The 133923-nt window shown below is 44.3% G+C and overlaps 1 protein-coding gene across 4 annotated transcripts; it reads left to right on the top strand.

Annotated features, from left to right (window-relative positions):
* The first annotated feature begins 28307 nt into the window (after positions 1-28307).
* LOC110121599 (protein FAM163A) lies at positions 28308-121944 on the top strand. 4 transcript variants are annotated; one of them, XM_070474006.1, is made up of 5 exons: positions 28308-28589; positions 110674-110765; positions 116725-116745; positions 117728-117842; positions 118656-121944. In XM_070474006.1, exons 4-5 carry the CDS (start codon positions 117750-117752, stop codon positions 119064-119066), a joined length of 504 nt encoding a protein of 167 aa, XP_070330107.1. In that variant the 5' UTR covers positions 28308-28589; positions 110674-110765; positions 116725-116745; positions 117728-117749; the 3' UTR covers positions 119067-121944. The 4 variants fall into 4 exon arrangements, with proteins under 4 accessions (XP_070330107.1, XP_020724483.1, XP_070330106.1 ...); XM_020868824.2 differs by having other exon boundaries at positions 28308-28596; XM_070474005.1 differs by lacking the exon at positions 28308-28589 and adding an exon at positions 28609-29144 and having other exon boundaries at positions 118656-118741.
* Positions 121945-133923: the final 11979 nt, after the last annotated feature.

Raw genomic sequence — 133923 nt, 5'->3', positions numbered from 1 at the left:
CAGACTATCCGCTTTATACAGATTATCTCATTTAATCCTTTCAGTAACACTGTAGAGTTGGTACTATTTCTACTCCCATTTTACAAATAAGAAAACTGAGGTGGAAAGGTTAAGTATCTTTCCCACACAGAAATTGTGTCATAATAATGTTGATATTAATTTACTAAGTATTTACTATATGCTACACCCAGCACATACTTTGGAGTTTCCCAGGTGGTTCCATGGTAAAGAATCCACCTGCCAATATAGGAGACGCAAGAGATGCAGGTTTGATCCCTGGGTCGGGAAGATCCCCTGGAGTAAGAAATAGCGACCTACTCCAGTTTTGTTGCCTGGAAAATTCCATGAACAGAGGAGCCTGGCAGGCTACAGTCCATGGGATCAGAAAGAGTCAAACACGACTGAGCATGCATGCACATACGTATTTTATTTGATTTTCATAGCATCCATATTACTATTTCTGTTTTATAAGAAGAGAAGCTTGAAGCTCAGGAAATTAATTTATCCAAAGTCACATCTCATATGAGGCAGGAACTAAATGTCTCACTCCTCCAAAGAGTTGTCTACATTGTCTTCCATCACGTCTCTCCTATTCTCTCCCAAACCAACTCCAGTTCCACCCAAACCATTCTATCAGAAGTGCTCCTGTTAGGATCTCCTGTGACCTTCACGTTGCCAAATCTCAGAGTCAGCTCTCAGTGCTCATCTTGCTGACCCATCAGTAGCATTTGATACCCCTTCTCTCTTTCCCGGTCTCACCTTCTCTGGGGTTCCCTCCTACTTGTTGGTTGATGCTTGGCTTCTGCTTTTCTGGCTCCTCCTCCTTCCCCTGAACTCTCCATCCTGGAGAGCACCAGGCTTCACTTTCTTGCAAGTTCCTCCAGTCCCAAGGCTTTAATTACCATCTATGTGCTCCCACATAGCCACAGCCCAGAAGGCTCTCCTGAACTCTATACTCAAATGCCCACTTGACCTCTCCACTCAGATATCCAAACAACCTCTGAAGCTTAGCAGGTCCAAAGTGGTACTCATGATCTTCATCCTGTCTGCAGCCAGAACCACGCCTTGTATAGAGTCTTCTGTAACCCCTGTGATTGCAACTCCCTCCATCTAACTCTGCAGGCCCAAATCACAGATGCTTTTCTTTTCTCTCACATCTCACACCCAATCAGCCACAAAATCCTACTGGCTCTTCTTTCAAAATATATTCATTGTTTATCTGAAATTCCAATGTAGCTGGAGTCCATATTTTTATTTGCACACTCTGCCAACTCTACCCACAAGGCCCTACCTGACCTGTGCCCCCTGTTACCTTCTGCCCTCATCCCCACAGCCTTCACCGTGCTCCCACACTGACCTTGCTATCTTTTTGTCAACACGCAGCTCCCACCTTTGGCTTTGCCTCGGCTGCTGTCCTTTCAGTATTTGCATCTCCTCTGAGAGTTCATTTTGAAAATTACTGCTTGACCCTGCACTCCAGATCCCTCTTATCCTGCTCTACTCTTTTTCCATAGCGCCTAACATATGCTACGGTTCCCAGATCGCTCAGTGGTAAAGAATCTGCCTGCAATGCAGAAGACTGGGGTTCAATCCCTGGGTCAGGAAGATTCCCTGGAGAAGGAAATGGCAACCCTTTCCAGTATTCTTACCTGGAGAATCCCATGAACAGAGGAACCTGGTGGGCTACAGTCCATGGGATCGCAAAGAGTTGGACGTAACTTAGAGACTAAGCAACAACAGTGTATGATATAACCTTTTATTGTGTATTGTCTGTCTCCAACAAGCAGATTATGAACTCCACGAGCAGGCATTTTTGTCCATTTTGTTCATTATTGTATCCCAAGAGGCTTAAACAATAATATATATGTTGTTGTTCAATCACTGTCCTGTCCGACTCTTTGCAGCCCCATGGGCTGTAGCCCACCAAACTCCTCTGTCCATGAAATTCCCCAGGCAGGAATACTGGAGTGGGTATTCATTCCCTTTTCCAGGGGATCTTCCCGACTCAGGGACCAACTCGCATCTCGTACACTGCAGGTGAATTGGGAGCCCTAGCATGTAGGTACCGTATAAATGTTTGTTGAATGATCTCGAAGGACTGTGCTCCTTTTTGTTGCATTAGACCCCCTCTGTTTCAACTTGTCTCATGAGAAATATTTGAAGAACCTGAGAGTGTATAGTTTGGAGAAGAGATGATTGGCCAGCTTGGGGAGTGCACATGCTTCCCAGCTTTGAAGGTTCTCTGGGACCTTCAGGGTCAAGGCACAGAAATGTCCACATCTCTCTGCCCAGGCAACGACCATGTCCCCTACCCTCAGCACCCTACTTAACAATAAAGTTACTTATTTTCTATACCCAAGGCTCCATGCTGAACTCCAAGGATATGAGAATAAACAAGATAATTCCTACATAGAAAGACCTTAGACTGTGGTGGATTTGAGGTTCCTGCCTGTTTGGTAAAAGAAAAGGGAATTGGGCCTGACTGGCCACATTTGCTCCCTTTCCAAAGAAAGCACCGCAGCTTCCAAGCGCCCTCTATATTCAATCACCTCCTCCACACCCCACCCCACCCCAGCGTTTTTCCTACCCTGGTAATCCCCAGAGAAAAAACAGAGCGAATATTAAGCACAAGCAGTGAGAAGAACATCTGCTCTAACCTCACCATGACCCCGATGCGCTGGGCAGAGATAAATTAAAGCAAGCGCAGGAAGCCTGTTGGCGTCAGTGTCCAATGACGCCAACAGGAAGGTGGAGTGGGAGAGGGAGGGTGCGTGAGCACACACGTGGGCTCCAAGAAGCAGACTTGCTGCTGAAAATCATTTCCTCCCAGAACATCCCAAGAGGGAAGAAAATCGTTACTACTGGGATAATAATGTTTACTCAATAACATCGTATAAATCTTCAACCCACCTTATTTCTGCACTGTTGTGTTCCTGAATTACTGATTAGAGGCATCATCATCATCTTGATATGCAATCAATCACTAGAAAATTCTAAAGCGTTTTGCAGAAACGTAGTAGTAACACATCAGCTAGACAATGGAGAAGTATCTTTGAGGGAGGATGGTTTTCTCACTTTCCCACTTCATTCTGGATGGACCTTCAGCTTGTACTGGTCACTCAATGAGAGGGCTATCAGTGCTCTAATTCAGTGAAAATTTACTACAGGTTTGTTTGACAGAGACTGTGATACTTTCTGTTTCCACAGTATTAAAGTTACTGAAAGGGCTCATCTTTTATGAAAAGGAGATGGCTCCCTAGCGCAGAGGACCACGCAGAGAGAGGGTAAAACCAAGTAGGACTTGGGATCAACTACATGCCAGTAGCAAGAACTTGTTCTCTTTTCTTGTCAAAACTGACCAGATGTTAGCTGGAACTTGGGACACCTTAGATGACAGCCCAGGGTTCTAGAGGGAAATCCTAGACCTGGCAGATCTTGGAAGGCAGAACTGGCCCAGGGAGACTGTGCAGGAGTCATATTGATCCTCAGCGTCATTGAATTTTCATTGTCAGCTCTTCTCTCTCTGACCTTTGTTCACTGTGCCCCATGAAGGGCCCTGCCCTTCCCCATCACAGCACACACAGGCCCTGCTGATGGTGCTGGCCCTTGTTCCACATTTTAGAGGCACGATTAAGCTGCCCAGTTTATTTTTTTTTAATATATTTATTTGGCTGCTCTGGGTCTTAGTTGTGGCACACAGGATCCTCACTGTGGCATGTGGAATCTAGTTCCCTGACCAGGATCAAACCCTAGTCCCCTGCATTGGGAGTGAGGAGTCTTAGCCACTGGACCACCAGGGAAGTCCCTAGCTATGTAATTTAAAACTTTACCCATCATTCTTAGAAACTATTAGTGTCATAGTGAAATCTAGTCCCCTGGCTAAATCTTCCCTCTTTTTTTTTTTTTTTAACAATTGCACATGTAGAGAGAAGAGACTCTGTGCTCTGCGTATTTGCTTCAACAGCATGAAGATTTTCCCATCAGTCCTTTATCTTTGACTTAAACGTTTCTCTGGTTTTTGGTAATGACGTCCTACGAGGATTATCTTAAACTTGTTTTGGCACTGGGCATCTATCCTTCCTGTCATGTTGATTAAGTGGGAATCTGGGGACCAATAAAATTCAAATTACAAAAATAGCTGTTTAAAATAACTTTACTGGGACAAATTACACCTTGAGCACCAAAGTTAGAGCACTATTTTCAATCATTTTAGTAGATCATGTCCTGAGAACAAAATGCTCGGGGTAGGGCTGGTAGGCTGTCCACAACCATTGGGAGCATTCAGGCTGGAGGTTCAGCACTGTTATTTTTTGTTTGTTTGTTTGTTTTGCCATTACTTTCATTTTAAAGGTTAATAAAATTTTCACTGCTACAAAAACTAGGATCTGATAGGATCCACTATCAACTTTATCCCAAACCCAATCTTCTTCCCAGAGAACTTAGCCATCTAACAGGGGGATGTGGTGAAATCAAGTCAAAAGGTTAAGCTAAAACTATCAGAGTTTAGATGACCTTTCTTGGAGTACTTTCCTTTTGGAGGAGCAATGTATGAATGAAGAAAATGAGGATCTATATGTCCAGGACCAAATAGGCCCTTCTTAGATGCTATGCCTCAAAGTACTAAGAGAATTAACTATAATTCTGAGACTACATCAAGAAGACAACATTCCATTGCCCCTTCTCATAACTGAGACAACTTCTAGTTATTTTTACTTTTTAACTGAAGGATAATTGCTTTATAATATTATGTTGTTTTCTGCCATGCAGCAATGCAAATCAGTCATAATTATATATATATATATATATTATATATATATATATGTATATACATATTTATCCATTCCCTCTTTAGCCTCCCTCCCCCCTCCCATCCCACCCCTCTAGATCATCACACAGTGCCAGGCTGGGCTCCCTGGGTTATATAGCAGATTCCTGCTAGATATCTGTTTTATACATGATAGTGTGTATATGTCAATGCTACTTTCTCAATTCACCCTACCCTTTTCTTCGCATGTTGTGTCCACAAGTCCGTTCTCTACATCTGCATCTCCATTCCTATCAACTGTTCCCTCTTCCAGACAAATGCCAGTTCAGTGGTTTCTAATTCCTCACATAAGGCAACATGAAGTCGTACTATTTTAACTATGAAAAGATGTTAAATTTCGTTATCACTTTGTCTAAAAATGTGTGATTCAGTCACATGCAAAATGAAAGATGGCTGTTAAGGATTTCTTCCAAGACAAGTCAGTCTCCAGCTCTCCCAACTCAAAGGACCCATTTTAAACTGAGGAATTGGCTGCATGAGGAGACACTGAAGCCAAGTGTGAAAGTGTCTAGACCACTGCTCCTGACTGGCTGAAGCTCAGCTTATTCATTCAGTCAACACGTATTTGCCAGGAACCTACCATATGCCAGTCACTGTGCTAAATGCTACAGAAGTCCTGTCTTTAAGGATTTCACAGTTTGGTGAGAGGGTGGGCAGGGTGGCGGGAGCTTGCAGATAAGCAGCCATTGCGGGCTTGATGGGCTTCCCTGCTGGCTCAGATGGTAAAGAATCTGCCTGCAATGCAGGAGGCCAGAGTTCGATCCCTGGAAGATCCTCTGAAAAAGTAAATGCCAACCCACTCCAGATTCTTGCCTAGAGAGTTCCATGGACAGAGGAGCTTGGTGGGCAACGGTCCATGGGATGGAAGAGTCGGTCACAACTGAGCGACCTGGGTTTCATAGGTGGTGTGTGGTAGAGAACTTGCCTGCCAGTTTGGGAGGTGTAAGACACACGAGTTCGACCCCTGGGTCAGGCTTGATAAATGCTCTTTGGAGCATGTCTGGGGATCCTCAGCAGCACAGAAGGCCTGACCCAGCCTAGGGCTGGCGAGCAGTATACATTGCAGAGAAGGCTTCTTCTAAGTTGTCGTCTGGTGCTCAGTTTTGAAGGTCATACACCTGTCTGTGGTTTTAGTGCACAGAAGGTATTTAAAAACTACAGAAAAGGTATTTAAAAAGCACCAAGAAAGGAAGTATGGGAGATATATTCCAGTGGTTGGCGGGGATTTAAAAATTAAGGGAGAATATCCAAAACTTCTAAAGAAGGTAAAAGATGATTTTATGACCTTTGATGTCAAGCTAACAGCATTTTCTAAAGAGCCTACCAAATTTCATTTCACAACTGATTATGGCCTAAACATTTTACAAGTCTGTGAAATTTATAAGGTGACTTTCTTTTCTGCCAATTTAAAGAAGAAAACTCCGAGGTTTGTAGTTTATTGTCCTGTAGGACATTAACCAATTTGAAACTAACTTAGCAAATTTATTTTACCATTCTTTTTTCCACTAATTATAAAAATCCCAAGTTTTCACATTACCTTTAAAAACAGCTTTGCCATCCTGCTGGTTTCATTATTAGAGTAAATAAAACTTTAAAATGAGCATGCTATTTTTTGTTGAAAAATCAGGTTTGTAATATTTTGGGAATTACACTTTGATAAGTAAGTATGATCAGAAAATAAATAGCTCATTATGAAAACATATACTGCATGCAAAGTGCTTATTAAAGGTTTTGAATTTAGGGATGTTACTCAACCCTCATTAGCTACGTTCTCCTCTGTTTTTCCATCTTAAGAAAAGTAGGGATATTCAGTAATATTCTAAACTCAGCACTTTCATCTAGGCTGCAGTCTCAACTCTTGTTCTGTCACCTATGTGCCCAAATAGGAACTATTTTTCACTGTTTCATCTAGGGGCCTTATGGAAATGTTAATTTGTGTGGTTTTCTTCCCCCTTTGCTTTAAAAAAGCATCTACATTTACAGGGATTAATTTGAGAACACCAGAACCATATAGAACAATGAACCGTGTAGAACAATACACCGGAACCAATAGGCAATAAAGAAAGTGTGTGCCTGCCAGGAAACCAGCCTACATCCTACTGGAGTGGCCCAGTACTGTGACTTTCTTCTGAGCTTGGTCATCACAAGATCCAAAACTTTTGACATGAGCTTGAGTAATTTTTAAATTAGTTCATGGTTAACATTTGTAAAGGAGTTCTTTTCTTCTTCAATTAATTGCATAAAAATTGAGAGATAGGCATATAGATAAATAAGGTAGAGAGTGAGTATGCACCAAGCAAAGAGACCACACGTGCAGAGGCCTGGAGATGTGGGGATAAAGGGAAGAATGTATTTAAGGAACTCCAAGCGTATCAGTATGACTGGATCACTGAGGAGCAGATAAGGTAATAAAGACATCAATGAAGACATAAAGCTGCCCAAATAGACAGAAACCAAATGAAAATGGGCCTTGCAGGCCATGCAAAGGAATGGAGACTTCTGGAGGCAGTAACAAGTCATTGAAGGATTTCAAGTGCACTTTATGAAGACCACTTTGATAGCAAATATGAATTATAGACTGAAGGAGGCAAGATTGGAAGCAGAGTCACTGGTTAAGAGGTCATTGCAATAATCCATAATCCATGTAGAAGTAATGAAGGCCTAAAGGAGGACCTAGAGAATGGAGAGGATTAGATCACCTCCCCTTGAAAAGAAAATGGTCCAAAGATCTTATCAGAAAGTATAACTCTTTCCCATGTCTTGTATCCACATCTGTTTGAATGAAAGCAAAGAGATAATAGTAACATTCCAAGCAGGAATTCTATCTGTCTTGAGTCTGTTCCAGGAATAATTCTGCTTCACACGTGGCCTCTCCAGCTGTATCTTCTGCTGTATATATATTTAAGAACTCAGAGTCTATGAAACTTGCCCCACATCCCTCAGAAGAGCACCCTGAGAGGAATTGACCACATGGGAGAAACACTGAACTACAGTTATCTCCCTTCAAGTCTCTTAGAAACAGAAGTTTTTCATTTTCACAATTCCAATGAATCACTTATAACTAATCAAAACTCTCTTTCTTAAAAAAATACATCATTTTCTTTTGCTGAAGTTGGTTTTTTCTTTGGCATGCAGTGGAAAATTAGATACGTTGATCTCTTACACGGGGCTAGGATCTCAAATGGCCATTTAAGAATGAGGAAACATCTGCAGAGCCCGAACCTAAAACCATCTGGGAAACTGGTGGAGTAAAAAATCTCCAAAAATTTTCTCCTTCATAAAAACAAAGAAAACGCTAGCAAGATTGCAAGAATCAACATGTTCTAAACCCTGCAAATTACCGAAGGCTTGCAGCAATCCAGAAAACATTGGTTCAAGAAAAACTAAGAAGAGCAAGCTCTGTGGCATTTTAATTTGACCTATTTCCATTATCCCTCTCCCCAGCATCACAGTGGTCTTGAAACCAACAGTCACTGTGAAAATCAGCTGTCTGGCAGCTACTGTAAGAAACACAATAGAATTGGAACTTATTCGAAGTCCCATTACCAGAGAACTTCTATTTTTTGAACTGTCTGGCAGTTCCCTGGAAGACTGTTAGCAAGTATATCTTTTTAAAAAATTTTGTGTTGGAGTATAGTTGATTTACAATGTGTCTTAGTTTCAGGTGTATAGCAAAGTGATGCAGTTATGCATCGCTATTTAAACTTATGGTTACCAAAGGGGAAATGGGGGGGGGATATTTTAGGAGGTTGGGATTAACATATACACACTATTTATATAAAATAATCAACAAGGACCTGCTGTACAGCACAGAGAGCTCTACTCAATACTTTGTAATAACTTATATGGGAAAGAATCTGAAAAAGAATAGATGTACGCAAATATATCTTCACTTACCTGATGTAGAGTTCGACCAGTGCAAACAACCTATTCTCTGGGTATATTTGTTGAGAACAATCAGAGGCCATTGTTTTACATCATGAATGCCGGAGGCAGTGAATAATAGTTGGGACAATTTGTTGTAGATCAGTTGCTAAGTTGTGTCTGACTCTTTGTGACCCCCATGGACTGCAGCATGCCAGGCTTCCCTGTCCTTCACTGTCTCCTGGAATTTGCTCAAATTCGTGTCCGTTGAGTCAGTGATGCTGTCTAACCATCTCATCATCTGCTACCCACTTCTCCTTGTCCTTAAATCTTTCCCAGCATCAGGGTCTTTTCCAATGTGCTGGTTCTTCACATCAGGTGGCCAAAGTATTGGAACTTTAGCTTCAGCATCAGTCCTCCCTGTGAATATTCAGGATTGATTTCCTTTAGGATTGATTAGTTTGATCTCCTTGCAGTCCAAGGAACTCTTGAGAGTCTTCTCCAGCACCACAATTTGAAAGCATCAGTTGGGACAATAGGTGAACCAAAAAATCTTAAAAGTGGAGAATGAGATATACATATTTTAAGGTTGGTGCAAAAGTAATTTTGGTTTTGCTCTGCTGAAATTTACCATTTGATATTGGAATACATTCTTAAATAAATGTGGTTATGTTATACATCATTTTAATGTGTTTCTTACTTTATTTTTTGCTAATGACTTGTTACTTGCTGTTTATTTCATATGTATTTTAGACTATGGAAATGATGTTAGACAAAAAGCAAATTTGAGCAATTTTCTTATTCGAGTTCAAAATGGCTTGTAAAGCAGTGGAGACAACTCGCAACATCAACAATGCCCAGGCACTGCTAACAAATGTAGAGTGCAGTGGTGGTTCAGAAAGTTTTGCAAAGGAGATAAGCGCCTTGAAGGTGAGGAGTGTAGTGGCTGGCCCTAGGAATTTGACAACGACCAACTGAGAGCAATCATCAAAGTTGATCCTCTTACAACTTACATAAATAGTTGCCTAAGAACTCAACCTCAACCATTCTACAGTCATTTGGCATTTGAAGCAAATTAGAAAGGTGAAAAAGTTTGATAAGTGAGTGCCTCATGAGCTGCAAATCAAAAAAATTGTTATTTTGAAGTGTCATCTTATTCTGCACAACAGCAGTGAACTGTTTCTCAATCAGATTATGACATGCGATGAAAAGTGGACTGTATTTGACAACCAGATTGTATATGACCAGCTCAGTGGTTGGACTGAGAAGACGCTCCAAAGCACTTCCCAAACTCACTGTCACCAGAAAATGTCATGATCACTGTTTGGTGGTCTGCTGCTGGTCTGATCCATTACAGCTTTCTGAATCCCAGCAAACCCATTACATCTGAGAAGTAAGCTCAGCAAATCAATGAGGTGCACTGCACTGAAAACTGCAAGGTCTGCAGCCAGCATTGGTCAACAGAAAGGGCCCAGTTCTCCAGGACAAGGCCCGACCATACAACCAATGCTTTAAAAGTTGAATGAATTGGGCTACAAAGTTTTGCCTCATCTGCCATACTAACCTAACCTCTCACCAACTGACTACCGCTTCTTCAAGCATTTCAACAGCTTTTTGCAGGGAAAAGGCTTCCACACCAGAAGGAGGCAGAAAATGCTTTCCAAGAGCTTGTTGAAATCTCGAGGTACAGATTTTTATGCTACAGGAATAAACAAACATTTCTCATAGGCAAAAATGTGTCGATTGTAATGGTTCCTATTTTGATTAATAAAGATTGTTTGAGCCTAGTTATAATGATTTAAAATTCAGGGTCCAAAACTGCAATTATTCTTGCACCAACCTATAGACTGTTGGAAAGCTCTGATATGAGTATTACTGGGTATCTAGAAAGCCATGTATATCTTCAAGGCTGTGCATATGCTCTGGGAAGAGCATATATACAAAATTAACTAAAAATATATCAAAGACCTAATTTAAAAGCTGGAACTTTAAAACTTTTAAGAGAAAATATAGGCATAAACCTTAGTGATCTTGGATTTAGCAGTGATATCCTGGATATGGGCTTCCCTGGTGGCTTAAATGGTAAAGGGTCTGCCTGCAATGTGGGAAACCTGAGTTGGTTCCCTGGGTTGGGAGGATCCCCTGGAGAAGGGAATGGCTACCCACTCCAGTATCCTTGCCTGGAGAATTCTATGAACTGTATAGTCCATGGGGTCACAGAGTCGGATAAGACAGAGCAACTAACACATACTTTCTGGATATGACACTGAGAATACTGGCAAAAAAAGAAAAAACATAAACTGGATTTCATCAAAATAATCTTGTGCTTCAAAGGATACATCAGGAAAATGAAAATATAGCCCAAAAATGGGAGAGAATTTTCATAAGTATATTTGTTAAGGGACTTGTATCTAGAATATATGAAGAAATCTCACAAGTCAGTAATAAAAAGGCAACTAGCTCAATTAAAGTGGGCAAAGGATATTAATTGACATTTCTCCAAAGAAGATAAACCAATGGCCAATAAACACATTAAAAGGTACTAAACATTAGCAAATAGGGAAATGCAAAGCCAAACCACAAAGTAATACTTCACACACTACTGTAGCTCTAATAAAAAAAGATAGTAACAAGTGTTATGAGGATGTGGATAAATTGAAACTCTCATACATTTCTGGTGAGACTATAAAATGATGCAGCTGTTTTAATAAGCAGTCTGGCTAAATACAGAATTACCATATGACCTGACAATTTTACTCTTGGCTGTTTACCCAAGAGTAATGACAAGTTATGTCTTTATAAAAACTTGGACATGAGTGTTCATAGAAGCTTTATTCATAATAGAGAAAGATGTGGAAACAACCCAATGACTCATGACAACTGAATGAATGATGAACAATATTATTCAGCCCTAAAAGGAATGAAGTAATGATTCATGCTACAACATACATGAACCTTAAAAACACTATGGGAAGTGAAAGAAGTCAGACACAAAAGGCCAAAGGCAAATCCATAGGGAGAAAAAGATTAGTGGTTACCAATGGCTAGTAGAGAGGAGAGAACAACGAGTAACTGTTAATAGATATGGAGTTTCCATTTGGAGTGATGAAAATATTCTGAAATATGACAATGGCTTCCTAATTTTATGAATAACGCACTGAATTGTGCATTTTAAGGCATGTGAATTATGTCTCAGTAAAAAAAAGTTAATTAAAGTCTTTCGATAGGAGCAAAAGCCTATATCTGATCAAACAGGGTGCTTTTGACTTCACAGACTCGAAAGGAGGCTCAGGACATAGTGCTATAGAGGATCTTAATCACAGACATGGATCAGAATCATTTATGGAGCTTTTAGACCATGCAGACAATAGGCCCACTTTTACATTTTCTGATTTAGCGGGGTCATGGATAGGACCAAACCTCTGATTTTATATATTCCTGATTTAGATGTTGAGGACTGCCCAGTTATTAGAGGACAGCAGGGGAAATTAAGAGTTGGAAAATCCAGATTCGTCACAATTCTAAGTCATTTTGGTTCTTGAGCAAGATATTTCTCTCCTCTATTCCAAGAGTGGTTTCTGTCTACTCCTTATGTCTCATGAAGATATTTATAAAGCATATCGGTCACTTACATTTCTTTTCCCAAATTCATGCTAGTATCTCAACTGTGTTAGTTATATAAGAGGTACTCAATGTTGTTAGGGTATTTTCTCTTCTTTATATCTACTTTTATCTGAGCCCCTACAGCTTTAGGAATGAATAGCTTTCTCAAAGAGTAGCCTTGGAATTTGTAATAGTAGCTTTGGTAATAATACTTGAAGTATTGAAAGAATAAAAAGAATTTAGATAAGGATTAATATTGGTTCATCCAAAAGGAAATATGAGTTCTGGGGAAGATTAGAAATCTCCTTCATCACTGAATGGCATTCCATATGTAAGTCTGTTGCTCACAACCTCAATCTTGGCAAGTATTAGGACACGAACTCTCTAGGGCTGTCCCAAGCACAGTGGGTCCCAGAAAAAGAAGTATGACTCATGACAAGACCCCTGTGGAGTGCTCCAATCTGTTTCCATGATTTATGATCCCCTTACCCCAGTGGTGACTCCTACCATTTGGTCCAAACCTATAGAGACTATGTCTTACATTTTGGCAGAGAGAGGGGCATGTACCATCTTGAATCTATCTTGGGCTCACAAATCACCTTTCTTCCCTGCAAAGTTATTAGTTGCTTAATTATAGAGGAGAAGTTTGCATCTGTGGCCAGATACCAGGGCCAGGTTTAATAAAACCTGAAATGGCTCCCAGTTCCCAAGGACAGTCAACATTGAAGAATTCCACTGCACACTTGCCAAGGACTATAGGGTTGATGAAAAATGCCAGTCTTCCCAAGTATAATATTTTCTCAGATTCCTGAATAGCTACTGATGATATGTAATAAAACAACTGCTAATACATCTGGGTTTGAGTGAGATATCAGGAAAAACAAAACTATCAAGGTGACCTACAAAAACTCACTTCCCATCTGTCTCCATTCCTCTTCCTCTAAAACAATATGTAGGGCACTTTGATATGGCCTCGAAAAAGATAGGGAAGAGGGATGAATGACTTTTTTAAAGAGTCATTCACTTTAGCTTCCCATACTATACAATCCTATGTTGGGGGGGTTTGTGAAATTATCATTTTTACAGCTAGTAATATACACATTGTACAAAACTTAAAAGATTTTAAAAGATCTACAGAAAAAGTCCCCCTCTGATTCATTTCACTTAATCCTCCAGTGTCTTATTTACGGATGGGGGCGATGGGAGTGGGTGTGAATGGCGCTAGGCAGTGTTTTAGGTTCTGGGGACAGAGCAGCAAACCTAACAAAGTCCTTGTCCTCAATGAGCTTACATTCTAGTGTGGAGAGACACAAATAGGGTCCTGGTAAGTCCTATGAGAAAAATAAAATGGCCTGAGAAGGACTAGCCTTTGAGGCTCTCAAGGAGAGCTTTGGTCAGCTCTACCAAATGTTGCCGAAATGCTGAGTATGGAGCTACATGTAGTGATGTGTCTACCAGATTTCCCAGCATGAAGTTGGTTGGTCACCTTGACATTGGAGGGTAGGGAGAGAAGCTTGATTACGATGGATGGAGGAATGTGTAAGTGAGATGGATGGAAGAATGTGAGAGTGAGACAGCGGCAACAGTACTAACTCACTCCAGAGGTTTGCTGTGAGTGAGCAGAGAAATGGGACCCTGGCTGGAATGCTGTTGCGCAGGTGAAATGAAACAATGCATATAAAGTGCTGAGACCAATGCCTGGCACCGAGTGAGCACAGGGCTATTCTCCGTATTATATTTCCTATGCCTAGTTCTCCCTATGTCTATTCAAAGCTCATTATTTTTCCTGAAAGGTATTTTCAATCTATGCTTGTCTTATTTGAGTCCTGCGAATGTACAGTGACTCAGAGAAGCATCCACAATTATGAATGATTATATCTCTAGCGACTATGGATAAGAGTTACTGTTCTAGGAACTGTAAAAGGAAGGGCTTTGTGTTTTAAGTGGTTTGTCAGAATGCATTTGGTGCTGATGGGGTGAGGTCAGATGAGAACTCATTTCAGCCTGAAAGAGTGCTTTGAAGGGTGCTGCCAAGTACCAGATTTCAGGCAGTAAGTGATCTTTCTCTTTTTTTCTTTTTCCTGCTGGGTCCCACCTTCAGTTCAATCCCAATACAGATGTGAGGGCACCCAGGGAATTCTCTAGACAGGTCTTCTGTGTCTCTAGACAGGTTTTCTGGGATTTCCTATTTTCTGGGCTTGGGGGCAGTGGTGGTGGTGGGTTTGTGGTTTGTCTGCGTTTGGTCTTTTGTTTGAGAAATGTCAGCCATATAGACACATTTCCCAATTGTCACTATTTACAATCACTTAAATGGCCACAGGGTCACAAAGAGTGGGACATGACTGAAGCAACTTAGCACACACGCACGAATGGCCATAAGGATAGAAAGACAAAGCAACCTGGACCACCTACAACCGAGGTAAACTACCCTAGCAGGAGGGAAAGAGAGCTAGTGGTATCCATCCTAAGTCACTCTAGTCCTGTTCCTCAAGGCACCTGCTCGTGTCCCAAACAGTAGTTCCATATTTGTTTCAAAACCTGGGTATATGTGCAGAATGTCAATCCTGTTAAAGAATCAGCTAACCCCAGATTCCCAGTATATTCATCTGTTGGTACCCGGCTGGATAGCTATTGTCCTGGGAAGACAAGAACAGTCCTCTCATCTTCCAGGTGCTAGAGTTGGAATGCACCATTCTGTTTCTCTTCCTGCCAGCTGAAAGACTGCATCCTGGAGCATCTCCTCTTGGAGTTGTGTCTTCTTAAAGCTCCCTCCACCCCCACCTCCGAACTCCCACGATGTCTCTTCAGCACTGTCTCCTTTTTGAAAGCAATTTAGTGTGTGTTCATTATATAACCCCATGTATTTGTGACCAGTCACTGCCTTGCATTAACATATTAGTTATTTTGTATGTCTTATCTTTCCGACTCTAATTGTGAGACCCTTAAATTTCTTTGCATTCTCTTTGGCTGAGTATATAGAACAAACACTCTAAATAATTTTGAATTAGCTCTAACGCATTTCCTTACCCTCAAGGATCTTAACATTTCACTGGGGAGGGAAGGTGAAATAGCTCAATAACAAGGCAAGGCAACAACTCAATGCCAAAGTGGAACGTAGACCCAGGAGGCACAGTGGCAAGGATGCCGGGGGAGAAAAAGTCACAAGGCTGAGCCAGTCCGAGAAGGCTCTTAGTTGCCCTGAGACAGTAGGTCAATAGTTGGTTTTATAAATGAATCCAGCTAGCCTACTAGTATTACTGCAACTCATTTTGTCTTTTGTATACCGATCTCTCTGCTTCCCAAAAGGGATTTGTTCTACAGACAAGCCCACATCCTGGCCCCTAGAAATCTCCCAGCAAACTTTACCCCTGTCCTCTTTTCCCACTTTCAAAGCCCTTTCATCACTATTCTTTTTTTTTCTTTAACTTCTGTTTCTATGAAAAGATTTATCTTACGGTTCAGCTCTCTGAAAGAAAGAGCCGATAGCTGGAGAATGGGCATAGAGAGGATGCGTATGCTTTCCTGTGCTGCTTTCTGGGTGCTGCACTTGTGCTTTTAATCCTGCTGCTGTCAAGCTCCATTAGGAGGCTTGAGCATCAGCCTCCTACCTTTGGGGACTGGCCTCCCATCAGCTCTGGCTGAAATGAGGACGGTGTTTGAGACTGGTAATCAAGAAGAAAGACAGGTTGGGTATTTGCAAAGAGCTCTTACTCACCATGCTTACCACCTAGTCACCTTTCATATCACTTGGGGGCATTTATCCTCCCATTTGCAAGCACAGACTGCCATCAGGGAAGCCATCAGGATGCCATGTGCTGGCATCCATAAACTCATTTTAAAACAGTAGAAGAGAATCAAGGCTAAGCTTCTGTAACTCTCACATACCTCTGAAAAGGAATAGATTTCTTCTTCCTGGGAACATGGAACAGTGCTGAAGGAGCAGGGCCCCCTTCTCCTTCAAAGTAGGCAAAACAGTCTTGATAATCACGGGGTGACAGATGTTACAACCAACAGCCTTCACATCTGGTCTCCGAGGTGACTTCAGTGGGTCAAAGAGGCACTTGGACTCTTGCCTCAGAGCACTGGCAGCAAGTTTCTGGGAAAGAAAAGGCCACCTGAATTCTCTTTCATTGCATTTGATATAAAGTAGGAACCAGTACCTTAGAAAGAATTCATGGGATCACTGTTTCTCAAGCTGAAATGAACACATTTATTGTCATCAGCAGAAAATGTTAAGAGCCTATCTATGCAAGTTATTATGCTGGATCTCAAACCAGAATCTGTATATTTTTTTGTGAACCCTTAGTACAAAAAAGCACTCATTTAAACTCAGTAAATATATGAAAAATTGAATGAAATGCAAAGCTCAAAATCATTGTAGGGAAAACAGAAAGGTTATGAGTCATTATCCCTATCTTGTTACCACAGCTATTTATTAAAATAAGTGCTTCTTTTTAAAGGAAAACTCAAACATTTACATAGAAATGTATTTGTTGAGCCAGGTATTTACTTTGGAATGTTAGTTTAATTTATTCCTTAGGAATTAAAAGTTGCAAAATTTGAATTTGCAAAAAAGTTGCATATTAATGCCCATAATTAGTTTCATTGATATAAGTCTAACATACTCATTTTTGAAATGACTATTTGTCCTCCATTAGGTTGAAGCAAAAACTTTTCTGCTACAATCTGTGAAACAAATATATTTAGTATTAGAGGGCTGAGATAAGTTCAGACAGATTGGCCTCAGAAAAAAGAAGGAATATAAATTTATGAGATGATACACCATAAAAAGCTATAAATGTGAGTTTGGCTGTGAAGTAGCAAAGGAGAGACTGAAGTAGCAGCAAATGTCCAGATGACAATGAGCAAATCACTTCTGATGTGAGAGCCTTGGAGAACAACACTAAGCTAAGTACAAAGAATGAGAGCTCTTCTTTAGACGGCAATGATAACAGTAGCAGAGTATTCTCAAGGAAATTTCCAGAGGAAATAGGACAGTTTGCTCTGCAAGACATGACACATGAGAAAACAACTTATATGGTCGCTTTTTAATAATAACCTCTAGTATAAGAAGAAAATTTTGACTTGTGGTGCCCACCTTAGGCTGAGTAAACAATGCTCTGGACTCAGGCCACTCCGTCCAGCATTGCCCCAACTGCGGTGTTAGAGTGGCTTCATCATGAATCCCGTGTCTTCACACAGTTTTCCAATGAAGAGACACCATTCTTTGTTTATTTTTGGCTGCACTCACTCTTCGTTGCTGTGGTCGTGAAAGAGTACTTTCCTGTGATTATAATACATTTCAGAATATTGTCTTAATGAGTAATATTTGTACCCCTGCCCCCCACGAATAGAGACTGAGACTGACTGCTTTCAATTGAGGCTGAGACATGACAGCAGGTTCACTGGCTGTGAAGTGGCTGCTTAGTCTCATGCATGGGCCAGTTTTGGCCACCAGGGCAGGTGAGGGGCCAGAGGAGAGGATGTGGACAGAGGCCTGCTCAGAAAGGCTACCAGAGTGTGAAAGAAAAAAGGGATGCTTAATAGTGATGTGAGTACAAAGTGCACAGAGAGGAGTCAGTGGCAACTAATTTTTTATTTTTTATGATTGATTTATTTATAGTTTTGGCTTCACTGGGTTTTTGTTATGTGAGGGCTTTCATTAGTTGCGGTGAGTGGGGTCAACTCTCTAGTTGTGGTGCACAGGCTTCTCATTGCGGTGGCTTCTCTTGTTGCAGAGCATGGGCTCTGGGCACACAGCCTTTAGTAGTTGCCTCACGTGGGCCCAGTAGTTGTGCCATGCAGGCTTAGACGTTCTGTGGCATGTGGGAATCTTCCCCTGAATTCAGTTCAGTTCAGTTGCTTAGTCATGTCTGACTCTTTGCAACCCTATGGACTGCAGCACACCAGGCCTCCCTGTCCATTACCAACTCCCGGAGCCTGCTCAAACTCATGTCCATCAAGTCAGTGACTCCATCCAACCATCTCATCCTCTATCGTCCCCTTCTCCTCCTGCCTCAGTCTTTCTCAGCATCAGGGTCTTTTCCAATGAGTCAGTTCTTTGAATCAGGTGGCCGAAGTATTGGAGCTTCAGCTTCAGCATCAGTCCTTCCAATGAGTATTCTGGATGGACTGGTTGGATTTCCTTGTAGTCCAAGAGACTCTCAAGAATTTTCTCAAAAAAAAAAAGAATCTTCTCCAACACCATAGTTCAAAAGCATCAATTCTTCAGCACTCAGCTTTCTTTATGGTCCAACTCTCACATCCATACATGACTACTGGAAAAACCATAGCTTTGACTATACACATCTTTGTCGGTAAAGTCAAGTCTCTGCTTTTTAATATGCTGTCTAGGGATTGTCCCTTACCAGGGATCAAACCTGTGTCTCCTGCATTGGCAGGCAGATTCTTAACCAACAGACCATCAAGGAAGCCCACAACTGTCTATTTTTTAAAGTTGTCTTTCTCGCATACTAACTCTGCATAGCCACTGGGCTAGGTGATCTTTGTGTGGGCACACTGCAGAGGTAGAGAGTTGGGACTTCCTTGGTGGTCCAGTGGCTAAGACTCCATGCCCTCAATGCAGGAGGCCAGAGTTCAATCCCTGGTCAGGGAACTAGACTCCACATGCTGCAACCAAGAAGTTGCATGCCACAACTAAAGAAGCTACATCCACAATGAAGACCTGTTGTAGTCAAATAAATAAATATATATTTTTTTAAAAGAAAAAGAAAAAAGTACAGAGAATATTTATCTCTCATTCTGTAGCTTAGGAACTAAGATTAAGAAAGATTAAGTAACTTTCCCAAGATTATTCTGGTTGTGAAAACACCCAAATTCAGTTTGTTTGACTATTGACTGTACTATTTGTTTTTGCAGTATGATTTAAAATGCAAGCCAAGAATTCCTGATTTCCAAAAAGCAACTATAAAACACTCTCAAGAGAGGATTGTACATGCGTGGTCAGTCATGTCCAACTCTTTGGACCCTATGGACTGTAGCCCACCAGACTTCTCTGTCCATGGAATTTTCCAGGCAAGAATACTGGAACAGGTTGCCATTTCCTTTTCCAGGATACCTTCCCAACCCAGGGATTGAACCCACATCTCTGTGTCTCCTGCACTGGCAGGCAGATTCTTTACCAACTGCACCCACTGGGGAGCCCCAAGAGAGGATAGATGCTTCATTTGTACTGGGAAGACCAAAAAAGGGAGACAGAAGAAAATGCAAAGTTGAATACAGTTAAATGCAAGATAAAATTCACACCTTCACAGAGGTAGCACACTCCTTTTTGTTGGATAATTGATTGATTACACCTTATCTGAATCTTGATTCCCAGGCTTTGTGAGAGAAGACCCGTCCCCCATTATTTCTGGGAGTTTACCAAACTTATTTTCTCACATTTCTCTCTTTCTCTGGGCTTGTATATTCACACGTGCTACCTTCTTTCTGACCCACATTGCAGCAGGCACAAAGCCAGCCCTCTTTACCTGTTCTTATACACCCACAAATTCATACACAGAAAGGCATATTGTGGGTTTAGAAACTTTGCTGAAGATCTGAGGGAAAACATTCACAGGAAAGGTGACATGTCTGTGTCCACTATCCTCTCATCTTCCTTGTTTTTTACACCCCAGGAGCAACAAAGTCTTCTCTTTGCCTCAGAGAGGACAGTTTTTTGAAAATCAATTTTCCCCCTAAATTTAGAAAGGAAATTTGGTGCATATCCTGTGTATTAGCATAACACACACCTAATAGAGACTGGGGTGGCATTCAAATACATCAATGTTTTTGCAGCAGAATGAATAAATACTGGCACCGAGTGAGATAAATAAAGATTTTAAATAAGCTCACTATTGCCTGAGATTTGCTACCAAATCAAATCAGCCCAGATTTTTTTCTCAAATGAAATCATTTCTAAACTGAGGTTCATAGATTTTTGAATTTCAAATTGTGGATAAGGGATTGTAGAACTGTGTAAGAAAACCACTGAGCTAGGTTTTCTTTTTCTTTATTTTTTTAAATTGTGAAAGTATGATAACACATTTACAGGAGACTTGAAAGATATAGAACAAAGTTACATATAGTTCCACTGTAACTATTATTTTTTTAAGTAGCTAAATTAAGATTTTTTAGTTGAAGTTTCAATGAGCTAGGTTTTATAATCTAGCCCTTCTCTGGAGACATCTGTGGCCTTAATCTCTGATTAAACAGTACTGGACATCTTTAAAAAGAAAAACTTAAATCCTAGCTTTAATATGTAGCTTGAATGCCTGATGGCAGAGTTGGTCATATGGAAGAAATTAAACTAACACTCCTTTTTGAAACTTTCCCCAGCAAAACCTGTCTTTAGATAAAAAGAATTATTTCCCCAATTATAATGACAACACCAAGATTACTTTGGGAAGAAACAGCCTCCTCAGATAAAGGAGGGGATGTTTCCACTGGCCAAAGAGACTAGGCTGAGGTGATGTAGTCCTTGTCTAAAGAGTCCTTTTATTTATTTATTTTTATTTTTATTATTTTTAATCTGTGGGATCTTGGTTCCTCAACAAGGGATTAAACCCATGCCCCCTGCATTGGAAGTGCAGAATCTTAGTGAAGTCTCAGGTCCTTTCATTTTACAATGAAAGTCAATAGAAAAATATTCACTTTACAACTTACTTTACCAGAATGCATCGAAGAGAGCAAGGGATATGGGTAATTTTCTTTTTTTCCTTGAGGTAGTCCTATAGATCTTTAGCCAAAAGACAGAATTTTTACCCCAAATAAGCCCTTCCAGATTAAAACAAAAGCAACACCTTCATGCATGCAACTGAAGATCTTCTGCTTCTGATAGTGGCAGACTTACCCTCCTGAAGGGTTAGCTGAAGGTAAGTAAAAGGTTGGATAAAACATGATTAAAATCTTAAAAGCATTAAAGAGCTAACAATAAGGAATTACTAGCATTAAACCCAACCTGAAGATAGAAATCCAAAGAGATGGAACCTTACATTTGGGACACTGGGGGTCTTTTGATGATCCTGGTGAGAAGTCAAAAGTTGGCATGCACTGTTCACCAAAGGTATGAATGCTCCCAAACCACCGTGTGCTTTGGTTTGGAGTATTTTAAAGGAGTTACCCTCTAGGGTAGGGTGAATGGAAGTGCACTGGTACTTGGGTGTGGGCTGGATTTAGTGACTCGTTTCTCATGAATAGTATATGGCAAAGGTGACACTCTTTCTCTACATGAGCTTTCATTCCTGTTTCTTTCTTTTTTGGGGGGATGGGAGGTGCATGGCATGTGGGAATCTTAGTTCCGTGACCAGTGACCGAAACCATGCCCCCTGCAGTGGACATATGGAGTCTTAAATCTTAATCACTGAACCACCAAGGAAGTCCCCTGGGTTTCTTTTTTAAAATTTTTTTAAATTTACTGAACAAGTAGTTGGTTTATAATATTGTATTAGTTTCAGGTGTACAGCATAATAATTCAGTATTTTTGTAGATTATATAGGTTATTGTAAGAGAATGGGCATAATTCTATGTGTTGTACAGTATATTTTTCTTGCTTATCTATTTTCTATTTAGTAGTTTGTTAATCCCATGCCTGTAATTTGTCTCTCTTCTCTTTCCTCTCCCTTTTGGTAGCCACAAGTTTGTTCTGTATCTGCAACTCTATTTCTGTTTTGTATATACATTCACTTACATTATCTTTAGATTCCATATATAAGTAATATCATGTAGTATTTGTCTTTCTCTGTCTGACATTTCCCTAAGCAGCATGTTCTCTAAACTGAAGATCAACAAGGATATGGAAGACTTGAACAAACTATAAAACAGCTAGGTATAACATACACCTATAGGATGCTCCATGACCTTCTCTAGAACAGCCCATACATTAGGTCATAAAATATGTCTCAATACATTTTAAAGATGTGACATCAAAGAAAACATGTTCTCTAACCAGAATGGAATAAAATTAGATAATACTAACAAATAAATTTGGGAAATTCACAAATATGAAATAAACAACATACTTCAAGATAACCAATAGGTCAAGGATGAAATCAAATGGAAAATTAAAAATTTGAAATGAATGAAAATGAAAACGCAACACACCAAAGCTCATGGAATACAGCAAAAGCAGTGCTTAAGGAGAGATGCATACCTATAAATAGCCATCAATATACTAACAAAGAAGAAAGATCTCAAATCAATTACTTAAACTTCTACCTTAGGAAACTAGAAAAAAGAACAAACTAAATTCAAAGCAAGAAGAAGGAAATAATAAAAATCAGGGTAGAAATAAGTGTGATATAAAATAGAAAAACAATACAGAATCAATGAAGCCAAAAACTGTGTCTTGAAAAAAAATCAACAAAATTGACCAAACTTTAGCTAGACTGCTCAAGAAAAAAAGAAAGGAGACTTAAGTTACTATTTGTTGTTGTCTATTTGCTCAGTCATTTCCAACTCTTTGCAGCTCTATGGCAAGCTACTATCCTCAAGAATAAAAGCTAATCAACTATTGACGTTACAGAAATAAAAAGAATTATAAAGGAGTACTATGAATAATTGTATACCAAAGAATTAGATAACCTAGATAACATGGACAAATTCCTTAAAAGATGTGAACTACTGAAACTGACTCCGGAAGAAATAGAACAATCTGAATATACCTATAACAAATAAAATGATTTAATTAGTAATTAGGAAACTACTCACAAAGAAAAGCCTAGCCCCAGATAGCCTCACTAAAAAATTTTATATTGTTGAAAGTTGAATTCCTCCTTCACAAACTCTTCCAAAATAATGGAAGAGGAGGGAACACTTCTCAATTCATTCTATGAGGCCAGTATTACCCCGATACCAAAATCAGATAAAGACATTACAAGAAAAGAAAACTACAGACAAATATACCTGATGGGTATAGATGCAAAACGTCTCAACAAAATATTAGCAAATCAAATCTGGCAACATATAAAATGGACTATTTAGCAGGACCAAGTGAGATTTAGCCTAGGAGTGCAAGATTGTTTTAACATCCAAAAATCAACAACTATTTGAACAGAACTAGAACACTATTTGAACAGAATAAAAGCCAAAACAATTTGATCACATCAATAGCTGTAGAAAGCATTTGATAAAATCCAACATTCTTTTTTAAAACAAACATTCAACAAACTAGGAATAAAAGGTATCTTCTTCAGCCTGATAAAGGACATCTAGGCAAAAACCTACAGCTAACATATTTCATGGTGAAAGACTGAATGCTTCCCCCCTAAGATCAAGAACAAGACAAGGAAGTCGGCTCTTCCCACTGCTATTCAATATTTCACTAGAGGTTCTAGCCAGGACAGGAAGTGTGGAGCAAAGAAGGCTGACCACAATGTATCAAAGTAGAAATCAATAACAGAAAGATAATAGGAAATCTCCAAACACTTGTAAACCAAACAACATACTTCTAAATTATCGTTTCATCAAAAAAGAAAGACTTAAGGGAAGTTAAAAAAAAAACGTATTGAATAAAATAAAAGTTCAAATACAACATATCAAAATTTATGGGATCCTGAGGAAGCAGGACTGAGAGAAAAATTTATTTCACTAAGTGCATGTAAATAGAAAAGAAGAAAGTCTTGAACCAATGATTTAAGCTTTTGCCTCAAGAACCTAGGAAAAAGAGCAAAATAAACCTAAAGTATTAAGAAGGAAGACAAGATTAGAAGTAAATGAAACTGAAAACAAAAACAATAGAGAAATTCAAGAAAACAAAGAGTTGTTTCTTTGAAGGAATTGATAAAATTAGCAGGACTGACAAAGGAAAAAAAAGAGATGACATAGATCACCAATGTTTCAAGAATGAAACAGGAAATATACTATAGACCCTGCAGACTTCAAAAAGATACCTAGGGAACATGGTGAACACACATAAATTTGACAACTTACATGAAATGCCAATTCTTTGAAAAATACGAAGTACCACATCTCACCCAACCTGAAGTAGACAATTTTACCAACCTGTAACTATTAAGGAAATTAAATCTGTAATTTTAAAACTTCCAAAAAAGAAATCTCAAGGCTCAGATAGTTTCACTAGAGAATTCTACAAGCATTTAAAGAAGATGTGATATCAAATCTACATCATCTCTTCCAGAAAATGGAAAAGGAGAAAACACTTCCCCATTCATTTTATGAAGCCAGTATTACTGTGATGTGAAAATTAGATCAAGACCATACAAAGTAAACTTCAGACCAATGCGTCTAATGAATATAGACACAAATGTGCTTAAGAAAATATGAGCAAATAGAATTTAGCAACATATAAAGAGAATTATATACTATGACCAAGTAGGCATCATTTCAGAGATGCAAGGCTGGCTCAGTTTACAAACATCAATCAATGTAATTCACCATATTAACAGGCTAAAAAGAAAAAAAAAATCACATGGTTATATAAACAGTATAAGAACGATTGACCAAATTCAACCCCCTTTTGTGACAAAAACTTTCACAAAAATAGGAACGGAAGGCAAATTTGCCAAGCTGATAACTACAGCTAATTTATACTTATTGATGAAAAGATTGAATGTTCTCTCCCTAATTCTTATCAAGATATCAGCAAGGTTCTTTGTAGATATAGAGGAGATTATTCTAAAGTTTAAATGGAAAGGCAAAGGAACTAGAAGATTTAAAACAATTTTCAATAGGAAGAATAAATATGGGTAGAATCAGTCTGCCCAATTTCAAGGTTCCTTGTATTGCTACAGTAATCAAGACTCACAATAGGAAAAACTGAAAAATCGACCTTATTAAAATTTAACACTTCCTCTGCAAAGGGGAAAAAAAGTATCCTTGTAAAGAGGATGAAAAGACAAGTTACAGAGAAAATACTTACTGGAAAAAATACAAGTTACTGGAGAAAATATTTTCAAACCACACATACACAAAAGGACTAGGAACTAGAGTATATGAAGAACTCTGAAAATTCAGCAGTAAGAAAACAAACAATCCATTTAGAAAGTGCCCCAAAGATATAATGCCCCAGACATTTCATCAAAGAGAACATACAGATGGAAATATAAGCATGTGAAAGATGTTCAACATCATTAGCCAGTAGGGGAATGTAAATTAAAATCACCATGCGCTATCACTGCAGATCTATCAAAACGGCTAAAATCTCAAAAACAATATTAACACCAAATATTGGCAAGAATGTGGAGAAATGGGGTCAGTCGTACATTGCTAGTGGAGTGGAAAAATGATAAACTACTCTAGATGGCATCACTGACTCAATGGACATGAGTTTGAGCAAACTCCGGGAGATGGTGAAGGACAGGAAGCCTGGTGTGCTGCAGTCCATGGGGTCCAACGAATCAGACATGACTGAGTGAACAACGTTCTGCAAAACAGGTTGGCAGTTTCAAAAAACCAAGCATGCAACTACCACACAATTGATTGCTCTCCTGGGTATTTATCTCTAATATGAAAACTATTTGGACCAAAAAACCTGTGTGCAAATGTTTACAGCAACTTTATTTATCATAGCTCAAAAAAACTGGGGGGTGGGGGAAGATGTCTCTCAATAGCTGAGTGAATGGTTAAACAAACCATGGTACATTCATACCATCCAATAAATAAACCTGCATGAATTTCCAAAGAGCTATGGTCAGTGAGGAAAAAAAATCCAAAAGGTTATGTACTGGACAGTTTTATTTGTATATCATTCTTGAAGTTACACAATTTATAGAAATGATAAACAGACACATGGTTTCCAGGAGGGATGGGAAGGGATGCCAGGTGAAAGCAGGTGTGGTTTTAGATGGAAACCTGAAGGATTCTAGTGGTGAGTAAAGATCTGAAAAGGCATTTAACAAAACAGAAAATTTGATTAGCCTATAAACACATGTAAAAGTGCACAACCTCATTAGTATTGGGTTGGCCAAAAAGTTTGTTTGGATTTTTCTGTAACATTGGATGGAAAAACCCAAATGAACTTTTTGGCCAACCCAAATAATTAGGTATATGAAATGAAGATCACAATTTTGATACCATTACACATCTACCAGATTGACAAAAATGAAGAAGTCTGACAATATTATGTTTTGGCAAGGATGTAGAGCAATTGGAACAATCATCCATCTCTGCTAGGAGTGTAAACTTTATGACCACTTTGGAGAACAACCTAGTATTATCTGAAAGACTTAAATATAAGTATACTCTATAGCTTAGCAATTCTACTCCAAGACATATACACTAAAGAAAATTTTGCCCTTGCATACCAGGAAATATATAGATATATGCAAGAACATTATTAGCAGCATTATTTGTAATAACCCCAACTACAACTGCATGCAACCAAAACAGATGACCTCATAAACATAACCCAGTGAAAGAAGAGGCCAGACACACAACAAAATATTCATGCTATATTACTCCATTAACAGAAAGTTCAAAAACTAAACTACAGTGTTTAGAGATGAGTAACAAGCTGATAAAACTATGAAAATATATCAGGAAGTAATTACTATACAGTTAGGATAGTTGTTGCTTTAGGGGGAAGGACTTATGAAAAACAATGGGATCCGAGTTGATGGCAATGTCCTGGTGGTTATTACAAGGTATGGTGTATTTTTCTCTGTGTGTGATTGTTTATGAGAAAATAATGCATCTCTTCATATTTCACTGTCTTGACTTTGAGAAGAAATGAGGACGGAGGAATGTAGGTGTGAAGTTTGACTGTGTGAGAAAAGGTAAAAAGGTAGCACAGGAGAGTATGAGGTCAAAATTTAGAATCTGTGAAGAGAGAGGGGCGGGGAATGGAGTGTTGAGGAAATGGCAAACCTGCTAGGATGATGAAGTGGGTAGATTGCCTATGGTTTGTTTGGTTTTTTTCCCTCAATGCTTAGGAATAATAAAGTTTGCTCTAAGTGCTAAATTTCTTACTCCCCTCTGTTACAAGCTGGACTTGAGCTGAGGGACTCTAGTGTTTTTTTTCTCCCAAACTGATATTTGGTTCACCTTGGCTTTGAATCCGCCAGACTATCCAGGGCAAGAAGAGGAAACTATCTGATGTGGAGCAGAAAGGCTTCCTCCTTGAGCATGAAGCCGGCTGACCCCATCCCTCTCTCCTCCCCAGTCCTCAGTTTAAGCAAGACTGGGGAACAGGGTCGGGAGAAAGATAAGCAGACCAAAACAGGTAAAATTCCCCAAATTTGGAAGTCCTGGAAAGGGACTCTTTCCTTCTGTCTCATTCCCTCAGGTTCTCCAGGCCGATCTCCTGAACTATTGATGTCAGAATTCACTGTCTGGAAGTACAGCACAGAAGCAACTTGAAAAGATTCATGTGCTGTGTTGAGTCGCTCAGTCCTGTCCGACTCTATGCGACCCCAAGGACTGTAGCCTGCCAGGGTCCTCTGTCCAGGCGGATTCTCCTGGCAAGAATACTGGGGTGGGTTGCCATGCCTTCCTCCAGGGAATCTTACCAACCCAGGGATCGAACCCAGGTTCTCTCATTGCAGGCGGATTCTTTACGGTCTGAGCCACCGGGGAAGCTCCTATAAAAACTTCCTAAGAGGATGCTTTCACGAGAGTCTCGAGCGCCCTTGACGTTTTCTCCTTGTGTTGTGGCAAACAGCTCTGCTGCTTCTTCCCTGCCTTTTCCTGCCAAATCTTGCCAGCCCAACTCTGATCACACACTGACTCCCTCCCTGCCCATCCCCGAGGACCGGGTATCCCTCAACGGAGGGGACATCAGGTGTCACTGGGTCTTCGGGGACCAGTGCGGGCCGGAATTAGGAAAACAGTGAGCCGTTCAGGCGGCTCTCGTGGCCAAGTCTAGTGGACAGCGACACACCCCGGTCCTTACGACTGTCATTCTCCCAGGGTTTTCCGCGATGGACCCAATTTGTACGTAGCACACCAAGTGCCCTGAGCCAGCCTTCCTAAGGCGCCCGACTCCGAGTTTCCTTTTTTTTTTTTTTTTTTTTTGGCAAAAAGGCAGAGAAGCCTCTTTGGAAGGCAACCACCTGCGCTGTTCCATCTCTTCCCTTCGCCTTGGAGCAGGCAGCCTCTCTAGCAGGGGATTCTCCCAGGATGCGGGCCAGCGCCAATCAGGACGCTCGGAACCTGCCCCCAGGGCCCGCACCTGGAGGGGCGATGAGGTTCTCGGCTCCGGGCAGGGCCAGTCCTCCGAGCGCCGGGGAGGGCGGAGGAGCCTCACGTGGGCCTCCCCAGCCCGGGCGCCCGGAAGGACGCGCGCAGACCCCGTGGGAGCCCAACCTCAGAGCCGCCGCCGGAGCGGAGCCGCTCAGAAGAGGTAAAGAGTAAGGCGCTAATCCAAGCCGAGGTTCCCCAAAGGAGGCAGAAGGGAGGGCGCGCGGCGGGCGGAGGACCACGCGGGGCGCCCGGCTTTGCACCGGGATGCGCGCGGCGAGCGCGTACTTTCGAGGGGGTCTCCGAAGCCCAGTAAGCGCTCCCCGGGATCGCCGCCCTCTGCCCATCCCTATCTTGGCCTTGGCGGTGGCCATGCCCGGCTGGCTCTGGGCACCCGCTCGCCTCTCCCGCTCGGAGTCAGAGCAGCTCTCTCCGAGGAGGTGGGGGTGGGAGGTGGGGGGAATGTCTCCGGCCTCGTGGCCAGGCCCCCGGGTCCCGCGGTCCCCGCCCCGGGGCGGGCCTTGCCGGGTCCCTGCCCGCGGCCGCACGTCCGCTGCCCACCTCGGCTCGGCCTCGCCGACCTGCTCCGCCGAGCTTTCCTCCCGGAGGGACCCCCACACGGACGTGACTGCTGCGCCTCGGCGCCCGCGAGCTTCCGGGGACCATGCGTCTGCCCCGGCCCGCGACACGGCTGGCCCCGAGGTCTCGCCCGGCGCGCGTGAGTGAGCGGGGCTCGGGGCGGGGACTGAGGACCCGGGGAGGGTGGGAACGGTCCGTTCGCGCGGCCGGGTAGGTCCAGCGCGAGGGCGCCCCCGGGCCAGCCTTGCAATTTGGGCTCGATGTGCTGATGGTTTTCCTGAAGTTTTTAAAAATAAGTCGGGCGCAGGTGCGTTCGCGAAGCCGGTTCGGCCTCGCCGGTCCAGGATCGCCGGGGGCTGCCTGCCTGTCTCGGGGACAGAGAAATCGGACTGTCACCCGGGCCGGCTGTCCGCCTTGTCCTGGGCCCCAGGGCGGGCGTCCAGCCCCGCATCCCTCGGGCAGCGCGCGGGCAGGAGGGCGCGGCGGGTCTGGCTGGAGGCGCCGGCCACATCGGAGCTCCGCTCGGCGGCCGGGAGGAGGGTTTGGCTCGGGTAGAGAGATCGGAGGTGAGCGGAAAGCGGTGTCGGGGTGATTCCCCCATTCTGCGGCTCGCGCTCCGGTAACTCGGAAGTCCGGCTGGGACGGGCGAGTAGAGCGCCCAGCGCGGCGCCTGGGAGACCCTCAGCGCGGGGGTGGAGGGCTTCCTGGCTGCTCTGCGCCTCCCAAGGCGGCGAAGGAGGGCAGGGGTGGAGAGCTGTCTTCTCTGTCGGTGTCTTTGGGCTATTTACACCACCCATGCTTTTCTGCCTCATCTGGGCATTGTTTTTCTCTGGGGCCCTGCAAGTTTGCTCCAACTACTTTAATGTGGCGGAGATGCGGATCGGGGGGCCGTTGTCCAGCGCGCAGGCTGGGGCCCCCCGCAATCAGTTGAGGCACTTTCTCTCTTCCTTTCCTGTCCGCCCAGCTGCGGACCGGGGGGGACCTGGGCTGCGGGGAGGGTGGTTTCCACTAGCAGGACTCCGCTGCGATCCTAAGGAGGCTGCAGAGTAACTGACACGATCGCTGTCTACACAGTCTGATCTCTGTGCCCTGCCTGGTCTCCCTCACAACCACCACCTCCCGTGGGTCTGAGGCAGACCCACGTTTTATACCGTGTGAGAGACAAACGATGTTGGACTCCATATCCAGCAAGTTCACTTTGCCTGCGATCGGCTGGGATCTGGAATCAGGCGAGGGTGGGGGGTGCGGAAGGCCGCTTTATTTCTGTGCTAATGAAGTACTTGAAATTACATTTGAATCTTGCCCCTTTCCTTCAAGACTGACAGAGGTGGAACCTAGGGGGAGGAAAGAGCAAAGGAACATTCTCTGAAAGCAATTGTAATTTCTCAGACGTCTCCCAGGAGGGTCCAGGTCCCAAGCAGGAGATCTAAGCCAACGGAACACAGACATGCAGGGTCAGATCGGCACTCATGTGGTTTCCTGAGGTTCAGCCGGGGCATTAGACATCAGCAGCAGGGTCCTCCTCACAGCTCTCACTGTCATAATTCCTGCCATCCTGGGGGTGGGGGGTAATGAAATGAAACAGGACCTTGTATGAATGGGGAAAGTCTCAAGTTCTTTGGGAGGAAGGGGTATTATATGCATAGATAAAAGCCCAGCTGTGAACATCACTGAGATTCCTGCCAAAGCTAGAAATCTGCATGTAGTTGACCTCATCAGAAATAGTGCTTGGGGAAGCTAAGATGGGGCTCTGCTGCTGATGAGAGCAAGTCCTTCATGTTTTGCTCAAGGATCTCTGTTTTGTCTCTGACTTGCCCATCTGTAATTGGAAATGAGCTCTGCCTAGACCAGAGAGCCCTCAGCCTGAATACAAACGTCATCTGGCAGCAGGGGAGCCTGGCACAGAAACAGCCCACCCCTCACGCAGAGGCCCTGCAGGGGACTTTAGTGAGCTCTCCTGCTAACTTTGGAAGGAGCCTGGGGTGACTTGCAGAAGGAGCTGGGAATCCTCTGGGTGGCCATTTAACAAAAGAGCCTTTTGCCCTGGCTGGGCAGTTCAGGTCCTGTCAATTGTGAAAAGTGCCCTGAGGTTTAGAATCTGGCTTGATGGTTATTAACACTAATGAAAGCTGCTGCTGTTTGCTAACTACCTTCTGTGTACCAGAGATAAGGCTTTGCAAAAGATCAGTATTATGATCCCCATATTTCATGGAAATATGAAATTTCATATTTAGGAAAGGTTAAGCAATTTGCTAAGATTGTAAATCTCGTCATTGGCAAAGCTGTGCCTGGAACCCAGGTCTGTCTGATTCTGTCTCTGCTCCTTCCACAGGGTAACTCTCCTCCCCTCTAAGAACAGACACATATGTGGGAGCTGAAAATACAGAACGTTTTGAATAAAGACTGATATTTGTAGGTCCAAGGGATGTTTGTGACCCCGTTAGACTTCAGAGGACGTGCTGTCCTGGTAAAACTGGATGCTCTTTTCTCCCTCTAGGACTCAGGAATTTAACTCATACAAAACAGATTAATTTCTTTAGTATGTAAAGTGTAAATTGCGATGCCATTTATTTACCGTTCAGTTAGCAAACATCAAAAAGATGGATAAACTGCCGATGAGGTTCTGAGAAAACAGGCAGTTTCATACATTGCTGATGGAAGAGTAAACTGGTAGTACTCCTTTGGATAGCATTTTAGACGCATTTATCTATATTAGTAATGCCCATGCCATCTGACTCAGTGATTCCAACTTTAGCAATCTGATTTGCCCTTGTTCTTCCATGTGGCCACAAAGACATGTATCCATTATAGTATTGTTTGAACAGTGAAAGAACAACCTACATGCTCCAAAGGGGGACTTGTGGTACTTCCAGATAGTGGAATACTGTTCTGTTCATCCACAAAAAAAAAAAAAAAAAAAAGATTTAGGAAGCTTACTATTATTATATAGCTGATATAGGACAGTTTTCAAGATAGGGGCTAAGTGGAAAACATTATAGGGTGTGTATAATATGCTACTGTTCATGCTATAAAAGAGAAGGAAGAAGAAGCAATTCAAGATAGTTGCTTGTATTCGCATAACCGTATACACAAAAGCTAATAATATCTGTTGTCTCCAGGGAGAGTGGCTCTGTAAACTCTTTATGCATTTTTACTTTTGAATCATGTGAATGCATGAACTATTCTTAATAAAAACCTCTTTCCTTGCCCTGTGTCTGACATAGTCCCTCAAGCTCTTCTCCTGCTGAACAGTGTGGGGCAATATTCCCCCTGGGTTGCTTGCTTCCCTTTGGGATAAAAGCAAAAGTGCTGTGAGACCACACAGGGCCCATAGGCTCTGGGCCATCTAAAATTCCTTTGACTTCATGCAGATTTTGCTTGGAAAGTTGGGATGAGAGGTGTTTTAGCCTCTCTGAACTGGGTAGGGGAGATATGATATCTCCAGCCTTGAAAACAAGATGAAAAAATACCAACTATCCTTTTTACTGCCGTATTTGTTATTGTTTAGTTGCTAAGTTGTGTCCAGCTCTTTGGGACTCCATAGACTCTAGCCCACCAGCCTCCTTTGTCTGTGGGATTTTCCAGGCAAAAGTACTGGAGCGAGTTGCCATTTTCTCCTCTAGGGGATCTTCCTGATCCAGGGATCGAACCCACATCTCCTGCATTGGCAGGTGGATTAGTTACCACTGAGCCACCTGGGAGAGCTCTCAGGATGTTCTTGCCCTATTGTTCCTCTATACAGGATAAAGCATCAGCACCTGGATCGCATTAAACAAGGGAGGGGAGGAACACTGTGGTTGGACTTCAGAAAGGGCAGAGAGGTCTGTTTCTGGTGTTGCATTTGGACCTCAGAAAGGAGAGGAAGGGAGATACGCTTGAAAGAAAAGTTTTGAAAATTGTTCTGGGGTCTAGGAATATATTATTGACCCAGAGGAGGAAGGAAAGATATTGATGCGGTTGTCCATGCATCAATCAATATGTCCCCAGAAACCCCTTTGGGTGCTCCCCATCTGCACAGATGCGCAGTTCACACACCCCCCCCCCCCCCCCCCCCCCAGCCCTTGCAGCCTGGAAGCCATTAGATGCATAGATGCATGAAGGTGGTTGGGGGCAGGTATTAGGCACTGACTTCCCTCCTTCAGGATAGGACAGGCTGTTGAATAGCAGAAGCAGTGGAAGAAAGGCTTGCTTCTAATCACATGAGAAGAGGCCCTCCCGCACTGTTAGGTGGGAAGCTTTCATTGGGAGCTCTCTCTGTTCAGTTACTCTGCTGAGCGCTCTGCCTACATTATCTCATTTAACCTCTTGATCAGGTACACGTGAAAACCCTTTGCCATCAAGCAACGACAACTTTATGCTCTCCTTTCAATGGCTTTTCCAATCTCTGCCTGGTAACCTGCAACACAGGCCTAGCGGCATCACAGAGGCGCTTGCAGACTGAGTTTGGGTTATAACAGCATGTGGCTGAGCATTCCACGCTTTGATGGATGAGCTGGAATCTGTGCAGGCTGGATAGGTTTGTATAAAGCAGGGTTCAGGGACAAAGCAGTCAGCGCTTTTGGTTTGGATTTTCATCTTTCTTGTTTCTGTATCTGTGTGTGCATTAGGGCTGGGCTGAGTGGACTGCAAGTGTGATGTTCCCTGGGGATGGAAGGAGGAGGAGGGGTTGTCTCTGCTTTAGTCCAGATACCAGTGGTGTGGAGGGCTGTGAGGATGTGCTTGGGAGGCCTGAGGTCTGCAGTCAAGGAGGGAGATGAGCAGAGTGGCCCCTGAGCCCTAGATCTGTGCTGGGAGTCTCTCTGCTGTTTGGGGAAAAAAAAAAAAACAGCCTGAGAGCTGAGAGCCTTGCTCACTGCAAACCTTTCTTCTCCCACGCAGCTCACTGACTAGGGCTCACCTCTGACTCCCATTCCACTTCAAAAAGAAGCAGTTTGAAATTTTCTCCAAATAAATTCTGGAGCACACAGGCTCCTTCTCTATGCTGCGGTTACTGATAGGGGTGAGAGCAAGAAGCTGGATGGGAGTCTCAGCTAAGGCTATCAGGACCCAGCCAGAAGGCGGGAAAGCCAGATGCCCCATCTATGGATATTTTCAAAAAGTCACCTTATGACAAACACAAAGATGCTACTTACATACGTACTAGCAGTGGATGATCAGCCTAACACACTTCAATTCAGAAGATGCCTATTGTTCAAGGCACTGGGGCGACAGAAATGTGAGCACAGCCTTGTCCCCAGATTTGAATTGCCTGCAAGGCAATCTGGGAGAGAAACATTCATGTCAGCAGCAGGACTTTGCAGACCAAAGAAGTCAACGCCAAGCAGAGGAACAGGCAACATGCTGTCACATGCAGGGGCTAGGGTGAGTCAGGCTGCCACGGTAATTCTGATAGATTATGAAGGTCTTTTTGGAGGAGGTGAGTTTTGAACTGAGCCTTCAAGGTGAAGTATGATTTTGACAGATAAACTCAGGAGAAAGGGCAGAAGTGGCTAAGAGAACAGCTTGGGCAAAGGCACAGGATTACGATAGAATGTGGAATGTTTAGAGACACACTCATATCAGTAAAACGTCATGATTTACCCAGCTTCTGCCTCAGGCACATAGCTTTTGCAGATACTTAGGGAATAAAACTCTATATCCCCATTAAATAGGTGGCCACTATGATTTTTTTGTTGTTCCTTTTTGGTGGTAAAATCAACAGGGCTCGATGATGGATTAGATATTAGAAGTGAAGCTCACAAGGACAAGCCTTGTAAAGCTATAATAGGTTTGTATCAGATTCATTGTACTTTAAAGAAAATACTGTGGCTGGTACTTTCCATATGTGAAATTTACGTTTCTGTTGTATCACACCGCTGTGTCACTGAGTTGTTCAGTTGGAAGGCAGCATAGCATAGAAGGAAGAGTACTGGGACCAAGGATGTAGGTTCTGTCTCACTATTTTGTTTATTCATTTATTCAGTCATCCATTTATTCCTTCATTCAACACACCTGATCCTGGGCCACATGCTGGGATCACTGGGGAGGGGTCAGAATGGGGGAGAGAGAGAAGGAGGGGAAGGTACGGAGGGAGCCAGAGAGAAAGAGAAAGGGGGAAAGAAAAGGAAAAGCCATGGTCCCTGTGCCCTCCAGGAACTTGCAGTACATGGAGGAGATCATAGTAAGAGGTGATAAATATAAAAATAGGGATAAAGGGCAATGGGAGAGGCTAGTTGCTAAAATGAATAACCAACCTGATAAATTGTATGAGATACTTCCAAGAGAACAAATCAGAAAGCTAAAAACTTTCAGTGGGTCTCAAATACTTGTTCATGTAGTAAAACCCATGGGAATCATGGTGCTCTTTAAAGAACCCCATGCAATATTTATATAGTCAAATAATGGCTGAATGTATAATTTTGAACTAGATCCGAGAACATCCTATGCCAGACTCTATCACAGGCATAGAATCGTAGGTGTCACATTTTAAGAAAACTTTCTGAAACAAAAACTTTAAATTGAGAATATTCTGTCAGCTCGCTTTTCCTCCCTGAGAATTGAGGAATGACTGCCAGGTTTCTATTTTAGTGCAGGAACCCTCAGTCCAGCTGGTAGAACATCAGGCCTCCACAGGAGCATGGTTTTGGCAGTTCGAAGGTTGTGGATGACTTTAACAAGGGCAATTTCAGAGGAGTGACGAGGCTAGTTAGAGTTGAACTGAAAAGTGAGGATCACATTTTCGAGATATTAACAAATATTTATTGAATGTCACAGGGGATACCATGTTCAGTTTAGTCACTCAGTCATGTCCAACTCTTTGCGACCCCATGGGCTTCAGCATGCCAGGTCTCCCTGTCCATCACCAACTCCCGGAGTTTGCTCAAACTCATGTCCATCGTGTCAGTGATGCCATCCAACCATCTCATCCTCTGTCATCCCCTTCTCCTCCTGCCTTCAATCTTTCCCAGCATCAGGGTCTTTTCTAATGAGTCAGTTCTTCACATCAGGTAGCCAGGATTGGAGTTTGAGCTCCAACATCAGTCCTTCCAATGAATATTCAGGACTTATTTCCTTAGGATTGACTGGTTGGATTTCCTTGCAGTCCAAGGGACTCTTAAGAGTCTTCTCCAACACCACAGTTCAAAAACATCAGTTCTTCAGTGCTCAGATTCCTTTAGAGTCCAACTCTCACATCCATACATGACTACTGGAAAAACCATAGCTTTGACTAGATGGACCTTTGTTGGCAAAGTAATGTTTCTGCTTTTTAATATGCTGTCTAGGTTGGTCATAACTTTTCTTCCAAGGAGCAAGCATCTTTTAATTTCATGGCTGCAGTCACCATCTGCAGTGATTTTGGAGCCCCACCCCTCCCAAAAAGGTCTGTCACTGTTTCCACTGTTTCCCCATCTATTTGCCATGAAGTGATGGGACCAGATGCCATGTTGAGCAGGGACAAAAACCAAAACAGTCAAAGCCCCATCCCCCATGGAACTTGAAGTCATTGGGAGGAAGCAGATTTGTCACAAGGGCAATATAAAGTGACACGGTGATGAAAGCTATAAAGTAGAGGCACATGGTGATCTTCCCTAGTGCTCAATCAGTAAAGAATCCACCTGCAATGCAAGAGACCTGAGTTCAATCCCCTGGAAAGATCCCCTGGAGGAGGAAATAGCAACCCACTCCAGTATTCTTGCCTGGGAAATCCCATGGGCCGAGGAGCCTGACAGGCTATAGTCCATGGGTCGCAAGAGTCAGACACAACTTAGCGACTAAACCACCACCACTAGAGGCACATGGTACATTATAAGAGGGTTTCATGGATGGTCTGAGGCCACTCAAGGAGGACCTGGGAAGTCATCCTGAGGGAATGCTGATTGAGCTGAAACCTGAAGAGTGAGCAGGAGTTAAGGATGTGAGGGGATTTTAGGAAATGGGAGAGAGTATTCTAGAAATGGAGAAAGGCCGTGGCTACCGGGAACCTGGTATGTGAAGATGCCAGAGGCCAGTGGGCTGGGGTGCAGAGAGAGAGAGAGGGAGGGACAAACAATCAGATGATCAGGGGAGGTAGAAAGGGGTTAGAACGTGCAGAGTCTGATTGGCCACAGGTAAGGATTTGATGCTGTTTCTAAAGCAGTGGGTAGTCACTGAAGCAGGAGGGCGACATAGTCAGATTTTCCATTTCAAAGAGGTCTCACTGGTTGCATAATGTGGATCATCTGTTTGAAGTGGTCAAGAGTATATCCAGTGAGATCAATCAGGAGACTCGAGAAGTAGTCCAGGTGAAAGATGACAGATGACAGACTGGGAAGTATGTAGTAGACGTGGAAAGAAGTAGGCAGATTTGAGAGGTCTAGAGGGTAAAAGGAATGGGGAGTGGTGGTTTGAATGTGAGAGTTGAGAGGAAAGTATTGTGGGTAAGTCCTAGGCTCCCAGTTTTGTGTGGTGGACGGTGGTACCATTCCCTGAGACAGGATATAGTGGGGTAGGACAAGACTTCAGGGCAAACATCACGAGTTCAACCTCAGCCATGCTGTACTTGAGAGGCCTTTGAATCATATGAAGCAGAAGTTTTGAGAAGTCTGGGCAGGCAATACGCCTCTTGTAAGTCATCAACATCTGGGGTTCATAGAAACCATGGCACGGATGAGGCTGCCTAGGGACTGAAGATGGGCTCAGAAGAGAAGGCCTGGGACTAACTTCGAGTAGAGTAGGATGATCCTGAAAAGTAAACAGAGAAGGGTGATCCAGAGAGATAGGATAAAAACCAGGAGTGAAAACTTCATGAAAGCCAAAAGCAGAGTGTTTCCTGAAGAAAAGAGAAAGCAGAGGTGCTGCTGGGAAGTGAGTTAACACGAGCACCAATAAAGGTCCATTGGCTTTAGAAACATGGAGATCATAAGTGATTTTAAGCAAGAACTTCAGTGATGTGATAAACAAAAGTCAGATTGTAGTTGATGGAGGAAAAAGTGGAAAGTGAGGAAATGGACACAGCTTATATAAATGTCTTTCTGGATGTATGGCTGTGATGGAGGGAGAGGGTAGTTTCATTGTTTTAGGAGGAGGCAGTTGAGCACATTTAAATGCCAATGGAAAGGGTCCAGTTGAATGGAGAAGTTAGAGGTTACAGGAAGGATGATTCATAATGTGAGGTTCCTAAGAAGATGAGAAGACAGTACTGAATGTGCAGGTGGAGGGACCGGCCTTAGGATGGAGAAGGACCGCTCTTGGAGGTAACTGGAGAGGGGGAGGCTAGGATAAGAGTGGGTGTTAGAATGCTTGAAAGTGCTGGTGGCGAGATGAGGATGTTGCCATTGATAATGAGAAGAAAGAGTGGATAGAGGGGAGACGGGGCATTCTTTTAGAATAGACGTGATGAGGACAGTGAAGAGAGAAATGGTGATGACAGTAAACAAAGAGGATAGTATCGAAGGACTTATTAGCTGTGTGCCCTTGAGCCCGTTTTCTTACCTGTAAGATGAGGATAATAACCATGATGCCTTCTCCATAGAGTTGTGCCTGGCACATAGAAAGTGATCAGTAAATGCAAGCTACTCTTTTAACTTTTATCCTTATCCTCAGTGGCTAGCACAGTAATTGGTTTTAGTATGAAATAGTCATCAATACTCCCAGGTAGTTAGTAGCTCAGAAGCAGATGGCCACCTCTCTGTCCCCTGCTTGTCTCACATCCCATCTCTGAGGCACCCATCTCTTTCTTCTCCAAGCACTTGGAAGCTTTTCTACTTGCTTAATGCTGAGGGATTTGTACATGGTGCTTAGCCAGGGCAGATTCTATTAGGGGATTTAATCATATGGGCAGGGCACGGGGCCAGGGTGAAAAGAGAAGAGGTTCAATTAATTCAAGAGCCCAATCTCCTCCGACTTCATTCATATCCAGAGGACAGAGCATCTGCAGAACTCATTCCTTCATTCCTTTCAGAATGTCTATTGAAGCCAACTTCTCATCAGGCCTGCATCCGGAACTGAGGTACAGAGATGAATAGGAATGGTTTCTGCTCTCCTCCTATTAATCTGATCAGAAAAATGTTATAATGACTGTGTCACATGTTGGGAGCACAAGAGAAAGAGCCAATAGCTGTGCCCAGACAAGGCAGGGAAGCCTTTCCGAACAGGTAGTGTTTGAGCTAGAACATGAAGATGAACGTCTTTGCAGACAAGGAGGGAGGCCTTGCAGGCAGAGGGAGGCCTGGGAGTCTCAAGAGATAGCAGGAGGAACTGGAAACTGCATATAATCCAGTAATGTCAGAAAAGGAAATGTTAGATTATGAAAATGAGTTGAGAGACTGAATGGAGCCTGGCATGCTGCCTCCTGGGCTAAGGACCTTGACTTGCACCAGTAGGAGATGTGGAGACACTGTCGATTTTTGATAGAGGCAGTGATTGGTCAGGAGACAGTAGTGGTAGTCTAGGTGAGGGCTGACCAGAGAATCAGTTTCAGTGACATGGGTCCGAGGTATGGTCACCTTAGTGGATGAGTAAAAAGAAATTAAAGGCCATTGGCATTAAGGAAGTCATGGAAATTTGAGGCTAGGAGAGGTCATCTTCGTACAAGTTGAAACTTTCTGGGATGATGGCAGAAGCTTAGATGATGAGACAATTGCTAAAGTCCTCAGTGAGTGAGGGAGTATCAGTGATGGGACAGGGAATAGAGTGAAGAACAATCAAATAGCATAGAGATCTCAAAGGAATAAGGGTTTTTTGCAAGATAATGGAAATCAAACACTCTAGACTCTACTTCTGGAGAGCAGAATAGACTCATGGAAGATTTTAACTATTGCTTGTGTCCAAGGTGAGACAGCCATCATAAAACAGGACATATTTCCAAGGTGCCAGTCCACATGCTTGAGGACACCATGGGCACCCACAGATTCAAGATCTCAGAAGTCAGCTGTGTGCTCATGATGACTCCACAAGCCAAGATATTATCCTTGGTGGAGTCCCTTTCCCAGCCCCCTCAAAGAACATTTCCAGGCTCTTTGCTGAGGTCTTGTCCTCCCACTGGGGCAAAGGAGTTGGGCAAACTGCCTTCCTCATCTCAAGGTGCTGGCCCTTCAACACCTGTCTTCTCTTGGCAGATGGGTTTCATTGCCGACTTACTTCTTTATTAGGCATCCACTCTGTACCTAGGCTGTGCTGGGCACATTGGAGGATTTAGAAAGCTACCAGACATGGTCCATGCCCTCAAGAATCACTATAATTAGAAAAGTTAGACTGGTACACCCGGAGTCGTAAGAGCAGTAGTAAGAGGCTGTGTCCAGACAGTCAGGAAAGGAGGTACGGGTATTGAGATTTCTAGTCAAGAGTTGGTGGCTCAGATGATAAAACATCTGCCTACAATGCCGGAGACCTGGGTTCAGTCCCCGGGTCAGGAAGATCCCCTGGAGAAGGAAATGGGAACCCACTCCAGTATTCTTGCCTGGGAAATCCCATGGAGAGAGGAGCCTGGTGGGCTACAGTCCATGGGGAAGCAAAGAGTTGGACATGACTGAGCGACTTCACTTCAAACAAAAACAAGGAATCTGGAAAAAAATCTTCCAATTTTTGGATGAAGGAAGAGACTTGAGAAAAGTGGTGGTGCCATTCACAAAGATAGGAAATTCAATAGAGGAAATCCTTGGAGGGGAGATGAAGACCTCTGATTTGGAAATGGAGAGTTTGTAGGCTTGTTTAGGTGGAGACAGATGTGGGTCTCATTAGTCTATGTTGATGAAATGGCAAGTTCTGAACAGGCATTAAGAATAGATGGTTTGTGAGTTCCCTGGTAGCCTTGTGGTTCAGATTCCATGCTTTCACTACTGTGGCCCAGGTTCAATCCTTGTTTAGGGAACTGAGATCCCGCAAGCCACACAGGACAGCCTAGAAACATGAGGAGCCAAAAAGGGAGGGGATATATGTAAACCTATGGCTGATTCATGTTGAGGTTTGACCAAAAACAGCAAAATTCTGTAACACAATTATCCTTCAAGAAAGAAGAAAAAACAAGAGGAGCCAAATGAAGACAATGGTAATAAAAAGATGAAGAAGGTGCATGCTTTAGAAACAGTTAAGAGAAAAATGGATAAGATTTGGTGATTGATCAGATGTGAGGGAAGAGATTTTGATGACTTACAAGTTACGGGGCATAGAGACTGGGTAGATGGTGCATTTGTACTTAATCACTCAGTTGTGTCCCCTTAGTCATAGCCTACCAGGCTCCTCTGTTCATGGGATTCTCCAGGCAAGAATACTGGAGTTGGTTGCCTTGACTTCCTCCAGGGGATCTTCCCCACCCCAGGGGTTGAACCCAGATCTCCTGCATTGCATGCAGATTCTTTACCATCTGAATCACCAGGGAGGCCCAGTTAGATGCTGGTACCATTCATTAGGAAGAGAGATGCAAGAGGAAAACACTTTGCAGAGAAGAGCTGGTAAAACGATAAAGCCTGTCTGTTTTGGAACATTTGAATCAGAGATTCCTGTGGAATAGCTAAGTATACAGAGTCTAGGAGCCACTTGGTGGCGTGAGTCTGAAACTCAAAGAGTATTCAGCCCAGATATATAGCTTTAAGGTCATACTGTCATGCTACAAGAGAGTCTCTGAGCACCAAATGATATGGGTTCACAGATGTTGGTACTGTTACTGGACTCTTCATGCTTCGTTAATTGAAAGGTCATATGGGAAAAGGCAGGTTGGTTGAGAATGCTTCTTGTAGTGTTTCTTTCTATCTCTATTAACAAAGCCTGGATCAGAGCACATGCTGCTTCGCCTTGAGAAAGAACACTTATCTGGATGTCAGAGCTTTCCTTAATCCAGGTCATCTTCCCAAATATTTTCCTCTTGACAGACAAATAGTAACTGTAGACAGCATATTAAAAAGCAGAGACATTACTTTGCCAACAAAAGTCTGTCTAGTCAAAGCTATGGTTTTTCCAGTAGTCATGTATGGATGTGAGAGTTGGGTCACAAAGAAAGATGAGTGCTGAAGGATTGATGCTTTTGAACTGTGGTGCTGGCGAAGACTCTTGAGAGTCCCTTGGACTGCAAGGAAATTCCACCAGTCCATCCTAAAGGAAATCAGTCCTGAATATTCATTGGAAAGACTTATGTTGAAGCTGAAACTCCAATACTTTGGCTACCTGATGCGAAGAACTGACTCATTAGAAAATACCCTGATGCCAGGAAAGATTGAAGGCAGGAGGAGAAGGGGATGACAGAGGATGAGATGGTTGGATGGCATCACTGACTCAATGGACATGAGTTTGAGTAAACTCCGGGAGTTGGTGATGGACAGGGAGCCCTGGCGTGCTGCCTTCCATGGGGTCACAAGGAATTGGATACCACTGAGCTACTGAACTGAACTGAACTGAAGGGGGATGAGAAGGAGCCAGTCACATGAGGAATGAGGGGCTGAGCAAAAGGCTTTTGCTGTTTGAAGAACAGGAAAAAAAAAGACTTTTTGACTGGGGCCTAGGGACCAAAGGGAAAAGTGATAAGATGAGAGAGGAGAGGTAGGCAAGAGCTAGATTATGAGAGCCTTATAAACCATGGTGTTCTAAGAGTACCCCAAATATTTGTGCAGTGTTTTAAGTAGGCAAGAGATTTTCACAGGTTGATGTCTGAAAATTATCTCTCTACTGAGTGGCAGCCAGTTGGGAAATGATGCCAGTGGTCCCAGGCAAGAGATTGGGGGTAGCCTGGATCAGGGCCATGGAGATGGAGACGTGTGGATGGATTTGGCATCTGCCTTGCTTGTTCCTGGTGCCTCACATATTCTGGTCATATCCAAGGGTTGGCAGTACTGGTGCAGGGGCCACCTTGCCTTTATTCAGTAGTATTTGTGAGTGCCCGCTGCACACCCAAAGAGTAAGACACTCATCCAGGCAGCCCAAAGTCTAGTAGGGAAAGAGACACACAATATGATCCCAGAGTGTGGAGGTGCCATGACTCCAGAAGTGTGGAAGTTTGTGGAGGGGGAGGTAAGCCAGTTTAGGGAGAGGAGAAGAGTCAGGGGAGGACAGGAGGAGGGGACAACTGAATTAATTTACAAAAAAATAAGTTACCAAGTGAAGTGGTGGGGTGGGGAACAGGCATGCCAGGCCTAGCACGACCCAGCAGAAACCCAGAGGATGCAAAGTATGCACAGAAGGGCAGAAGCATAGAAACCAGGGCAGGGGCAGGAGAGGAGGCTGCAGGGCTGGCAAGAGCCTGCCATGGATTAACCTCTGGGTCTCGAGGTGAGAACAGGAGCAGATGGGAGGCGTGCGCTCTCCAGCTCCCAATGTAGTCTCCCCCAGTGCATCCCCCGCTTGCTACCAGAGCCTTCTCTCTAAAGTCTAGATCGGCTTAAGACCTCTCGAAGTCCCCCTCATATTCTGTGTCCCACAGAAGTCACCGCAGTGGCTCCCAGGGGTGCTCACCCTACTCAGCTTCTGCCACACCAAGTGACTTTCACCAAACCCTCTCTATTCCACGCCATGTGCCCTCATTCACGCTGCTCCCTAAATCCTAAACAACAACAGAAAGACTCCTAAAAAGAGAGCACAAGATTATCATCACAGGTAAAATAACTAATATGACAGAAATGTTTACTAATCAGAAATTTCCTCGGTAAACTAGTAGCCACTTAAAATGACATAGGGACTTCCCTTGTAGTCCAGAGGTTAAGACTCCACCTTCCAATGCAAGGGCTGCTGGCTCGATACCTGGTCTAAGAACTAAGGTCCCAAATGCCTTGGGGTAGGGCCAAAATTTTTTTTAAAATCATGTAGAAACATACTTGACATCAAAAATTAAATATGATCTGTAGCTAAATTATAAAGTGGCACGTACACAATATAATCCTAGTAAGCATGTGGGTATATGTCAGTATGAGGGTACAAGAAAAAGTCAACAGGTCTTATCTCCAAGCGAACAGAGTTACAGGAGATGTTAACTTTTGTCTTTTGACTTATGTATCATATTTTAAAAATTTCTAATACACAGTTATTACTTTTACGATAAGAAACAACAAACAAAGCTGCTCTAGGGACGTGGCTGGCAATGTTCCCAGGGGTGACTGACCTCCGGCTGGTTACCCTGACTGCTGGTTGTAGACACAGCAGTATTTTTCTCCAGGAGGACTGCAAGCGAGACTAATTCATTAAGTGCTTTCAGTCCTGAAGATGACAGAAACCAGGAGAGCATAAAGTCTCGTTACCACGACAGCCAGTAGCCTTGATGTCTGTGTGTTTATTTATTAACAGGACTTTATGTATCCATCCTCCCACCAGTTCCAGGAGCCTCACAGCTGACTTTGATACAGATCACATTTTCAAAATGGTACAACCTATCCGTCAGAAGAAAGGCAAGGCTGTCTCACGCAAGGATTAAAACTACAAGAACATTGTCCTTGGAAGCAAAATGAGCTTGAAAGATACTGACAAGGGCTGGTGAGGGATTAGGAGAATAGTGTGCTGAGGAGCAAACTGGATCTGTGGGTCGCTTTCTTTAAGTTAATGGTTATCGAATAATGACTATTATGCAGGCATTGAGTGTGCTTCTGTCACCTTTGCAGCAGTTTTATAAGGAATTATTCCCATTTTAGAGCTGCTGAAACAGACTCAGAGAGGATGAAGAACTTAATTTTTAACACAGCTATTTCTTCAATGAAACACCCACTCCCCCGCAACCCGCCCTACTTAATGGATATGGCTTAAAGGCAGGGGATTTTAAAGCTTAGAAAATTTTCTATTGATTTTGGCTTAGAAGTTACTCAGCATCAAGTAGATGCCAAATGCTCTTGTTGAATGGATGGATGAAGGTGTGGGTGGATGGACAGATGGACAAAGAAAGAATGGTTTTTAAAAATCATACAAAGGCAGAGAGAAATGATCACGTTAGAAACCTATCTCACAGTTTCCACAAATGGACATGACCAGGATACCATAGGTCTGTCTGTTCTCTACCAGAGACTTACAAGTCTATGCCTGTAATGGGAGTAAACATCAGGAGAGACATTTTTCGAATGCTGGAGAGAAATGGGACCCTGCTGGGTATGTGGGTCAGTCTTCTCACAGCTTGGAGAGGAGAGGTGCTGGCTTGGTCAAGTTCGTGAGTAAAAGCTTAGATGTCCGCTGTTCTCCTTTGCAGACTGGTTACTATTGTCCTACTGTGTTCTAGCAGTTTGCCTGCCTTACTCTATTCTCATGATCTCGGGACACAGAGCAGTAAGGAGACCCAAACAGCACTGCTTCATAAGAAGCAGAGCTTTATTTTATTTCCTCAAGGTGGTACCAAACTGACAGCTTTCTCTTGGCTCAAGTGAAGAGCTGTTTTTCTCCATGTGTGTGCTGTCAGCTTTAGGAACGCTCGACATCAGTTATTGGGTCAGCAAGTAGAAAATGAAGCAAGCGTTGGTTCACATGTCCTATCTCCTGAGTCATCTTCCTTGCTCTGTGTGGAAGAGGTTCACACCTTCCTTTTTCCAGCTCTGCCTTTGTCAGCTAGCAGCAGGAATGAAGACCCTAGTATCCAGACCACTGTGGGAGCCTAGAAGAGAAATACTTTGGGCAACACTAAGGTCTTTGTCTTCTAAGGGGCTCACAGCTTCCTTAGAAAGAGTGTCCACCAACTTCAGATCACAGAGCAATGGCATCGGAGTAATGATGAAAAGCCTGTGAGTGAAGGGGCTGCAGAACCCTGGACGGCCAGTTTCCTCTTGTGAAAAAATGAAGGCAGTTGGGATGGACTCTGCTTTTTCCTATTCTTTTTTTGCTCTAAGAATGTGAACTTCTTTCATCACAAACCTGATGAGGTTAATCTGGGAAGACCTGAAGGCACTGACTTCTGAGATAGGGCACTTTCTCATAGGACACTTAGAGAACTATATCTGAGCCTGAGAGGAGATGCACAGTCTCTGGTGGTAGGCTGTGGCAAGTACCACTTTCCAGATGTGGAAACTGAGGGCTAGATTTCCCCCACATCCCCGTAGAATGGCAGGGGAATCCTAACGCTTGGACCTGGGCAGTGGCTGCAGGACAGGTGCCTTCCCTTGTTGGACAAGAGGCCCTTTTCTGGAGGCCTCCCCCAGGGGTATGGGAGAATCCAAACTCCTCTCCTTGATCTTCCTCGCCAGCCTCATCCAGCCCCAATTTGGATTGGGGAACAGCTTTTTAAAATTATCTCTAAAAGATCACACACATACACGTACACACCAAGTGAGCTCTTTGTGTTTTATTCGGGACATCATAAATGACTCTCAGGCTGAATAGAAACCTGAACCAATCAAATAAGTTCCCCAGGGGCTCCAAAGAGACAAGATTCACAGAACTGGCTGGCAGCACTGCAGAAAAGAGAGCTGATGGAGACCCCCACATGGGTGTGGGGTGACCTTGACAAGGGAAATACTAGTCAGTGTTTTGATCTGCCTTCTATCTCTCAGGACACTGATGCTATTGGATGCACCAGCAACAGGCTCCTGCTTATTCTCATAACACCTGGGCAGACGAGATGGGGAAGATGGCAAGGCAGATGAGAGGGTACCCGTGTGAGCCATAGATGGAGAACGAGCCCTGCTGAAATTCCTACAAACAGGGATTTCCCTGGTGGTCCAGTGGCTAAGACTCCAAGCTCCCAAAGCAGGGGACCTGGGTTCGATCCCTGGTCAGGGGATTAGATCCCACATGCCGCATATGAGTTTGCAAGCCACACTAACAGTTCGCATTCCACAATTAAAGACCCCACATGATGCAATGAAGATCGAAGATCCCAGGTGCTGAGCTAAGACGCTGTGCAGCCAGATAAACAAATAAATAAATATTAAAAAAAATTCCTATGGACAGGCTTTGGGGTTCCTAAACTAGAAACAGGCTACCTACACTCTGATTGTATTCCAGCAGCTCAAATTCTATAATCTCAAAATTTTCCTATTACTTGTCTTTCCTTCTGTTTCTCATCTTTTACTCTTCTGTGGGTGGTGAGGTTATCAGGCATCGGTAGGGCAACCAACTTGCCCAGGCCTTCCAGTTGTAGCACCGAAAGTCTCACCTCCAAGGAACTCTTTCGGTCCCAGGGAAACCCAGATGGTTGGTCACCCTAAAGGTATATCACTTCTTTGAAAGAAACTCGTGTGGAGGGAGAGTGTTTCTCCAGGTTTCTTCTGGGGGCGGTCTCATATGGTAGTTAAAGAGTGGGCTCTGAGCACATGGTCAGGGTGCACATCCTGGCCCTGACTCGCATCCATGCTAGACCTGGGGCAAGTCACTGGATCTCTCTGTGCCTCGGTTGCCTCACCCAAGAAATGGGTATAATGGTAATCAGTACCTTAAAACATTGCTATGTGAAATTATATAAAGCAACACATGTAAAGCACTTTTATTTAAAACAGTACCTGTCAGTTGCAGTTATTTTGTTAATGAATGTCAAAGATCACAGGAACTCAGAATCAATGGGAAGCCCTCCTAGATTTCGTCTCGTGCGTACATGCTGTCGCTTCAGCCGTGTCAAACTCTTTGTGAACCTAAGGACCATAGCCTGCCAGGTTCCTCTGTCCATGGGATTCTCTAGGCAAGAGTACTAAAGTGGGTTGCCATGCCCTCCTCCAGGAGATCTTCCTGACCCAGGGATCAAATCCGCATCTCTTACATCTCTTGCATTTGTAGGCAGGTTCTTTACCACTAGTGCTAGCTGGGAAGCCCAAGAGTTCATCTCAGTGACCCCCAAATTTAAATGTGATTCACACATTGTGGCCACCCCAATCTGTGCCCCTTTTCTGTGTCTCCCCACAGTGGTGACAGCTGCTGCTGGTGGAGGTTGGTTGGTTCAGCCTCTGAGTGGATGCCACTCCGCTTTACCTGGTGGCAGGGGTGTGGGGTGTGATGGCTAAGTGTGGTAACTCTTGATTGTGAATGTGCACACAAAGCACCTAGGGATCTTATTAAACCTTGTTAAATGTGGACTCTGATTCAGCCGGTCCAGGTGAGGCCCAAGATTTTGTATTTCTAACAAGCTCCCAGGTGATGCTGCTGATCCAAGGTCCACACTGTGAGAGCAAGGCCACGTCGTATGTCAGCCTGCGTGAGTCTGAGCAAAAGCCTATGAATATATTTCCCCGTGCTATACAACAGGACCTTGTTGTTTGTCCATCCTATATATTGACACAGTAGTTTACATCTGCTGATCCCTTACTCCCAGTCCTTCCCTCCCCTACTTTCCTCCCGCTTAGTAACTACAAGTCTGTTCTGTAGATAGGTTCATTTGTGCCATAGTTTAGATTTCACATATATAAATATATATATATATATAACAATGTGTGTGTATAACTGCTATTCAGCAGACAGAAATTGGTGCAACACTGTAAATCAATTTCACTTCAATTAACCAAGCCTATGAAATTAATGCCCAACAAATTCCTGAGATTAGAGAATTAGTCCTGTGGTCGGGAAGATCCCTTGGAGAAGGAAGTGGCAACCCACTCCAGTATTCTTGCCTTAGAAATCCCATGACAGAGGAGCCTGATGGGCTACAGTCCATAGGGTCACAAAGAATTGGACAAAATTTAGCAACTAAGCATGCAGGCCTGAGGGCTGGGATGGGAATTTTTTGCTTATTTTCAGCATCAGAGTTGGTTCAAGACTATTGCTTTAATCTGACTTCCTCACTCACTGTGTCCATGGCTTTCCTCTCTTAAATGGTAGAGTACCCTACCACTGCCCAGGAATCACACATGGTAAGTGACATGGGGCTGCAGAAAGGTTCAGAACTACTGGCCTAAAGAGACAGGAGCCCCTAAACCTGGGACTCTGGTGTCCCACCCAATACCCCCTCAGTCACCGTGCCTGGGAGGGGCCTAAAACTTCCTCAGCCACCTCTCGGAACATGAGTCCGGATCTTCCACCTCCACTTTGGATAGAGATCCAAATAGATGGATCTGAGTACCAAAAAAGCATAAACAGCAAACCCCTCACCTTTGAGGAACCTTTATTCCTTCTCCAAAGCCTTGAGCAGGAGTCCCCTTGCCCTCCGTCTTCCCTTTGAGACTGTATCAGGCACCAAGACAGGATCTAGTGCAGTGAATCCTTCTTTGCTCCCGGTCTCTATAGATGCGGGAGGAACCTTCCCTGGAGAGGTCAGAGAAAAGGCGCCGGAATACCAAATCTGCCGGCTGCTGCCTGGCTTCCCCGAGGCCAGACTTGTGCTAACTTGAAAAATGGCCTTATGATAATGAGCCTTAAAAGCACTCCACAGACCCCGGTGCCCTGGGAGGAGACTGGGGGATTCAGTCTTCTCAGCGCCTTCCCCTCCACCGCCACTCTCAGCATCCCGCGCATTTAATCTCCCACACTTCTGCCGAGTGTACTACACATTTGTTATCTGTCACTTCAGATCCCCCCGCATGGCTGCTCCCAGCCAGCGGGGCTTTCTCCTTTCTTCCCAGAATGTTCCCCGAGGACAGCCCAGCCGGTGATAACGGCTTCCAGTTTCTTTGTTTCTCTTTGGTGAACCCCAGCCCCCAACGCCAACCTTACAGGACCCAGCCCCCTGGCGCCCCCTACCTTCAGCCTGGTGGGATGCAGCCACATGCCTTCTGAGGGATCCCACAGAAGTTCCTAAGTTTTCTGAGAGTTCCCCTCTCACCGCGTTTCCTTGAGTGGCTCCCTGGAAGACAGCAGTGGTGTTCTGAGGCACCTCCCAACACAGATCAAAATAACAGCAATTGTATTATGTGCCTCCATTCCGTGCAACCAGAATGGAGCCCCAGAAGTTGTTGTTTTTAATTGTGGTGGAAAACATAACAAAGTTTAAGGTCTTAGCCATTACAGTAATTTTTTTTCTTGGCCCCACAACATTTGAGATATTAGTTCCCTGACCAAGGATCGAACCCGCACCCTTGCACTGGAAGCACAGTCTTAACCACTGGACTCCCAGGGAAGTCCCTGTCTTAGCCATTTTTAAGTGTACATTTTGGCAGCGTTGAGTATATTCACATTGTTGTGGAATACATCTCTATAGAATTTCTTCATCTTGCAAGACTCAAATTCTATACCCACTAAACACTAATTCCCCTTCTCCCTATCCCCAGCCCTTGACAACCACCTTTCTACTTTCTGTTTCTATGATTTTGACTACTTTGGATGCTTCATAAGAGTGGGATCATGCAGTATTTTCACTTTTGCGACTGGCTTATTTCTCTCAGCATAATGTCCTTGAGGTTCATCTGTATTGTGATCTGTGAGTGACTTCCCTATTAAAGGCTGCATAGTATTCCATTGAGTATATCTACCACATTTTTTTTTTTTTAATCCTTTCATCTGCTGATAGACAATTGGGTTTCTTTCTTGGGTTTTCAACTCTTTATTTTGCAACTGGTCACCTACATAAACTAAATGACTTGCCCACGACCATACCACCAATCAGATGTCTGTTTGGTCAGGATTTTATTGTTGTCTTCTGGATTTTGGAATCTGCATTTGGGGAGGTCTGGTCCAACCTGGCATTACTGGAATAGACCTTCTAGGATTTTTACAGACTGTCAAGGCAGGTAATGGCATCCAGGCCAATGACTGTGAACCTATGAGAATGTTTGGCTTTGAGTTTGGTGTGGTCAAATGCCCTATGTATATGGACTCTGGATTTTTATGATATTAGGCAATTATTGTTCATTTGTTTTGGGGTGCTAATGTTATTATGTTATATGTTTTAACAAGAACCACTTTTAGAAATGCATACCAAAATGTTTATAAATTAAATGCATGGTGATTTAGGGTGTGCTACAAAATAATCAGGAGAAGGTATGGGACAGGCTAGGGGCTCATTATACCATTCTCTCTAATTTGTTTTCCGTATAACCATACAGAAACTATGTATAACCATAGTTTATATATATATATATATATATATATATATAAAGTTTAAAGTTTTATTCTTTAAAAAACATTTTTCATCTTACATTTGGATAGGGTGATATATGCCCACTTTCCTGGAACTTAGATTCTTGCTGAAATAGCACTTTTGATAATTTTCAATGGTATATTGCAGAGAATAAAATACTGTCACATTGGACAAATAATGTAAAAATGAACATACAAGCCCTGCAGGATGTGGAGATGACACCAGCAAATAGCCCTGTGGCTGAGGGTCAGTGGCATGAGGGGCTCAGATTTCACCACCAGAGCATCACAGGCTCTAGACTTTGCTCTTTCATCTTGGACCCGAGGAGCTTTTCTGCCAGACCCTTCTGTCAGCAGTCCCCAGCTTCCCAACTTTTGAATATTTGGCCATGGTATGAAGCAGATATGTTAGTTTGTTGTTCAGTTGTTTACACATCCATTCATCTGCCCATCTCCAATTCATGCCCTTTTCTAACCACCCATGTCTAAGCAATACTATCTGTGTTTGAGTTTGCCTTCTAAGTATCTCCCATCTGCCCACTTTAACCCATAGCCATGGCCATGCCCCTCATCTACCCCACTGTCATCCTTAGCTCGGTTATTCTAACACCTCTTAATTGCTTTCCTTATCACCACTCTTACCCTGTTCTTTTCCTTTCCATGTGTTCTTCAGATTTTTTCATTCCTCCTGCTTAATTAAAACCCAGAAAGTCCTCCCAGTGCAATGAAGTCCAAACCCTAGTGATGCCTTACAGAGACCTTGGGACCTGACTCTAATTGCCTCTCCAGTCTCATTTTTCGTCCCCACCCTCTCTTTCCCAGTGCCCCAGCCCCCCTGAAATTCTTTCAGTTCCTTAAAACAGCATGCACTTTCTCATTTCCAGGCCTTTGCACATGGTGGTCTTTCTTCCTGGGATACCCTTCCTGCCCACGCCCTCCTCTGGGTAACTCTTCCTCATCCCTCAGGTGTCATCTAATCCTCGCTGCCTCCTAGAGATGTTCCTTGACCCAGTCAGTTGGTCCTCCTGCTCTGAGCTCATCCTGTAGTTCTCTCATCATAGCACTTAGCTCCACTTGGAGGTATTCTATAAGTATTTTTTGAACGGACAGAACAAATTTGATTTGAAAGAAAAGGAAAATATAAAAACATGTATTACAACCATGTTGATGTTGGATAGCATCACCAACTCCATGGGTATGAGTGTGAGCAAACTCTAGGAGATAGTGAAGGACAGGGAAGCCTGAAGTGCTACAGTCCATGAGGTCACAAAGAGTCAGATACAACTTAGTGACTGAACAACAACAATAGTATATTACAATCAGCAGGTTATAGTATCCCCAGACACTCTGTGATCTCTCAATCAACCCACAAATATTCCTTGATCTGATATTCCCACAAACACCCCCGGTCACTGGAAGTTTTCCAGTTGCCTCTTAGTCCATAGTGCCGCTCTCTGCTGTCGGGACCTGCTTGTGGGACCTCACCCTCTTCAGATATTCATTCCGCAGAGCCTGTTGCCCTTCTCACTTCTAGGCCGCCACCATGCAAGACCAGCCCGCCACCCTCCAGCCACCCCACCGTTCACCAGGGGAGCTGGACATTCCTAGCTGGTCTGCCCAGTGGCCCCAGAGCCTCAGCCCTAGTGAAGATTCCTGCCTGGACACATCTCCTGTGTTTGTAGCCCCACCACTGCAGCCACGGAGCCTCACCCAACAGTGGGGTCCTTTCCTGCCCCTAAGATGCTCAGATTTCATCAGCCTTCACTCTCTGACCTCTGGGTCTCATTGCACTGCTTCTACAGGAGCTGCTATCACTGTTCTTCTCTCCTTTGCACAGTTTCCCTCCTTCTCTCTCTTCACTCTGAAGTATCCCTCTGACCTGTGCTCCCAAGCCCATCCTCTCCTTCCTCCTTCAGGACCTGATCCCATCATTGCCCTCCTTTTCCCAGTATCTTTGGTCTGTTTCCCTTTCCCCTATGTTCTTTCCTCCTGTCTACTTCTGTGCTTGGACTTCCATCTCATGTAAAATCCCCCCACAAGTTAACATCCTGGCTCTCTGCTGCCTCTCCTCACCAGGGCCTTCTCACCACTCCTGTCATCACAGGTCTCTAATCACTCCTCACCCACTCTGGTCCCACCACTGTCACCAAAGCCATTCCTGTGCCCATCTTGCCCCAAGTCCTAAATGGTCACCTTGACCTCTCTGCTGCCTTGGATGTCGATGACAGCCTCTTCTCTAGGGCTCTGTCTTCCGGCTGCCTGGCATGGTCTTGGCCTGCCTTGTCTTCTGTCTTTGGCCACACTTTTTGACTCATCTTCTGGCATGCTCCCACGTTTCCAACCTCTGAATGTAAGTTTTGTTGAGATTCTGTCCTCTGCCTACACCAGCTACCCAGCTGCTCCAAAAGACCCCTCGAAGTGGTCTCCAGACCAAACATCTCTCCTGCTCTTGGTTTGCATTTCAACTTTGCTGAACAAGGCAAAACTCAAACTGCTCTCCTCTAAATGGGCAACTCTTCTGGACTTTCTCTGTCAGCAGTGCTGTCATTCTCTGATCCCCCAGACTCAAACCCACAGCCACCTTTGGTACCGTCCTCTGCTCACATCCAGTCAGCCTCTAGGTCTGTTATTCATGCTGTCCCCAAGGGTCTCACATCCATCTCCTTTGAGTTTTTCCTACCTCACCTTAGTTGAGGTCTCTCTGCCACTGGCAGAAACTGTCGCCCTTCCTACTCCCCTAGATCCTTTTATTCCAGTCTTTATGCCTCCAGTCCAATGTATACTCTGCTGCCTAGTCCATGCATTTGAAGAAGTCGTTCTCAAGGCGCAATCCCTGGAACAGCAGCTTCCACATCACATACTCTCAGGCTCTGATCCAGTTTCTCCTGGTTCAGAAACGGCCTGGGTGGGGCCCACCAACAGTATGGGGCTATTCTTATATATCTGAAAGTTATATGTGAAAGAACCACTGACCAAAAACATAGCACTAAGCAAGTTTCTCCTCTGCTGAAAAACCTAAGCATTTTGTTTAGTTAGGATTTAGCCAGATGTTACTTTAAAAAGTGGCTTAAACAAGATAGAAATTTACATCTCTCTCACTTAAAAGAAGTCTGGCCCTGGATTGTCGTTGCTGTTTAGTCCCTAAGTTGTGTGTGACTCTTGTGACCCCAAGGGCTGTAGCCTGCCAGGCTTCTCTGTCCATGAAATTTCCCAGGATTTCCAGTATTCCACAAGAATACTGGAGTGGGTTGCCATTTCCTTCTCCAGGGGATCTTCTCGACCCAGGGATCAAACCCACATTTCCTGCATTGGACAGTGGATTCTTCACCACTGAGCCACCTGGGAAGCCCCTGGCCATGGATAGTGCAGGGATATAGCAGCTCCATGGTATCATCAGGAACCCAAGGTCCAAGCTTTCTGTTTCAACTCCTGGACATGGCTCTTGTGGTCCAGGATGGCTGCTAGAGCTCTAGCTGACACATCTGTTGCTTTTGCTCCAATTTCAAAGTGTCGGGTATTTGTTTTTCCACATCAAGCAATTCTCAGACACCAGCTGAGTGTCCTGCAATTCAACCCAATTCTGACACTGTCTATCCAGAGACTGCTGTTATTCAGTGGTTAAGTCATGTCTGACTCTGTGCAACACCATGGACTGCAGCACAGCAAGCTTCCCTGTCCTTCACTATCTCCCGGAGTTTGCTCAAACTCATGTCCATGGAGTTGGTGATGCTATCTAACCATTTCATCCTGATGCCCCCTTCTCCTTTTGCCTTTGATCTTTCCCAGCATCAGTCTTTTCTAATGAGTCGTCTCTCTGCGTCAGGTGGCCAAAGTATCAGAGCTTCAGCATCAGTCCTTCCAATGAATATTCAGGACTGATTTCCTTTAGGATTAACTGGTGTGATCTTGCAGTCCAAGGGACTGTCCAATACCAGTGTTCAAAAGCATCAATTCTTCAGCACTCAGCCTTCTTTACAGTCCAAGTCTCACATCCATGCATGACTACTGGAAAAACTATAGCTTTGACTAGACGGACCTTTGTCAGCAAAGTGATGTCTCTGCTTTTTAATATGCTGTCGAGATTTGTCATAGCTTTCCTTCCAAGGAGCAAACATCTTTCAATTTCATGGCTGCAGTCACTATCCGCCTGATTTTGGAGCCTAAGAAAATAAAATCTTTCATTGTTTCCACTTTTTCCTGTTCCATTTGACATGAAATGAGAGGACTGGATGCCATGACCTTAGTTTTTTGAATGTTGAGTTTTAAGTCAACTTTTTCACTCTTCTCTTTCACCTTCATCAAGAAGCTCTTCAGAAATCTTTGCTTTCTGTCATTAGAGTGGTGTCATATGCATATCTGAGGTTATTGATGTTTCTCTCAGCAATCTTGATTCCAGCTTGTGATTCATCCAGGCTGGCATTTCTCATGATATACTCTGCAAAGAATTTAAATAAGCAGGGTGACAATATACAGCCTTGATGTACTCCTTTCCCAATTTTGAAACAGCCCATTGTTTCATGTCTGGTTCTAACTGTTACTTCTTATTCTGAATACAGGTTTCTCGGGAGGCAGGTAAGGTGGTCTGGTATTCCCAACTCTTTAAGAATTTTCCACAGTTTGTTTTCCACATATTAGATACAAAGGAAGCTAGGAAATACAGTTTTTGTTCTGGGTGGTAAAATGCTGAGCTAAAAATTGAGGTTCTCTCAAAAAGTTACATACTGTATGGTTCAATTTATATAATATTCTCAAAATGTCAGAAATATAGAAATGGAAAACAGAGAATGGCTTCCCAGGTGGCTCAGTGGGAATCTGCCTGCCAATGCAGGAGATATAAGTGAGAACTTACAGTATTTGTCCTTCTCTGTCTTATTTCAATAAGAATAATACCCTCCAGATCCATCCATGTTGTTGCAAAATTTCATTCTTTTTTATAGCTGAGTAATATTTCATTGTGTGTTTGTGTGTGTGTGTGTGTGTGTGTGTGTGTGTATGTACCACATCTCTGTTGATTTATCTGTTGATGGACACTTACATTACTTCCATATCTTAGCTACTGTAAATAGTGCTGCTATGAACATTGGGGCACATGTATCTTTTCAAATTAGTGTTTTAGTTTTCTTCAGTTATATACCCAGGAGTGGAATTGCTGGATCATACGGTAACTCTATTTTTAGTTTATTGAGGAACTTAATGTTTTCCATAGTGGCTGTTCCAGTTTATAGTCCAACCAACAGTGTACCATGGTTCCATTTTCTCCACATCTTTGCCAACATTTGTCATTTGTGGTCTTTTTGACAGTAGTCGTTCTGACAGGACAGGTGTAAGGTGATATCTCATTATGGTTTTGATTTCTTTTCCCTCATGATTAGTGACATTGAGCATCTTTTCATGTGTCTATTGGCCATCTGTATGGCTTCTTTAGAAAATTATCTATTCAGGTCTTCTACCCATAATATAGCCAGGTTGTTTGGCTTTTTAAAAAGATATATATATATTGAATTGTATTAGCTGTTTATATAGTTTGGATATTAGAGTTGCATTGGACATATCATTTGCAAACATTTTCTCCTATTCAGTAGGTTGTCTTCTCATTTTGTTGAAGTTTCTTTTGTTGTGCAAAAACTTTAATTAGATCCATTTGTTTATTTTTGCTTTTGTTTTCTTTGCCTGGAGAGACTGAGTCAAAAAAACATTGCTACAATTTATGTCAAAGAGTGTTCTGCTGATTTTTTTTTTAAGGATGTTTATGGTTTCTGTTCTTGCATTTAGGTCTTTAATCCATTTTAAGTTTAGTTTTGTATGTGGTGGGAGAGAATACTCTAATTTCATTCTTTTACATGTAGCTGTTGTTTTCCTGGCACACCTGTTGAAGAGATTGTCTTTTCTCTATTGTACAGTCTGGCCTCCTTTGTCATAGATTAATTGACCATAGGTGGAGGTTTATTGCTAGGCTCTCTATTCTGTTCCGTTGATTTATGAGTCTGTTTTTGTGTCAGTACCATACTGTTTTGATGATTGTAGCTTTGCAGTGTGATGTATTTTAGAGTGGCATGTCTTGAACTCCTTCACTAGGTTTATGTTGTTTGTGTTAAAACATAATAGAAAGCAAAACCCAGGGGTATTTATGAAGCATTTATCTCTTTACTTACATGATCCTGATTAGAGCCATTGAAGCAGATATTTTTCTCCCCTTGGGGAGCCTCCAATCTGAGAAAGCACCAAAATTCTTAGGTGTGTTGCCAACCTGACAGAATGAAAATGGCTGTTGTCCGATCTAAAGGGGCAGTGAGCAGCAAAGAAGGACTTTTTAAGGTCCATATGTTGCTGTAGTGACTATAGTGAGAGCAGGAAGTACTGAAGCATATTTTAAAATGACTTCTAAAGAATTCCATCCTGTCATCTTTCTCCATGTTCTGGTGCTCTTTCCTGAAGGCATTTCCCAGCACCAGCTGCTTTCTCACCCTTGGGCAGCTTTGCTGAACTTGACCGTGCCCCCGTGGGAAGGAATTAAGCTGCTTGTCAGGAGCTTCTGCTCAACCAGAATCCTGCCCAGAGGCTTTTCCCAACAGCTCTCTGGGCTGCCCCAAAAGGGGCAAAGTAAGGCGCTGAGGAGGGAGTGAAGGAGGAGGGCACAGGGCCTGGAGTGGATCCACCCTGGGGGAAAAGGCAGAAAGATGTGGCAGAAAGATGCTGAGGAGAAAGAGGGACCAGCACCTCAAGGAAGAATAAAGGGAAGCAGGCACAGGCCTGGAGCGTGAGGAGGAGGGATGGAGTCAGGCAGAGGAAACATTAGGGGCCTGTAAAGAGAACCTGGAGGCCTGCCTAGCAGAGCTGTCCTCAGCCCTGAGGGACAGGCGCCGTACAAGGCAGAGACCACCTGCTCCGGAGGAGCCTCCTGGGCTACAGGGCCGGGCATCCCGACCCTGAGCCACGGACTCTCAGGAGGGTGCGGGGATGGGCTTTGGTGTTCCATGAATTCCCTGAACTGGTAGGCATGATTCTGTGTGAGTATATGCTTTTTTCTTTAGAAAGAGTGTCCACGGCTTATATTAGACTCTCAAAAAAAAAAAAAAAAAAAAGCCATGTGCCCCTCAGACCCGAGAATGTGACCAGTTATATAAAGAAAGGGAGCTTTGGAGGAAGGAGTGGGAAGGAAGTTGTGGGTGAGGGCCGGGTGGAACAGGGAAGGAGCCAGAGCAGAAAAGCCTGTGAGAAAGTCCCAGCTGGTGGGAGGGGTCTCGGGAGAGAACGGATACGTGTGTATGTATGGCTGAGTCCCTTTGTTGTCCACCTGAAGCTATCATAACACTGTTAATCGGTTATACCCTAATACAAAATAAGTTTTAAAAAAAGAAGTACTAAGCTGTGGCTTGTAGGCACTCGGTACAGGCAGCACTCATCCTCCCAGTTCCCTGCGGGGTACACGTCCTTACCTGCTCTCAGCCCAGGCAGAAATCACAGCCAGGACGCAGGATAGCCTGCTTCCACCCACAGGCCCTGGGGCAGCCCTTCTCCAGGCTGACTCCTCCTGATCAAATCATTTATCTCAGCAGAGTGAAACCCTCAAGCTCAGGGAGACCTTCCCTGAGAGCCCAGACCTGTCTGTTCCACTGAAAGACCTTCCCTAACCCACCTGTACCTGCCTGTCAAAGCCCCAGCACTGGTCACTGTGCCTGGGTCTGTCATTCCCTCTTCAGGGAGCCCTCCTGTTATCCACAGTTGTAGCCCCAGCAGTAACCTGGCCCAGCACCTGGCATATAACAGACAGTCGATATTCAAGAAATATTAATTGGATGGATGGATAAAAATGTAAGAGTGTGTTGCCTTACAGGTGAGGATATGACACCCAGGGAATAGTTTGAGGCCCCTAGCTCAGAAAAACAGCAGAGGCTGACCTTTAACCCAGCAGGAAAGGACAGGAGAAAGATGAGTTTGACTTTGTGAAGGAACTCCATTGAGGTGAGGCCTAATTCCACCTACAAGAATATATCCTGTGGGGTCCTCGGCAGGAAGATTTCTTCTCATTAATTCTTTGCATGTTATACATTCAAAAGCAGAAGAGGGTAAATAAATTGATGGGGTCGGGAAACATTAGGGAAATAGTTACATCTGAGAGTGAGTGAAATAGCTGAGTCATGGATTCGAAACAAAAGCATACTTATTTGTGGTCTAGTTAAGCAGTCCACATTTTAGGACTCACTATGGGCAGGTGCTGAAGAAATACAAGCAATATAAACCCAAAGCAGGGGCTACTGGAAGGAAAAGAATTCCCAACTTTACCACCCTCACATTCACTGTCTCTCAGCTCTGCCCTACAAGAGGGTAGTGAACCCTGGCCCTGGTGAAGCCCTCTCGTTTGCTTGAGGCTATCAGCCCTGCCTTCTGCTCAGTCAATTGGCAAGTTGTGAAATGGCCTTTAACTAGCAATGCTGGTGCTCTACTCTTCAAGTTTTTCAATTTAATTTCATGAAGTGAAATTCACAGAACCATTTTAAAATGTAAACTTCAGTGGCATTTAGTACATTCACAGTGTTGGGTAATCACTGCTTCTATCTAACTCCACATTTCCATCAATCCCAAAGAAAACCCAGTACCCACTAAGCAATTTCTCCCAAATCTGCATCTATGGGTTTGCCTGTTCTGAAATTCCATATAAATGGAATCATGCAATACATAAACTTTTGTGTCTGGCTTCATTCATTCACTTGACAGTGTTTTTGAAGTTTGCTCATATTGTAGCGTGTGTCAGAATGTCTAGTTTTTATGGATGAATAATATTTCATATTCTGTATATAGAACAATTTTTATCCATTCATCTCTTGGTGAATATTTGGACTGTTTCGACTTTTTGGCTGTTATGAATAGTGCTGCTGTGAACACACATGCAGTCGTATCTGGGTACCTGTTTTCATTTCTTTTGGGTATATACCTAGCAGTGGAAGCCCTCTAAGTCAGCAGTCTCAACCTTTTTGGCACCAGGGATGGATTTTGTGGAAGACAATTTTTCCATGGACCCAGGGTGGGGAGGGGCGTGGTTTCAGGATGACTCAAGGGCATCACATTTATTTTATAATTTTTTTCTGATCTTATGTTGCTGCTGACCCAAGAGGAGGTATCCGTCTGCGGTCCAGAGGTTGGGGACCCCTGTTCTAAGTTTTTGCCCCCAAAGTTAAACATGAATTTAAAATCTGCTGCAAATGCTTATCAAAAGCTCAGTGAAGAGAAATATCACTCGTGACAGGTTTTTAAGCTTCAGTTTTTTGATGGGAAATCCTTTTGTCAAACAGCTGACCCCAAACACTAATAAAACAGGAAAGCAGAGAGTCAAGGATAGCCTTGACTAGACAGACCTTTGTTGGCAAAGTAATGTCTCTGCTTTTTAATATGCTGTCTAGGTTGGTCATAACTTTCCTTCCACGGAGTAAGCGTCTTTTAATTATAGAATGAGGTAATAACAGCTTTCCGCTCTAGATCTCAGCCTCCCCTTTAAGAGGGTCCTTGGAAGAAACTCCTCTCAAGGCTTAGTGGAAACACAAGCTGAGATTTGTTTTAACTCTCTCTGTTTCCTTTTTTTTTTGGTTGCTAAGAAGCTCAGAGGTAAATTTGCAGTCCACATCCAACAATTCTGTGTATCAATTTTATGACTGGTCAGGCATTGTTATGCTAACCCTTCTTGCTGTCTTTATTTAATATTTATTCTACTGGATGGTATGCATTTCTGAAGCACTTAAAATCATTTGGGGGTTGAGGTTAAGACGTAGTCAATTTTTCATCTTGGTAGTCAGGAGTGTACATGTCCTCCTGTCATTAGAACCCCAATTAGATCACGAGGTTAGATCACGAGGAGGTCACAACAGCTCCCTTGCACCCCACTGGCCCTGACTCCAAGGAGGAGAAGCCCCCCCGGGACAGATCAGGTGAAGGTAGGTGGGTCCAAGGCCTTATCCATCATCAGTTTCTATTCAGCCACCCCTGTGCAGGTGCTTCTGAGCAGCACATTATGGAATATAAGACAACATAAGGATGATCTCAGGCCACTAGGAATTTTGGAGAGCAAGACAGAATGGGCATTAATGACTGTGGTCAGTAGTTAGAAGTGGAGCGGAGTATCATATGCCCCAGGAGCAAGGGGAGGAAGAGGGTTTTCTGACTATGGGATCTGAAAGAATGATAATTTGTTCTGGGTTTTCTGACAAGTGGTGGTCGGAAGGATAGTAGCATTCTAGGCAGCGGGAATACTTGAGCAGAGGTTTACAGGCAGATGTGGGAGAAATTATGTAGATCAGTGTAACTAGATGCACAGACTAAGCTCAAAGGCCTGCAGGGATGTGCAATTAACATGCATGTATAAGGGGTGTGTGTGTGTGTGTGTGTGTGTGTGTGTGTGTGTGTGTGTGGTAGGAAGTACAGAGGGGCTTGTAGTGGAGCCAGGTACCACCCACTCCACCTAATAACACTGTCCTTTCAAACACTATGGGACATAACAACCAGCAACACACAGGTCTGATGGCTGTGTGATTCAGGCTCCAGGCTAGAGTCACAGGGCTTAGGCAGGAGATGCATAAGGAGAGATAAGATGGACCCAGGAAGGCAGGGGATGTTTAGGTTTTATCTTAGAAGCAGGAGGAGCCTTCAAAAGATTTAGGCAGGAGGGCAATACAGCTGTATTCTAGAAAGTAACAAAACAATGCTCTTAATATACACTCGTGTGTTGAAAATGATATAAAAATATTAGCAGCAATTATTATCCCAGATATTAAGAATCTGGGTGGTTTTTATTTTCCTTATACTTTTTCATCTTATGTTTATATTATTAGAAAAGGAGTAAGTAAAAGTTATAGCAAAATTAAGCATTTAAACTTTTTTTAGAGAAATTTTATTTTTAAGATTTTTTTTAATGTGGACCATTTAAATTTAAAGTCTTTATTGCATTTATTACAATATTGTTTCTGCTTTATGGTTTTTGTTTTTTTGGCTCCGAGGCATGTGGGATCTTAGCTGTACAACCAGGGACTGAACCCCCACCCCTACACTGGAAGGTGAAGTGGTAACCACTGGATCATCAGGGAAGTCCCTAAAATATTTTTATGGATGATAATCTGTGAGGGTTCACAAGGCTCTGAACACCAGGACATTGGTAGCAGAAGGAGAAAATAGAAGGTGGATATGAGCCTTTTTTGAAGTGGGAGTTAGCCTAGTTGAGACAGAGAAAGAGTATGAGTGGGCAGGGGCTGGAGCAGACAGGATCAGCCTTTTCTTTGTGAAAAAGCAGCCCCTGGAGAGCCCAGGTGCCCCCCTGGTCCTCTGGTGCCCCTGCTTCCCCGGGACTTTAATGAGAATTACTGAATTACTGGGGTTGGGGATTGTGGTGCCTCTTAGCGGGCCCAGAGAGCTGCTTCCTCCCAAAGACCTTAAAAGCCCCAGTGGGACTTGGTTACTGGGTCTCAGAGAAGAAGCCTGGGCAGTGATGAGATGGTGTCTCAGCTAAATGAATAGACCGAGATGTTCCCGGGAACATACTCATGCATTCCGGGCATCTGAGACTAAAAATCATGTACTAATATGCATTCGCATTTCCTGCTTCTCTGCCCCCACTGGTTTTTGCTCTCCTCCTGTAGATAAACAGATTTTATTGTTTTCAAGTGGAGATCCCAAGGCCTTCTTAATGACAGGTGGAGTTTTAACTCTAGGAGTCCACATGAATGATAAAGCAATGATATGTGGCCATGACCTTGTGTAGAGGCCTGGCTTCACCACTGGCTGGGGGATAGAGTTTCAGTTTATTTTTGTGTTGAATAGAATAATAATGTCATTCCTTATGTTGTAAGGTTGCTTGAGCTTTATAGTGTGTGTGTTCAGTTGCTTCAGTCATGTCTGACTCTGTGACCCCATGGGCTGTAGCCTGCCAGGCTCCTCTGTCCATGGGATTTTTCTGGCAAGAATACTGGAGTGGGTTGCCATTTTCTACTCCATGAGATCTTCCTGACCCAGGAATTGAACCCACGTCTCCTGCATTGCAGGCGGATTCTTTACTGCTGAGCCACCAGGGAAGCCCTTGAGCTTTACAGTAGATGATGTGAAAATACTGCATAAAGAGCCATATATAAGCATGTGTTTGTGTGTATGTGTGTGTAGTTACTGTTTTGAATATTACTGTTTCTTCTCCGAATATAGTTGTTTTTACAAAGAGTACATGCCCCTAAACGTGCCTAGTCATGACCTAAAGTCTCATCTTGGCTCCATCTCTGAACTAAAACACCTGAGGGGCTGAGGCTGAGCAGGTTCGTGTGGCTGTTATGATACAGGCCGTGACATACAGGTTCAAAGGAGAGCCCTGGAGATAATAGGCCAAAAGGGGCCCACCAGGATTATGCGAATATATATTTATGTTATGGGTAAACATCTCAAAGGTGACTGTAACTAGTAGGAGAGTATAATCTATAAATTCACAGTCATGCTTCTATTCAGATAGGAAATTATTGGCTATTTGATTATGCCCTTTGCAAGCATATTAAGGAATGGCTAATCTTGGCTCCCTAGTGTGAAATGGAAAACTCTGACCATAAAACATGCTTATGAAAATGCGAACAATGTTACTCACCAATGGCTATATTCAAGACAAGATGTCAGCTTAATTAGCTTGAAGGAGTGTCATATAAACAAAGCCAAATGCATGAGATGGGTGATTCTGCTTCTTTGCTACGGCCGTTAATTGATATAGACGTGGTAACCATGCACATGCTGTGTCAACTGTTCTCCAAGTGTGTCCTGGTCAAGCAGCATCACTGGGAACTCACTTTGTTGTTGTTTAGTCCCTAAGTCGTCTCCGACTCTTTGCGGCAACCCCAGGGACTGTAGCCTGCCAGGCTCCTCTGTCCATGGGATTTCCCAGGCAAGAATACTGAAATGGGTTGCCATTTCCTTCTCCGGGAAATCTTCCTGACCCAGGAATCGAACCTGCCTCTCCTGCTTGGCAGGTGGATTCTCTACTGCTCACCCACCTGGGAAGCCCTTTGAGAACTAATTAGAAATGCACTATCTCAAGCCCTGCCCCAGTCCTGCTGAATCAGAAACTCGGGGGCTGGGGGCAGCCATGCATTGTAACAAGCTCTCCAGGGGACTCTAATGTTGGCTAAAGTTTGTGTGATTCCTCTACAGGTACCAGCCCCAAACAGTTGGCATTAATTATCTCTGTGGTTTTTTGTGTTTCCCTAAAATGCCTTATTCTTCACGTCAAAATAACTGAGGTTTTCCACGTTGGTTAAACTTCTAACACTAAGGATATCACCTAGACTAGAACTTTATTCCCAGACTTATACCAAAGAACTCGGAGGGCAGTGGTGCGAAGATAGAGGGCACTTGTCAATTGCAGTGCGCGGCCAGGCCCCTGCAGCATGTAAGTGCCTTGAGACTTCAGAGGTAAAAGCGCCGATATGCCTCATGCGAAGGTCTCTTAGTATCCAGTTATGAAAAAAAATGTAGAGATGGGGAGGATGTGTGCAGGATGGCTCTTAAACCCAGTGATTTAATGGAAACAGAAAGTATTGATAGATTAGTGATTTTCCAGGGCCTGGAGAAGAGGATGGTAGGTTTCTTTTGGAGGGTGATGAAAATATTCTAGAATTAGATAGTAATTCTAATGATTGCATAATATTGTGACCTTGCTAAAACACCACTGAATTATATACTTTTAAATGGTTAAAATTTGAATTTTGTTATGTGAATTTTATTTCCAAATATGTTTTAAAAACTGGTGGTTTGAGTGGAGAAGTAATGATCTTTCTTTTTTATTTTCCCTTCTCCCACATCCAGCTGCAGTTTGAGGTGGGGCACGTAGTAGATGCTCAAAGAACTCTCTGTTAGTTGACTGACTGCTCTGACCCCTAAGAGAGGGGTTCAGATGAGCAGGCGCCAGGGGATTAATCCCCGAGGCAAGTGTACCCTTTCTTGGAGTAAATCCTCACCTCTAGTTCCAGAGATTCCACTGCGATCATGGGAGGGTGGGGGTGGGGTGGGGGGAGTGAACAAAAGTTAAAGAAAAATGACATTGCTTTGAGAGCCAAGTTGTTTCCGGTTCCCTGTGGGGAGCACAAATCTGTTTATGCCGTCAGAGACAGGGCTTGGGAGGCCAGCTGCTGCGCCGCCTTGACATGGAGAAGGCGCCTGTCCTGGGTTGAGTCCTGCCAGCCGCAGACAGCCCCAGGGAACTTGGCGGGATGAGCTCAGGGGCCTGGGTGGAGCGAACATCGCGGACAAGGACCAGGCCCCTCTGCTCGCAGATATAATCAGCTTTGATGGTCAGAGACTGAGGCGTTTTTCCAATTAGGGCTGTTAGAGGATTCTGGCAAGGGCAGCAGTGGGCTTAATTGAACAGACCCGCACTCATTGAATTAGCCAGTGGAGGGGGGATGAAAAGGGCGCTGATGTGAGTGATGCTGGAGCAAGGATGGAGAAGGGGCGATGGGGACCGGAAGTGGGGAGGTCGGCAGGGACACACAGTGAGGCCTGGCCATGCGGTCAAGGGGCTGCCTTTCAATGTGTCCTCGTTTGGTGAGAAAACTGTGCAAACAGCCGTGGGGGTGGGACACAGAGCCACCTCTGGTACAGATAGGGCTGCCTGGGGTGGGAGTGCTCTGGGTGCTCAGCTTGTGGGGAACCGGATTCTCAAAGGCTGTGGCCGGGGTTTTGGACACTGTCTTGTGCCCATCTGCCTTCTGAGGGATCTGTAGCTGCTGTCATCTCCGCCTTTTTCTAGAACCCCCAGTTCTAGGCCTGCACCACCAGGCAGCCTTCTTGTTGGTTTGAGAACATGAGCGTCACTGAGCTCCTTACAGGTGCTGAGTGCACATGCTCCTTTTACAGAGGAGGAAATTGTTTCCTAGAGAAGTTTAGGAAGTTGCCTGAGAGACCATGTAGTTCACAGAGGCAGTGAAGGGTTTCAGTCCAGGCCTCCCTATTTCTATCTTTCCTATTCCCAAACGTTCCATTGAAATAATAGAAAAAAAGGGAAGAGATAATCCTATTTTATTTGTTTTTTAGTTGCTCAGTCTTGTCCGACTCTTTGTCACCCCGTGGACTGCAGCACACCAGGCTTCCCTATACTTCACCATCTCCTGGAGCTTGCTCAAACTCATGTCCATTGAGTCGGTGATGCTACCCAATCATCTCACCCTCTGTCATCCCCTTCTACCCCTGCCTTCAATCTTTCCCAGCATCAGGGTCTTTTCTAATGAGTTGGCTCTTCACATCAGGTAGCCCTAGTATTGGAGCTTCAACTTCAGCATCAGTCCTCCCAATTAATATTCAGGATTGATTTCCATCAGGATTGACTGGTTTGATCTCCTTGCAGTCCAAGGACTCTCAAGAGTCTTCTCTACAGTTCAAACATCAGTTTGAACATCACAGTTCAAAAACATCAATTCTTCAGCTCTCAGACTTCTTTATAGTCCAACTCTCACATCCATACATGATTACTGAAAAAACCATAGCTTTGACTAGACAGAACTTTGTTGGCAAAGTAATGTCTCTGCTTTTTAATATGTTATCTAGGTTGGTCATAGCTTTTCTTCCAAGGAGCAAACGTCTTTTAATTTCGTAGATGGAGTCACCATCACCATCTGCAGTGATTTTGGAGTCCAAGAAAATAAAGTCTGTCATTGTTTCCATTGTTTCCCCATAGATTTGCTTTGAAGTGATGGGACCAGATGTGATGATCTTTGTGTTTTGAATGTTGAGTTTTAAGTCAGCTTTTTCACTCTCCTCTTTCACCTTCATCAAGAGGCTCTTTAGTTTCTCTTCACTTTTTGCCATAAGAGTGGTGTCATCTGCATATCTGAGGTTATTGATATTTCTCCCGGCAATCTTGATTCCAGCTTGTGCTTCATCCAGCCTGGCATTTCACATGATGTACTCTGCATATAAGTTAAATAAGCAGGGTGACAATATACAGCCTTGACGTACTCCTTTCCGAATTTGGAATCAGTCCATTGTGCCATGTCTGGTGCTGTTGCTTCTGACCTGCATACAGATTTCTCAGGAGGCAGATAAGGTGGTCTGGTATTCCCATCTCTTGAAGAATTTTCCACAGTTTGTTGTGATCCACACAGTCAAAGGCTTTGGCATAGTCAGTGAAGCAGAAGGAGATGTTTTTCTGGAATTCTCTTGCTTTTTCTATGATCCAATGGATTTTGGCAATTTGATCTCTGGTTCATTTGCCTTTTCTAAATCTAGCTTAAACATCTGGAAGTTCTTGGTTCACATACTGTTGAAGCCTTGCTTGGAGAATTTTGAGCATTGCTTTGCTAGCATGTGAAATGAGCCCAGTTGTCAGTAGTTTGAACATTCTTTGGCATTGTTTTTCTTTGGGATTGGAAAGAAAACTGACCTTTTCCAGTTCTGTTGCTACTGCTGAAGTTTCTAAATTTGCTGGCATATGGACTGCAGCACTTTAACAGCGTCATCTTCTAGGATTTGAAAAAGTCCAGTTGGAATTCCATCACCTCTACTAGTTTTGTTCATAGTGATGCTTCCTAAGGCCCACCTGACTTTGCTTCAAGATGTCTATCCTATTTTTTAGATGAGAAAAACATGGCACAGAAAGGTTTAAAAATTTTCCCAAGTTCACATAGATATTAAGTATTAAGTAGCAAATCTAGAGTCTGATCCTAAATCCGTATGAACCTTCAACCACGGTGAGGGACCTCTATGTGCCTTGCATTTTTTAAAATACTTTCCAAATTTTCTACAATAAGCATATGAAAAAACCTAATTGTACTTTCTGATGGGCTAGGCTTGTTGGCTGCAAATAACATCTCCCTGATTATATTTCCTGACTCTGCCACTTGCTCAGACATTGGCCATTTTTACCCTCAAGGCCACATTTAGAATGAAAGTCCTTAAAGAGAGATGTGCAAGTGAGCTTCCCACCTCCTCTGGGCTCACTAAGGCCTGTCCGTCTATGGAGGAGCCAGAGGTTGGCTCTGGTCTGGAGTGACCAGGTTGCAGGATTCCTGGAAGGCTGGGCAGATTTCCCACGCTTCCCAGGTGGCTCAGTGAACCTGCCTGTAATGCAGGAGATGCCAGAGATATGGGTCCGATTCCTGGGTCAGGAAGATCCCCTGGAGGAGGGCACAGCAATGCACTCCAGTGTTCTTGCCTGAAGAGTCCCATGCATCGAGGAGCCTGGTGGGCCACAAGTCATAGGTCTGAAAGGTTGGACACGACTGAAGCGACTGGGCACAGCACGCAGCACCGCTCTATACCCACCAGAACCTCGGGCCTTCCAGAACCTCCTGTTCTCTCCAAAAGTGACCTGGCCACAGCTACACTTACATGTCCCTGTCCTCCCCTCGGGTCATGCCTCCTCTTTCAGAGCAGTGGTGGAGGAGTAAGTGTGAGATCCAAGCCTCACTGCCAAGTTCACAGCCCAGCTCTCTTCCCAGTGGAGTGATCTGGGCGAAAAGTTACTTTAATCCTTGTGAAATGCTTGTGTGAAAATAAAGACAAATGTGCATCACAGGATTTGTTGTGAGGATGAACTAAATCTGCAGTTACCACAGTGCCCGGCACATCAAAGCCATCCCTCTGCTGTAACCGTCTGCATAGTCTGTGTCCAGCATTGCCCCAAATACCTGCATACCCAAACCCGAGAAAACATGATGTGGCATCGTCTCTTGAAGGACTTATCATCTTGTGAAGGCAAAAAAACCCTCCACATATGAAACGCAAAATTAGAAAGAAAAATAGGTTATATGCAGACAATTCTTGTTATGTGCAGAGAAAGAAAAAAGATACTGCAATGCTTTGATGTAGAAGATAGCCCAGAAGTGAGACACTCACAGGGTATAGGGACTCAGTGCCGGGGCTTTAGGGCATCCCTTCTGGTCTCCTTTCCTTGTGATTATTTTATTTCACTGACGTAAGTGACTTGAATCCTCCCATCCCTGTCCCTTCAATTCTGCCCAGCGAACTGGACTCTTCTGTTGCTTGGCTACCAGGCAGGTGGTCCCAAATGTGGGGAAATAAAAAGCTGCCCAACCTTAGAAATTGGCCACAGACATCACTGCAGGAGGACAAATAAATATAGAACATGAAGGGGTTATTCATTTAGAGCACTGTTCCTTCAACATTGCCCTGCTGTGATTCACCAGATCAATTCAAGATGCCATAATTTGGTGTGTCAGGGAGGCTGGGAAGAGAATAGATCCAACCCCTCCTGCCTCCCCCAACCCCCAGCCACATCCCCTCCACCCCACCCCCTCAGCCCTCACCCCTGCCTTGGATGAGATTCGCTCCTCCCTTGCCTTGGGATATAAGTTACTACAGCTTGTTTCAAGAAAACCAATTAAGAAACCATAAATTGTGGTTGACTCGGAAGGTCACTGCACAGGCTATAAATACAGGCGTTTCTAACCTGTGAGTGCAAGCCAGTCCGAAGCCCATTCTCTCCTCCACACCCACGTCTTCCAGCTGAAGCTTGCCTCTGATGAACCGAGAGCATGTCCAGGATCAGAAAGGCACCCCTGGGTTTTTATTCTGCAGCCTGCTGGCTAGAGCGGACCTGAGCTCTGGAGGGACTGTAGGCCTCAGGTCCCTTAGCCAGACTCCCAGTTTTGTTTTTCTTCATAACAATCATTTCTTCACAGTGCATAAAATGTATATAATTTCAAGGTAGAAACTTGGAAAATACTGAAAAGCACAATGGGGAGATAAGAACCCATAGTTTCACCCCTTAAAACAAATCTAACATTTTAGGATATATTATGCCATGCTTTTTCCCCCTTGGCTATATATATATAACAAATAAGGAGATATATGTGTATGTATCTCCGTATTTGTTTTTCCTCACAAAAATGTGTTTAAAGAGTGTCATTTAATGATTCTGTTTTGGGGCCTGCTTGCTCAGCAATATTTATGTTAATGGTATTTTTCCATGCGAGCGTGCTCAGTCGATTCAGTCGTGTCCCACTCTTTCTGACCCTATGGACTATAACCCTCCAGGCGCCTCAGTCCATGGGATCCTCCAGGCAAGAATACTGGAGTGGGTTGCCATGCCGTCCTCCAGGGGATCTTCCCAACCCAGGGATTGAACCTGCATTTCCTGCATTGCAGATGGATTCTTTCCTGCTAAGCTACTCTTCTCTATGTGTGTGTGTGTGTGTGTGTGTGTGTGTGTGTGCGCGCGCTCAGTCATGTCTGACTCTTTGCATCTCCATGGACTGTAGCCTGCCAGGCTCCTCTATCCTGTCCTTGGAATTTCCAAGGCAAGAATACTGGAGTGGGTTGCCATTTCCTACTCCAGGGGATCTTCCTGACCCAGGGCTAGAACCCATGCCTCTTGTGTCTCTTGAATTGTCAGGTGGATTCTTTACCACTGCACCACCTGGGAAGCCCTGGTATTCTCTGTACCAGAAGGTATTTAACTTTCTCCTGCTGTCAAGCATTTAGATTGCTTCCAGATCATCCCTCATGTATAATACTGCCGGGAACATCATTGACTTAAAGTTTGCATAGAGCCTTAATGGCTTCTGTTGGGTAAATATGGAAAGTGAAATTACTTGACCTGTAATTTTTAAGACTGGTACATGTTACCAAGTTGTCTTCTGGAAAAAGATTGAACCTGTTTCCACTTCACCCACATATGCTTGTGCCCACTTCTCCATACCCTTGCCCCTTACCCTGACTATTGATAGATATCTTTTTAAATCTTGACCACTTTGTATGGTTGAAAAAAGATGTCATGTGGTTTTAATCTAAAAGCCAATTAGCACTTACTAACACCTCACAGATGCTCCCAGAACCACCAGGAACTTAGCCTGGAGTGGATGTTTCTTCCCCCCTACTTTGGGGAGGCCTTTAGAGGTCCTCACCCTCATGAGGGTGGCAGTGACAGCACCTGGGTCCCAGATTCCCCCTGGGCAGATCCCGAGCAGGGTGGCTGAAGAGTCCCAGTCCTGATCAGCTCAAAGAAAAATGATGCTCCAGTTCCAGCCTTCCACCTGGGCTGCAGGCCTGAGAGTCACAGACACAGTGAAGCACAGATCTGAATGGGAACGTACGAGGCTGTGGGCTCAGGCCCAGGGCCGGCTCCTTTTTTTCCCACAGAGCCTTCAGCTTGGCAGCCAAGAGGGGTCTTGGGGCTCAGTCTCATCAGCCACATGTGTGTGCAGCATGTAACCACCTGCTAAGCCCTTTGACATATTGATAACTGTGTCATTTAGTCCTCAAGACAACCCATGAAGGAAGATACAAAAATTATCCCATTTACAAATGAAAACATCAAGGTTCAGGGACGTCCCTGGTGGTCCAGAATCTACCTTCCGTTGCAGGGCACTCAGGTTCAATCTCTGGTCAGGGAACTAAGATCCCACATGCCACGGAGCAACTAAGCCCTCATGCCACAACTAAGACCCAATGCAGCCGAAAATAATTACCTAGTTTTCTTTAAAAAAAAAAAAAGAAAATATTAAGGTTCAGAAAGATTGAGTAATTTTTCTGGGGTCAAAAGGAGAACTAGGATTTAAATTTAGACTTAAAGTACTAAACATTTCCAATGTGACCTATAACATATGTGGCCCCTGACATTTCTCAGCCCAGCATCACTGCCCTTATTCTTATGTGTTTGTATTTCAGTACCCAGGAACTCTTTCTCGAAGGTCTGGCTGGGAAAGCAGGGTGCCTGAGCTGTTACTGGCAACCCCCTCCCGTGCCAGCTCAGCTTGCACCCCAGCCACGTCAGGCCTGCTGCCAGGAAAAGGGAGAGAGGCCTCCGTAACCATCGGGGCTGTGAGAGGATGAATTAGATAAAGTCCATTAGGCGAACCTTGACATCCTTTGACTTACAAAGCAATATTATTAATAATGTTTGAAATGAAATTATCTCAGAAACATTAAGTACTCATGGAACAAGTGGTATCAAACCCAAAGCAGAGTCTTCCAGTTCCTAAGCAATTGCTTTAGCCCAAGGCTCCTCTTAATTTGTAGTAAATGCAGTAAGCTATTTAGCTGTGTGATTAGGTCTTTGAGCCAGGAGACTCATAAACATATCTATTCTTGAAACTTGCTTGATCTAAGATGAATATAAATGACAGCTCAAGGTATCTGCATGCATGTATACGTTTATTCATTCATTCAGTTGGTGCTTATCGAGCCCTTGCCATGTGCCAGTCCCTAACCAGCCATGAGGGATTCAGAAATGATCAGGCACAGCCCTTGTACCAAAGGCTCCCTCCCCCACATTCTTGTGCAATTAAATGTATCTGTAATCAAATAACTCCATAACCCCGAGAGCGGTGCTAATAGAAGATACACAGCACCTGCTGCAGGCCTGGAACTCAGGAAACACTTCACAGAGGAGCTTTGCACGCAGAATGGGGTGAGGGTGAGAGTGGGGGCTAGACGCCCACTCTGTAGCTCCCCCAAAGTGCCAGGCTGTAGCCTGAGGGAGCTGGAAATGGAAGCAGGGGAGGGACCTGATCAGATGGGTTTTAGGGAACTCAGTCTGGTGGTAGAGTGGAAAGGGGACTGGGAGGGGAAGAACTGGGGACAGGAGCCCAGCCCTGTGAGAGACATGGGCGGCAGTGGCCAGGCTGAGATCAGCAGCACCCAAACCCAGCTCCCCGTGGAAAGTCTTTGTAGCTGCATTTAACCATGCACCTGAGGAGTTCTGAGTCCTTTGGTCTGGATGGCATCTGGGGACCTGGGTGGGACCAAAACTCTTCAGGTGACACTAGTGCCACCTTGGGAACTACTGGCCTGTGTGTCCTCCAGCTCAGAGATTCCAGGAGACAAGTTAACATGAAGGCTTTGTAAGCTGTAAAATGCCATGCAAACGTGAGCAATACATTGCTCAGGATTTCCTGTGTAAAAGTAATTTTACCGAACACCACCATTTCACTTCTCTTAGTGTGTAATCAGGGGCAGGCTTGATTTTCAGTCTCTGGCACTGCATCTGTTTCTCTGGTCCTCCAGCCTCTAACAGTCCAGGCAAAAAAAGAGTTCTTCTCCAACCAAGAGATACAAAAAGGGAAGCACTTTGACAGTGAATAATCCTCTCTCTTTCCCACCACCAACTCACCTGTTCGTGTATTTGGGAAATTCAAATGATATTCCTCTGCTTTTAAACAAGACTATTATTGTACTCTCAGACTGCTCTTGTTAACCATTCAGAGTCCATTTACCTCCTCCCCGGGGACTTCTTTGACCTAAGCCTCACAGGGAAAGCCTGCTCTGGCCAAGACCTGCTCTTCCACTGACCCTATTACTATCTTGTACTTGCCAAAGCTCACAAGCTCTCTAATGGGCTGAGTCCAGATAAACTTGGTGTGGTACATGAGGTCCTTTCTCTTACCGCAGGCATGTATTTGAATGGGTAAATTTAAACTTCTGAACCTCAATTCCACCATCTCTAGAATGGGGGAAAGAAGACCTGTATCCCAGGGATCATATGAGAATGGAATAAAGTGATGCATGTCATGTGCAGGAATACAGAATTAGAGTTGCAGCTTTTGGGAAGAGAGATGTCACAATAAGTGAAAAGGCTCAACAAGTCTGCAGACAAAGCAGTCTGGCTCTGCCAGTGCTTTCCCTGCAAGGCCTGACCCTTCAGCCTGACAGAATGGCCTCCTTGTGGACACTTATGTCACCAAAACCCCCTCCAGGAACCCAAAGATGGCTCTGGTCAGTCATCAGATCAATTTAAAATACGTGAAAACTTCCAGTTACTTCATCTCAAAAATCTTCCAATGCATTCCTGGGAGAGGAGATCAGATTCTTCTCTCTCTTCTTTTACCACCCTCTTTTTTTTTTTTCTCCTCCTTTTTCTTGTTTTAAAACATTATTAAGTCTTGAATTTAACCAGGCAGATGGGAGGAAGTTTGCCTTGAGTTGTCCTTTACAAAAGAAGGACAGAGAGTATCCTGGACGAGACCTGAATGGACTAAAAATTTAATATTTGCAGAGTGATTTAAATTTACAAAGTGCTATCACATGATCGTAGTTGGTCCACACAGCTGCCCTAGGAGGAAGGCAAAGTCATTCAGTAACAAAAATGTATCACTACCCTCATTCTGCAAGATGACAACATGGGCTTGAAAACAATTAAGACCCCTGTCCAGGGTCACACAACTGATAAATGGCACATGCTGGATTTAAACCCAAGGTATCTACCAGCAGAATTCACAAGTAGACCAGTGTGGCTTGAACTGAAGACTCACATTTTAGATGATGGGAAATAGTGGTGAAAAGGAGGACTACAATACTTTCTAGAGGGCCAGACAGGCAGGTTGTGTTTATGTAGCGGGCAATGGTGAGTCTCAGAATCTTTAGAGGAGAGAAGAGACATGACCAAAGAATGCTTTAGGAAAGTGAATGTAGCAGCACACAAAAATTGCTGGAAAGAAGAGATTGGCAGGAAAGGGACAAGCTATTTGATTTCTTTCTTAAAAAAAAATTTGAAGTATAGTTGATTTGGGCTTTCCTGGTGGACAGTAAAGAATCTGCCTGCAATGGGGGAGAGCTGGGTTCAATTCCTGGGTTGGGAAGATCCGCTGGAGAAGGGAATGGCTACCCACTCCAGTAGTCTTGCCTGGAGAATCCCACAGACCAAGGAGCCTGTAGGGCTACAGTCCCATGGGGTTGCAGAGTCGGACACGACTGAGCGACTAACACACATACACATAGTTGATTTATAATATGTTAGTTTCTGCTGCATAGCAAAATGACTTAGTTATACATTGATATGTATGTATATTCTTTTTCCATTATGGTTTATCACAGGATATTGAATACAGTTCCCTGGACTGTATATACAGCAGGGAACTACTATTGATGTTTATCCATCCTATATATGAGTTTGCACTTGCTAGTCCCTAACTGCTCATCCTTCTTCCTATCCTCCCTCCCTGTTGGCTACCACAAGTCTGTTCTCTAAGTCTGTGAGCCTGTTCATGCTTTGTAGATATATTAATTTGTGTCATATTTTAGATTCCACATATAAGTGATATCATATGGTATTTGTCTTTCCCTTTCTGACTTGACTTCACTTAGTGTGATAATCTCTAGGTCTATCCATGTTGCTGCAAATGGGAACAATCTATTTGAAATGTGACTCTGAACTCAGATTGGGGTAGCTGACATAGAAAGAAAGATACAGATTAAATACAAGAGACAGTTAAAGGATATCAGAAGTAATACCAAGGCTCCAAGCTTTGGGGTGCAACAAGTACTGTGAATAGAAGTAGGAAGTATTATTAATAACAGCTTACTTTTTTTTTTTTTGAGAAGCTGGAATATACTAGCCACTGAAAAATTAAGAGTTTTTTTGTGAATTTTTTCATTAAGTCCTCCTACTGGCCCTGTAACATAGTTAAAATTATCATCCCCATTTTAGAGATGGAAAAACTGAAGCCCAAAGTGATTATGTGATTTGCCCAAGATTACGAAGCTAATAAGCTATGGACCAATATTTCAACCCAAGTTTAGCTCACAGTCTCTAGAGTCCACATTCCTAACCCAGCATTGAACAGCACTTTCAGCCCACCTGCAGATGTAAATTGGGATACAATGACAGTTGGTTAGGTGAGCAGGCACACCTGGCCAGTCTATCTGCTGTCACCATGAAGAGAGCAGGTTTACCCTTCTGCTGATCAGACCATCATCCCTCAAGGAGATTGGGTTTTCTGTTCAAGATGATTATTATAGAAAAGGTCTAGGCAGGGTGGGTGGGAGGTGGAGAAGGCAACTCTAGTTTAGATCCTGGACAGACTTGGGGAGGTGGTGGCCTTTGGAACATTACAGAATAAGGAAAGGATGCAACTAGAGATGATCATACTAAGTAAGATAAGTCAGAAAGAGAAAGAATGATATCATATCACAATATGATATCATTTATATGTGGAAGTTAAAATATGACACGAACTACAAAACAGAACTCATAGACTTAGAGAACAAATTTGTGGTTGCCAAGGGGTGAGGGGAGGGAGAGGAATGGACTGGGAGTTTGGGGTTGGTAGATGCAAACTATCACATTTAGAATGGATAAACAACCAGGTCTTTCTTACTGTATAGCACAGGAAACTATATTCAACATCCTGTGGTAAACCATAATGGAAAAGAATAAAAAAAGAGAATTTATTTATGTGTATTACTGAGTCACTTTGCTGTTTGGCAGACCTGGGCACACATTATAAATCAACTATATTTCAATTGGAAAAAAAAAAAAAAGAATAAGGAGAGAGATCAGTGGGAGAAACTTGTAGGATAGAGGAGGAAAATACTAAAAAGCCCAGAACATCCTGATAAGTAAAGGACTTTGTATGGGCAGCCAGGCAGGGAGAAAAGAGCAAAAACAAAAGGAGATGAGTTTGTTTCCACCAGTTATTTTGTCTGGGTTTCTCTGGCAATATTTCTTTTTAGGCTGTTGCATTCAAAGTCTAACAGCATTAGCAAAGCTTCCCTAATCCCCAGCTCAGAATTATCCATCCTCGATATATTTGTCCCAGACAGAGGATTTGGTCTTAAACTCAGATAATATAAACATCCAAAAGAAAGGAAAGACCCGAGGAACTTAACATCATGGAACTCTCATGTTGGAAGAAGCCCTTAGACCAGGCAAGAGAGGCCCTTGTGCTGTGTTTCCTCGGCCATGCCATCTCCGATGAGCGGACAGGTCTATGGGCTCAAAAGGAAGGGTCTGTGCCTTCTCTTTTAAACCATTCCTTTGCCCTTTCCAAACAGCCCTGAGGTGCTTCTGGGACCTGTTCAGGCCTCTTTTCCCTTGTCTGTTCTTCCACAGTTTGTGCATCCTTCTGTGCAGGTGACCAAGAGGCAGTTCTTCAGGGACAGTGAATGGAGCCTGGACTTTCAGTCTGGAGAGTCCACACTCCATGTACACGAGGCCCCGCATGGGTACAGAGCAGGTCTGCAGCAGAAAGAGGAGGGGACTGGGCTGCAGACTGGCTACTGGGACAGCTCTCTGCAGGCTGCCTCATTTCAGTGTGAAGTTCCAAGTAGTCTTGCTGCTGCTGCTGCTAAGTTGCTTCAGTCGTGTCCGACTCTGTGCGACCCCATAGATGGCAGCCCACCAGGCTCCGCCATCCCTGGGATTCTCCAGGCAAGAACACTGGAGTGCGTTGCCATTTCCTTCTCCAGTGCATGAAAGTGAAAAGTGAAAGTGAAGTCGCTCAGTCCTGTCTGACTCTTCGCGGCCCCACGGACTGCAGCCTACCAGGTTCCTTCGTCCATGGGATTTTCCAGGCAAGAGTACTGGAGTGGGTTGCCATTGCCTTCTCCATCCAAGTAGTCTTGGCAGTCTCCAATTGAGCCTGGATGTCCAGGTGTTACAAAGTATATTTATCAAGGCAGGAGGATAGAAACTTTATTTCACAGGTGCTAGCCTGATTTTTAGCTTTGAGATATTTAGACATATAGTCTGTGACCTCCATTTGTCATCTTGCCCTGGGCCCCACAAATGTTAGGAGGAGGAACTAGGATAAAAACCATAAAATCATCTATTTCAACCACCAAGCTTGGGTTCCCATCAAATGCTTAAACACCTCCAGTCATGACTAATATTGGTCTCACTGCCTCCTGAGTCACTAGACCTGTCTGTTTCAGCAGCTTCTCACTTCCAAAAAGTGCCCCTGGGTGAAAATTCCATCAAAAGTCCATCTTCCTGTTCCAGAAATAACATTTAATTGTCCTCAATAAAGGCTTACTCTGCCAAGCAGTTATGTGCTGAGGTTAATGAGCTTTGGGGCCACATAGACCAGGGTCCAAACCCTAATTCTGCCAGTTAGGAAGTGTGTGGCTTTGGGCAAGTTTCTTAGTCTCCCTAACCTTCAGTTTCCTCATTTGTAAGATGGAAATAATAATTCCCACTTCAAAGGATTGTCATGGGTAATGAATATCTATGATCAACAATATCCATTCCTTTTTTCAAAGTTAAAACTGATATATTAGCTTCAGGTGTACAACATAATGATTCCATGTTTGTACACATTGTGAAATGATCACCACAAGAAGTGTAGTTCACATCCGATACTACACACAGTTATAGTTTTTTTTCTTGTGATGAGACCTTTTAAGATCCACTCTCTCTTAGCAACTTTGGAATACACAGTATTATTTTTCTACAATTAAATTTATTTATTTTTAATTGCAGGATAATTTCTCTATAATATTGTGTTCGCTTCTGCCAAACATCAACATGAATCAGCCATAGGTATACATATGTCCCCTCCCTCTTAGGCTGCCTCCCACCTCCCCATCCTACCCCTTCAGGTTGTTACGGAACCCCACGTTGAGTTCCCTGAGTCTCACAGCAAATTCCCCCTGCTATCTATTTTATATATGATAATGTATATGCTTCCATGCTTCTCTCCGTACATCCCACCCTCTCCTTCCTCCCACCTCCGACCCTGTGTCCATAAGTCTTTTCTCTATGTCTGTGTCTCCATTTTCCTGGGTCGCTCAGTCATGTCCAACTCTTTGAGACCCCATGAACTGTAGCCTGCCAGGCTCCTCTCTCTGTGGGGATTCTTCAGGCAGGAATACTGGAGTGGGTTGCCCTGCCCTTCTCCAGGGGATCTTCCCAACCTAGGGATCAAAACCAGGTCTCCTGCATTGCAGATAGATTCTTTACTGTCTGAGCCACCAGCAAAGCCCGATGTGTCTCCACTGCTGCTCTGCACATAGGTTCATCAGTACCACTTTCAAATTCCATATATATGCGTTAATATACAATATTCATTTTTCTCTTTCTGACTTCACTCTGTATAATGGGTTCTAGGTTCATCCACTTCACTAGAACTGACTCAAATGCATTTGTTGTCATGGCTGAGTAATATTCCATTGTATATATATACCACAGTGTCTTTATCCATTCATCTGTTGATGGATATCTAGGTTGCTTCCATGTCTTAGCTTCTGTAAATAGTGCTGCAATGAACCCCAGTGCAATGGGGTATGTGTGTCTTTTTCATTTATTGTTTTCTCAGGGTATATGCCTAATAGTGGGATTGCTGGATCATATGGTGGTTTTATTCCTAGTTTTTTAAATATTCTTCATACTGTCTTTCACAGTGGCTGTATCAATTTACATTCCCACCAACAGTGCAAGAGGGTTCCCTTTTCTCCATACCCTCTCCATCATTTATTGTTTGTAGATTTTTTGATGATGGCCATCTGACCAGTGTGAGGTGATATCTCATTGTGGTTTTGATTTGCATTTCTCAAATAATGAGTGATGTTGAGCATCTTTTCACATATTTATTAGCCATCTAATATGCATGTGTTCTTTGGAAAAATGTCTGTTCAGGTCTTTTTCCCGCTTTTTGATTGGGTTGTTTATTTTTCTGGTATTGAGTTGTATGAGCTGCTTGTATATTTTGGAAATTAATCTTTCATCAATTGTTTTACTTGCTATTATTTTCTCCCATTCTGAGGGTTGTCTTTTGCAACACAGTATTAACCATAGTCACCTGTGCTACATATTCATCTCCACAGCTTATTTACTTTGTAACTGGAAGTTTGTGCCTTTTAACCACCTTCCCCCTTTTCTCCCACTCTGCAACGCATGCCTCTGGCAACCACCAATCTGTTCAGTTTCTACCAGGACATTGTTCAGTCTTGCTATCTTAACCGAAGGCCCAGTCCCAGTGAGCAGGGACATAATTAATGCCAATAAATAGCAGCTTTCTTGTTATTATTATACTTTTTCTCATAGGTAAGAAGGTGGCATTCAACCTAGAAGACCAGAGACGTTGTCTGTAACACCACTTACTAGTGGTGTGGCCTTAGGTGGGTAACCTCTTCTCTCCGAGCCTCGGTTACCTCAGCAATGAAATGGAGTTGATGATGGCCCTGTCATTTCACAGAGCTCTTATATTAAAAAAACTCCTACCCAAAAATTATTTTTCACTTATTCATTCTGTGACCATTCATGAAAGATCTACTCTATGATAGGTACTGAAGTAGGAAAGTATGACCCGACTCCTGCCCTCAAGGACCCCACATTCTAGTGAACAAGACAAAGAGATAATAATAATTTTTTAAAAAAGAATATAGTGTGATAAGTTCTGGCAGTCTGATGGAGGAGGCAACTGGCTCTATTTCAGCAAGGTTTCGTGGCGGAAGTGGCACTTGAAAGAGATGAAGGCAGTAGGGAGGGGAATATTATGAAAAAGAAAGTGTGGAATAACATCATTTAATGGAACAAATGCAGCACAAAGACAGGTCTTCAGATGTTGATAAAAAATTATCATAGCCTGTCCTCACATCCTTTCTCCAACATCTTCTCCTAGGCAAACTCAACAAGCCCAGTGTCTTCAACCATTGTTCACTTGGTTGGCTGTGTACATGGTCCATTTAGGCTTACAAGTCTAAATTATGTCACATAATCTCTATAACCAATTTATTAACTGCAGAATAATCAATACCTTATTTTAAAGCCATTTATACTTTCTAAAATTCCAGGAGTCTGTAAGCTACACTTATGAAGTCTCATCACCCATTCACATAGTGATGTATGGGCTTGTCTCATGGACATGGAAAAAGTATGTCTGTGAAGACAGTATAAGGCATAGGAACGTGTACATGCTCATGCAGAGATTCTGTGCACTGCTGGTTTAATGTTATTAGGAGACAGTGAAAACCTCAACTCTAAATGGTGTCTTATTAAATCTCAAGGGATCCTGGTGGGTAGGTCAGAGACTAGGTCAGGTATCATTTTTTAACTCTCTTAGGCTCAAAGTTCTCAGAACTGACTTTGATGGAACTGAGTGCTTTCCTGTGATTGTAAATTAAAAGGAAAAGCGAAATGAACAGAAGCAAAGCTCCCCTGGAAGGAAACGACAGCCCAGCCACAGGAGTTGGAGGTGCTGCTGCTTAAATACACTGGGCATCGGGAAGACTGCAGAGCCTCACCACACACTAGGTGGCTGTTGTTGGCCCCAGGCTGCTGACTGCTGTTCATTCTCACTCTTGGATATGGGGCATTATTTGGATGAATGAAGTCCCCTTTAAAGCCCCATCTCTGCGTGAAAAGAGCCTGGTCCTTGAAGCATAGCTGGAGGGGGACACTGGCAGTTTCATTCACGGTGGCCACAGCCAGCATCTGTTAAGGTAGCAGGAGAGCACTGTGGGTCAAGACCCACCTGGGACACCAGCTGTCCTAGCTCTCAGACTCTCAATTGTCTTCTGCTTCTGCCTAGCACAGTGGAAGTAGTGTAGGCGCCTGCTCAGCCTGTCACTTCAGGGCCTTGTCCTTATTGTGGCCCCTAGGGAATTAAAGGAGGGAAGATGCCTGACTTCCACCAGGGTTGGGAAAACTGGACGAACACATGCAAAAAAAGAGAAAAGAAACTGGACTGCTATCTTATACCATACGCAAAAGTTAATTCAAGATGAATTAAAGACTTAAATGTAAGACCTGAGACCACAAAAACTCCTAAAAGAAAATAGGCAGTAAGCTCCTTGACACAGTCTCGGAGATGATTTTTGGAATCTGACACCTAAAAGCAAAGGCAACAAAACCAAAAATAAACACATGGGATGAAATCAGACCAAAAAATAGAAAGTTGGATGAAATCAGACCAAAAAGACACGTGGGATGAAATCAGACCAAAAAATAAACACGAGGGATGAATTCAGCCTAAAAAACTTCTGCACAGCAAAGAAAATCACTAACCAAATGAAAAGACAACTATCTGAGTGAGAGAAAATATTATGAAATTGTTTATCAGGAAAGGAGCTGATATCCAAAATATAGAAAGAATTGTACAACTCAGTAGCAAAACAACAACAATCCAATTAACAGATGGACAGAAGATCTGAATAGACACTATTACAAGAAAACTTACAGATGGCCAACAAATACATGGAAGTATGCTCAGCATCATTAATCATCAGGGAAATGCAAATCGAAACCACAAGGAGATATCACCTCACACCTGTTAGAATGGCTATTATCAAAAGACAAGAAATAACACATGCTGGTAAGGATGTAGAGAAAGGGATCCCTTGTAATCTGCTGGTGGGAATGTAAATTGGTGCAGCCACTATGAAAAATATATAGTAGGGCAATTCTTCAGAAAATTAAAATAGGACTACCGCATGATCCAGCAATTCTAATTTCTGTGTATTTATCCCCAAAAGAAAAACACCTACTTGAAAAGCTATATGCACTTCTATGTTCATTACAGCATTTTTTCAATAGCCAAGACAGGGAAACATGTCCATCAATGGACAAATGGACAAATAAATTATGATTGATAAGTAGATTTATAGATGGATAGAGAGATTATTCATCCATAAAAAAGAATGAAATCTTGCCATTTGCCACAACATGGATGAGCCTTAAGGACATTGTGCTGTGCTAAGTCACTTCAGTCATGTCTGACTCTCTGTGACCCCATGGACTGTAGCCCGCCAGGTTCCTCTGTCCATGGGGTTCTCCAAGCAAGAATACTGGAGTGGGTTGCCATTTCCATCTCCAAGGGATCTTCCCAACCCAGGGATTGATCCCAGGTCTCCTACATTGCAGGTGGATTCTTTATCAGCTGAGCCACAAGGGAAGCCCCAAACAAACAAAATCAAGCTCAAATTGATGGTTGCCAGAGGTTGGGGGCAGGGAGAAATGAGTACACTTTTGTTCTGTTTTTTCATTTAAATAAATTGAATAATTTATAATTTAAAATTCTACAAACAATTGAAAAGCAAATAAACAGTAATCCTTTGCTTTTATGAAAGGCTTGCATGGTGCTTTTATGTGTGTGACTTTGATTTCACAAATATGAGTACCCACAATGTACACAGACCTTTCTAGATGCTTGTGGGAAATACAAGATAAATAAGATGGTTCCCTTATTTATTTGGACAGCCATCAAAAGAATTTAAGTCTGAAAAGAAATTCAGACAGATACTACATAAAGTGAACTCCAAGTAACAAGGAAATGTTGAAGAGAAACATTTACATAACAGTGGAAGTAGGAAGGGCTTTACTATAAGGAAATGGGAAATGGGAATTTCAAAGAGGCTAAGTGACTTATCTGAAGTTTCATTAAACCAGAAATCTCACCTGGGCCCTCAAGCTCAGGCCTAGGCTCCTTCCCCACATGGTCCCCATGTAACCATGGACACCGTCCTGCAAGCCCAAAAAGAAACTTGCACATGATAAACAATTGGTGAGGTGGCAAGAAGGGGTCATGGGAGAGGATTATCAGAGTGACTAGAATTACTGAAAAACCTAAGAATTAATCTAAAGAGGATTTATAGAACAATCGGTTCAGTTCAGTTCAGTCGCTCAGTTGTGTCCAACTCTTTGTAACCCCATGGACTGCAGCACGCCAGGCCTCCCTGTCCATCACCAACTCCTGGAATTTACTCAAACTCATGTCCATTGAGTTGGTGATGGCATCCAACCATCTCATCCTCTGTCGTCCCCTTCTCCTCCTGCCCTCAATCTTTCCCAGCATCAGGGTCTTTTCCAATGAGCCCACTCTTTGCATCAGGTGGCCAAAGTATTGGAGTTTCAGCTTCAACATCAGTCCTTCCAATGAACATTCAGGACTGATTTACTTTAGGATGGACTGGTTGGATCTCCTGGCAGCCCAAGGGATTGTCAAGAGTCTTCTCCAACACCACAGTTCAAAAGCATCAATTCTTCGGCGCTCAGCTTTCTTTCTAGTCCAACTCTCACATCCATACATGACTACTAGAAAAACCATAGCCTTAACTAGACAGACATTTGTTGGCAAAATAATGTCTCTGCTTTTTAATATGCTGTCTAGGTTGGTCATAGCTTTTCTTCCAAGGAGCAAGCGTCTTTTAATTTCATGGCTGCAGTCACCATCTGCTGTAATTTTGGAGCCCAAGAAAATAAAGTCTGCCACTGTTTCCATTGTTTCTCCATCTATTTGCCATGAAGTGATGGGACCGGATGCCATGATCTTTGTTTTCTGAATGTTGAGCTTTAAGCCAACTTTTTCATTCTCATTCTCCTCTTTCACTTTCATCAAGAGGTTCTTTATTTCTTCTTCACTTTCTATCATAAGGGTGGTGTCATCTGCATATCTGAGGTTATTGATATTTCTCCCAGCAATTTTGTTTCCAGCTTATGCTTCATCCAGCCTGGTATTTCACATATAAGTTAAATAAGCAGGGTGATAATATACAGCCTTGACATACTCCTTTTCCTATTTGGAACCAGTCTGTTGTTCCATGTCCAGTTCTTTTTTTTTACCCCATGTCCAGTTCTAACTGTTGCTTCCTGACCTGCATACAGATTTCTCAAGAGGCAGGTCAGGTGGTCTGGTATTTCCATCTCTTTCAGAACTTTCCACAGTTTATTGTGATAAAGAACAAAGGGGAGTTTATTTAAAAATGCACTATAAAACAGAATTACAGAAAGCTATAAAAGTAAAGGGGAAAATTTTCTATAATCCTCAATACCACTTCCATTCCCAGTCCAGAACTGTATAGTCCATTTCTTTGTTCTTACATTCAATTTTTTGCCGGGTTGTTATCATATTTTATATGAATTGATGTCCAAGTTTGTCCACTTAAACGTTTTTCTGTAATAATATAAAGTCTTCATAATTATAACAATAATTTTACAATGTGTCATTGTTGTTCACTCACTCAGTTCGCATGATGTGCTCTGCATATGGGCTTCCGTGGTGGCTCAGATGGTAAAGAATCTGCCTGCAATGCAAGAGACACGGGTTTGATCCCTGGGTTGGGAAGATCCCCTGGAGAAGGGAATGGCTACCCACTCCAGTATTCTGGAGAATTCCATGGACAGAGGAACCTGGTGAGCTACAGTCCATGGGGACGTGAAGAGTCAGACACTACTGAGGGACTATGATTCATCTGTATGTAAGTTAAATAATCAGGGTTACAACATACAGCCTTGACGTACTCCTTTCCCAATTTGGAACCAGTCTGTTGTTCCATGTCCAGTTCTAACTGGTGCTTCTTGACCTGCATACAGGTTTTGCAGGAAGCAGGTAAGATGGTCTGGTATTCCCATCTCTTTATGAATTTTCCACAATTTGTTGTGATCCACATAGTAAAAAGTTTTAGCGTAGTCTATGAAGTAGATGTTTTTCTGGAATTCTCTTGCTTTTTCTATGATCCAACAGATGTTGACAATTTGATCTCTGGTTCCTCTGCCTCTTCTAAATCCTTTTTGAACATCTGGAAGTTCTCAGTTCATGTATTGTTGAAGCCTTGCTTGAAGAATTTTGAGTATTTCCTTGCTAGCATGTGAAATGAGCCCAATTGTTGGTAGTTTGAACATTCTTTGACATTCCCATCTTTGGGATTGGAAAGAAAACTGACCTTTCTCAATCCTGTGGCCACTGCTGAGTTTTCTAAATTTGCTGGTATATGGAGTGCAGCACTTTAACAGCATCATCTTTTAGGCTTTGAAATAGCTCAATTGGAATTCCATCACCTCCACTAGCTTTGTTTGTAGTAATGCTTCCTTAGGCCTACTTTACTTCACATTCCAGGATGTCTGGCTCTAGGTGAGTGACCACACCATCATGGTTACCCAATGTGTCATTGAGTGCCTATACTATGAATAAAGTAATGATTCCTGTATCATTAGCAATTTACTTGTTTCCATTTTTTCTGTTATAAATAACACTATGGTGAATATTTCTCTGATTCCAGCTTTTTCCTTATTCTGTTTCATTTCCTTCTGACTATATTACCAGAAAAAGGAATGTTGCATTAAACAAATGAACATTTTCAGATGTTAATTTCATACACACAATTTTTAATATAAATGGAATCTTACTCTACCTCATTCTTTTTAACAACTTCATAGTATTCCATGGAAGAACTGTAATTCATGTAACATGTAATTCAGCTTGGGGTCCAAACAAGTTCATAACTCTTATTTCTCTAATTAATTAATCAACCCCCCTCAAATATTTGTATTAGCAAAAAGTTCATCATCACCCTCTTGAGACCTCTTTACCCTCTCCCTCCAAACGTTAGGGATCTTATTCAGCCCAGAGGAAGCTATTACTGTTTCCAGGTGCAACAGTGAGAAAGAAACTTAGAGATTCTGGTCAGTCTGCTTGCATTTGTTTGGTGCCATAGTGTGCTGGGTATTCCCTGGTTGCTCAGCTGCTGGTAAGGAATCTGCCTGCAACGTGGGAGATCTTGGTTTGACCCCTGGGTTGGGAAGATCCCCTAGAGAAGGGACTGGCTACCCACTCCAGTATTCTGGCGTGGAGAATTCCATGAACTGTATTGTCCATGGAGTCGCAAAGAGTCAGACATGACTGATCGACATTCACTTTCATTTTCACATAGTGTGCTATTGAATATAAGCTGTGGCACTGTCTGATGGATGTATTCATCCACTGCTGTGGATGTAATTCACTTAACATTTCCTCTGTTGATGGATATGTAGCCAATCTTTGCAATCACAAATACTACTACTAAGAATATACTTGTATCTGTGCATATGTGTATTTCTGGTAGGAAAGCTTATCATTGTGGATGTCTTCTCTGCCATCTGTTATGGGGCCATGGGTTCTTCGTGTTCACCATGAATCTGCCCTCAACAGCTTCTTCTCTTACAGAAGCTTCAGTCGGAGGCACAATTTTCTGATTTTTCAGGGCTGCTGTAATTGTGTTTATTGTTTCTTATTATTTCAACAGGATGTTGTGGGGGTAGGAAAGATAAATACAGATTTTGATAAGCCATTTAAAACTAGAAACTTTTGCTATATACATTTATAAAATAAATATTGCTAAATATTTTCCCAAAGAGTTTTACAAAATTTCACCTAGCAACAAAGAATATTAAACCCCAACCTGATCAACACTAGGTATTAATATAATAATTTCCTATAATTTAGTAGAAAGAAGAAATATGTCTCAGTTTCCATTCCTTTGATTATTAGTGGTTGGATAATTCTACATATATTTATTAATTCATTTCATCCTTGGTAAATCATCCATTTCTGTATTTTGTTTATTTACCTATTTGGTCTTAATACATTCCTTTTTCATCTAAATAAGTTCTCCTATTTATTGCAGGTACTTCCCCAATCTATTATTTACCTTTTAATTAATTTTTGTCCTGGGTTCATGTACACACAGAATTTTAATTTTGAATGTAGCTAGGTTTTTCTTTTGTGCCTATAACTTGGGTGACCCACTTCACCAGTTTGGGGTATAAATAAGTTCATAACTCTTATTTCTCCAATGAATTTTTAAACTCCTCAGAGGTTCCTATTAGCAAAAAGTTCAGTGTCTCCCTCTTGAGACCTCTTTACTCTCTCTCTCCAAACCTTAAGGATCTTCTTCAGCCCAGAGGAAGCTACTCTTGTTTCCAGGTACAAAACTGAGAAAGAAACTTAGAAATTCTGGTCAGTCTGTTTGTGTTTGATTGGTCTCCATGGTGTGCTACTGAATGTTAGCGATGGCCCTGTCACATTTGTCCACTGCTGTAGCAAAATCCTCTCTGCTGACATGGTCCCCAAACAGCCATGGTCCTAGGTTAAACATCTCTTGGTGCTCACGCAGCCATTGCTCCCCAAAGCCCCACGCTATGCCAGTCTGGTGCTCTGTGATGATCTAGAGGGGTAGGATAGAAGTGGGGAGGGAGGCTTACGATGAAGGGGATGTGTGTGTGTATATATATACATATATATATATGTATATATATAATTATGACTGATCTGCATTGTTATATGGCAGAAACCAACACATTTTAAAGCAATTTTCCTCCAATTAAAAAATTTTTTAAAGAGAGAGAGAGAGACTTCTGGAAGCTCAGCTTGGAGTCCAGTGATGACCTAGATGGGTGAGATGGGAGTGGGATGGGAGGGAGGTGCAAGAGTGTAGGGATATATGTGTACATATAACTGATTCGCTTTACTGTACAACCGAAAGTAACACAACATTGTAAAGCAATTATACTCCAAAATAATAGTGATAATGCTGAAATTAAAAGAAGAGGCTTCTGACTCAAGTTACGTGACAAGCCAGAACCAGCCATCACCTTTACAGGTATGCTCTGCTCCCCTGGAGTTCTTTACTTCCAGCAAATCTTGGTCAGGGCCACTCCCCAGGATTCCCTAAGTTCGGATCTTAGGAAGCAGTGGAAGTCTTGGTCTCTGCCCTCTCCGAAGGATCTTGGGATCCTTATACAAATTCATACATTACTTTTTCAGCTCTGTGCATACCAAATGGTCTTGAGAAGTACAGTTTTCATCAAGCCACAAAAGCTTTGACTCACCTTTGCTGGAGGTGAGTGGGTGCCTGCTCTCATTGGTCAGGTTGCAGATACTAAAAGTTACTCTACCTATCTTTTAAATTGTTTTTTTCTAGTTTTTATTTTTGCTTTATTTCTTCTCAGCTATGTTAAGAGTAGGTATATTTGACACAGGGGATTAGGTGCTTACAAGCCTTTGGAAGATCTAAGGGGCAGGCTCAAGGCTGGGCCCCTACAAATGACCCCTGAAACAATAGCACTGTGTCAGGAAGCTGAGGGATCACGAACCTAAGACTGTGGCTACTGGCCGTAGGAACACGCGGCCTCAGCTGTAATCTAGAGGTCAGGGAGCTGCCACCATAATGACTGACTCCAGAGCCACAAAGGTCCTGCTAGATCCACTACCACACACATATACACACACATACACAAAGATGTCACTAGCCCTGCCTCTTGACAGTCAGTGAGACTTCTGCCAACCCTACTACAGAAAGTTCAACATCTCAGTAACCCTATTTGCCAGCATAAAAGCAGTTTCTGCCTTTCTTCTACATTCTGAATCTCATGCATCTGATTTGTTTAGTCGCTAAGTCATGTCCTACTCTTTTGCAACCCCATGGACTGTAGCCTGTCAGGCTCCTCTGTCCTTGGGATTTCCCAGGCAAGAATACTGGAGTGGGCTGCCTTGCTCTCCTCCAGGGGATCTTCTGGACCCAGGTAAACTTGCGTGTCCCACATTGGCAGGCAGATTCTTTACCACATGGGAAGCAATGCATCTGATTGACCCCACTTAAGTCATGACCAGAACCCTGGCTGCAAAGGGAATCTGGAAAATGTCACTTTTAGAGTTTGAGCCTCTGCAATGCAGTAAGACGGGCAAAAGGAGGAAGGATTAGATCTTGCACTCCAACCCACCGTACCAGTTGTTTATAATTACATGACAAAAAGAGGCTACACAAGTGATTCCCCTGCTAGGAAAGAAAGTCTGTGGCACAGTGACTGTCCCTATCTAAAGACATAGAAGCATCTGGGATAAATTTGAAAACCCCACATAACCCAGCAATAGTTACACATCTAAACTTAATGCCCTTCCCCTTAGATCTTTAAAATGTCCTATCAGAAGGGATGATTCTTGAGTGGAATATTAGATGTGCATGGCTTGGGGAGGAGGGAAGTATTCTGAAAGGAAAGAAGCGACTATGACCATAGCTGAGGCCCTATCCCATGCTAGCCATGAATTTTGCCACTGAGCAAGGGGGCAAAGCCAGCCCAGTGAAGCCAGCACCTTTCAGTTCAAACCCAGAGAGCCCTATTCAGATGTGGGGCTCCCAGTTTGATAGATTCGATAAATTGGAGCTCAATCTGAAGACAGGGACAAGGATAATAAAGAGATTCAAAACCATGCAACTTAGGGAAAGGTAAAAGGAGATGAGAACATTTAGCTTGGAAAAAAGAAAACCAGGGCAGATGCTCTGTCTTCTGTTCATTCAATCAGTAAATGTTTACCGAGTGCTTTTTGTCCCAGGCATTCTGCTAAGCAGGTGCCATTCCTGCCAGAACTGGGCTTGCAGTTTAGCAACGGAGACAGGCTCATTGCAAAACAATGATAGATTATGGGCTATAAATTATGCAAGTGCTACAAAGGAGGGATCCATAAGGCACAGAGTGAGGAAGTGTGAAGCCTGCCTAGAGGAGTGATGGAATGCCTAAAGGGGCAGTAGGTCTTCTCAAGCTGATTCCTAAGGGAGTAATAAAAATTTGCCAAATAGATACAGGTGGAAAGAAGGTGGCCTAGGATGAAGGAACAGTATATATAAGGATGAAGAGATGTAAGAGAGGATGGCTTAACTAGGGAAAGACATGCATTTCAGTATTACTGGAGCACAAGTGCAAAGAGAGAATGCCAAGGACTAAAACTGGACTAGAAGGTAGGGGCTGTGGCAGAGATGACTCTGCTCTATAGAACCTGGTCCTCCTTCTTACCGGGCACTCAGCCCTTTACGTCTGCCAGCCTCCCTTGCACTTAGGTGTGGCCTGAGTCTGGCCAATGGCATGGGAGTAGAAGTGATGAGCACTCCTGCAGGTCTGACCCACAAAACCCTTCCTGCCATGATCCTCCATGCATCCTGATGGCTGGAGGCAAAGAGGCCCAAAATGGGAGGGTCCTGGGTCCCCCACATGCAAGGCTCCCTGCCCAATACCCAGGCCCCAGGTTTGGGGACTTCTCTTTTATGGCAGCTAACTGAGCATTGATATATGGCATGCTATCTGTCTTGAGATGTTGAGAAGACTGTCTTTCAGAGAGAGGGATCCATCATAAAGGACCCTTGAAGGCAAACCAGCTCAAACAGGTGCGAGTTACACAGAGGCAGCTTTCCACTAATCTCTTCCTTTATTATTTATTACCCAAGTGTCATCTTTCTACCTCTCCCCTGTTACCCCTCACTCCTTCTCCAGAAAATTTAACAAAGCAAGGAAGCAGGCCACATCCGATCATAAATCAGCTGCAGGGATCAGCGTGTCTACACAGTATGCTCCTTCTCTTCCTCTCCCTGCCACCCTCAGCAACGCTTTGGTTGTTTTTCATCTGGGAGTCCCTGACCTTCTAGTTGGATGCTGCCCTTTCTGTATTAGCTTCAAATGAGCAGTGGGATAGAGAAATCACGTTTGCCTTTAGTGGCCCGGTTCTCCAACCTCCCATCCCTGCCAAGACTTGTGCATGGAACAGGTTTGATTGGTAGGTCGGGAATAATTATAGGGGTGTATTCTGCCAGGAGGAAAACACTGAACTAGATATCGAGCCTGGCCAGTCCTATAGCATCAAGCAAGAATTATCTCCCTTTTCCTCTTTTTCTTCCTCTCTTTCTCAGAGGGGACCATTCTTGGGTCCATGACCCACAGGCTTTGTTCCTTAGGATCTGCCGGCCTTGTCTCTCCATGGCAATGCAGAGGACACAGTATGCTAGCAGTCCATTTCCCAGCGTCTGAGCTCCCCGATCTAGAGTTACCTAGGGGCATTTAGGGGGAGGGAGAGTCTTCACCATCGCAGGTCAGTCCAGTCTGGGCTTTGACCCTCCCTGTCTGTCTCTCTCCGTCTCTCGCAGGGAATGTGCTGTGCGGGTTTGCCTACTGCGGTTCTCCAGAAGGCGGGTGTTGGTTCGAGCATGTATGTGCACACACACACATTCAGACCACATGTCTGCCAAGGCCAAATAATTCTGAGACAGTTTAGTCTGAATCCAAATTAAGGAAAAGTTTTCCCTAACAGAGCATCACCCATAAAAGCTTCCCTGTCCTCAGAAGAGAACTCACTAGACAGCATTACGCAGGGCGGCCCTGACTTGGGGTGGGGTGTCCTCCCCTGAGGGTTCTCTGCACAGAGCAAGGAGTAGCAGCCCTTCACCCACCCTCTCCAGGGGCCTGTGTCCCAGATCCTCCTGGCCCCACCACCTGGACAGTGGAGTTTGAAAAGGGAATGGCCCAGCTCTTCCTGCTGTTGGTGAGAAGCAGAGACTTCAGGCTTCAGGTGCTTTGCCTCTTTGCTCGTTGATGGATGACATGGCTCAGTGCCCTTTCCAGGTGGGAAAGCTCTGGGGCAGAAGTGCACATCTCTCTCCTCATCATAGTCCAGCCACAGCAATCCTCTCCACCTTGGCTTATGGTTATAAGGCCCCGAGCCACTCTGTAAGAAACTATGGCCCAAGAGCCAGCAGCAAAAGGGCTAGTGGTTATGAGAAAGTCCACATTCACGTGTCAATCAACAGAGCTCTGCCCAGGAGTTAAAAACAGACCCATCAGCCAGAACCCTAAGGGAGACTTCTAGGGGGCAATTACATGGATGTGTTCTCAGTGAGAAAATTTGATTTGTGCCTTTTCTATATGTTACATAGACTTCCTTAGTGACTCAGATGGTAAAGAATCTGCCTGTAATGCAGGAGACCTGGATTCGATCTCCGGATCAGAAAGATCCGCTGGAGAAGGAATGGCTGCTCACTCCAGTATTCTTGTCTAGAGAACTCCATGGACAGAGAAGCCTAGTGACTCATGGGATCACAAAGAGTAAGACAGGACTGAGCAACTAACAGTTTCACTATATGTTACACAGCAATAACTTAAAATGTAGTCTTACCATATGGAAGCGAGCCAAGTGTCCATCTACAGATGAAGAGATAAAGATGTATATACATATACATATCTATACACACATGTGTGTGTGTTGGAATACTACTCAGCTGAAAAAAATAAAGTTTGCCGTTTGTAACAACATGGATGGATTTGGAGGGTATAATGCTAAGTGAAATAAGTCAGAGAAAGAAAAATACTGCATGATGTCACTTATATGTAGAATCTAAAAAATAAGACAAGCTAGTGATTTTAACAAAAAAAAAGAAAGAGATTCACAAATATAGAGAGCAAACTAATGATTACCAGTGGGGAGAGGGCAGAGGGGAGGGGCAAGATAGGGGTAGGGGATTAAAAAGTACAAACTAGTGTGTATAAAATAAATAAACTACAGGAATATATAATACAACACAGGGAATATAGCCAATATTTTATAATAACTGTGATTGGAATATAACTGTTAAAAATTGTGAATCACTATTGTACACCTGAAACATAATATTGCACATCAACTATACTTCAATGAGTATATATGATCTTGCAAGTCATTAAAAATTTATGATAAATCAAGTTAATTAAAACAGTGGGGCATAAGAATAATTGTAGGTAAATAGAATTGAATAGGGAATTCAGAAATAGATCTGCACATAAATAGATCTGAAATTAATATGTACTAAAGATGGTAATTTAGTCTAAGACAATTCAGCTTACCTGGCAGAACTGGCTTTCTATCAAAGAAAAAAAAAAACAAACTAAAACTGAAACCCTAAGAGCCAAGGGAGTATTTCATGCAAAAATGGGCTCAATAAAGGACAGAAATGGTATGGACCTAACAGAAGCAGAAGATATTAAGAAGAGGTAGCAAGAATACACAGAAGAACTGTACAAAAAAGATCTTCATGACCCAGATAATCACAATGGTGTGATCACTCACCTAGAGCCAGACATCCTGGAATGTGAAGTCATGTTTGGGCCTTAGAAAGCATCAGTACAAACAAAGCTAGTGGAAGTGATGGAATTCCAGTTGAGCTATTTCAAATCCTGAAAGATGATGCTGTGAAAGTGCTACACTCAATATGCCAGCAAATTTGGAAAACTCAGCAGTGGCCACAGGACTGGAAAAGGTCCATTTTCATTCCAATCCCTAAGAAAGGCAATCCCAAAGAATGCTCAAACCACCGCACAATTGCACTCATCTCACACACTAGTAAAGTAATGCTCAAAATTCTCCAAGCCAGGCTTCAGCAATACGTGAACCGAGAACTTCCAGATGTTCAAGCTGGTTTTAGAAAAGGCAGAGGAACCAGAGATCAAATTGCCAATAACCGCTGGATCATCAAAAAAGCAAGAGAGTTCCAGAAAAACATCTATTTCTGCTTTATTGACTACGCCAAAGCCTTTGACTATGCAGATCACAATAAACTGTGGAAAATTCTGAAAGAGATGGGAATACCAGACCACCTGACCTGCCTCTTGAGAAACCTGTATGCAGGTCAGGAAGCAACAGTAAGACTGGACATGGAACAACAGACTGGTTCCAAATAGGAAAAGGAGTACATCAAGGCTGTATATTGTCACCCTGCTTATTTAACTTATATGCAGAGTACATCATGAGAAACACTGGACTGGAAGAAGCACAAGCTGGAGTCAAGATTGCCGGGAGAAATATCAATAACCTCAGATATGCAGATGACACCACCCTTATGGCAGAGAGTGAAGAGGAACTAAAAAGCCTCTTGATGAAAGTGAAAGAGGAGAGTGAAAAAGTTGGCTTAAAGCTTAACATTCAGAAAACTAAGATCATGGCATCTGGTCCCATCACCTCATGGGAAATAGATAGGGAAACAGTGGAAACAGTGTCAGACTTTATTTTTGGGGGGCTCCAAAATCCCTGCAGATGGTGACTGCAGCCATGAAATTAAAAGACGCTTACTCCTTGGAAGGAAAGTTATGACCAACCTAGATAGCATATTAAAAAGCAGAGACATTATTTTGCCAACAAAGGTCTGTCTGGTCAAGGCTATGGTTTTTCCAGTGGTCATGTATGGATGTGACAGTTGGACTCTGAAGAAAGCTGAGCACCTAAAAATTGATGCTTTTGAACTGTGGTGTTGGAGAAGACTCTTGAGAGTCCCTTGGACTGCAAGGAGATCCAACCAGTCCATCCTGAAGGAGTTCAGTCCTGGGTGTTCATTGGAAGGACTGACGCTGAAGCTGAAACTCCAGTACTTTGGCCACCTCATGCACAGAGTTGACTCATTGGAAAAGACCCTGATGCTGGGAGGGATTGGGGGCAGGAGGAGAAGGGGACGACAGAGGGTGAGATGGCTGGATGGCATCACCAACTCAATGGGCATGGGTTTGAGTAAACTCCGGGCGTTTGTGATGGACAGGGAGGCCTGGCATGCTGTGATTCATGGGGTCACAAAGAGTTGGACACGACTGAGCGAACTGAACTGAACTGAAGAGCACAAAAACAGATCCCTGCAAATGAATAATTAAATTTTTAAAGCAAAACATTTCTTATATAACCCTGTGTGCAAAACTTCCTAAGCCAAGTAGGGAAGAAAAAGTGATGAAAGATTTAGCTCCCTAAAAGTTTAAAACTCTTACACTGTAAAGGAATTCATACTGGGTAAAATATTTCCAGTAGTTTTGACACCACAAGTGTTAATATGCCTAACTGGTAATATTCAAAGAGATTGATAAGAAAAGCACAAAGTAACAAGTAGGAAAAGTGTATAAAATTAAGGAGTGGTCATTCAAATAAGAGGAGATTTTTTTCAAAAACATCATGGCCCCCCTGGGTCTGAGACCCAGATGCAGGCTTGGCCATAGGCTGGAGCTGATGTTGGCTGGTCCCAGAGCGACTACTTACTAGGAACATTTTGAGGAATTGTTTATCATTTGTGTTTCCTACCAAATCCCTATCTTCTCTGTCTTTCTATTTAGGAAGTTCATAAACACTAATCTCTATATGTCTTTCCAACTTGACCTAAACTGGCATCCTCCCATCTCTGAGAGTTACTGGTGAAAGTGAAAGTCACTCAGTCATGTCCGACTGTATGTGACCTCATGGACTACAGTCCATGGAATTCTCCAGGCCAGAATACTGGAGTGGGTAGGCTTTCCCTTCTCCAGAGAGTCTTCCCAACCCAGGGATCAAACTCAGGTCTCCCACATTGTAGGCAGAGTCTTTACCAGCTGAGTCACAAGGGAAGCCCAAGAGTTACTGATTCAGTTCAGTTCAGTCGCTCAGTCGTGTCCAGCTCTTTGCAACCCCATGGACTACAGCATGCCAGACCTCCCTGTCCATCACCAACTCCCAGAGTTAACTCAACCTCATGTCCATTGAGTCACTGATGCCATCCAACCATCTCATCCTCTGTTGTCCCCTTCTCCTCCCGCCTTCAATCTTTCCCCACCTCAGGGTCTTTTCAAATGAGTCAGTTCTTCTCATCAGGTGGCCAAAGTATTGCAGTTTCAGCTTCAACATCAGTCCTTCCAATGAACACTCAGGACTGATCTTTAGGAAGGACTGGTTGGATCTCCTTGCAGTCCAAGAGACTCTCAAAAGTCTTCTCCACCAATTATCTTTCTTTGGACAAGTCATCCTCCTTTATGATGATAACCTGTGAAAGAAATGTAAAAGTTGCCCTGTGGGCTCAGTCTCCTCAAGGTGTCTTATTTAAACTCAACCCAATATGCAAAACCTATGTGGGAAGCAATGTAAACCTTTATTGAAGATTTTGGGAAATCTCAAGGGAATATATTTCATTCATAATATATAAAATACTCAAAAATCCTCTTTACCTTGTGAGTCCCTTGGACTTGAAGGAGATCAAACCAGTCAACCCTAAAGGAAATCAATCCTGAGTATTCATTGGAAGGACTGATGGAGAAGCTGAAGCTCCAATACTTTGGCCACCTGATGCAAAGAACTGACTCATTAGAAAAGGCCCTTATACTGGGAAAGATTGAAGGCAGGAGGAGAAGCGGAATGCAGAGGACAAGATGGTTGGATGGCATTACTGACTCAATGGACGTGAGTTTGAACAAGCTCCAAAAAATGGTGATGGACGGGGAAGCCTGGTATGCTGCAGTCCATGGGGTTGCAAAGAGTCAGACACAACTGAGTGACTGAACAACAACCTCTTTCCCATTTCCACCTCTCCCAGTGTCTCATGCACATGGCAGCCACCTCAAGTCTCCTCCTCTTTGCAGTCTCTCCAGAATGCTTTTCAAGTACCTTCCATGCCAGCTCTTGAATTTCTCCTCTTCTCCTTTCATTATCTAAGTGTATTCAGGTCAGGTCATATCTATTCAAATAGAATGGTGTCTCCCGACTTACCTTTTACTCTGTCCAGTCCAGATGAGCTGGTAGACACATATTAGCAGAAAGCAGAGAAGGGGAAAAGCTATAAATAGTGTATGTTTTCCTATTATGCAATATGTTTTCCTATTGCACACACAAAAAAGTGTAAAGTTGCTCTCTTGTAACCTGTTTTCTGAGAGAGCATGGCTTATCTGTATCCAGTCTATTCTGGAGGTTTCCCTGATGAGTAATCTGGCCACAAGCAGTTTTCACCCCCTTCAGCCCTCAGGGACCAGTGGATGAAATGGGACTCCTATCTCCATCTCCACTTCTTGTGGGGAGCTGGAAGCCCCAAGGTTTCTTGGGGAAGCCTCCCTACCCCATCTACAGGGTGCAAAGTGATAAAGATTCAGCTGGAAGAGCCATCCCAGGCCACTCCCACGGCCAGAGAAATCAGTGCATGTAACACAGATAGAAATACAACTCATCAAGATACAAACACTGTCTCCTTAGTTTTGCTCCCTCTGCACAAGATGATATTGACAAATCATGTAGGTCAATTTTTAGAAAAGTTTAGCGGAACTCCACAAAGACACCCAAAGAACCACTTGAGAATTAGCAAACCCAGAATATGAAACAGGAGCCATATATATTGTGGCATGCAGTTGAGTTGAGTGTGTGTGTGTGTGTGTGAACTATTAAGAATAGGAGGCATATTTGGGTGTAAATTTCCCATTCTGCTCACTAAGCCCACAGGATTCTACCAGGAGCTCTCCCATAGTTTCAATGAAGTGTTGCCCCACCTGCAGAGGTAGCAAAAGGCCTGCTGCCTCCATTGCTTTATCACTTGCAAATGGGCTTTAAATAAGTATGTGTGTATATATATATATGCATATGTGTGTATATATATATATGGTTTCTTTTTTTTCGGTTGTTCTGGATCTTTGTGGCTGCGTCTGGGCTTTCTATAGTTACAGTGGAAAGGGGCTACTCTTCAGTTGCGGTGCACAGGCTTCTTCTCATTGCAGTGGCTTCTCCTGCTGTGGAGCGCGGGCTCTAGGCACACAGGATTCCGTAGCAAAGGCTCAGGGGCTCTAGAGCGTGAGATCAGTAGCTGTGGCACATGGTCTTTGGTTGCTCTGTAGCATGTGGGATCATCCCAGACCAGGGATCGAACCTGTACCCCCTGCATTGGCAGGTGGACTCTTAACACCTGGGCCACCAGGGAAGTCCTCCTCAGGGCCCTTTTGCCCATTTTAGAATATTCTCATTAAAGTGATTAAGTATCCTGAATAAATCCTGGTGCAATTGTTAAGCCCCCCAAACCCAGAAGCTGCCTCGTCCCATCCTTGCTGTACCCTCACCCTGGCCCAGTCAAACCCAACCGGCAGCATGAATAGGCCAGGTCTCTAGATTTGAGCCAGGAGAGGGAGCAGCTCCGTAATGCTCCCCAGGCCTCCCTGTGCAATGTAGGTTAACAGATTTCAAATCTCACGGTTACATTTGTTTGTGTCCTTAATTTGGTCTCAATTTCCTTGGTCTCCTTTTATCCCATTACTTCACATCCGTCCCCTTGGACAGCTTGAGCAAGCATCCCCCTTCCTGCTACTCTGAGTTAGATGGCTCTATGGTCTTGAGACCCGTCCCTCACAGGTTACTTCCTTCTGATCCACCTATTAGCCTAGCACCTTGCCCCTCCTTATTGCCATCTGGCCTCAAACTTTACATCCTTTCAATGGCCTGGGTTCTTACCTGGATCTCTTCCAGACTGCTGACATCTTTCCAGCAAGGAGAAACAAATCCCACAGATGCTTCTGCCTTTCCTAACAAGCCTGTTCATAGTCAGCGGGCTGGAGGCCTGCTGCCTAGGGATCTCGGAACACCTCCCAAATGCCAGTAGAAATCAAATACAGATGGAGAGAAATCCAAGTGAACCGTATAGGCCAATGCCTCTTCCCAACACACAGGCCATGGTGCGCCTGTCCCTCCTGCGCGTGGTGAGTCAGGAAATAGAACGTGGAGTCAGAAAAGCTGGGGTAACATGGAGATGGGGCCATGGCAGAGGGCATGTGTTCCTTGCAGAGCAAGAGCTACACTGGGCATGGAAGAACGGTGAGGGCAGGGTGTCCTGGCTCTCCCCAAAATAGCTGTGTGACCTTGGCTGAGCCACTTCTCTTTTCTAAGCTTTATGTTTTCTGTGAAATAAGAGAAATAAAAAAACTGCCATGTCTGAACATCAAACAAGATGCACACACAAAAACTCTGTCAGAAGTAATGAATGTTGTTTTGAAAGGCAGAAAGGGAGAGTTGAATCCAAGGTGAACCAAGCCTTTAACCCATTTGCTGACCTCCACAGTCATCTCTCTGAAGCAGAGAAAAAAGGCCCACAATAATTGGGAATCCTGACCCCAAGAGCCGCAGAGACAAGTGTCATCTGCATAAAACAGTCCACGCGCTGCATGCAAAGCAGCTTCCCCGTTAGATCTGCCATCCCACGGTCTAAAATGTGCAGAACACTGGAGTGGAGCCTTATGAAAACACAAGATTTCAGTGCCCTTAAATGGTCCATCATTTAAGAAGAAAACAAAATACACCCACTTGACCCCAGTGTGGCAATAATACAGTTACCTGAGAACAGATAGGAAGGTCAGATAGAAGTGTGCAGCATGGAGGGCCTCCTGGGGGTGGTGAGAGACCCCTTTCCTTTTTGTTTGGGTTGGACTCCAGATGTAGAAGGTTAAGTTAATTATGCTCCTCAGTATTATTTCTCAGATAGTCCACAATATGATTCATCACTGGTCTGGACAAGGCCCTTCTCTATTATTATTTTCCTCTTTTATTCTTATTCCTGTTTTCATTCTCCTCCTTCCACAGTCAGCCATTCTAGCATGTTTAATGCATATACATTTTGGGGTATGTATTTTGAATTTTGTTTTATTGAGGTAAAATTGACAGATAACAGTGTATTGATTTCAGGTATACCATAAAGTAATTTCACATTTGTATACATTGCAAAATGATCACCACAATAAGTCTACTTATCACCCGTGACCAGTGGCCAAAAAATGTTTTTCTTATGATGAGAACTTTTAAGGTCTACTCTCATGGCAACTTTCACATGTACAGTAGAGTATTATTATTTTTTTGTTTTGTTTTAATTATTTATTTATTTTACTTTACAACATTGTATTGGTTTTGCCTTATAGTCACCATGCTGTACATTATTTCTCAACGACTTATTTATTTTATAACTGGAAGTTTGTATCTTTTGCCCCTCTTCACCCATTTCTCCCACCTCCACCCCCTACCTCTGGCAACCACCAACCTGTTCTCTGTATCTATGAACTTGGGTGAGGGGGTTGTTGTTTTTGTTTTGGTATGTGTTCTTTTTTTTTTAAACATAGTTTGGTGATGGTGGGATCTTTTTTTTTAGTTTGATTTGTTTATTTTTGGCTATGCTGGGCCTTCACTGCTGCTCAGGCTTTTCTCTAGTTGTGGTGAGCAGGGGCGGCTCTGCAGGTTTGGTGTGCAGGCTTCTCATTGCAGTGGCTTCTCGTGTGGGGTGCAGGCTCTAGGGCCCGAGGGCTTCAGTAGTTGTGGCAGATGGGCTTAGTTGCCCCACGACATGTGGGTTCTTCCTGGACCAGGTGTCGAACCTGTGTCCCCTGCATTGGCAGGAGGATTCTTAGCCTGGTTGCTGGACCACCTGGGAAGTCCCAGTATGTGTTCTTGAAAATGTAAATTGTTGGTCTATGTGCTTGTATTTTAAATTTATACAAGCAGTGTTATACATCCTTATACATCTAATTCTGTCTGTGTTGTTTTTAAGCTAGCCCTCTGCTAACATATATCCCTGTCGCTCCGTGTTACTCTGGTTTGCTTGGTCCATTCCTCTCAGCAGTTGCATTATCCTTTGAGGTGTATGTCTACCTGACTTTACCTTTCCACTTTCCAGTGATGATCACTGATCTTGCTTCCATTTCTCTGCCACCATAAAAAACGCAGGGATGATCTTCACACATAGCCCCATATGGATATATTGAGAAATCTGGGGGACATAGACCCAGGAGCAGAGTTGCTGTCTCATGGGGTCTGAACTTAATATGACCAAGTAGTGGCAAGTCTCTCCCTCAACAGCCGTCATAACTATACCCCACCAGCATTGCCCTTAAATCCCCACCAATTTTTGCTAGTCTACCAGTGTAGAGGAATAGCTTTCTATGGTTTCCATTTGCATTTCTTAGATTATGTTGAGTTTGGGCATCTCTTCATTTTCTTGTTAGCCTTTTGATTCTGTTTTATAAACTGCCTGTTTACTATCATTATTACATTGAGGTTCTCTTTTCCCTTGATGATTTGCTGAGTTTCCCTGTATCTCTCAGAGAGGCCCCTACTCAACAGCACACACCTCTCTGCTGCTGTGGTACCTCCTCTGGGGCAAAGGGACCAGTCTGACCACCAGGTCTTCCCACCCTCATCCTGGGAGTCAGGCCTTGGTAATGGCCATAAGCACAATCAGAGTAAAAGAGCCCCCTTTGTCTGATTCCCTCCGCCAGCCGTGCCAGAGCACTGATGTCTGAGGAGACAGCGAACGAGGGGGAAAAACTGTTCTTTTTAGGAGCTGCTAACCTGCTGTGTCAATTTCATGAGTTAATAAATGACTGGAGAAGGCTTAATTGCATCAGAAGAAATTGAGATCAGCCGGTGCTTAGGCCCTGCTCAATTAACTTGTGCTCCAAAGGGGGCCAAGCAGGGTGCCGGGGGCAGCTGATCGTTAATTACATGTGCTGGTGCCAGCTGCGGCAGGAGTTTCCTGTCGCTGCTGGTCCAGGCGGTGAGGGAGATGTCCCCGCCTCTGGGTGCTGAAGTCCCTGAGGGCAGGGGTCCTTCAGAGAGGGCACAGACCCCTGGCCTTACGGGGACTGGGAAACCCATTTCCAGCACATTCTATCAGGGAGGCTTTTTCTTTTTTTTTTTTAATTAGAGTTGCTTTACAATGTTGTGTTAGTTTCTACTCTTCAGCCAAGTGAATCAGCCATATGTATACATACATCCCCTCTTTTTTGGATTTCCTTCCCACTTAAATCACCACAGAGCGCTGAGTAGAGTTCCCTGTGCTGTATACAGTAGGTTCCCATGAGTTATCTTTTTTATACGTGGTAGCGTGTATGTGTCCATCCTAATCTCCCAATTCATCCCACCCCTCCTTTCCCCCTTGGTATCCATACGTTTGTTCTCTATGTCTGCGTCTCTATTTCTGCTTTGTAAATGATCTCGGATCAGGGTGGCTTTTATGTTCCCCCAGCTTTCACTAGAAGAATGGCCTTAAGGTTCCCCATCCTGACCTCCATTGGCTCCTCCCCACCCAGAGACACTGTGTTAACTTTGGTTCTCCGCGCACTCCCCTCGTCCTCCTCCTGGCCTGTTTGCCCGGAGGACACAGAACCCAGATCCAGCCTTGTTACGGGCAGCAGATGATGCCACAGCCTCCGCAAGGTCACCCACCTCCCCTGCTGCCTCCAGCCTGAAATCCTCCCAAAGACCTTCGTTCCTGCATCTTTTCCCAAAAGGGCCAGATGGCAAGATTCAAACCTGTTAAAGATGCAGATTCTGGGTTCTTCCTCTGGAGATGCTGCCTTGGAGGTCTGGAATCTCTGCCTTAATGTGTGGCTCAGGTAGATTGTTACCATCAAACCAATGTGAGAAAGCCAGCTTTAGGGACCCCTTAGCTCCCGGTGAGATAAGGGCAGATGTGCTGGGAGGAGAGACAGCAGGGGCCAGGAGGCTCTGCTCCCAGTGTCTCTCCAGCTCCATCTCTATCTTGCTGTGTGTGGTTAAGTAAGTCACTTGTCCTCTCTGATCTTGATTTCTTCTTCTAGAGAAATAAAGATGCTGGGGCAAATCTTTTAGAGTTCTTCCATTTCCAAGGACCACTTTTTATAAAGTAACTGCTTAAGCAAGCATGTTGCATGATTGATGCCCAAAAAGCAACTTTGATTTTTTTTTTCAAATATCCCTTTAGTTTTTATTTTATTTTTATCTTTCCAGTATACCCCTCCATTTATTTAGGCATCTTTAAGTCTTTCAGTAAAATTGTAAAGATTTCTTTAAAAAAAGAAATCCCTATATTGTTGTTCAGTTGCTCAGTTGTGTCCAACTCTTTTCAACCCCCGTGGACTGCAGTACACCAGGCTTCCCTGTCTTTCACCATCTCCTGGAGCTTGCTCAAAGTCATGTCCGTTGAGTCAGTGATGCCATCCAATCATCTTGTCCTCTGTTGTCTCCTATATAGCTTGTATTATATGTGTGTGTGTGTTCTCGATTGTGTTCGACTCTTTGAGACCCTCATGGACTTTAGCCTGCCAGGCTCTTCTGTCCATGCAATTTACCAGTTAAGAATACTGGAATGGGTTGCCATTTTCTGCTCCAGGGGATCATATACATCTAGGACTTAATAATTTTATCATTATTTTATATGATGTCTTTAAAATTACGTTTTCTGTTTGTTGCTAGTGAAAAGTGATAGTAAGATGACTTAGAGTGTTTCTTCTTTTTCTGTTCTTGGAATGCTTTGTGTAAGATAGGATGATTTCTTTATTAAATGTTTGGTAGGTGTTTCTGGTGAAGCTCTCTGGGCCTACATGTTTTTGTTTTTCTTCTTTATTTTGAAAGTCAACTTTTTATTTATTTTTTTTCCATTTATTTTTATTAGTTGGAGGCTAATTACTTTACATCATTGCAGTGGTTTTTGTCATACATTGAAATGAATTAGCCATGGATTTACATGTATTCCCCATCCCGGTCCCCCCTCCCACCTCCCTCTCCACCCGATCCCTCTGGGTCTTGCCAGTGCACCAGGCCCGAGCACTTGTCTCATGCACCCAACCTGGGCTGGTGATCTGTTTCACCCTAGATAATATACATGTTTCGATGCTGTTCTCTCGAAACATCCCACCCTCGCCTTCTCCCATAGAGTCCACAAGTCTGTTCTATACATCTGAGTCTCTTTTTCTGTTTTGCATATAGGGTTATCGCTACCATCTTTCTAAATTCCATATATATGTGTTAGTATACTGTAATGGTCTTTATCTTTCTGGCTTACTTTGCTCTGTATAATGGGCTCCAGTTTCATCCATCTCATTAGAACTGATTCAAATGAATTCTTTTTAATGGCTGAGTAATATTCCATGGTGTATATGTACCACAGCTTCCTCATCCATTCGTCTGCTGATGGGCATCTAGGTTGCTTCCATGTCTTGGCCATTATAAACAGTGCTGCGATGAACATTGGGGTGCATGTGTCTCTTTCAGATCTGGTTTCCTCGGTGTGTATGCCCAGAAGTGGGATTGCTGGGTCATATGGCAGTTCTATTTCCAGCTTTTTAAGAAATCTCCACACTGTTTTCCATAGTGGCTGTACTAATTTGCATTCCCACCAACAGTGTAAGAGGGTTCCCTTTTCTCCACACCCTCTCCAGCATTTATTGCTTGTAGACTTTTGGATAGCAGCCATCCTGACTGGTGTGTAATGGTACCTCATTGTGGTTTTGATTTGTATTTCTCTGATAATGAGTGATGTTGAGCATCTTTTCATGTGTTTGTTAGCCATCTGTATGTCTTCCTTGGAGAAATGTCTGTTGAGTTCTTTGGCCCATTTTTTGATTGGGTCATTTATTTTTCTGGAGTTGAGCTGGAGGAGTTGCTTGTATGAAAGTCAACTTTTGGAATGCAAATTAGTACAGCCACTATGGAAAACAGTGTGGAGATTTCTTAAAAAGCTGGAAATAGAACTGCCATATGACCCAGCAATCCCACTTCTGGGCATACACACCGAGGAAACCAGATCTGAAAGAGACACGTGCACCCCAATGTTCATCGCAGCACTGTTTATAATAGCCAGGACATGGAAGCAACCTAGATGCCCATCAGCAGACGAATGGATGAGGAAGCTGTGGTACATATACACCATGGAATATTACTCAGCCATTAAAAAGAATTCATTTGAATCAGTTCTAATGAGATGGATGAAACTAGAGCCCATTATACAGAGCAAAGTAAGCCAGAAAGATAAAGACCATTACAGTATACTAACACATATATATGGAATTTAGAAAGATGGTAGCGATAACCCTATATGCAAAACAGAAAAAGAGACTCAGATGTATAGAACAGACTTGTGGACTCTATGGGAGAAGGCGAGGGTGGGATGTTTCGAGAGAACAGCATCGAAACATGTATATTATCTAGGGTGAAACAGATCACCAGCCCAGGTTGGGTGCATGAGACAAGTGCTCGGGCCTGGTGCACTGGCAAGACCCAGAGGGATCGGGTGGAGAGGGAGGTGGGAGGGGGGACTGGGATGGGGAATACATGTAAATCCATGGCTAATTCATTTCAATGTATGACAAAAACCACTGCAATGTTGTAAAGTAATTAGCCTCCAACTAATAAAAATAAATGGAAAAAAAAAAGAAAGTCAACTTTTGATGGTTTGATTTCTTCACGTTATAAGATCTTTCAAGTAATTAACTTCTTCTTGAGGAAATATTGGTAGGTTACATTATTCCATAAATGTATTCATTTTATCTATATTTTTAGATTATTGGCATAAAGTTGTTTTTAATACCCTTTAGTTTCCTTATGTTTGCAGCATATGTGGTAATATTCCATTTTCATTTCTCCTAGTCTGTAACTTGTATTTTGTCTCACTTTCATTGATCAAAATCTACTGAAGGTCTATCACTTTATTTTTTAAAAAATTTCTGTTGGCATATTGTTGATTTACAGTGCTATGTTAGTTCCTACTATACAGCAAAGTGAATCGGTTGTTTGTTGTTATTATTGTTCGGTCACTAAGTCATATCCAACCCTTTGTAACACCTTGGACTGCAGCATACCAGACTCCCCTGTCCTCCACTATCTCCCGGGGTTTGCTCAGGATAGTGAAGGACGGGGAAGCCTGGTGTGCTGCAGTTTGCAAAGAGTTGGACACAATTTTGTGACTGATAACAACAGCAACATGTCCATTTAGTTGGTGATACTATCCAACCATCTCATCTTCTGCCGCCCTCTTCTTTTGCCTTCAGTCTTTTCCAGCAAAGGGTCTTTAGATTCTTTTCCCATATAGTTCATTACAGAGTATTATGTAGAGTCCCCTATGGTATATAGCATGTTCTTATTAGCTATCTATTTTATATATAGGAGTGTATATATGTCAATCCCAATTTCCAGTTTATCCTCCCCTCACATCCCCTAGTGGCCATAAATTTGTTTTCTACATTTGTGATTCTGTTTTGTAATTAAATTCATTTGTATGTACTCTTTTAAAAAAATTATATATATAAGTGACATGGTATGGTATTTGTCTTTCCGTGTCTAACTTACTTTACTCTATGACAATCTTTAGGTCTATCTGTGTTGCTGCAAGTGGCATTATTTTGTTATTTTCTATGGCTGAGTAAGGGCTTCCCAGGTGACTTAGTGGTAAAGAATCTGCCTGCCAAGCAGAAGACATGGGTTCAATCAGGAAGATCCCCTGGAGAAGGAAATGGCAACTCACTCCAGTATTCTTGCCTAGGAAACCCCATGGACAGAGGAGCCTGGTGGACTCCATAGAGTCTCACAGTCAGACTTAACTTAGTAACTAAATGACACCAACAGATGACTGAGTAATATTCCATTATCTATATGTACCACATCTTCTTCATCCATTCCTCTCTTGATGGACACTTAGGTTGTCTCCGCGTCTTGGCTTTTGTGAATAGTGCTGCTATGAACATAGCAATGCATGTATCTTTTTGAATTATGTCTTTTCTCTGGGTATATGCCCAGGAGTGGGATTGCTGGGTCATATGGTAGTTCTGTTTTTAGATTTTTAATACTCTCCATATTGTTTTCCATAATGGCTATATGAATTTACATTCCTACCAACAGTGTAGGAGGGTTCCCATTTTTCCACACCCTCTCCATCATTTATCATTTGTAGATTTTTTGTTAATGGCCATTCTAATTTATGTGAGATGATAGTTTTAATCGTAGTTTTGATTTGCATTTCTCTAATAATTAGGATGTTGAACATCTTTTCATGTGATTTTCAGCTTCCTTGTATATCTTCTTTAGAGAAATGTATGTTTAGATCTTCTGCCCATTTTTCAAAAATTCATTTATTTTTAATTGGAGGATAATTGCTTTATAACATTTGTGTTGGTTTCTACCATACATAAATGCTGCCCATTTTTTGATTGTGTTGTTTTTTTGATACTGAGTTGCATGAGCTGTTTGTATATTTTGGAGATTAATCCCTGTTGGTCAATTCATTTGCAGATATTTTCTCCTATTCTTTTCATTTTGTTTATGGTTTCCTTTGCTGTGCAAAAGCTTTTAAATTTAATTAGTCCCATTTATTTATTTTTGCTTTTATTTTCATTACTCTAGGAAGTGGATCAAAAAAGATCTTGCTGCAATTTATGTCAAAGAGTGTTCTGCCTATGTTTCCCTCTAAGAGCTTTATAGTTCTGGCCTTACATTTAGATCTTTAATACATTTTGAGTTTATTTTGTGTATGGTATTAGAGAGTATTCTAATTTCATTCTTTTATTTGTAGCTGGCCAGTTTTCCCAGCACCACTTGTTGAAGAGACTGTTTTCTGTCCATTGTATAGTCTTGATTCCTTTGTCATAGATTAGGTGACCATAGGTGCATGGGTTTATCTCTGGACTTTCTATTCTGTCCCATTGATCTAATTTCTGTTTTTGTGCCAGCATCATACTGTTGATTACTGTAGCTTGTAGTATAGCCTGAAATCTGGAAGGCCAATTCCTCCAGCTCCATTTTTCTTTCTTAAGATTATTTTGGGTATTCAGGATCTTCTATTTTGTTTCCATACAAATTGTAAAATTGTTTATTCTAATTCTGTGAAAAATACTATTGGTAATTTGATAGGGAGTGCATTGAATCTATTGATTGCTTTGGTATAGTATAGTCATTTTCACAATATTAATCTGTCTAATCCCAGAACATGGTATTTCTACATCTGTTTGTGTCATCTTTTATTTCTTTCATCAGTGCCTTATAGTTTTCAGAGTACAGGTCTTTTGTCTCCTTAGCTAGCTCTATTCCTCGGTATTTTATTCTTTTCGATGCCTGGTAAATGGAATTGTTTCTTGAATTTCTCTTTTTGATCTTTCATTTTTAGTGTATAGAAATGCAATAGATTTCTGTGTATTAAGTTTGTAACCTGCAACTTTACTGAATTCATAAATGGGCTCTAGTAGTTTTCTTGTAGCATCTTTAGGATTTTCTATAGATAATATCACATCATCTGCAAACAGTGACAATTTTACTGCCTCTTTTCCAATTTGAATTTCTTTTATTTCTTTTTCTTCTCTGTTTGCTGTGTCTAGGACTTTCAAAACCATGTTGAATAAAAGAGGTGAGAGTGGATATCCTTGTCTTGTTCCTAATCTTGGAGGAAATGCTTTCAGTTTTTCACCCTTGAGAATGATGTTAGCTATGGGTTTGTCATATATAGCTTTTACTATGTTGAGATATGTTCCCTCTGTGTCCACTTTCTGGAGAATTTTTGCCATAAATGGGTGTTGAATTTTGTCAAAAATTTTCTACATATGCTGAGATGATTGTATGGTTTTTATTCTTCAGTTTGTTAATGTCATGTATCACTCTGATTTATATATGTATATTGATGAATCCTTGCATCCTTGGGATAAATCCTACTTGATCATGGTATATGATATATATATATATGATATATATGGTATATATATGGTATATATATGGTATGGTATATATATGGTATATGTATATATATATGGTATATATATGGTATATATATATATATGGTATATATGATATATATACCATGGTATATGCCCCTGCCCTTATGCCAGGCCCATTGCTTTTTCATTCCCTCCTAGGTGATAGTCTCATAGTCACTCTAAGTTATAGACACAGTTTCAACTCATAAATTAGAGTGTCAGTCATGCGTGATAATCAAAATACTCCCCATCCAACAGCAATACTCTTCTCCTATCCTCCAGTTTGGATCCGCTGTAGTTGGGGCATTGGGCAAAATCCCTTGCTGTCTACATTCCCCCTGCTCCCCCTCCCTCCCGGTATCTTCAAGAGCTGCTGTGAAATGGAGAATTCTTACTGGCTAGAGAGCAGAGGGAGAAGGCAATGGCACCCCACTCCAGTACTCTTGCCTGGAAAATCCCATGGACAGAGGAGCCTGGTGGGCTGCAGTCCATGGGGTCGCACAGAGTCGGACACGACTGAGCGACTTAGCAGCAGCAGCAGAGGACAGAGAGTAGCTTTAGACTGGTCCCTGCTTTTGTGAATGCTTTCTGAGGCTTTTCTGAGGTTCCCTGATGGGCACTTAGCCCAGGCAAACACATCATCTCGATTCCTGGCCTTCTTGGCAACTCCTTGCTCAGCCCCTGGGGCATCTGGAGGCCACCTGTGGCCTCCTCAACTGGGGTCTTCTCACGCCTCCAGGTGGCACTATTGGGCAGGACCCAAGACAACAAGCCCTGCCAATTCCATGGCCCTCCTGTCTCTTTTGCTGGTTGGAGTGAGAGATTCATGGCTCAGCCACAGCTCTTGCCAAGGAAATCTTCCTCACCAAATCTTCACCAGATTATTGACCCATCTCTCTTTTACAAAGCACTCATGAATCCTGACTTAGTGAACATGAATCTGAGCAAACTCCAGGAGACAGTGAAGGACAGGGAAGCCTGGTATGCTGCAGTCCATGGGGTCACAAAGAGTCTGGCATGACTTAGCGACTGAACAACAACATGCATCCTGAAGCAGATTTGCATCCCCATGTATGTTTCCCTGCACATGACCAGGGAGGAGAGACCTATTCCAAACTCACTTTAGTCTTCTGATGTCAACCCATTGGCATCTCAGTCAACACTTAGGTGGGAAGAATCCCACTCTGACATCCAGCTACACACAACATACATTTTCATATGAGTGAAAACATCTTTTAGAAGAGAAAGCCTGAGTGTCCAGAACATCCAAGGCAGGCACTGAAGACATTGCTAAGGCCTAGATCTAGAAAGAGGTGAAGGCAGGGATGGAGCACCTCTGCAGGTGACCAACTGCTTTCTCAACTTCTCTGGGAGCTCTGTTCCTGAGACCTGCTGAACTCAGATAGGTGCCAGTCATTGAGGCATGAAAATGTCTGTGCTTTGACCTCCAACTTCCTGCTAAGCCAGAGATCCTGGAGGTTGTCAGCTCTGTCCCCATGGAAGGTGGCTCAGCACATCCCGTTCATGGTTAGGTTCCCTCCCTAATAAAAACACACACCCAGCAGAGAAGGTTCTCCTCGGGACAGTGAGCAGCAGCCCAGCATCACCATCGGGGGCGCCCTTCCTCTCTCCACCGCCCCCCATATCCCATTCCTAAGTCGGGCCCAGATGCTCCTCTAAATAAGGTTGAGTGGATAAAGAATTTTGGCTTGAAGGGATGCCCAATAATTTGCCTGCACTGGATTCCTTGGTGGGTCTCACCTCCTCCACCTCCATCAGCATGTCAGCATGAACTTATCCATCCAAGTGTCTGGTTGGCATGTTGGCCAGAGGAGTCGGAGTATTGGAGTAAGAGAAAGGTGTGAGCAGCTCTGGGCACTAGGAATACAGACAGTTCCAGGAAAGAATGGGGTAAGGGGATGGGAAAGAAGTATATGGGGCCAGAGTGAGAGAGATCGGCTATGCAGCCAAAAGGGACATGTCCGCCAGGGGACAGGGCAGCATTCTCCAGCAGGAGCATGAAAGAGGAGCCGGACTCCCTTTTCACATTGAGCCTCGCTTCCCAGAGCAGGAGGTTGCTCTTGTCCTGATGCTGCGTCAGGCAGAGGGTTCCAGGCAGTGGAAGGACAGGTTCCAGTGACACGAAGGAAGGAAACGAGGCTGGGATAGGATGTGGCCATATTGGTCTGAGCCTAGGTTCTCAGGCTGGGGAGGCCTCAGACCCAGGCAGCCATGGAGGTCAGGAAACAAGCCTCCTTGGGGGTGTCCACTCCAGGTCCTGGGGTCACAGCCAGGTGCCAGCGTGTACCCGTCTGTCCTCTCAGCCTCCCCTCCAGCTCTCACTGACCTTCTTCCCTCCCTTCTCTGGCAGGAACTGATGCCCTTGGCCATGATGTGCCCCCAGCTGCTGTCTGCTCAGGCACAGCCGGCGTGACTGGGCTGTCACTGGTCCAGCTGGTTCACGTAAGTCCGAGGCACGGGAGAAGGTGCCTGGGTGCTGGGTGGAGAGAGGTGCTGGTGGAAAGGGAGCTCCAGAAAGTCCTGGTCACAGAGGGCGGGCCCGGGGCTCTGCAGCTGGCAACAGCTTTCGTTCTCTTTGGCTGCCCTCAGCCTCTGAGTTGGTCCCCACTGAATCCGTTCTGTCCAGGCCCTGCGAGGGTACATAGGGACCTTCTTCTCAAACCCTCAGGAAATTAATCAGGCAAGAGATGAGGCAGAAACTCCACAGCACTGGCCCTTCAGTCCTGACTCAGACATGTGCTATTATATGACTTTAGGCAAATCATCATGATGCTGTTAAAAGTGCTGCACTCAATATGCCAGCAAATGTGGAAAACTTAGCAGTGGCCACAGGACTGGAAAACATCAGTTTTCATTCCAATCCCAAAGAAGGGCAATGCCAAAGAATGTTCAAACTACCATACAATTTCACTTATTTCACACACTGTTATGCTCAAAATCCTTCAAGCTAGGCTTCAACTGTATGTGAACTAAGAACTAGATGTACAAGCTGGATTTAGAAAAGGCAGAGGAACTGGAGGTTAAATTGCCAACATCTGTTGGATCATAGAAAAAACAAGGGAATTCCAGAAAAACATCTGCTTCATTGACTACACTAAAGCCTTTGACTGTGTGGATCACAACCAACTGTGGAAAATTCTTAAAGAGATGGGAATACCAGACCACCTTACTTGCCTCCTGAGAAACCTGTATGCAGGTCAAGAAGCAACAGTTACAACCAGACAAGGAACAACAGACTGGTCCAAAATTGATCAAGAAATATGTCAAGGCTGTATATTGTCACCCTGCTTATTTAACTTATACACATAGTACATCATGAGAGATGCCAGGTTGGATAAAGCACAAGCTAGAATCAAGATTGCTGAGAGAAATATCAATAACCTCAGATATACAGATGACACCACCCTAATGGCAGAAAGCAAAGAGGAATTAAAGAACCTCTTGATGAAGGTGAAAGAGGAGAGTGAAAAAGCTGACTTAAAACTCAACATTCAGAAAACAAAGATCATGGCATCCAGTCCCATCACTTCATAGCAAATAGACAAGGGAAAAATGGGAACAGTGACAGACTTTATTTTCTTGGGTTCCAAAATGACCTTGGACAGTAACTGCAGCCATTAAATTAAAAGACGCTTGCTCCTTATAAGAAAAGCTATGACCAACCTAGACAGCATATTAGAAAGCAGAGACATCACTTTGCCAACAAAGATCCATATAGTCAAAGCTATGGTTTTTCCAGTAGTCATGTTCAGATATGAGAGTTAGACCATAAAGAAGGCTGAGTGCTGAAGAATTGATGCTTTCATACTGTGATGCTGGAGAAGACTTGATAGTCCCTTGGACAGCAAGGAGATCAAACCAGTCAAACCTGAAGGAAATCAACCCTGAATATTCATTGAAAGGGCTGATGCTGAAGTTCCAATACTTTGGCCACCTGATGCGAAGAACCGACTCATTGGAAAAGACCCTGATGCTGGGAAAGACTGAGAGCAGGAGGAGAAGAGGCAACAGAGAAGGAGATGGTTGGATGGCATCACCGACTCAATGGACATGAGTTTGAGTGAACTCCAAGGGATAGTGAAGGACAGGGAAGCCTGGTGTGCTGCAGCCCATGGGGTTGCAGGAGTCAGACACAACTTAGTGACTGAACAACAGATAGAATTGAATCCAGCAAGGAACCAAAACCTGTGTGATGAACATCAGGCACGAGTGAAATTGTAGCTTGCCCTCCGTGTCCTATTGTTGACAGTCCTTCAGCTCTACCGTCTCCCATCTCCTCTTCCTTCTCCAGCCAGTAACTCTTCTTGCCTGGTCCCCGAATGCCAGCTGTTGTACCACTGTACTTTTCAAGGTACTCTAGTGTAAGATTAAAAATGTTTTGTGTTGTTTTTACGTATTGTCTGTGTGAAAAGTATTACAAACCTATTGCAGTACACTGTGGCTCAGACGGTAAAGCGTCTGTCTACAATGGGGGAGACCTGGGTTCGATCCCTGGGTTGGGAAGATTCCCTGGAGAAGGAAATGGCAACCCACTCCAGTACTCTTGCCTAGAAAATCCCATGGATGGAGGAGCCTGGTGCAGGCTACTGTCCATGGGGTCGCAAAGAGTCCGACACGACTGAGCGACTTCACTCACTCACTCACTGTATAGCCAGTTGTGTTAGTTGGGTACCTAGGCTAACTTTGTTGGACTTAACGAACAAATTGGACTTAATGATTGTGCTCTGAGAACAGAAGGCATTGGTATGTAGGAGAAAAGAAAAAGAAAGAAAGTGAAGTCACTCAGTCATGTCTGACTCTTTGCAACTCCATGGACTGTAGCCTACCAGGCTCCTCTGTCCATAGGATTTTCCAGGCAAGAGTACTGGAGTGGGTCGCCATTTCGGACTTACTGTAAACTGTAGGATGAAAGCTGTTTAGGTTCAGTGTTGTTGTGATTATTTACATCTATTTGCAAAGAGAAAATAAGCCCAGCTGAAACCATAAAGAGCCTGTGGGGGTGGGAATTGAAATGCTAAGCTGCACCACCAGGACTGGACCATCCAGGAGGTTGGCAGGGACCTGGCTAGCTGACTACATGAACTTTACATGTCCCTTCTTGGTTTACGACTTGAGGCCAGACTTAAGCAGTCATAGAATGTCTGGGTCTCTGTTTTCTGCACATAGAACCATGTGTGAAGGGTATCTTAGAGTTTACAAGGGGCCGTAGTACATGTAAATCATTTTATTCACAGTCATACTCGTAAGCTGCATTTTTTCATAATTTCTCTTTTACAAATGAAAAAGAAGGCCAGCTTCCAAGATGGGGTGCCTGCTAAGTGGCACATTTGGGCTTTGAATGGGCCTTCAGCCCCATGGCTCCGCCTGCACTGCCGGGCTCCCCTTTCCAGGCCCCTTCTGCTCTGCAGTCTTCACGGTGCTGAAAGAGGGAGGCCAGGCGTGGAGGCCAGAGAAGGAAGAGCGCTCTTCCTGTGTGGTTTCATAATTCCCTGCTTCCTAAAGCAGCCTGGGCATATCCCGGGGGACCAGGCCAAGACTTTCAGGAGAGTGGGCCACTGCTGCCTCCTCCAACCTCTGGTCTCTTGCTAGGCCTCTGTGCTCTCTCTTATTTTTTTTTTCTCCCAATTATTTTTATTAGTTGAAGGCTAATTACTTTACAATATTGTAGTGGTTTTTGCCATACATTGACATGAATCAGCCATGGATTTACATGTGTTCCCCATCCTGAACCACCCCCCCCACCTCCCTCCCCATCCCATCCCTCTGGGTCTTCCCAGTGCACCAGCCCTGAGCACTTGTCTCATGCATCCAACCTGGACTGACGATCTGTTTCCCTCTCTGTCTCTTGAGCCATCTCAGGGGTGAGCAGGCCAGTGAAGCAGGAGAAGGAGGAGTGATGTTGTTGTGATGGTGTATAAGTCCTCCCAAGGCTGAGGTTCACCTTTGCACCCCACCTCCCAACAAACGCCCCAGTGAACCCTGAAGCATGGTTCACCACACATTTCAGCGGTCAAACCAGTTTCCAACAAGGATGCTCTGACTGCAGATGAGACTTGAGTGGAGAGATACACTGCCCTCTGGTGGTCTATCAGGGTCATTACTGCCAGGCCTGTAAAAGAAACGCCATATGGGGAAGGATATGTATGTGTGTTCGTCGCTCAGTCGTGTTGGATTCTGCGACCCTATAGACTGAAGCCCGCCAGGCTCCTCTGTCCATGGACTTTTCCAGGCAAGAATACTGGAGTGGGTTGCCGTGCCCTCCTCCAGGGCATCATCCCCAACCCAGGGATCAAACCCAGGTCTCCTGCATTGCAGGCACATGCTTTACCATCTGAGCCACCAGGGAAGCCCATATGGGGAAGTGATTACTTTTATTAAGTGCCTGCTGTGTGCCAGGCACTATGTATAATCCTGCAGGATAGGATAGAGTATAAATTGCAACTCCTGACCCCAGAGGATTCATAATGTAGCGCAGGAGTCACAATGTTCCCACATGAAAGTTGACAAGCATTGCACCAAGATAGGATTTGAAAAGTGGCACCTGGAAAGGCATTACAGTAGAAGTGCAGAAAGAGAGATTGCATCACGATGAGGCAGTCAGGAAAGGCTTCTCAGAGCCTTGAAGGATGGGCAGAATTGAAACAGATGGAAAAAGTGAGAGATCATGGTCTCCCCCACTGAAACCCTTCGGGAGCCCCCACTGTCTCCATGGGGCTTAAATCCCATGCCCTTGCCTGCCTTCCAGCCTCTCCTGCTTCATGCCTACCCCCAGCCTTCCTGGATCCTTACGGTTCCCGAGAACTATGTGTTACCCCTGTGTTCTTTCACACTCCTGAACTAGGCATTCTGCCCTCTGCACCTTGTCCACAGGACAAGCCCCCACACAGCGTTTGGAAGTCTGCTCATGGAACATAACATGTTCTCTGGAACTTTTCCCCAAGTAGGTAGCTGCCCCCTTCTCTGTGTTCTCACAGCCCCTGGTCTGCACATCTCTGATTCATAAAGTATATCAAGTATCTTTTCATCACTAGGCAATACGTGTCTTAAGAATTAGGACTATCTGATGGGCAGAGGATTCCTGCAGAGCGGGGGGGAAGGGGGGACAATGGGCAGTGAGAAGGGAAAGATAAATTGGTGGTGAGCATGCAGGGAAGTCGGGGAGGGAAAAGCCACTGAAGTTCAGTCTAAATTAAGTCTGCACCCAGATAAATGTGTCCTGAAGGCAACATGGTGCCAGGAAGGCTCTGGAGTAAGAGGGGTGCAGGGGCATGGTGAAGGGCTGACTGTAGGTGACGTGAAGACAAAACCAGTGAAATCCTTTAAGAACCCATTGCACTAGTGCAGGTATGCGGTACACAGTCATAACTGGTGTGAAGAATAGAAGACTGGAAGAAGCCAAACAATTGGAGGACTTCCCTGGTAGTCCAGTGGTTAAGAATCCAACGCAGGGGACACAGGTTCCATCCCTGGTCCAGGAAGATCCCACATGCCACGGAGCAGCTAAGCTTGTGTGCCACAACTACTGAACTGAAACTCACATGCCTGGAGCCCATGCTCTGCAGTAAGAGAGGCCGTGGCATCGAGAAGCCTGTGCGTGGCAGCAAAGAAGAGTCCTCACTCTCCGCAACTAGAGGAAGCCCGTGTGCAGCAACAAAGACCCAGCACAGCTTTAAATAAACATTTATTTTTATTTATTATTAAAATAAACATTTAACGTTTATTTTAAAGATTAAAAATAAATGCTTATTTATCAACAATAAACATTTTAAAAGAAGAAACTCTGGGCACCTAGGGGAATAGGCCACAACCTTGTCAAACTCCAATGTGCAGATAATCACCTGGGGCCTTCTGACTCCTTTGGCCGGTGGAGAGGCCTGAGATGCTACGTATCTAACCAGCTCCCAGGTGCTGCCTGGACTGGTCCACAGACCACACTGTGAGCGTCTCTGAGTGAGTTGGAAGCAGTGCCGAGTCCCTGCCGGGCTCTAGGAGCACAGTGGTGAGGAGCAGATGGTGTCTCTGGGTGAGGAAAGGTGCCCCTACCCTAGGTGAACACAGTGGGGCACATGACTTCCTGAGCAGCTGGTGTTCCAGTCCCTGCTTGCCCTTTGAGAGAGAGACAACCTATAAAACCCTCTGTGGCAGCTCCAGTAGAACAAGTAACTCAGAGGTCGGCAGAGGTGGGGGAGCCCACTGGAAGAGAGGGTGATGACTGTCATAACTGGGTTCAAGCTGCAAGCTGGAGACTCAGATCTGGGGCCAGTGGGCCTCCTGATGACAGAGCACAAGATGGGAGAGCCAGGTGAGGTGAGGTGGGGCCCAGGGACTAATCTCACCCGTGGGGCCTTTTCCAGGATGACGCTCTTCTAACATCATCTCCGTCTCTTTTGCTGTCTTGCAGGCCACCGTTCCCTTTATGAACGTAAGTGCTTGCCGTCCTTCTGTCCTCGAGATGCCAAGCCTCCTCCTACCCTCCTGCTCCATTGGCACAGCCAGCCTTGGCCCCTGTGTGCCTGGGGGGGTCGAGAATCTTCATTCAGTGACCTGAAAGGGGAGTCAGCCTTCAGACAGCCTCACATCCGGAGCATGCCTCTGCCCCACCCAGCCCCCCTTAGCAGGACCCGTCTCCCCAGCCTCGCCCCAACCTTCCAGGAGTCAGAATGTGCCTGCCGGCTCCCTCTGAGCTCGCCTTGCCCTTGTTTCCCACAAGAGTTGGAAGGAGAGGAGAGATGCCACCCAAACGTGGGTTATTTGGAGTCAGGGCAGAATCAAGTGGACCTTCTGAGGCTCAGACCCTGTGCCTTCCACCTATGTCAAGGGCTCGGGCACCATGGGTGTTTGTGCCCCAGAGGGCGTAATTAAGAGCCTGGCCATTGGGGGTGAACCAGGTTGGGTGGAATCTCAGCCAGATCAGGTAGAGCCTCAGCTCATTGTGAGCAAAGCAGGGATAATTAACAACTGTCTCGAAAGGTGATTTTGAAGGTTAACTGAGATAACCAGGGGAGTGCTCAGCACAGTGCCTCACACAGGCTAAGTCCTCAGAAACAGAAGCTATTTATTCTCTGTGTCTTGGTCCCATGGGGTGGTGGGGGGAAGGACCAAGGTCAGGGGTTGAGCATGATGTAGGGGGAGGGGAGAGGAGAATTAAAGCAGAAAGACAGCAAGAACCTTTGAAACTAGATGGAAACAGGGAGCAGAATTACACCCCCAGTCAGCTCTCTGCCACCTCTCTTCCCTCCCAGCTGTAAGCCCCCCAGGTTAGGCTGGCCTGGTGGCTCTGTCTGCAAGAAGCTCCTGGCGTCCCAGTCCCCGGGGCCCTCCCTGCTCTCAGGTGCCCCCCTCCCCACCACGCCTCCAGCTGAGAAAGGTCAGCTGCTCTCACCTCTCCCCACGCGTCTTTGCAGAGTTTGATGGGGCGTCGGGCGGATGACAGCGGGAACGGTTGTGATCACTGGCGGAATCCTAGCTACGGTCATCCTCCTCTGCATCATTGCCGTCCTGTGCTACTGTAGGCTTCAGGTCAGTGCCTGGGGCCCCGGGGCCACAGGCCGCCAGCAAACCACCTCCCTGCCGTGGGGGCGACAAAGCCCCAAGCCCAGAAAGTGGGAGGCTTAAGTCGAGGGGGCTGGACCTTGTGGGGCGGTCAGAAGGGAGCTTTCCCTCACAGCCTGCACACTCTGGGCAGCCGAGAGAGTGAGCTGGGAAAGCACCAGGTCTTTCTGTGGTGTTTCCCACAGGTCTGAGATTTCAGGATTAGTGGGAAGGACACCGCTGTGGGGAAACTGAAAGCAGCTCCCAGCACCCCAGCCTGAGCTCAGTAGAATCTGCATGTCCCTCCCTCTCTGCCTCCCGGCTTCTCTTAACCATGTGCGTGCTAAGTCGCTTCAGTCGTGTCCGACTCTTTGCGACCGCATGGACTGTAGCCCACCAGGCTTCTCTGTCCATGGGATTCTCCAGGCAAGAATACTGGAGTGGGGTACCATTTCCTTCTCCAGGAGATCTTTCCCACCTAGCTATCGAACCTGCACCTCTTAAGTCTCCTGCATTGGCAGGTGGGTTCTTTACCCCTAGTGCCACCTGGGAAGCCTCTCAACAGCCACCTGGAGTTAATACACAGGAAGTAGGTGGAGGAAGTGAGAAGAACTGATCTTTCAGGGCTGGGAGGACTTCGCTATGGACTGTGGGCTGACAAGTCAACCTGGTGTTGACTTGTGTTTCCAGGGTTGACCAAGGGCCCTGTGCGGGGTCCTCGGCAGAGCAGGGGCGCGGGTGTCTGCGCATACCCAGAGGGGGGCACCCGCCCTCAGGCAGCCCTCCTCTCTCTCTCCTCAGTATTACTGCTGCAAGAAGAGCGGAGCGGAAGATGCAGACGAGGAAGAGGAGGAGGAGCACGACCTGCCCACACACCCCAGAGGCCCCACCTGCAATGCCTGCAGCTCCCAGGCCCTGGACGGCCGAGGCAGCCTGGCGCCTGTCCCCGGCGAGCCCTGCGGCCAACCGTGCAGGGTGGCGGCCGGCCACTGCACTGCCTGCTCCCCATACAGCTCCCCCTTCTACATACGGACGGCTGACATGGTGCCCAATGGGGGTGGAGGCGAGAGGCTCTCCTTTGCTCCCACCTACTACAAGGAGGGGGGACCCCCGTCTCTCCAAGTGGCAGCGCCCCAGAGTTACCCGGTGACGTGGCCAGGCTCTGGGCGCGAGGCCTTCACCAATCCAAGGGCTATTAGTACAGACGTGTAACCCCTTTCACCTCCGATCCCCCCCAACACTGCTGCCCCCCACCAGGAGCATCAATGGGGTCAATGAGGATGACCCCTCCCACAGCCTGGAGGACCTTCTGTTTTTCTGGCTCTCCTTGCCCCACAGTGGAAGGGTCACCCGGATTCAGGCTGTCGAGGGCATTGAGTACCAGGGCAGGGGCTGGCCCCACGGCCCAGAGGAAGGGGGCCTGACAGGTCGTGTTGGCCGCCTGGCCGGTTTCTCTGTTGGGACTTTCCTCTGGCCAGGCCAGCATGGCCACAGCCCTTGCACTTCCCTCTGTCCCCTGGCTTTGCCAGACTCTGAGGAGAGGAGCAGGAGCATCAGGGGCAGCTAAGCAAAGGCTCCGGAGGTCTCCCAAGTCCTTGGGGGATGAAAGGAGAAAGTAGGGGGGGGGGTGAGGGCAAGGGGAGAGGCCAGACCTGAGGCCTTGGCAGAACTCGAGAAGGGCGGGGAAGGATTGAAGGGCTTTTTCAGGACTTGCTTGCCGCAATGAATCCAAGAGCTAGTTCACCATCTAGTTTTGTACTTCAGCTTCCTAGAGACTGCAGTCCCTGTAGCTGTTCCAACACGATGTTTCTTCCTGAACATGCTTGTATTTGCTCCCATCCTCATGGAACATAGCGACTGGACTTTAAAGGCCATGACATAAGGTTATTCGCAGGGAATGCACCCAACATGGATGTCTAGCCTTGTCTCCCCACAAATCCTTTCTCTACCTTGGGAACCAGCTGTCCCAGCTGTTGAAACTTTTCCAAGTTTTGTTACTAGAGTTTGAGTAGCTTAGTAAAGGAGAGCCTGCCCATGGTGTCTGGGCCCCTGGTCTGCCACGCTGAGTGTGGTGCCTCAGTGCGGCCCAGCAAGGACCTGTGCATTCCCAGGTGTATTCACACACACACATCTGTCACCACCAAGTGTGTACACACAGGCCTGTCACCACCTGGTGTGTGCACACACACCATCACCACCAGCGCATACCAGGGCTCTGCCACCTTCAGGAACCGCAGAGCAGAAGAGTGATGTGCTAACTAGAAAGAAAAGTCTGCCTTCAGACAACGGGAGTGACAGGTGATCAGGGTGGCGGCCACAGCAGCCAGCTGGTGGTTACAAGAAGCACCTGCGGAGTCTCCCGTGAAACGACGCTGCCGCGTGGAAGCCCCTCCGGAGACCCAGTGTCCTACCTGGGCATCCAGCCGTGAGGCCACAGACCAGCACCCCGCCTTCCCACCAGGGACGACAGTGCTGGCTCCAAGGATGGGGAGCCATCCTTGATGCTTGACTCGGCAAGCAGATTCCACGCTGGCCACCATCCCTCTGCGGACCCAACCCCTAGTCTCTGAACGAGGGCCTGTTTATTGCTGGGTCGCTCTGGCCCCAAGTCCAGATCCCAGATATAACTCAGCTGTGGCCTTATGCTGTTTGTGTGGCTGCATCTGATGAGTGTCCCAGTTGCCATAAGGGGTGGCTGCCCACTCCCCCTTTAAGGGCATTAGTAACCCCCAGCCTCTCTTGAGTCATTGCAGTGTGTGGGACAAGAAGGGAGCTGGCCCCTTGCCTGGTTTTTGTTGAATTTTGATTTTTGCATCTGAGAAAGGGAGGGTGCAGCTGGGGGAGGGGTGAAGGGGAAGAGAGAATTTGCCACACCTTTGCATCCTTCTGAGCACTTGTCACCTTGCATCTCAATCTGAAATCAGGGCTCACTGGGTTGAGAGCCAGAGTACCTGGGGTCTAGCCACACTTGGGTTACTCTGGGTCCTCTGAGGACCAGTCCCTTATCTCCTCTGAGACCCCATTTGCTCCAGGGAAATGGGACTCGCCCAGATGGACTGTGAGGGCCCTTTAGTGCTCCAGAAAGCCAGGATTCCCTGAAAAGTCCTGCCAACCAGATCACTCTCTCTCTCGCCCCAGTCCTGGCAGGGGGCTGGATACACTTTCCAATTGCCTGATCCTGTGTGCACGGATGCATGTTGATGGATCCAAGACCACAGTACATTGCAGGATTAGCTGGTGAAACAATTTTAACATCAGAAAAAAAGCCAACATGTTTGACTCTCCTACTGGGTGACTTCAAGTTCTCTACTACTAGGAAGCAGCTCTCAGTAGGGGTAAGCAGCTCTGACTCCGAGAGCCCGGAGGGACCAGCTTAGGGACAGTGGCTTTCACATCCCCATAACCCATCCCACTGCCAGCCCTTCCTGGGCTAAGCACACCCATTGACATGAGCTGCTGGGCCTGGCCACCCTTGCTGCCTCCTGATGACCAGCCCCAGCACCTTGCTGCCCTGGGATTCTACAGCTGCACAACCACATCAGGGGCTGTCCCTCCTTACCCCAAAAATTATAGTACCTCCCACCTTCAGAGAAGTCAAGACCCAGTCAACTCTCACGTGCTTCTTGGCCCTCATCTATTGAGATCCCAGAGTGAAAAGCATCTCCGTACAGTCCCTCTCTCCTCCCAGAGCTTCCCCAGCCTCAATCAGCCCACAAGTCAACATCTGAGTTTGGGGCATTGGAGAGATGGTGGCCACAGCTCCCCCTGCCCCGACCGCCCCACACTGCTCCGGGCACAGCCTCGAGGCTGCCTGCCAGCCTCCCAGCAGCTGCGAGGACCTTGCCTGTGGAAGAGGAAGCTCACCCCACTCCACCACACTGTACTTTTTAGCCGCTGAGTCTGTGCTCTGGGACACTGTTCGGACACTTTTCAAACTGCACCCTAAAGAGGAAGCGGAGAGGCAGGGACCCCCTGCTCTCTGACGTTTCTCTCCACTGCTCCTGCTACAGAGTTCTTGTCCTGCATCTTTGATAACTTGGAGTCACAACCAAGCAAATGTCCAAAATAAAGGAGGAATTTGAAATAGAAACCCCCACTGGGTCCTCTGTGCTTTACCTGGGGGAAGGGGCAGCGGGGCACAGATTGAAGAGTGAACGCCCCCTTCTCAGCGCCCAGTGTCCTTTCTCCGCACTGAGGTCTGCCAGCTTCCTCTCCCTTCTGGTTTCCCTCTGCCATGCCCCCCGCCACGCCCCATCCCTTTTCTTGCCTCGATCAGAGCTTACTTCCAGGAGGGATGGTCATGTGTCGGGAAGGGGGGTTGAAGCGTGGCTGCTGCTGCCCCATGAGGTGGAAGGAGGCTTTGGCAGATGGTGGGGAGTCTCCCTGGGGAGCAGCCTGCCCCCCAAGGCTCACTGTCCAGGCCCCTGGTGTCCCCCCTGTAGTATGCCTTAAGTCCCCAACTCTGAGGCCTGGGAGACCCTGACAACCTGAGGGGGGAAGGCCAGAGAGTCTGGGGACCCGCTCCTGAGCTCAGCAGGGATGGTGATATCAGGAGAGGCGAGCAGTGAGGACCAGAGAGCCAGGGCGGAGGTTCTGGGTGAAAGGGGGTGGTCCGGAAGGACGAGGGTGAAGCTGGATCTGTGCACGTGCCTGTGAACGTGTGTGAGAGAGAAAAAGAGAGACACCCATGCCTCGTCTCAGGACCAAACAGCCCGCGGGGCAGCGGGCAGCCTGGCCCGAGTCACGCAGCGCCCAGGCCCCTGGAGTCAGGGTGCTCTGCCCCGGCAGGCCTTTGGCCCTCAGCCAGGGGACAGTTGGCTACAGCTCTGTCACCAGGCATCCCCTGGGAGCAAAAAGCCTGAGGCAAATCTCGCTCATCCCTGCGCCCACCACAGGCTCGAGCACCTCCTCCACTCCCCACAGAGCAGCCACACACACGCTCGCCCACCCCCAGCCTCTCCCCCAGCACCTCAGGCCACGGGGTGGACTTCTCTGCATCTCAGTTTCCTCATCATAAAATTGAGCTTGTGAGGCCTACCTTATTCCCTTGAAAAGTAAGTGAGCCTGGCACACACGGGAGCCATTGTCTTTAGAAGAATTTGGTGGGGACTCAAATCGGAGCTGTGGAGGCAGCTGGGATCGCTCAGGTATCGGGGTGAAAGGCTCCTCGGGGTTCATTTTCATCTCTGCTCCCCGCCAAGCTTCCCGCAGCCTCTCCTCCGTCGCCACCTCTCCCAGACACTGCCGGAACATCTCTCTGCCCATTACTGCCTCTCCCTTCATTCGGAACTTCCCTTCCCATAACTGCCCTGTGACTCTTGGAGGGACCCAGGGTCCCATCAAGCTGTGCTGTGCTGCGCTTAGTCACTCAGGCGTGTCCACTCTTTGTGACCCCATGGACTGTAGCCCGGCAGGCTCCTCCGTCCACGGGGATTCTCCCGGCAAAAAAACTGGAGTGGGTTGCCATGCCCTCCTTCAGGGGGTCTTCCCAACCCAGGGTTCAAACTCAGTTCTCCCACTTTGCAGGCAGACTTACCACCTGAGCCACCGGGGAAGCCCATGAATCCTGGAGTAGGTAGCCTATCCCTTCTCCAGGAGAACTTCCCGGCCCAGGAATCGAACCAGGCTCTTCTGCGTTGCAAGCAGATTCTTTACCAGCTGAGCTACCTGGGAAGCCCCCATCAACCTAGGACTCACATTTTGGCCTCACATTTGCCCCAGTAAACTATACAATTAAGGGAGAGAATATTCATACATACAAGAGTTCAGCTCTCAGCTGGCTTCTGTGCTTATTTCACTGGCTTCCAAGTTCAAGATCAAGGCTTGGGTTCAAAAGTCAGGTCAGAAGGGGTCCAAGGGGCCCCTCCAGCTCTGCCTCTTGAGCCTGGACTCCCCATATTGTCCATCCCTGGCCCTGCTGAGTCTCACCCGGAACCTGCTAGACATTCTGGCTTCTCTGTCGAGGAGTGGACAAAGGCCTCCAGGTGTTGGTGGGGAGGTGAGAGTGGGAGAAAGAGTAGAGGAGGGATCCCAGCATCTGGCTGGGAGGGACAGGAATGCGCTTCTGTAGGACATCATCTGCACTGTCACAGAGCTGGGGAACCAGAGGAGAATGGGACCTGCCCCATCCCTACTGCCTCTCGCAGTGAGCTCTGCGGGACCCATCTTCACTCGGCTCTGAGTTCCCCTCCTTGCATTCTGCCTAAACTCACAGAGAACAAAGGGAAATGATGGCTGAGCTCTGCAAAATGACCCCCAGGCCACAAAAGACTCTATTTCCCTGGCTAACCACTGTATCACCACTTCTAATCCCTCCTATCTGGGGGGTGTGCGGAGGAGAATTCCTAAGAAATAAAATCAAAGTCCTCTTTCTCTATTTAGCTAACCCTGCTGTGCTCTTGTTCATCTGTTTTTGTCATAACACTCTAAGTGTGACTTTAGGGAAGTTTTTCATGTAATTCTAAGTTATTTGGGGAAGTGTATCCACAGACGTGTTTACACTTCAAAATGAGCTAAGGCGGCTTGACTGGCACTAGGAGACTGAGAGCGGGGAAATAAGACTCTGGGACCTAACTGTAACCCACCAGGCTCCTCTGTCCATGGAATTCTCCAGGCAAGAATACTGGAGTGGGTAACCATTCCCTTATCCAGGTAATCTTCCCAACCCAGGGATCAAACCTGGGTCTCCTGCATTACAGGCAGATTCTTTATCATCTGAGCCACCAGGGAAGTAATATTGACACTTTAATCATGAGTTCTGTTCTAGATCTAACTAAACAACTCAAGGTTAAACAGAAGCCTGACCCTCCTCACAAAGTTTTCTGGACTCTTCACAAACATAGGACCCAACCAGGGAACAGGTCTTCTCCAGATAACCAGTCGGTGCTGTTACCTGCAGTATCAGTGTAGTGAGGAGGCCATGACTCACTCCCCAGGGAGGGAGTCTCTTGAACTCTCCTTCTAGCAGGAATCCTGAGCAGGGCAGGGCCCTGGTGGAGGGTGGAAGGAGGGTGGAGACTGGCACCTCTACCTTCTAATCTCTATAAGACAAGATCGTCAAAAGCAACCACACGCAGGCTATGAAAAATCTCAATGTTCACCAAATCTGAAAGCATTGTCCAACAAACAAATTCAAATACATCCAGGAATAACACACTTCTCATGAATATTCTTAAGGATAATATTTTCTGCCTTTTAATCCATTTGTTGGGCAGCCATGAACTCTTCCTGAAGCTTAGGAGCTGAACATCCATCCAGGGTCCCAGCCCTAAACATGGCAGAAGTCCCCCTTTCTCCAGCAAACTGCCACCACAATCCTAGGTGAGCCTGCTTCCCAGGATGGTCCTTTTCCAAGGGTGATTGGTCTCTGGGGGACGATCTGCCCAGGTCTCCAGAAGAGCACTTGACGCCCCAGCTTCCTCTCCATCCTGTCACGAAGCAACCCCCACCTCCTTCTCACACACACACCACCACTACCACCAGCAAGGAGCCCCAGCCCCAGCTTGGAGCTGGCAGGAAGGCAAGGCAGCCATTTCCCTGAGCTCACAGGCTCCCAGGCCTGCTCCACCCAGTGGGCAGGACAGGTCCAGTCTTCAAGGGGTGAACGTCCAGAAACTGGGTGACTGGACATCTGCAATCACATTCCCCTCCAAGTCTCCACATGGTGGAGATGATGACAGGGCCCAGCCAGCCCTGGCCATTGGCACCTGAGGCCCTGGAGGCCCTGGAGGCCCATGGGGCTCCAGTGCTGGCCTGCCTGCAGGTAGAGGCCAGGTCCCACACCCACGCCAACCCATCACAGTATCTATATATCCTTCTGGGCTGGGTTTTGCCTTAGGCCAGAGATTTTCTTTCTACCCATTGGGAATTGCATCCTTACTCCTAACAAAAGATCTTTCCCCTGAGAAGATCCATGTTCTGGGTCTAATCAAACCTCCTAAATTCATAACTGAAGTCTGACCCTCCTCACAACTTTTGAGTTCTTTCTGCAAACATGTAGGGCCCAACCAAGGAATCTAGAATGATCAGAAGACCTCAAACCCCAGACCCCTGCATAGAGATCAAGGGTCTCACCAGCCCCCTCACCCTCCCTTCCTCTGCCTGCCTCCCACCACATGTGGTCTCTTGTCTTCGCATCTGAGAAGGAGTTGTGAGCTGGTGCCAGTGAATGAAGAGGAACCCAAAAGAGAAAAATTAAGAATAGAGAATTTTCAAAGAGGGAAAAAAGTGGTAATATAAAATGTCAGACCCTGGAAGAATACACACACACACAGACACACACACAGAGACACAAAGAAAAATGGCTTCCTGTTGGAAGGGAGAGGGGGAGTCGGTGAGATGAAGGCAGAAACAAAACTTTCCAATGTGTGCACGTGCTAGGTTGCTTTAGTCGTGACCCACTCTGTGTGACCCTATGGACTGTAACCCTCCAGGCTCCTCGGTCCACGGGATTCTCCAGGCAAGAGTACTGGAGTGTGTTATCATGCCTTCCTGCAGGGGATCTTCCTGATTCAGGAACCAAACCTGTGTCTCTTATGTCTCCTGCGTTGGCAGGCAGGTTCTGCTCCACTAGCGTTACCTGGGAAGCCTCTTTCAGCATATACCTGGTTATGTTATTTTCCTTTGGTGACTTTATATTTTGAAAAGTGTTTTCTCTCAGTTAAACTATTCCAGACTGTGTCAGAGAACAGCAAGTTCCCTCCGGGCAGTCACATGCAGGTACATACCTGGCTATGAGCAGAGCCCTTGAGGCAAGCCTGCTGAGGCCTGTGCTCAGATCTGAAGAGATGCCAAGTGGTCAGGAGTCTCTTCAGATGTTGCCGCGTTTGGACTCTCCCAGCCCTGGGGCCAGGTCACGGCTCGTGTGTGCCCACTCTCCACAGGCAAAAGGGGCTTCTGTGCTACAAGTTTGGAGTAATTTTCTCTTCACAAGACCAGTGGGCAGAAGACTAAAGGGAAAAACACTGTCAACCCACATAGGTTCATATCAAATAAATATTTTTTGAGCTTGCTTTCTGTTGTGGTAAATTATCTATAACGTAAAATTTACAGTTTTAAACATTTCGAGGTATACAATTCAGTGGCATTAGTTCAATAGTGGATTTATTTATTTGCCTATTTATCTGAGATATAATTGACATATAACATTGTATTAGTTTTAGGTGTACAACATAATTTAATATCTATATATATTGCAAAATGATCACCGCAATAAATTTAATGTCCATTACCACATATGGTGACACATTTGTTGTTTCTTGTGATGAGATTTTAAGATCTGTTCCCTTAGCAACTTTCCCAAATGCAATATAGTAATTTTTAAAATACTTATTTGGCTACACTGGGTTTTCGTTGTGGCATGTGGGATCTAGCTGCCTGGCCAGAGATTGAACCGGGCCTCTTGCCTTGGGGGTCTTAGCCACTGAACCGCCAGGGTAGTCCTCAGTAATTTTCTTTAAATACATAATTATTAACTGTAGTCACCATGCTGCACATTACATCTCCAGGACTTTTTATCTCACAACTGCAAGTTTTACTTTTTTTAAGTTGATGACAAGTCCAAATGCATTCTAAAGCTCTACCTTTTTAACCACCCCTTCTCACCTCCACATGCTATATTTTTTTGTGATATTTTATTTTATTGTAATTAATTTATTTTAATTGGAGGCTAATTACTTTACAATATTGTAGTGCTTTTTGCCATACATTGACATGAATCAGCCATGGGTGTACATGTGTCCCCCATCCTGAACCCCCCCCCCACCTCCCTCCCCATCCCATCCCTCAGGGTCATCCCAGTGCACTGGCTTTGAGTGCCACATGCTATATTTCTGATGTCACAGTAGGTTCTTTTAATACTGCGCTTCTCTAGTTCACTTGCTAGGTTTCTCCCGTAGAGAGGGCAGTGGGACCAAGGGCTCATGGTCTAGGTTCTGATCTGGTCACTTAGTCCCTCAGTTCCCCCATCTGTAAAATGAGGAATTTAGACTATTTAGACTATACAGCTATTTCAATCATTTCATTTTAGTATTTCACATCCCATTTTTAACAAGATTCTAGGCAAAGAAACTCAAAGCCAAAGTGGAAGGAATTTATTGGTTATCTAAATCCAATCAAGTGAATTCACATTTCAGCAAAGAGAAAACTTCCTGGTTGGCAGAAATCTGACTCATTTGTAACTTTCAGAAATCGGCATGTCGCAGAAAGTTCTAAATGACGGCAAGGGGCCAGAAACCATCATTCTCTTGGTGAGCTAAGCGCTTCCCTCCGCAGCCATGTCCATAGCTGTGAGCCATGTGACCCAACTCCAAGGTTGAACCAAAGTGCTCCCAAGCTGAGCTAGCCGGGGAAAGGGCACAAATTGAAGAAAACAGTCATGAGAAAGCAGGGCTAACATGGGCAAAACTCTTCAGCTAACATTTGCTGGGGATGTAACACTAGGTGCTAAGCATTGTGCTAGGAGTTAGAGAAATAGAAATGAAAAGTACCACCCCTGTCCTCAAGCGTGTTATATTCTAGGATAGAAAATTAACACATATTTCACAGGTAAAATACTAAACCTTCCAGGTATTTTCTTGCCCTTAACTAAAACACAGAGTGGAGGGACTTCTCTGGCAGTCCAGTGGTTAAGTAAGACTCTATACTTCCAATACAGGAGACATGGGTTCAATCCTTGGTCAGGGAACTAAGATCCCACATGCTACGTGGCCTGGCCAGAAAATTAAAAAACAAAAACAAAAACAGAATGGATACTCAAAGAGTATCAGATGGAGTCCATTGTCCTCAGATTGTCATGGTCAAAGCCGGGGGCAGGGGGGTCCATCTGCCTGTCAAATGTGGCTTCATTACTTTAGGAAGTAGATACCAGACTCAGCGTTTCTTTCCTGCCAGACTTTGTCCTCATGTTAGAAAAAGTGAAATTGCTAAGGACAGTGTCTTAGCTTAGGTTGACAAATTACCATAGATAGGTAGCTTAAACAGTAAACATTTATTTCTCACAGTTCTGGAGACTGGGATATTCAAGATCAAGGTGCTTTCAAACTTGATGTCTGGCGAGCTCCCGCTTCCTGGTTCATGGATGTCCATCTTACACTGTGTCCTCACATTGTGGAAGGAACTAGAGAGCTCTCTGAGGCCTGTTTAATCCTTTCAGGAGGGCTCCATCTTTACGACCTAATCACCCCTTCAAGACTGTGCCTCCTAATATAATCACAGGATTTCAATATGCAAAATTGGGGAAGACAAAAGCATTCAGTCCATAAGAGATAGGTCCCAGGTCCCTGGGGCAGAAACCATTAATCAAGGCAATTTGTAGTTGGTAAACACAAACTGAAATTCAACCAGAGTGGGCACAGATATGAAGAGGATGTGCTACAGGCTTGAGAAGATGGAGATACATAATGTGATAAATTAAAGAGAGAAGAAAAAAAGATAGACTCGAAGAGTCGATACCATTGTGAGGATCAGAGTCCTAGGGATACAGGGCAGTCAGAGCTCACATAATCACCCTCACCTCAACGTACCATCAATGCAAATAATCAATAACCCATCTAAAAATAGAGGGGAGTTTTATTCAAGCCAAACTGAGAACTATAGCCCAGGAAACAGCTTCTCAGCAGCTCTGGGAATTACTCCAGAGAAGCATGGTTTTCAGCAGTTTTATATCTTATCAGAACAAAGAACATCAAACATGACAGGAGTGCATTCCTTCAAGTTAAAAAAAAAAAAACAGATTAGCACATCCAGTGAGTCAGTATGACCTTGGCGCCAGGAAGCGAGCCTTATCATCAAAGGAGTACCCACATTGATGTCCCAGGAAGGGGGGCATTTATCTCTGTCTTCAAAACAGACATTCTTTACTTCTGGACAGCACACCCTTTTCTTTAATGGTTAGAGCAGCTGTACAATATACGTGTGATGGACCACAGACAGAATGTCCTAACTGGCATAAAGTTCAAGCCAAATCATGTACAAGCTAGAATGACTTCCTCAAAGCTCAATATGTGAAAATTTCTCCCATCAACCATTAGAAACCATCTGGCAGGGAGTACTTCCCTGGTTGTCCAGTGATTAAAAATCTGTGATTCCACTGCAGGGGACACAGATTTGATCCCTGTTTAGAGAACTAGGATCCCTCATGCTGTGTGGCGCAGCAAGACAAAATACACATGCATGCTATTTGGGTTTCCCTAGCAGTCTAGTGGTTAGGATTCCACACTTCCACTGCATGGGGTGCAGGTGGAAATGGAAACCCACTCCAGTATTCTTGCCTGGAAAATCCCATGGATGGAGGACCTTGGTGGGCTACAGTCCACAGGGTCACAAAGAATTGGACACGACGGTGCAACTAACACATGCATACACATAGGGAACTAAGGGGCTTCCCAGGTGGTGCTGTGGTAAAAGATCCACCTACCAAGCAGAAAACGCAGGTTCAGTCCCTGGGTTGGGAAGATTCCCTGGAATGGCAAGCCACTCTCGTACTCTTGTCTGGGAAATCCCATAGACAGAGAAGCCTGGCAGGCTCTAGTCCATGGGGTTACAAGGTTGGACACGACTTAGCAACTAAACTAAACCTTTAGGAGAATAACATTACATTCCTTTTAAGATAAACATCACTTATTAAAATGTAAATAATAGTGAGGAGATGTTAGTCAAAAGGTACAAACTTTCAGCTATAAGATGTAAGTTCTGGAAATCGAATACAGTATGATGACTGTAGCTTACGCTGCATTGTACACTTGAAATTTGCTAAAAGAGTAAATCTTGAGTGTTCTTAACACAAAAAAGGTGACTATGTAAGGTCATGAATATGTTAATTAACTTGATTGTGGTGATCATTTCACAATATACATATATCAAATTATGTTGTACACTTGAAATATATATAATTTTATTTGCCAATTGTACCTCAGTAAACCTGGGAAAAATGTAAGTAATTCAAAGCAGTTAAGAGATTAGATATCATAATTCTAATATTCTATCTTCCTATGATTATTTGGGGTACTATTAGTTAACAACCTAGTCTTTAAAAACTACATTTAATTTTTAGGTATGTGATAGGGAACAACCGTCGTGTTCTCTTATAAGCTAATCACTAAAGGGAGTTGCCTATAAGCTTAAATACACATAATGGCCCAACTCTGGGAACCTTGCCTCCCAGGTGATGAGCATTAAGCTAAAACACCTTTGTTTAGCTCAGAGGAATCATCCTGACCAGGTCCACATGTGAATGACTGCAGGGAGGAAGAAATCAGCACATTCCCTCCAGAGGCTGATGGGAACCAGGAAGTGCTTGACTTTACGCCCTCCCTTTTTAGTATAAAAGAAGCCTAAGTTCTAACTCAGGTAAGATAGTTCTTTGCCATATGAGTTCCTTATCTTAGTCTGCTGGCTTTGGGAATAAAGTCACTGTTCCTTGCCCCAACAGCTTATATCTCAGCTTATTGGCCTGTCATGCAGCTAGCAGTATGAAGTTGGATAACAGGTATTTATCAACAGGTATTGATAACAGGTATTTATTTCCATTTAGGTCAAGAGTCTTTTTTTTTTTTAGACTTACTAGGAATTTTTCACATCTTGTATAGATGTGTTAAAAATAAGATGTCAACTTTGCTACATTGAAGTATTATGGGAAGGAAATAATTCCAAAATTGTATATAAAACACCTAGGAATCAGATATAATAAAGGACAAAGTATATGACGAACAGAAGTACAATATACTACACTTGATCTTAGACAAAAGGCCGAGAAGTGGTAGAAGTACGATATAAATGCTAACTAGTATTAAATAATACTCATTTAGTAATACAAGGGGACTTTTGGTCATATGAAAAGAACTGTTAGTGGTTTTGACATCATGGTGGACTGATGGTGAACTCATCTGTGCTTCTGCTTTTCTTGCTTTCTGAGAAATTTCTGAGGATTTCTGATCTCACTCAGGAAGCATTATGGTAAAAATCTGATTGAAGGAATATACATTGTATCTATGCTGGGTTTTTCGTGGGTTTTTTGTTTTGTAATTGGAATGGCTAACTACTTGGTAATTCTGCCCCAGACTTTCATCACTAAATAAAACCCACTGAACTGATGGCTATTCTAAAAGGTACTTTCCTTCTTTGTTTAAATTTGCTAATTCAGGCATGAAGTTTAAAGACAACTCCATAGAAAGACTATTACCTTGAGTTCACATGGAGTAATTATTGAGGGTGATATTCTTTAATTAAAGAAAGAGGGAGAATAGTTTTTCTTCCTGTACCTACCAAGAATATAAATTTTTTTAAAAAATGACACCAGCTCCTCTATTGTGGCTCCTGTGTATGTTTTTAAACATTTACTTATTTGGCTGTGTTGGGTCTTTAGTTGCGGCAGGTGGGATCTTCCCTGGCAGTTTCCGGGTTCTCTCCAGTCGTGGCATGGGGGCTCCAGAGCGCAAGAACTCAGTAGTTGTGGTGTGCTGGCTTAGCTGTCTCCTGGCATGTGGGATTCTGGTTCCCCAACCAGGGATTGAACCCATGTTCCCTGCATTGGAAGGCAGATTCTTAACCACTGGACCACCAGGGAAGTCCCAGCTCCTGTTCATTCTGATTGCTGCTGTATACAATTTTCAAATCAAATGTAATTGTTGAAGTTTTTGTTACTTTTTCTCTAGTTTCCAGCAAACATATTGACATTCTTCTAAAAACCATTTGTTCTAGATTTTACCTGGGGAATATTCTACATGTGGCTTACCATCTCTGTGAAACTCATAAATAAATGAATGAAAAATTGATAAAATGGTCATGCAATATCGCTGACAACAGACCAGGATGGTGATTTAGTAACCAGGAGTGTGTGGTTTTTGTTCACACTGTTCAGTAATGTGTCTGATGAGTAATTATAGCCCCACATCAAGTAATGAAACTACTGGCTATAATCAGAAAGATAGTGGGGCCTTTTAAATTAACTTTCTCCAGACAAACTACATGGAATATAAGAAATTATGAAACTGACTTGCAGTACACTTATAAGATGCATTCAAACAAGATGTTTTCTTAAAAAGCTGCTTGAAACAAAGAATTACTGAATTTTGTGGATAACAATATCAATTTTGCAGGGCTTGCCTATTAGCTGTCTTGTTGATATAACTAAACTGGTGGGCCTCACATGGGGCACTTGGTTATAAACACCCAGAAGCCTCTGCCTGACTGGATGTAGGACCCAGCAGGCCTGTGGCTTCAGCCCCACTTACCACTTTTTTTTTTTTTTTTTTTTACAATTTCTGATCCTCAAAGGTGCATCTGTTGTTCTTGAACCTGGCTTTGTGTTTTGTTTTCTAATTTTATTGATGGTAGAGTTGATTTACATTGTGTTAATTTCTGCTGTGTAGCCAAGTGATTCAGTTATATATACATTCTTCTTCATATTCTTTTCCATTATAATTTATCACAGGATATTAAATATTGTTCCCTGTGCTATATAATAGGACTTTGTTCTTCATCTATCCCATATATAACAGCTTGCATCTGCTAACCCCAAACTCCCAATCCTTCCCTCCCCCATCTCCCTCCCCCTTGGCAACCACAATTCTGTATTCTATGTTTTTGAGTCTGTTTCTGTTTTTCAGATTATGTCATTTTATATTTCACAGGTAAACATATGGTATTTGTCTTTCTCCATCTGATTTACTTAGCTTAGTATGATAATCTCTAGGTCCATCCATGTTTCTGAAAATGATGCTTCATTCTTTTTCTACGGCTGAGTAATATTCCATTGTATATATCTACCACATCTTCTCTATCCATTCACCTGTCAACTGACATTCAGGTTCTTTCCAAGTCTTGGCTATTGTGAATAGTGCTGCTATGAACATAGAGGTTCATGTGTCTTTTTGATTTAGTTTTGTCTGGGTATATGCCCAGGAGTGGGATTGCAGGATCATACAGCACCAACTTACATTCTTACCAACAGTGTAGGAGGGTTCCCTTTTTGACCACACCCTCTGCGGCCTTTGTTATTTGTAGACTTTTTAAATGATCCCATTTTGACTGGTGTGAAGTGGTACCTCATTAAATTGTTACAATTTGCATT

This window comes from Odocoileus virginianus, chromosome 11, assembly GCF_023699985.2.
Source record: "Odocoileus virginianus isolate 20LAN1187 ecotype Illinois chromosome 11, Ovbor_1.2, whole genome shotgun sequence".
NCBI classification, from domain to species: domain Eukaryota; kingdom Metazoa; phylum Chordata; class Mammalia; order Artiodactyla; family Cervidae; genus Odocoileus; species Odocoileus virginianus.
The sequence above is the reverse complement of the archived record's forward strand: the minus strand, read 5'-3'. Positions and strand labels throughout refer to the sequence as shown.

Excerpts from the sequence above, each read along its gene's own strand:
- LOC110121599 (XM_070474005.1), top strand. The coding sequence starts at position 28,694 with ATGCGCGCGGCGAGCGCGTACTTTCGAGGGGGTCTCCGAAGCCCAGTA. Across the intron at positions 110,766-116,724 it reads CACTGGTCCAGCTGGTTCAC|GCCACCGTTCCCTTTATGAA; the intron begins GTAAGTCCGAGG and ends GCTGTCTTGCAG. Across the intron at positions 116,746-117,727 it reads CCACCGTTCCCTTTATGAAC|AGTTTGATGGGGCGTCGGGC; the intron begins GTAAGTGCTTGC and ends GCGTCTTTGCAG.